The 128,239-nt window shown below is 39.7% G+C and overlaps 1 protein-coding gene across 2 annotated transcripts; it reads right to left on the bottom strand.

Annotated features, from left to right (window-relative positions):
• Positions 1–31,943: 31,943 nt before the first annotated feature.
• Positions 31,944–95,692, bottom strand: LOC124788193 (ubiquitin-conjugating enzyme E2 J1-like). 2 transcript variants are annotated; one of them, XM_047255375.1, is made up of 6 exons: positions 95,529–95,692; positions 95,326–95,388; positions 95,021–95,226; positions 68,554–68,744; positions 32,544–32,658; positions 31,944–32,227 (listed from the first exon to the last, which is right to left on the bottom strand). In XM_047255375.1, exons 2-6 carry the CDS (start codon positions 95,360–95,362, stop codon positions 32,009–32,011), a joined length of 768 nt encoding a protein of 255 aa, XP_047111331.1. In that variant the 5' UTR covers positions 95,363–95,388; positions 95,529–95,692; the 3' UTR covers positions 31,944–32,008. The 2 variants fall into 2 exon arrangements, with proteins under 2 accessions (XP_047111331.1, XP_047111322.1); XM_047255366.1 differs by having other exon boundaries at positions 95,326–95,688.
• Between the last annotated feature and the right edge of the window lie 32,547 nt (positions 95,693–128,239).

Below are 128,239 nucleotides of genomic sequence, written 5' to 3' on the forward strand. Positions count from 1 at the left end.
CAGATAGTCACCCAAAGCGGATTTATTGTGGGCACTCGTGTGCTCACGAAAACGCGTAAAAAACGATCTCCCTGTCTGCCCCACATAAAAAGCCTTTACACCCGCCACATTATAATCTGTATACCCCTGTGTTTCTAAATTTATCAATGCTTTCTTCAATCGTATGCCTAACTTTCGAGTGCAAACTATTTTTCGTGGTAAATGCCAGGACCATGCCGGACTTACGAAACTGTCGGTCTATTTTGTCAGACAGCGGCCCTTGATACGTCATTGGAACATACTTTTTATCCCCACTATTGTTAGATGGCCTTTCCTTTTTATCCTTGCTGTTTTTAATTTTTGTGTACAACTTGTCCACCATGGCCGCATCATACCTATTGCTACAGGCTACATGTTCGAAGACATCTATCTCTTGCTTAACGCTACTCTGTTGCAGCGACAATTTAAAGAGCCTCTGCATCATTGAGCAAAAATAGGACTTTTTATAGTTAGATGGATGATTGGATTGGGCATGAATAACCAGGTCTGTAGCTACTGGTTTCCTGTAAATAAACATTTCATATCACCTACAGGAAATTCAACACAAACTTTAAATATTATGAAAAGGAAAGTTGCCACTTACCATATAGCGGAGACTCTTTACATTCCATCCTATATTTTCCAACACACACGTCAGTAATGTACTGTGAGAGATCGAATCACACCCCTCAAGCACAGAGTTTTGAATCTGATGAGGCTAAAGAAAATGACATAAGAAAGATAATCCTCACATTAAGGAACAAGTACTCAGCTGGATGGGATGATATGTTGAGTGCAGTAGTTAAAAAATACATAAAATAAATAGTTAAACCACTAACACATCTCATAACTGTAGTATTAGAGAAAGCACTTATCCTAGTAGTTTAAAAATAAGCATTGTTAAACCAGTGTGTAAGGAGGACAGAAGAAAAGAGATTTCAAACTACTGCCCAATATAATTGATCCCTACCTTTAGTAAGGTTTTTGAAATGGTTATCCTTTCTCAGCCCTCTGCTTATTTCACAAAGAACAAATTGTTCACAGGAACACAGCACAGCTTCAGGAAAGTTGGGTGCTCAACTACTGCAGTTGCTGAATTTCTCCAAGAAGTGTACACCCTTCTAGACCAAGGATGAAGACAGCAAGTATACTCTTAGATCATTCCAAAGCCTTCAACTCAGTTAAACACGAGTTGCTCATTAAGAAATTGAAGGCTTACAGCATCAATGACTCATCTATGCAATTACTGACCACATACTTGACAAACTGCAAACAGTGTATTAAACTTTCATGTAAAATAGATAATAAGGTAATAGATTTCCAGTATTCTTCTCTTCTTGGTTTATGTCAATGACGTGACAGAACCCTTCAGGTCACATCTAATGACCTATGCTGATGACACGTCCCTCTTATTTTATGAAAAAGGCTTGGAGACACCACATTTGGATACAGCTAAAGGTGTGATGGAAGTAACCACATGTTTTCTACACCAGGGTCTAAATACCACCATCAGCATATCCCAGCTACTAACATTTAAAACAACTAGTTCTCATGAGGCTGAAATAAACAATATTTGTGGTATTCTATCAGTTAAATTTCTTGGTTTTCAGCTGGACAAAAGTCACTATTGGGTAAACCACATTACTCCTAAGAGTGAGAAAAATCAGCAGTAGCATGTATCTGATAAATCAGCTGGCAGAAATAGACCCAAGTCATACACTAAAAATTGTCACTACGGAACAATTTATCCATTTCTTAATTATGGTACTGAACTGTGGGTTTGTGCAGCAGAGCTGCACCTGAATAGAACATTAGTATTGCAGAAAAGAGACATTACGTTAATGCATGGACTAAAGTCCAGAGAGTCCTGTTCTGAAACCTATGTCCAATATATCTAACAGTATATTCACTATATTTGTATAAACTTGTTATATTTTCCTGAATAGTAAAAACGAAATAATTAAGTGTAGTGATACACATAATTATGATACTAGAAGTAAGGATAACTACTTCAGGCAGAGGACAAAATTAAAAGTAACTGACAACAGTCCTTATATTAATGGACAGATCTGGATCAAAAAGCTGCCACAAGCTTTGAAAATGTATGAACCGAAGCTGATCCACATGGAGTTAAAAGCCTTCTTAGCAAATAAATGTTTATATTCACTCACTGAATTCTAATCTACTTGTCCTCTGTTGTAACATGTAATATAATTAGAATATTAAATGAATATATGCACGACTACTATATGGAAGTGTTATCTGTAGTAATATACTCAACCTATTTATGACACTTGCAAAAGACGTCAGCTTGATGGCCTACACGCAAAAAATTGAAGTAAATAAATAAATAAATAGCCTTTTCACAGGTGGATCTATCATTGTATCAACACATCCTGGCTACTGACAGGTACCAAGATGTCTCTCATTTCCCACTGTTACTATCAGATAATTGGACTTGGTTGAATCTTGATTCAGCAATGAAACATTCCCTGGCATTATATTATCTGTACCACTTCCCTTGTTCAGAGAGAAGACTCAGGAGAGAATGTTCTTATGGTTCCCAGCAGAAACATTCTTGTGCTGCTTAATTTGTATTTTCTCTTGACGATGATAACTTTCCTTTTTTTGACGAACTTTAGACTTCTCTGTTATCTCCTTGTATACAGGGTGCTCATTTTAACTGAAGATATTTGAATATCTCTAAAACTCCATGTCGGATCAAAAAAAGTTATAATTCCAATCTGTTTGTCTTGGAGGGGGGAATCCAATGATACCTCACTCAACCCACCACCCAACCCCATGAGTGGTTGGCGAGGAGCAACTTTGAATCTTTCAGTGGCAATCCCCATTTTTTATCGTGCATTATGAGTCTACAGCAAAACCTACATACATTTTGTCTGAAGCATTTTACTTTCGCCCACAGATGGTGATGTAATTAGGGAACAAGTAATGAGTACTCAATCTTAATTTATGGCGTGTTTCTTAATGGCTCTTTAATATCCAATGGCACGTGTGACCCCATCCCCATGATTGATATAACAAGTATGATTTCTGAAATTGCTGTTCAAATTTAGTATCCAAATTCTACTTGAGAAATGTGACTTGAGAATACTTGATACAAAACAATTCATATCTCATTAATTAAAACAGTTATTTTAATGCTAACTTATTTTTGAGTACTTTACATTATGCGGAAACAGATTTTGAGGCTCAAATTTTACATAATCATCTCGTTTCGACCAAATTATTGAAATAATAGTTTGTTTATCACAGAAAGTTCGAGAACTCGTGATTACAGAATTAATTACAATGAATCTGATTTGAGTTTTCATCGAAACATAATCTCTTGAGAGTGAACTAACATTCAGTGCATCAGTTAGCCAGAAATCCACCAAAAACATTCATTTTCACATTTTATGAAATAATCGAATTTTGACTATTTCCCATTTAATAACTCAACTGGTTTTAACATTAAAATTTCTAGATGATTATTGTCTGGTAGTTACTGATATAAAATAATTAGTTTTTCTGTAAATTACATAAAATTTATTACAAAAAGATGCTATTCCATTAATTAAAAATTTCTGTTAATTGCATTTAAGGATACAGGGTACTTTGCTAGCTCAAAAAAAATGTTTCAAATGGCTCTGAGGACTATGGGCCTCAACTTCCGAGGTCATCAGTCCCCTAGAACTTAGAACTATTTAAACTTAACTAACCTAAGGACATCACACATATCCACGCCTGAGGCAGGATTCGAACCTGCATCTGCAGAGGTCACGCGGTTCCAGACTGTAGCGCCTAGAGCTGCTTGCCCTTTTCTGGCTCAATATTATGTAAAAATCAACACCAATTTCTTTCAGGCACTGTTTATAATGTATATGTTTTACAGGGTTTTTTGTTGATATCAGGTAATGCAGCATATTTTCTAAACCAATTAGGAGTATTTTGGATATTTTTGAAACTGCTTAGGGTTATTAAAAAAATTACCAAGAAACTGATGCATTTTTATTTCCAAAATGACTCCTCAAATTGAGGTACCATTTAATCCAATGTTATACATTTGAAGGAGACCAAATTTGTACCAGATATGCGTGACATGATGGCTGAGGTACTAGACCTATATAATTCCACCAATTACACATATATATTACAAAGATAACAAAATATCACATCTCACATTTTAATTTTTATAATTTTCTCCCTAATAAAAACGTTATTTTTCCATAATTTAGTTGATTCTGCAATAATGCTTAGGTCTACTTCATAAGTATGGACTATTGCAAGTTACAGAAAAAACATTAAAGCAATGCTTTATAAACTTTAGGAAATATTTGCATCTGAATTCTGAAAAATACAGCTTGTGGGAAATTGCGAATGGAGATATGAGTCCAATTAAACTGTGCCTCAGAACATTCCTGAAGCATAGTCTTCATCCTGCAGCATTTCTTCATCTTCAGGCTTCCTCTTGACATTCCTTTTAGCACTTCTTGCTTCTTTGGTAACTTGAAGAGCAAATCTTTCAGCTTCATGCACCCATTGTCTGTCACACACAAGCAACTGATCTTCCATATTAGAGCCACATTTTATGCCTAAATTTATCAGGACTTCCAACCTTCCTACCACTCCATCACTGAAACATATCACTACATCTGGTAACTTTTAATGTATTTAATCCTACAAAAACATTATTGGGTAACCTTCCCCATATGCAATGGTTGAAACTTTCATTTGTATTCTGAGTGCCCCCATGAAGACATTTGCTAAGCAAAACAGGGTCACTAAGGTCTCTAAAAATTGGTTTTATTTCATTCATAACAGGCTCAGGAAGAGAATGCTTATCATGGTATATTTGACCACTTGCTTTTGCTTTTTCGTAATCACACCAAGAATCTGCTCCTTCAGGGCAAAGTCCATGAACAGGGGGGTCATCTGTGAACAACTTATGAAAGTAGTTGGCCCATGCAGCTTTTCTCATTGTTGCATCACCATTCAGAAGTGCAGTTCGTCTAATGGCCAGTCCGTAAGAACTCTGAAGGAGGTCTATTTCAGTTTCTGTCAAACTGCCTCAGCCAAACAGAGATTTTCCATCAGATAGTAACTTTCCTTTCATTTCTCTTTGTAGCTTCCTCAATCTAGCATCCATCCTCTTTTGTATATGTCCACAACACTCCAGTTTTGTTACCAACGTATCACCATAAATATTGAACTCATTAGTTTTATTGAAAGCTTTAGAGTTCCCATCACCTAGGTACTTCGTATATCTAATGTTATAAACAGGCACCGACCTCTGAAATATTTTTAGAGCTCCATCACACTCCATGCCTCCACTGCAACCATCATAATTCTTAGAACACTGATGTTCAATCTGTGTAGATTTCGCCACTTCCTTTATCAGAGAAGATAAGATGCCCACATCAACAACAACAAATTCACTATGATGCGTGGCATAGTTCGTATTTATTGCACACCAAAGGATATCTACTTCCACAACCATATGTAGCACTTGGGCAACAAACATTCAGTAACATGTGAACAAACTGCTTCAGCGAAACGAAAGCAAATATTAGCAAAGATAATCATTTACAGACACTAGAAACCTGCACTGTTACCAACATATACAATGTATAATATGTATAATCGCTGAAAACAGAAAGTTCACAGTTCTTTTCGAAATAATACTGGTTTCTGTAACAGAAATAAAGGTGGCCTGGTGGCATACATGACTGTAACTTTAAAATTTAATATATATGAGTCATTTTTCGTTTGAAACCCTAGAATGTATATATCAGCCTAATCAGGAAAGACTATAGAATTTAAAAGAGTCATAGAAATATACGATTTTTCCACCTTTTATAAGTACCCTGTATCCTTAAACGAACTGTAGTTGACTAAATGGGTTTGTGGCATTTTATGTATCTCGTGTAGGATGCTACTTACAATACAGCACCATAAGTTGTATTTTTAACATCTGCAATGCTGTGAAATGCATATTGTATAATACATAAAAGTGTAGTACCAAATACTTCATATAAAGTTCCCCACAGTATTTTCTATCACAACAGAGACTGCCAAATACCTCGGCATAATCCTAAACATCAAATTGGTTTGATATGAACAGGTGCAGAGCATCAGGAAGTGTTTCCCTTTTAAGGTTGTGGATATACTGTGTCAAGCAATAAATAAAAACTCTGTGAATGTTCCAATGTTTCTTTAATTTTTCCTCTAAGCAGCATGCTGCCTTTACAACACTTAGAGGTATCCACTCCCCTTCCATTTTATTTTTTTGGCCTGTTGCAGTTAGTCATTGCCTAATGTTCTCTACGAAACAAATGGTTGCTTCAAGTTATTCTAGTCTCCTCTCCAATTTCTTACCTTTTCTCAGCTTTATTTTACAACTTACAACCACTAAATTATGGTCAGAGTCCACATCTACTCCTGGAGATATTCTGCAGATTAAAACCTGTTATCTACATTTGAAACCTTTCATTGTTTCCAGATGTCTTCCATATTTAAAGCAGTCATTCACAGTTCCTTAACAAAGCTACTGTAATGGTTAAATCACATCTGCTTAATGGAACTACAGAAGTTCCTGGAACACAATAAATAACGAGATACAATAGTTGCAACTTTACCACACAGATATGATCTAATGCATCACTCATGTGTCAACAAAGAAATTCGAAAAATTAAGATTAAAACAAAACAAATGTGGTCTTTGTTTGGAAAATTTAGCGTCCTTGATATGGGCAAATTGGAAGATGTCAGCATACCAGACACACAATGCATCTAAATTACAAAGGAAAAAACTTCGTGTGTAAAGTGATAAATGAAATCATTGCGAGCAGGGAGACAACAAACAGCAAAATTCCGTGTATCGGTATGGGACCAGTCTCAGCAGCAGAGGGAGCAGCATTGTCAAAAGCAGCAGAATCATCAGTGGCAGAGCCAACAGCTGAAAGATCAACACATGCTGCAGAAACTGTTGCCTGTCCTACACACAACAGAAAGCAAACCCAGTGTTTTCTGTATTGAGTAACATGAGAGAAAAGGATTTAATGCGTGAAACATCTCTCTTGTGTGTTCAGTATGAGTCTTCCACACTTCAAGGTTGGTAGGTTTGATCATCACGCGAGTGTTACGAAAATGCTTCAGGAGCTCGGGTGGGAGTCTCTAGAGGAAAGGAGGTGTTCTTTTTGTGAATCACTACTGAGGAAATTTAGAGAAGTATGTGCTGAAAAAGTGGGTTACGGACGGAAAAGACCCACCGTGGTTTAACAGCGCAATTCGGAGAATGCTCAGGAAGCAAAGGCAGTTGCACTCGTGGTACAAGAAAGTTCGGGAGAATGAGGACAGGCAAAAGTTAGTAGAGATTCGTGCTGCTGTAAAAAGAGCGATGCGCGAAGCATTCACCCACTACCACCGTCATACCTTAGCAAAAGATCTTGCTGAAAACCCAAGGAAATTCTGGTCTTACGTAAAATTGGTAAGCGGGTCAAAGGCTTCCATCCAGTCACTCACTGATCAGTCTGGCCTGGCAACGGAAGACAGCAAAACGAAAGCTGAAATTTTAATTTAGCATTTGAGAAATCTTTCACGCAGGAGGATCGTACAAACATACCGCCGCTTGAGTCTTATACAGATTCCTGTATGGAGGACATAGTGATAGACATCCCTGGGGTTGTGAAGCAGCTGAATGGGTTGAAAATAAACAAATCGCCAAGTTGTGATGGGATTCCAATTCGGTTTTAGAGAGAGTACTCAACTGCATTGGCTCCTTACTTAGCTTGCATTTATCGCAAATCTCTTGCCCAACGTAAAGTCCTGAGCGACTGGAAAAAAGCGCAGGTGACGCCTGTACATAAGAAGGATAGAAGGATGGATCCTCAAAATTACAGACCAATATCCTTAACATCGGTTTGTTGCAGGATTCTCGAACATATTCTCAGTTCGAATATAATGAATTTCCTTGAGACAGAGAAGTTGCTGTCCATGCATCAGCACAGCTTTAGAAAGCATCGCTCCTGCAAAACGCAACTTGCCCTTTTTTCACATGATATCTTGTGAACCATGGATGAAGGGTATCAGACGGATGCCATATTCCTTGACTTCCAGAAAGTGTTTGACTCGGTGCCCAACTGCAGACTCCTAACTAAAGTACGAGCATATGGGATTGGTTCCCAAGTATGTGAGTGGCTCAGAGACTTCTTAAGTAATAGAACCCAATCGTTGTCCTCGATGGTGAGTGTTCGTCGGAGGTGAGGGTATCATCTGGAGTGCCGCAGGGAAGTGTGGTAGGTCCGCTGTTGTTTTCTATCTACATAAATGGTCTTTTGGACAGGGTGGATAGCAATGTGCGGCTGTTTGCTGATGATGCTGTGGTGTATGGAAAGGTGTCCTCGTTGAGTGACTGTAGGAGGATACAAGATGACTTGGACAGGATTTGTGATTGGTGTAGAGGATGGCAGCTAACTTTAAATATAGATAAATGTAAATTAATGCAGATGAATAGGAAAAAGAATCCTGTAATGTTTGAATACTCCTTTAGTAGTGTAGTGCTTGACACAGTCACGTCGATTAAATATTTGGGCGTAACATTGCAGAGCAATATGAAGTGGGACAAGCATGTAATGGCAGTTGTGGAGGAGGCGGATAATCATCTTCGGTTCATTAGTAGAATTTTGGGAAGATGTGGTTCATCTGTAAAGGAGACCGCTTATAAAACCCTAATACGACCTATTCTTGAGTACTGCTCGAGCGTTTGGGATCCCTATCAGGTCGGATTGAGGGAGGACATAGAAGCGATTCAGAGGCGGGCTGCTAGATTTGTTATTGGTAGGTTTGATCATCACGCAAGTGTTACGGAAATGCTTCAGGAACTCGGGTGGGAGTCTCTAGAGGAAAGGAGGCGTTCTTTTCGTGAATCGCTACTGAGGAAATTTGGAGAACCAGCATTTGAGGCTGACTGCAGTACAATTTTACTGCCGCCAACTTACATTTCGCGGAAAGACCACAAAGATAAGATAAAAGAGATTAGGGCTCATACAGAGGCGTATAGGCAGCCATTTTTCCCTCGTTCTGTTTGGGAGTGGAACAGGGAGAGAAGATACTAGTTGTGGTACAAGGTACCCTCTGCCATGCACCGTATGGTGGATTGCAGAGTATGTATGTAGATGTAGATGTAGTGTGCTGGGAAAAGCCACTCATAACAAACATCATGCAAATGCAGTGGTGAGCTAAAATAAAACTTTGTTTTTGTTCCACCAAAATATATGTAGTATCAAGAATAAAATAGACCAGTTACTAATAAATTTAAAAGATGAGTGTGAAAGTGAGCCTGATGTACTGTGTTTCTCAGAACATTATGTTATGAGTGGAATCCACATGCTACAAATTAAGAACTTTAGTTTAGCTGCACATTACTGTTGATCTATTATGAGAAAAGGTGGAGTTGAAATATTTGTAAAAAACAATGTAGTGTATAAATCTCTAGATTTAAGCAAATACTGTGATGAACAGAATTTTGAGGTGTTGGCATGGAGTTAACAGTAGACAGTTCAACAATTATTGTACTGGCTATTTACAGGGCACCTGCTGGAAATCTGAATGTATTTCTGAGACAAATAGAATCACTTCTGTCCTGCCTATGTAGGAAAACTAAATCAACCACCATTGTTATGGGTGACTTCAATGTGGACTTCTTAACAGAAAATAGAAACAAAATGGACTTTGACCACCTGATGTACTGTTACAACATAGTACCAGTTGTGGACACTCCAATTAGAGTAACAGCCAGTTCTAGCACGTTAATAGATAATGTATTTGTCGATAAGGATATTTACAATTATTTAACTGTGAAAAATATTATAAATGGCCTCCCTGATCATGAACGGCAATTCCACACTCTAAACCAAATAAATGTACAAAGGAAAGAAAATTTAATTTGGAAAAAACTTTAGGATTATAAACGAACACACCATTGGAAGTTTTAATCGGTAATTACAGCTGGTGGACTGGTCTCCTGTGTATGCTGCGGTTGATGTTAACTCAAAATTTAATATATTTATCAATGAAGTTACAAGTCTTTTTGAAGAAACCTTTCCAAAAAAGTCAGTGAGAGAAAACCTGTTTAAATCTGGAAACAAGCCTTGGATTACTAAAGGCATCACAAGTTCTTGTAAAACTAGGAAAGAACTATATGCAGCAGCCAAGAGATAAAATGATCCCAGTAGGAGTATGCACTACAAACTCTACAATAAAGCTCTGAGTAAGACCATACAAGCAGCAAAGAACATGTGCTTCAAGATAGAAACTGATTACTCAAGAAATAAAGTAAAAACTATTTGGAATTTTGTAAAGAAGAAAACAAGGGAAAAATGCAGTTTGTAGTGCAAATATCGAAATAAAAAGAGAGGGTCATCTTGTTAGCAATCCTAAAATAGTTGCAGACACATTAAACAAACATTTTTAACAGTAACAGAAAAAATACGTTTATGAGGCTCCATAAACCAAGCCATCAATCTTCTGAAAGACAGAGTACCTAGCTTAGTACAACACATGAAGGTAACAACAGTCACTGTTCAAGAAATTAAAAGAGTTATTAAATCTCTGAAAAGTAAAAACTCTGCCAGGAATGACAATATTTCTAACAAATTATTGAAATACTGCTGCAGCCATGTAAGTAAAGTCCATTGCCACATTTTTGATGCATCACTTAAGCAAGGAATAGTTCCTGAGAAGCTTAAGTATGCAGTTGTAAAACCGCTGCATAGGAAGGGAGATAAGACGGATGCTGCTAACTATCGGCCAGTATCACTACTGACAAGTTTTTCAAAGGTTTCAGAGAAACTAATGCACGCAAGGATAGTTAAGCATCTCAGGGATCAAAATATCCTCAGCAAAAGTCAGTTTGAATTTCAGAAAGGTTTGTCAACAGAAGACGTAATATTTGCATTTGCTGGCAAAGTCTTGGGTTCTATCAACAAAAAAACCAAAGGTGGTTGGGATTTTTTGTGACCTGACAAAAACGTTTGACTGTGTCAGTCACCAGATTCTTTTACAAAAAGCTGCACATCTCAGTATATGCGGTTCATCAGGGAAATGGCTTGACTTGTACCTGTCAAACAGGAAACAGAAAGTTATAGTGTATAGTCTAAATGAAGTCCCATTATCTTTAGAATGGGATACCATCACATGTAGAGTGCCCCAAGGCTCAGTTTTGGTCCCCCTACTTTCTATTATCTTTATAAATGATCTGCCTCTCTGTACAGAGTATTGTAGATTCACCACTTTTGCTGATTACATTACACTACTTATTGATAATTCAGTAGATAAAATTGAGGAAACAGCAAATAAGGTTTTAAGTGAAACAGTGCACTGGTTTAATATTAATTGCCTTTCTTTAAATTACACTTATACATACTACATGCAATTCCACACAACATTCAAAGATGAAGAAATAGTAGTAAAAATAGGTGAGCAGGTGATAAACCAGGGTGGATACCTCAAAATATCTAGACTTACATATTGACAGGAAACTGAACTGGTCAAACCACATCCTGGATCTATGCAGAAGACTGAGTTCAGCAACTTATGCATTGCACATTTTTCTTCTTATAGAAGTATGGAAACCATTATGGCATATGGAATTATATTTTCGGGTGATCAGTCACTAGCTAAAAAAGTACTCTGTGCACAAAAAAGAGCCAAAAGGATCACGTGTGTAATCCATTCTAGAGCCACATGCAGGAATCTTTTTAAGTAACTTGGAATCCTTACATCCACTGCGCAGTAAATATTATCTTTGATGTGCTTCATAAGGAAAGAAAAATCCATTTTTAAACTGAATAGTGAGTATCATAGTCATGAGACGAGAAGAAAACATGATATCGACTATGAACAGGCAAATCTAAGTATGGTACAGAAAGAAGTCCATTTCAGTGGCTGTAACATTTTTAATGCCCTCCCTTCAAGAATTAAGTGTTTGGTAGAAGATGAGCACTTGTTTTAAAAAACTTTAAGGCAATTCCTATAACAAGGATCATTTTATGCAATAGAAGAGTTCCTGAGCTACAGTGTTTAGCATTTCTTGTATTGTTAAAAGCAAATGTGTGCCCACATCTACATTTGCAATCCTGACTATTGTTTATTGCAAACAAATATTTTGCAATATTTATTTTCTGTAACAATTACTATTTTGTAATATTTATTTATCTCTCAAAACTGATTTTCTGTAGTAGAACCTAAGTTACTGTTTACTGTAATATGAAATCATTTTGTTTTGTTTTTATGTGCTACCATAGATTTCTGACACGATCCATATCCTCTGATACTCTCACAACATGGATCACCGGAACAAGAAATAAATAAATAAAAATAAATAAATGTGTCAAAGGTTACTAGCCATCCCCTATCATCATTTCAACCCCCTCCTCCCTCCAATCGCCTACTACCATATTTTATGGACTATAACACACTACAGACTGTTAGATGCAACTAAATTTTTATGCAATTTCTTTTAAAAATAACGTTTCCATCAGATAAAAACAATTCTTAGTTTATGAAACCGAACTGACCTTTAAAATGCTTGAAAATCGTCATCTGGACTTTCTTCTTCTTCTCATATAAACTTTAAAAGGTTTATTTATTGACACATCAAGAGGTTCCGGTTGTGAAGTAAATTCTACCAGAACAACAACAAGCTCTGCATTTCCCTGTCTCAATTTCTCTTTCACAGAATTTTTCAAATGACTACTAAACTGATCTAGCACAAAAAGAGAACTCTTCCTCAACAAAGCTTCTTGTCTTGTTTCCCACATTCTGTTAATCCATAATTTCATACTAGCCTCATCCATCCAGTCCTTTTCATGTATATTAAAAACAACACCTGGAAGTATTTCAGGTTTTGGCATTGTTTTGTACTTGAAAGCGATCATTGGATTAAGTTTAGTACTGTCAGCACAACATGAAAGGACAACAGTGTAGTGCATTTTTTCATGTCCACTTGTTTTATAGTTACAGTTTAGCACCATTCATGGCAACAGTTGTATGTCAGAGGAGTTTTGTCTATATTCGCTATTTCGCATAGCTACACACTGGTTTTCTTTCAGTGTTGAACAATAAAGTGATGGAAAGACATTATTTTTCTCTTCATACTCTTGTGGCATTTTCTGAGGTGTTTTGGTTTGCATGACGCTTCATAAAACTGTAGCACCAACCAACTCCACCCTTAAAGTCCATTAAGTTCCACTGTAGTGCTACATTACACGCAAGTATTCAAATCACATTTGTATTAATTCCATGGCCATTTTGATGGTGTCCTTGAATCCATTTCAATACGTCATCACCTAGTTTTGCCAATTTTGCATTCAATCCTCTATTTATACATTTAACCTTCCCCATTTTTTTAGTTCTTCTTTTACTCGCCCACCAATCATGAATGGTTTTTGCTGCTGGTGGAAGGCCAAAATGTTGCTCAGCTGCTCTGCTCCATGTTCTTCTGCATATCCTATTACTTTCAATTTACAGCCCGCATCATATGAATACCTTTTATTTTTTTCAATTACAGGACTAGCTACTAACAAAAATATTGTACTATTGCCGAAAACACAAGTCACTTTCAATTAAAGTTCACTGGCACCATAGATTGCAATGACACATCATAGGCTAGACGGTGTTCTGTGTTTGTGATAGCGAGGCGGAAGGGAGACAGTTTTATCAAGCTTGTGAATCTCACAACTCATTTTCATTTATTGGTGCAGTGCTGCTGCCAGTTGAATCCAATGTTGCCTGATAGAAATAGGTTTCCTGCAGCATCAAATATAAGTCCATTTTTAAGACTGGCAACAATTTTAAAGCATACAATGGACATTTTTATATTAATTTTGAGTATAAGACACACCTGAAATTTGAAGACAATTTTTTGAAGAAAAAAGTTTGTCTTATAGTCTTAAAATATGGTACTATCTTTCTACCCTTTCTTTTCACACTATTGAATTACAGTCTTCCACTGCAATTAAATTTCCATCTCTCTTAATGTGCTAAATAATTTCTTTGATCTGATCTGTCCAAAAGTTTCACGACTGGATTAACAAAAATTAGGGAAAAGTTAAGATGGTAGTTTTAATGCTTCAGAGGTTCTGTAGTCTTAGCCACCTGAGTACAACAAACAGAATGTTATACAACTGTGTGAAACTGTTAGAAAAGTCCTTCTTTGGGATGTTGTTCAACTTTTGCATCACATTTCCATGAATATTGGTGTGTTATGGTTTCAAATGAATTTATGCACTCTGTATTTTTGTAGTAGGTTTGTATTGGTAACAGTTAGTCTCATAGCCATGTTGATTTTTGGTTTTATTTGCAAGTCAAGGTGGGTTAGGAAAACTTTGCACACTTAATTTTGATATGTTGCTCCATTGTGATTTGAAAGAGCAACGTTTCCACACTACAGCCACACCTCCACTCCCCACCACTGCCCGCGCAACTGACGGGTTGAATGCACATCCGTTGTTTACAGTTGTTAGTTCATGCTGCCATCATAGTTACTGTGCTGACATTGCTTGTATGCCAGGAATACAATAAGCCTTTGAACTTTTTGGATGGATGATGTAGATTGTTTACAATCTCTTTCTTATCAGTGAGACTAGGGGTCATGTATACTTGTGTTACTAAGATGGTTCTAGCTATTATGTTTGTCTTAGTTATGAGAATGTCACTCGTATTTCCATTTTCTTGTTCATTACTAGCCCTACTTTTGCATTACCCCTAGTTTAAAAGTATCAGCATAAAAGTGCAAAGACTTATCAGAAATATTAAAGCAATTAATACCAAGCAGATTATTTTGTAGGATGGCATTCACTGCAAGAAAATGTAAAAATGAATAAAGAATATCTTTGACCATGTGAATATAAGGCAACTAAATATTTTAAGTTCTCTAGAACTGCAAACCTCTACGTGGGGAGAATGGGGGTGGCATTGCCTTTCATTCACATATTTATCTTTCATATCATGTGAGAAAACAATTTCCGGTGAACAAATGCCCATGAATCAAGTTAGGAAACTCCCCTATCATTAAGGTGTTGCCATATTTCACAAGAAATGATCAGTATATCCTGTCAGCAGGAATGCTGAGAAAAGTCGCAAGTAATATTCCCCTCTAACCGATCACCTGCAGGGTTACCTACCTACCAAACATTTAACAACCACTAATGACAATAAGCTGCTTGACTTTCTTGCAACACTAACTAATAGAATATAAGAATGAAAATAATGAATTATTGTCAACATAATGTAAATGGATAGATAAAAAAATCTACTCACCAAGTGGCGTCAGGAGAAAACACACACACACACACAACACACACAACACACACACACACACACACACACACACACACACACAAAACAAGATTTCAGAGCCAGTGGCTCCTCCTCCTGGCAGATGAGTAGAAGGGGAAGGAAGAGGCGTGAAGGATAAGGGCTGGAGAGGCTTAGGGAAAGGGGTACAGTTCAGAGAAGTCACACAGAACCCCGGGTCAGGGGAGACTTACTGGACTGGATGAGAAGGAAAGACTGATTATTGGGAGCTGCACCAGACAAGATTTGAAAATCTGGGACCTTAAAGGTGGAAGACAGGGTAACATGTAAGACAGATTACTACCAAAACATACTGCATGAGTTAACAAGAGTGAAAAGCTAAGTGCATTGTATGTAACAGTGGAAAGGGGGGGGGGGGCAGCAGCTAAAAATAGACAGGTCACAAAATGAAAGATGTAGAAAATTAAAATGGAGTGAAAAAAGGAGTAGTTACTGTGAAGAAATGCTCAGACAGGAGTAGTTCATGCCAGGTCCGTGGCGAGAACCAAGCACATGTAGCACTAGTTCCCAACTGTGGAGCCGGCTGGAGTGGCCGAGCGGTTCTAGGCGCTACGGTCATAGGTTCGAATCCTGCCTCGGGCATGGATGTGTGTGATGTCCTGAAGTTAGTTAGGTTTAAGTAGTTCTAAGTTCTAGGGGACTGATGACCTCAGAAGTTAAGTCCCATAGTGCTCAGAGCCATATGAAACCAACTGCAGAGTTCTGAGAAGTTGGTGTCTCGAGGAAGAATCCAGGTGGTGCGTGTGGTGAAATGGGCTCTGAAGTCATGACTGTCATATTGTAGAGCATGCTCTGCAACAGGATATTGTGTGTTGTCGGTACACATCCACTGCCTTTGTCCATTCATCCTAACTGATAACTGAGTGGTAGTCACGCCCATATAGGAGGCCAAACAGTGTTTACATGTTGTTGTTGTTGTTGTTGTGGTCTTCAGTCCATAGACTGGTTTGATGCAGCTGTCCATGCTACTCTATCCTGTGCAAGCTTCTTCATGTCCCAGTACCTACTGCAGCCTACATCCTTCTGAATCTGCTTAGTGTATTCTCTCTTGGCCTTCCTCTACGATATTTACCCTCCACACTGCCCTCCAGTACTAAATTGGTGATCCCTCAATGTCTGAGAACATGTCCTACCAACCGATCCCTTCTTCTAGTCAAGTTGTGCCACAAGCTCCTCTTCTCCCCAATTCTACTCAATACCTCCTCATTAGTTATGTGATGTGTTTACATAACAGCTAGTATATGACGTGTCGTTTCACAGGTGCCTCTCCCATTGACAGTATGTGTTTTGCCAGTCACAGGGCTGGAATAAACAGTGGCAGGAGGAAGCATAGGGCAAGTCTTGCAGTGGGGACAGTCACAGGGTTAAGGGTCATGGGGTAGGGAGATGGGTGCAGAAGGAGCATAGGGTCTGACAAGAATATTACAGAGAGATTGGGAGGGCGACAGAAAGCTATTCTAAATGTAGTGGGCAAAATCTCAGACAGAATGGATCTCATTTCACAGCATGATTTTAGGAAGTCATGGCCTTATCAAAGTAGGTGATTAATACCTTCCAGACCAGCATAATACCGTGTGGCAGGTGGTGTGCTCTGAGAAGTTGTTTTTTGGAGAGCTCAGCAGTACCAGAATTGGATGAGATGACCCGGGAAATCTGCTTTTGAACTAGGCTGTTGGGATGATTGTATCCAGTGAAGGCTGAGGTGAAAGTAGCGATGTATTGCTGTAAAGAGTCTGCATCTGAACAAATATGTTTGCCTAAAATGCCAAAGCTGTTTGGGAGGAAACATTTGATATGGAAAGTATGCCATTTAGTGTTGTCTGCTAGGATATTTAATGTGGATGAAGTGTGTAGTTGGCCTTCAACATCAAGGAAAGTGGCATGGGATTCAGAATAGGACCATGTGTAATTTAATTGGGAAAAGGTATTTAGAGATTCAATTTTAACAGGTCAGCCTCATGATGAGTCCACGTGGCAAAGATGTCATCAATGTATCTAAACCAAACCAGGGGCTGAAGCCTTTATGGATCCCAGGAAAGTCCCTTCCAAGTGACCCATGAAAAGATTGGCATAGGAAAGAGCCATCCTGCCATACCTCCGATTTGTTTGTATGCCTGTCACTCAAAGGCGAAGTAACTGTTGGTAAGTTTAAAGTTGATTAATGTCAGCAAGTAGAATGTCATAGGTTTGGAATCAGGTGGGCGTTGACTGGGGAAATGCTCAGCAGCACATCGACCATGTACGTCGGTGATGTTGGCATTAGAGATGGGTAAACTTGTTCATCCTTGGGAACTAGTTCACTAGTGACCGCTCTTTTTTGGGAGCCATTCATTTGTGCTTGATATGTGGTTCTTATAAAAAATTAAAAATTAGTAGCATAGGTGACTGAAGATGGAAGGTGCCAAGAGGGGGCACTTGCCTCTCCCCATGGAGTACAGAGTTTTTATTCATAACAGAATTCTCATACACTTGTAATTTTTGTGATTCTGCAAAACCTCTCGTTCAGCCAACTTTTGCGTTATGTGAAATAATATAAGGTGGCGCACGAAAAACTGGCTACCCAGTACAGACCGCTCACCAATTACGCACAATTTGTTGACTGCTATGAGCAGAATAGGTAAACATGTAATAATTAGACAGTGAAGAAATAACAAATAAGCTAATGCAAACAACAACTTCAAAACAATAGATGACGACTTGTGGGCGGCAATTAGCAGTCTAGTGCTCGGGGCCAATACTTCATGCACCACCCTGTACCACTAAAATAATATTGTAGAAGTTATCATATTCTCTTTACAAAATGTGACACCAGACACTTGATTATGGAAAGCGAGCTTCATTCGGTTGTAAGTAGGTCTGCCTTCCATAGCAATGAACATGCTCTTTTACCTTGGATCAAAAAAAGACGGAAAATGGCCACTCGTGTGTGCCCTGCCGACTTCCTTTGCGTGAGTAATAACAAAAAAATCTTGTATTTTTACAAGTATTTCTTCTGCTGTTTATCGAACTAGTGAAGTAAGCTGATATGCCATTTTGTTACCTGAAAAGATATATGTATTGCATATCACGTAATTTTTATGTAATTTACATAATTATAAAATAAATTTTAATTACAGGTCGTGGACGCTGAATAGAATACGAAAAGAACCAGAAGTTCAGAGCTCAAAAAAGATTTGAAACAGATCTAGAATGGGTATGTGCAGCGAACAAATGAACAACTCGATACAGAACTGTGAGCAGTTGTCAGTGGAACTGTGACAAGTGGCCACACGAAGATGGACGAGTCCAGCCGAGTGAGACCAAGACTGAGACAGACGAGAATGGGATCGACGGTGGAATGAGACTGGCCGATGTACAGTTGCAGGAATGAGACCGACCGTTTCCCATTTCCAGGAACTATAAGTAGAAAGCCATGACCGAGACCAAGACAGACGGAGACGGGACTGAGGCTGGAACAAGACCAACCAATGTGCAGTTGCAGGAACGAGACCGACCGTTTCCCATTCCCAGGAACTATAAGTAGAAAGCCACAACCAAAGTGAACTATGAAAGACTGTTCCTTAGAATTTGTACCTCGCCGGTTCCACTCATCTTGGTGAACCACTCCTTTGGACCGATTCGTTCGTGAATGACCCATCTCTAGTTGGCATAGAGGGAAATGGCATCAATAGCGACAAGTATGGTGTGTGGTGGGAGTGGGATGGGCACAGATTTCAGACAATCTAGGAAATGAAACTTCCTGGCAGATTAAAACTGTGTGCCCGACCGAGACTCGAACTCGGGACCTTTGCCTTTCGTGGGCAAGTGCTCTACCAACTGAGCTACCGAAGTACGACTCACGGCCGGTACTCACAACTTTACTTCTGCCAGTACCTCGTCTCCTACCTGCCAAAGTACTGGCAGAAGTAAAGTTGTGAGTACCGGCCGTGAGTCGTACTTCGGTAGCTCAGTTGGTAGAGCACTTGCCCACGAAAGGCAAAGGTCCCGAGTTCGAGTCTCGGTCGGGCACACAGTTTTAATCTGCCAGGAAGTTTCATATCAGCGCACACTCCGCTGCAGAGTGAAAATCTCATTCTGATCTAGGAAATGGTTGGTATCTTTAATATAGGAAGGAAGTCTTTGTGCTATGCGTTGCAGGTGTTGATCAACTAAGGCAGATATACATTTGGTTGGTGCTTTGAAGCCAAAAACTATAGGACATCCAAGATGATTGGGTTTGTGGATCTTAGGTAGAAGGTAAAAGGTGGGTGCCTGGTTTGGGTGGGGGAAGATGTTCTATGGATCAATGTGCTAGTCCTTATGAGGGGCCTGAGGTTTTAAGGGGGGACTGCAGGTCAACTTGAATCACATGAATGAGATCTTGATGTCAGATGCTGTATGTAGGGGTGTCAGCTGGCATAGAACTTCACTAACATTCTCCTCTTGGTCAGGTCCCACAGTGGTAGATCCTCTGTCTGCTGGGAGAATAATGATGGAGTCATCAATTTTTAGGGAATGTAGAGCCTGGAGTTCTGTAGAGGACAGGTTAGCATGCAGATAATGCTGAACAGTACTTACATTTTGACAGTTGCCACATTTCCATGTCAACCGTTCTCTCCCATACAGTTTTGACATTCTTGTTAAGCGGACTCTTTACAGAAATACACCACCACACTCACCTTAGCCTTCACTGGACATAATTATCCCAACAGCATAGTTCAAAAGCAGATTTCCCAGGCCATCACATCCTCTCCTGGTATTGCTAATCCCTCCAAAAAACAACTTTGGAGCACACCACTTGTCACCTAGTATTATCCTGGTCTTGAATGTGTTAATCAGCTACTTTGACATTGCCATGACTTGCGATGAAACGAGATTCATTGTATCTGAGATTTTGCTCACCACACCTAGAATAGCCTTTCGTCGCCCTCTCAATCTCTGCAATATCATTGTCAGACCTTATGCTCCTTCTACACCCATCTCCCTACCCTGTGGCTCCTACCCCTATGACTGTACCCGCTGTAAGACTTGCCCTATGCTCCCTCCTACCACCACCTATAACTGCCCTGAAACTGGCAAAACATATACTATCAAAGAGAGGGCCACCTGTGAAATGACACATCATATACCAGCTGTTTTGTAAACTCTGTTTGGCCTTCTATATCGGTGTGACTACCACCCAGTTATTAGTCAGGATGAAAGGGCACAGGCAGGGCAACACAATATCCTGTTGCAGCGCATGCTCTACAATATGACAGTCATGACCTGGGTGCCCATTTCACCACACGCACCACTTGGATTCTTCCTCGAAACGCCAGCTTCTCAGAACTCTGCAGTTGGGAACTAGTGCTACACGTGCTTGGTTCTCGCCACCCACCTGGCATGAACTCCTGTCTGAGCGTTTCTTCACAGTAACTACTCCTTTCTTCACTCCATTTTAGCTTTTTACATCTTTCATTTCCTGACCTGTCTATTTTTCGCCGTCCTTACCCCCCCCCCCCTCCCCCCCACCTCTGTTGCATACAATGCATTTAGCTTTTCACTCTTACTAACTTGTGCATGATGTTTTAGTAGTAATCTGTCTTGCATGCTACCCTGTTTCCACCTTTACGCTCTCAGAATTTCACATCTCGTCCTGTGCAGTCACCAACAATCGTTCTTTCCTTCTCATCTCATCTGCTAAGTCTCTCCTGATCCGAGGTTGTGTGTGACTTTTCTGAACTGTACTCCTTTCCCTAAACTTCTCCAGTACTTTTCCTTCCCCTTCAACTCTTCTACCACGAGGAGGAACCACTGACTCCAAAAGCTCACAAAACTTAAGCTTATCCATTTACATTATATTGTCTACTACTAGACTAGATTGTTAATCACAGGCATTGTGACTATTCGATTTCAGCCAGGCTTCCAGAGTCAGTTCAAAGGTAGTGAGTTAGCTGGAAGTTGTTCAGTATAAGTAAGTTAACTGGATTTAAAATAAAGTGATACAAGTTCTACCATTTCCATGGATAACAGGTTGATTAGCAGATACAGCAAGAGAACCCATGGGACTGGTTCACCAAATGTCTCTTTTTTCCTTCACAAGTATGCAATTCCAATAAGGAAAATGATTCTCATTTAATTAAAGTATATTCTTCTTTCATCTCTTCCTCTGTTGCTATCACCAACATTAGTTCTAAATGCAAAATTAAAATGCGGAAGTATGACATTGAGTATCTGAGATCAGGCTTTACTAGCATTCTTTTGATTAATGAGGAATAACCATAGCGTGGTCTTTGTTTGGAGATTTTAGCCAACAATAGCTTGAAGTCTATAAAACTAAAGACACACCTGTGGACAAAACATCCAGATAATTTAAGTATAACCCATAAAAGTTGCGTCATGAGCAGCAACTAAAGGGAAATGTTAGATTCCTCAAAAAACAGGTATCAGTTCCATCTCTAGATGTATCTTACTAAATTGCAAAATCCATACCCCACACGTTAATAGTGAGAAATTGCTTATTCCTGTCAGAATGTACGAAATCAAGCATTGAGGGGGGTTTGGCAAGAGTCTGAAGCCAGCAACACTCTCCAAATGACACCGTGGCTCATGGTATTGATGTTGATGTCTTCATGATAGCCCAAAGTTCACCTTGCAACTTGATAACACTACTGATATAGGGAATCTTTCCCAGCTTCTCATTTTTGTTCGCTACTGTTATGAAAATTAAATGCCCAAGGACTTCCTATTTTGTAAAGCTGTCAAAGGGAATACTGCAGGTGAAGATATTTTCTTTCTTCCGACTTCCTCTTTTGTTGGCAAAAATTTGTCACGGATAGATTGTGTTAGCACATGTACTTGTTGGGTGGCAGTGTTTAATGGAACTAAAAAGTGGTTCATGATGCTGTTTCTCTTTCTGTTAAATCCACAATTACAGGATACACAGGAAGGCACTGGCTTCTAAAGCAGTACAACTGGAACCCAATAGTGTGTTGAACAATGCGGTCATGTAGTAAATTTTGTGAAAGCACAAGCTTAAAACAGTCGGCTATTTCCCATGCTTTGTGAGGAGATGGGTACTCATGATTCAGTTCTACTGCATAGGGAATTTGTTGGGTGTCTCATAGTAAAATTCTTTATCATGTTGTGTAGCTGAAGGATGAACTTTGTCTTTCCTATTGAATAGCAGTCCTACACTTGTGTGGTTCTGTTTCTGAATGAAAAATGCTACTTGGTCAACGTTTTTGAGGAACTGACAGATCTCAACATATCACTTAAAAACATATCACAAAAAAAATCTTTCTAAGAGAGAAAGTGCTTGTGGTGAAGAGAAACTCAGACGGAACAGGTGACTCCAAGATGTTTTCTTGTCTGAATGATTTCATGGAGAGAAAAAAAAAAGGAAAAAAAAGTTGCATGTAAGTAAAACAATTTGAGGGTAAATTTCCAGGATTCTGAACAGAGCATGACTTGATCCACAATCCAATATGATCATAACAGACCAACTGTCAACAGTAGAACTGGAGGAGATAACAGAACTCTGAAGTGGTAGAACCCTTTGAAATGAATGTAAATCAAAGTCTCTGGCAAAGTTTTGATTGTAGACTCAGAATGAATATACCAATTTAGTAAGAAGGCCAGTAGACCTGTTATTACCCTTTGGTTCAACTTACATGTGTGAGTCAACATTTTCTGCAATGGCATTAATCAAGATGAAACATTGTTCTCAACTGTAGCTTACGAGTTGGTGTTTCAAAGATCCACCAAGATTTGATCTTGCTTTCTTCAAAATGTCTAGCACACACATCGCACTAAATATGCAAATGTCGAAAAATTTCTGAATTTTGAACTGGGTGCATTTTTACTCTTGTTTATTGCCGTTTCAGATGATCAGTTTGAGTATACAGAAGAACCCCTCTAATCCGTCACCTTCGGGGCCGGGACCATGGTCGGAACAAAAAAAAGGTCGGATTATCCGAAAAATCTAATATTTATTGGAAAAAATATAAAAAGACATTAAGTACAAATAATTAAACGATTTAAGAATTAAAAGACGTCTACAGTAATATAAAAAGATGTTTTTTACACAGAGTTAAATGATATATTAACTAAAAAACTTCTACACACACTGTAATATGTATTGGTTTTAAAAGGAAAAACGACAAACAAATTATAGTACTGTACTGTACTTAATAACGTATAAACGATGTATACTGTAAACTAAAAAATGTTTATACCACTGTGTATATAAAAAAGGATTTTTATACAAAGAAATAAACTACTGTGTGTATAAACTAAGAAATGATTATACGGTATGCATTGTTTTTACAGTAAAAATGAAAACAAATTACTTGAAAAAGTCAGTGATACATTTTTGTTTTGCAGATGTTACTCTAGATTTAGCTGCAGTGTTGCTCCATTTTTTTATCCACAAAACGTCCATTGGAGTTGAAGTTGGATTCTGTTCAATGTATTGAAGGGCGATGTCAAAAGCGTTTTTTGCGTTGTCTTGTGAAATCCAGGTGAGGGGGTTCGCCTTCGTCGTCCGAGTCCTCATTTACAGTTTCCTGGCTAACAGCGGCAACAATCTGGTCGTCATTGAGCTCTTCAAAAGTGTCACAGTCTTTGTCACATTCATTGATCCACTCTTCAACTTCATTGGCAGGGATGTTCGGCTCCGGAGTTTGTAGATCTTCAACGATTTCTAGTGCGTCGTTGTTTTGCTCATCTTCGGTATGCTCATTTTCATTCATAACTAGTGGCCAAAGCTTACGCCACGAGTTCCGCAGTTTGTCAGGTTTCAGTTCGTCCCATGCTGCAGTGATTGTGTAGATAGCATCTTTGATGTTCAGGGATTTCATTGCCTCAAATAAGTTATGACCTCCTTCAGATTTTTCCAAGATTGAGCTGATATACTTTCTGCGATATCGCCTTTTTAATCATTCGATAACGCCCTGATCCATTGGTTGGATGAGTGAGGTCACATTAGCAGGCAGAAAGAGAGCCTGTACGTCTCCTTTCACCAAATCTTCCTCAGATGGATGTGATGGTGCATTATCCAAAAGCAGTAGAGCACAAACAGGCAGATTTTTTTTGCTTCAAATCTTTTTCGACCGATGGCACAAACTCTTCGAACAACCAGGATTTAGAAAGGTAGCAGCCCATCCAAGCAGAATTTTGATTGTGGTAATAAACTGGCAAGGAAGATAATTTTATATTTTTGAATGCCCTTGGCTTCTTAGATTTGCCAATGACGAACAAGGGGAGCTTGTGAGTACCATCTGCATTGCTACAAGGAATGACTGTTATTCTACCTTTTATAAGTTTTGTTCCTACCACAGTTTCATTTGAAGCTGCGAGCGTTTTTGTTGGCAACATTTTAAAGTTCAGCCCCCTCCCATCGATGTTATACACTTGGCAGGGTAACAGTTCATTTTCTTCTACAATTTCTTGAAACTTAACAGAAAACTCCTTAGCAGCTGCGACATGGACAGATAGTTTTTCACCCGAAATAGAAACAAATTGGACACCATGACGAGTTTTCCAACGATCAATCCAGCCTTCACTGGCAGCAAATTTACTTTCGGCTTCCTGTTTTTTGTGCAAAACTATCGCTTTTTCTTTGAGAATTGGCCCGGATATTGGAGTTCCTTTCCTTCTTTCTTGACAAAACCACATCCACAATGCATTATCAAGCAGTTCAAGTTTAGGCTTTTTTAATGTTTTGCGATTCTTCAGAGTGTTTTCATAACTGTATAGGATTCAATGTCTTTCCTATTTTTCCTCCAATCCTTAATTGTCGTAACACCCACATTCAGTTCCTTTGCAATTTTTTGGAGCGATTCTCCTTCGTCCAGTCTTTGTAGCACTGCTAATTTTTCATTTAGTGAAAGAGTTACGTGTTTATGTTTGAATCCAGACATGTTGAAAAATAGACAACTGTACACACAATGAATCTACAGTAATAAGTACTGTAGAGAACTCAGAATAAAGCAACGACGACGTTTTTTAATCCAACAAAGGATAAATCTGCACAATAACGTGCAGTATGACAATATGCGCAGCGATAGACACCGCAACAATGGCCCGACAGGCGTCCAGTCAGTGACAAGTCGGCACATGCTCGCGAGCCTGAGCATGGTCGGACTAACCGGAGTGACGGACCATCCAAGGTCGGATTAGAGAGGTTTTACTGTAACAGTTTTTAATGGGTATTTTAATGTCAGTCATCGTTCTGACATTTGCACGTTGTCTTTCAAATATTAAAACATTCTAAATGAGTTAAACACAATATAGACGGAAATAGTTAACCCTTAAATTATATGTAAAAACAATATGTAGTGAAACACACATATTTGCACGTGGTTATTTATGAACTAGTTATAATTTGTGAACACATAGTCTCGTGGCAGTATGAATTAATAAAATCTTTTTGGGCTGCCAGCTATGTCACGTTAATAATTGTTAACATTCACCACCTTTGACTAACACAAATGTATGATAAACTAAAAAAAAAAAAAGTTTAAATCTGATGTGCTCATAGACAACTCTCCAATTGTTATTTTTATTGTTGTAACCAACAGTTGCAATTATTAGACAGTAGTAAGTAGACATCATGGACTGTTTTTGTGCCAAATATAAGTGTTTAGGAAGGAAAGAAAGAAAGAAAGAAAAATAGGGGCGAGAGCAAAATAATTTATGTTTCAAAAGGGGGAGGCATGATTAATAAGTTTGAGAATCCCTGCGCTAGAAGATAAATTTTAATAATCATACTAAAGTGAAGACCATCAATGTGAATGATTAAACCACTATTATGAAGTTCATACTCCCCTATTTGAGTGATATGATTGATATTGATGCAGTTAATTTCATTAAGTAGTGTACAACTTGGGTTATGACAATTAGACTGGGACAACCAGTCCTCCAATACTAAAGTGCGCGTCATTTATGTTGGCGGCCGAGTTTAGGTTCGTTCTGCGCATCTGACGTCACAAAACACAGTCAGCCAATGAACAGAGAACGACGTTGCCAGATCTCGACTGCAGTGCAGAGCATGGACGAGTGTCTTCAGTTTTAGAAACGTTCAGTCATAAATAAAGTAATAGAACAAAAGCAATGTCTTGATAGCAGACTTTCTTTTATAGAAAGATTGGAAAAAGCATTCTTTATACCAATTGCTTCATATTCTATTAATTAATTAAACAAAACAAGCAATAAGACTCCTAATTCAGGCGACAGCAAGGAAAGGTGTTTGTATCAATCTCACGAACCGCTTTTTCGCAATAAAGAACAGCGGTAATTGTTTATTTCCTATTGTTCTTCGATGAAGCGTTAATATTCATAGTCATACCAATGGTGTTTGTCAGTATTTTGCATGACATGTTATAGTTTTCATGGAGTAACGAAAACAGATGAGCTACAATAGCGTAACGGTGAAGGTGTTGTGCCTCTACGTGAAAGGTTAAGAGTTCAATCCTTCTGAGGTGCATAATATTTTCTTTATTTAAAAACAATATTGAAGTGCCATACTTAACGAATTTTATTCGTTTGAATGCAATTTTTCGAAATTTCTAGTGCTTTGTCCCTTCATTAACCCTTTCGCTGCTGCAGGCACGTGCTTTCCGCATTCCGCGCTGTGCGCGATTTTGTCATCACTGCACTGCTCGCCTGTGCAGACACATGGTGTTCCCACTGCTTTGGCACACTTATCATTCGATTTCACAAAAACTATTTGGCCCAAAAATTTGATTTTTACACGTCTTCTTGACTGATACCTTTTCCCCATAAATGACTTAATTTTGTTTCGATGTTCAACGCAGTTATTATGCAGCATTAAATGTAGTAAACCATTGCACGAAATTTTGAAGAGTTTGCAGAGGTAAAAGTCCATAGCGTATACTTTCCGTATGGTCGATTTTAGCTGCCACAGTGCTTAGAATGAAATGTGGACAAGATATCTAAATTTCATATAAAATTTACTGCATAACATCTCATTTAATTTAAGTACCACATAGGTATCGTATGTAATATTGAGAAATATTCCGTCTCTCGCGACTGTAATAAAAGTTTTATTTACACCGGGCGCGTTTGGCTTTATTTTAAAGCACTTCAATCAATGAAAGGTATGGCACATACACAATGGTACTCATGTTCTCTTTCTTGTTTTTGTTCCATAGTCGCAGTTTTACCAATGGTATTGAAATATATTCCTCTTCTGCAACTGTAATAAGCGACTTATTTAGACCAGATGCGTATCTCTCTTTTGAAGCATCTTCAGTGGACAGTATTTTGTCTCCTCCATTGTCAAGTCACCTTTCGTAGTTTTGTGCTACGGTAACACAATATTCAACGTTTGTGTTGGCTGATCAGTGTTTAAGCAAATAAATGTTGTTTGTGTGTGCCACACACAAAAATTATATTTGACATAGCTCAGAGGACTTCACTGATAGACGGTATATTCAAATCCTAATGTTTTTGTAAGTCCACAGTTTTGTTTAAGGTATTTTGTGTACTGCCTTTTGATTGATTGAGGTGCTTTAAAATTAAGCCAAATGTGCCCGGTGTAAATAAAACTTTTAGTACAGTCGCGAAAGATGGAATATTTCTCAACATTACATACGACACCTATGTGGTACTTAAATTAAATGAGATATTGTTATACAGTAAGTTTTATATGAAATTTAGGTATCTTGTCCACATTTCATTCTCAACATTGTGGCAACTAAAATCGAGCATACGGAAAGTATACTCTATGAACTTTTACCTCTGCAAACTCTTCAAAATTTCGTGCAATGGTTAACTATATTTAATGCTGCATAATAGCTGCGTTGAACATCGAAACAAAATTAAGTCATTTATGGGGGGAAGGTATCAGTCAAGAAGATGTGTAAAAATCTAATTTTTGAGCCAAATAGTTTTTGTGGAATCGAATGATAAAGAGTGTCAAAGCAGTCGGAACACCATGTGTCTGCACAGGCGAGCAGTGCAGTGACAAAATCGCGCACAGCGCGGAATGCAGGGAGCACGTCTTTGTAGCAGCGAAAGGGTTAATGCGGCCGTGGTGGATTTACTTCATGTACTGCGTGCTCCCCCCTAAACGTAAGTTTGCGAACTATACTATACTATGGCGCTGCTTCTCTTGGTGCGTGCGTTGTGTGCAACTGGCAACGCAGGAGTCTCCCGCGTCTGGGCGGGCATGCGCGAGCCGCCAAGATAAAAGAATTCAAGTATAGCTGTGTGTATAGGGAGTTTTGCATTGACAGTGACAAGCAGGTTGCAATGTAATGTTCACTAGTGATTGTTTCTTGAATGTAAAAAAAGGCCAATAATGTCACTGCTGTGAACTGCAGCCCAAACAGCTTCACATAAATGGGGATTTTCAGAATCCCAAAATCTCCAGCTTTGTTTGTTCAAAACTCCATTCAGGTGGAAGTGCACTTCATCTGTGAACCAGATGCAGCCAACATAATTCTTCATTATCAATGATTGCAACAGCTCTATATCACACAGTTTGTACAGCAATGGCCTTTGGGTTTTGAATGGGAAAATGTGAGGGCTCTGTCTCACTATTTTCTGTGTGCTGAAACACTTCAAACCAATCTCTGCTGTATGTGTTCACATGGATTTCCTTGGATTTTGTTTAATAATTACAGAAACTGCAGTGACATTTTCAAGAGTAACTGGGATTTCAAGAGTAACTGGAATTTGCATGGGACAAACATCCTTACTGGATCGTGAGCCATGCTGCCCACCTGGTAGATAAAATTGTGTTTGAAAACTGCACCTTGCTAGCATAGGACAGTTTTCTATCTTGACATATTCCAGTACCAGAAACACATCGTTCAATGGAAGACACGATTTCAACCTCTTCCTTCAGTATGCCAACCTCCTTTCACATTTCAAGGGTGGAACTGAACACACTGAGCTATAGCACACTATTTATAGGTACTTCATATTGCAATTACAGTGCAAGCAGTTAGCATTAGCAGTCTCTCGTACAATTTTGAAACTTCTATATAAAATTCTTACAGCTTTCACAGTAAACATACCTTTCATCGCATTCACCTATCATTCTTTGTTTTTGAGATCTTTAATTTAGAAATCAGGAGTTCCTTCACAGACATCCTGTACGTATGAGGTCTGTTCAAAAGATTCTGTAACTCTGTCCACAAAATTTTTCTATGCTTACCTTTTTCTTATTGTGCATGGTCTCCTTCGAAATACTCTCCTTCACAATTGACCACTCCCAATGCCTTTTCCACTTCCACAAGCAGTCTTGGTATGCCTCTTGCTGGATCACATGATGTGCCATCTGCTTATTTTCTTTTATGTCAGTTATTGTTGCAAATAGTCATCCTTTCAGGGCGTTTTAAACTTTGGAAATTAAAAAAAAAAAAATCCGCAGCGGTCAGGTCTGGAGAGTATGGAGGATGAGGCAGCACAGTGATTTTGTTTTTTGTGCAATAGTCAAGCACTAACAGGGATGAATGTGTGGGCGCATTATAATGATGCATGAGCCATGAACTGTCTTGCCACATTTCAAACCATTTCCTTCTCACTTTTTCTCACAGGCACCACAACACATCCCTATTGTACCACTGATTAACAGTTTATCCCTGTGGCACAAATTCATGATGGAACTAATCCTTCAAAGTCAAAGAAAACTATCAGCATAGCTTTCACATTTGACCTGACCTGATGACATTTTTTTGGTCTCTGAGACTCTTTCCTGACCCACTATGAAGACTGAACCTTGATCTCAACATCACAACCGTAGATCCATGTTTCACCATCAGTCATGATTCTCTTAAGGAACATCTCATTCCCATTTGTGTGAGCCAAAAGCTCTTCACAGAGTGTGAGGTGAAAGTCTTTCTGCTCTTGACTCATGAGCCGTGGGGCGAACTTGACAGCAACAAGGTGCATTCCAAGATGCTGTGTTAGGATTTCATGACATAATCCAACTGAAATGTTACATTCTTCTGCAATCTCTCTGACAGTCACTCTTCGATTTGCATGCACAATGTCGTTGACATTCCTGACATGAGCATCATCGGTAGACGTTGAAGAGCCTCCTGAACAAGGGTCATCTTTAACTCCCATCCAGCCATTTTTAAACCAAGTGAAACACTCGTAGCACTGAATACAGCTTAAGCACTCATCACTGTTGGCTTCCTGCATCATTTGCTGCCTCTCTGTAAATGTTTTCTTGCAAAATTGAATGCAGACACGTTGCTCCTCTAACTCTGCCATCTAGAAATTCGCAAACTGTGAGCACAATGCTTTACTCAATACAGCAATGAACAATAACTAACAGACACAACAATGAAACTTCCAGCAGTTATACATTAAACACAGGCATGTACAGGGATGCCAAATGCATTTTGCTCCAACACGCGATTGGCACGAAATTATGAATGTTCCAGAATTTTTTGAACAGACCTCATTCACCATGTCAACATCGTATTTTAACTGTTTGTTTGAAGTGGGAGTTATCTTGCACTTGATATGATTGTGATAGAAATGAGTAAGTTTCCACTGCAAATTTGAAGTTGTATCTTTAAACCCTAAAATTTATTCCACATGCATGTACAGAATGGTATATGCCAGTTTACAAAAGCTGCTGGTAGTCCAGATCTCATTTAAAAGCAGGATGAAAATGAAATACTCAACTACAACTTTATTCATTCAGAGCACAGCTAAAGTGAGACACAGGGCAAGTCAGTTTACTACGTAATTCGTTAAATGGTTGCACTCCTAGGCCTCTAGAGCATGAGCAACATAATTAATGGGATAGCATAAAATGGAAGTTAACAATGGGACCTATATATAGACTTTTTCCCACAGTTTCAAATGCCACTTACCATCCTCCTTTCTTACAAGCTATGGTGTCATCACAGCCACTGAATGACTAAGTCAAAGTTAAAATACTGATCAGACATACACTTTCCAGGAATCAGTTGCTGATGAAATACTCTTGGGTTTTCAGGGAAGTGGCAGTGATGACATTACTGTGTCGTATCTACCTTCTGCAACAACACAAAATCAACCACATCTGGCATTGTTAATGGAAGGTATCAAGGAGTTTAGCATAATATCATTACAGAAAATGAAATTTCCAGCCATTGTTAACAGGTCTGTCCCATCTATTCATACTCATTTTTTAAATTCTATAATAACTTTATTTACAGTTTTACAGCAACACAAAGTGACTAGGAAGGATTTCTTACTTTCCTAAATCAAATATGAAAACATTTGTTACACCATACAAGAAGAGTGTATTCCAGCTATTAAATGATTATGAAAGCATGATAGACATCTCTAGAGCTCTGTACATTAGAGCAACAGAAGAAGCTCAGACTATAACATCACTGAGATAATGGGCATGGTTTTTAATAGACCTTTTGCTTCTAGACTTTCTCGAGTTGTTTCATTTCATAGACAAGTTTATCATACAAAATATAACATATTTGTCTTTAGTACAATCTGGGCTCAATATACAGAAATATATTACATTTGTAGCAAAACAGAAAATTCCCTAATCAATAATCTAAATCTCCCCACCACTAAAAACAAAATATATTCTCATCTTTAATAAATGCAATATTTTTAATAAATCTCTCTTTACAGAAAGCTGTAAACAAGCAGAAGTAAATTAAAGGAGGAACACCCTCCGCACAATAAGAAATGCAATAGCTACAAGCAGAAACCAAACAAGAACAGTCATTCCTCGAGAATCACTACTGGCAGCTGAACTCCTGTCAGAACCAGCCATTTGTTCAGCTGGAATACCTTGCTGGACTAGTTCTGCTGTCGCAACATCTGCTCGGCGCTGTCGCAAAGTACCATCTGCACTCTCGGATGGTTCCTCTCCCTGAGTAATTCAGGAAAATTTCATATTTTCTTCACATCTTACAAACATTATAGAATTCTGATTATTATGTTTAATAATGCCCTAAGAAATCATTTAGTTTCTCATCACAAAATAGACAACTTATCTTAAAATCATATGAACTCTTCCAAAAACTACAAATTTTAACTACAATCTGAACAATTAAGTGGCAAGATAGCATTGCTTCACAAAACACCTTGCAACTAACAACATTTTAATTACATACAGGAAAAAACATTTCCATTAACCAAAGTTACCTTTTACAAGCCACATTTCACATTATAGGTACAGAGCTTACCTTCAGAGCTATTTGCTTTATAAGGTTTGATTCTTCTTTTGTTGGTGGTAAGCATGTTGAATTTGACAAGTGCTCACAAATCTTTCCACAGTTCTGGCACTCCCACTGCTGTGACCTGCAACAATATAATAATGGACCCATTCCATAGCTTTTAATTCAAATTTAAGTTTAAAAACTGTACAAAAGAGTTATTTACATCCTTCAGGAATAGATTTTTGAATCCATAATGGTATCATTATTAACGAATACCTTCCACCTATCGTAAGAGAACACAACAGCATAAAACATTCCAGCAGGGGAGGGGGGAGGGGGGGGGGGGGAGGGAACAAGTCACTTTCTGTAGCAGTATTGAAATAGCTCTAAGTCAGACCTTTATTTAATAACATTTTTCGTAAGGTCTAGTTGGCTGGTCACACTAAGCAAATGACTATCATAATACACCAACTGGTCACCTTGTGTTGCTTGGTTACTAATATATACCAGTTCCATGGAACATAAAGGTGTTGGAAAATTATTTATTGCATGTTAAGTTCCCAATAAAATGTTGTAGAATGTTCAAAAATGTTCTTTCCCACTAAGCTATAACTGAGACTATCACCAAGTAGAAAAGCAATCCTGAAAACTATGAATTTGACACTAATTTCATTTTTTGTTATTATTTTTAAATGTCAATCCCTTCTCACCCTCACAGGCCACATCTAGCAGTAAATGTTACAAGGACTGTCGCCAATGAGCCATGTGACCATGAAAATTATGGATTTAACACTAATAATAGTTGTACACCTGCCCAGTGACAGCCATAAGTTTCTTTACATGAGAGTATTTTGTTTTCACTTAGTAATTTATGTATCTACAACGTTTGGTTGAAAATGTTCCTTGTGTTGCAAAGTTACATACATTGTTAAGTTTCATCCCTGCTCCACACCACTACTCTACAGAAAAGACAGGAAAGTGTATCAACATTGTAAGGGGTCCGTAGGCCCTTACCATAAGTTTGCACTCGGCACAGGTCGATAGGGCAAACAATCGATAGTGTCGGGTTGCGAGAGCGAGGGTAGAGTTGAGTCAGTTCCCAGGTTGCGGGCCGAGCCGTGCGGAGGCCGGTTGCTGTAATACAAGGCTTACCGACAAAGGGAGTGGCCATCACCGCGGTTTAACCCCTTTGTGTTAGAATAATACGGGGAAGTGAAGAAGTATAACTGCGAGCCCTCTCGCCGATATTTTTGGTTTCGCATCTACCGCGCCGGCATCATTTGGATTGCAGTGTTGGATTGTATTAGCATGTGACGATTATGAATAACGAAGAAGCCTGTGCTGAGATTAGCCGTAATTAAATATGTATGACGAAGGCAGTGGCTGTCTCCTTGCTTTCGTGTTTTTGAGACGAATATAGGTTCTTGATTAGTGAAGCTGTGTTGTTGTTCTTCTTGGTACCAGACATTTCATTATTACAGCATTGAGAAGGACAAAATGGAATGTAACAACTCCGTAGCAATCAAATCCGATTGCCAGCCCCATTAGGTACACGGTCACATTAATTAATTATTATTTGGGCTGCTATTCAGATCCCGATCGAGCGGGATACACAATTCGGAGGTGTTACACCCTTGGCTTACCGTGAAAGGAGAAGTGCAATTTTCGGACGAATCGTAAAGAACAATAGGTAATTTTACCTTGCTTAACGCAAGAAAATATTTTTCCAATTTCGGATGAAGACAGAGTATAAACTTTAAAATCGCGACAAGAAACAGTGCATTTTGAACAATACGAAGTAATAGCATCTTACGATTGTGACTAAACTTTTTCCTTGCCATATTAGATAAGAATAACAGTGTTGATAAACTGTGTTGTAATGTGCAAACGCGTAAATCCACACGAAAAACTGTGAAAAGTGAACACTAAAGAAAGACACGTGTGAACATTACTATAGCAAAACGAACTAAGAATTAGTCACGAAAGCCTTAAAGAAGTATTTAGTGGTAATATTTTGACTGAAATTGCTTTTTGAATAGTGAAAATCGGACAGCTTCATGTGGACCCATAAACTGTTATACGGACGACAATGTATTGTGGCGACGCAATTATTGAGTGACGTCACGCAGACCCGTGTAGCAGCTGCGCCAAAGAGCTTCGATCTGCCAGGTGATTTTACACGTCATCCCAACTACCTGTGCAAGGAGTAGTTCAAGCACAGACGCACTACACCGACGGTCTTCAGCGCGACTTCGAGACACCGAGCGCCGACCCAGCATCTAGCGGCCGAACTACAAACTACGCCCGTCTGCAGCGCCACGGAGCGACCGATGGAGAACTACGACGACTCGCCACAGATCTTCAGCGCGACTTCACACGGCTCTGGCGGCAGTACAGCGCCACGCCCACTTCAAACGTCAAAACATCGCGACTCGTGGTAACGTCAGTTGGTGAGTGAAGACGACTGGTTGACATAACATTAAATTGTAGTGTGCAGTCTTCGCGGTAAATAAACATTTGTAAACTGAGTTTCGCGTTAGGAAAAGTGCCCAATTACAGTAATTTCCGAAAAGTTTGCGAAACATACTCTGAAATATAGCATACTTATTTATGCATACTGCGTTGTCTAAATGGTAATTATACAGATATGCTCATTGTTTTTGGGGATTTTACATTTATAGATTGTATGAGTGGTGTGATTTATCTTATTTAGAACATTTTACATAAGCTGTGTATGTGAGAATTGATATTTGAAGTTATTAGGTTTTGAGAGTTGTTATGTTCGGTATTCATACATATTGTATAAATTTTGGGATTAACTGAAGATACTGCAGTTACTGTTTGATTAGTTTCATGGTAATGAGGAGTGTTTTGGGTTACTAGAGGTTATTTTATATTACTTGCCTGTGCATTAAAAATAAACCAAACATGTCTACTGAAGATAAGCAAGTTTGTGAGGCAGTAGTTGAAAGGAAAGGGATAGGACAGGAAGACGGAGATGATTCAGGAATCAGTGGTTATGGATTGTCATTAGAAAGCCCATTAGCACATTCAACTAGTTACCCCGAGACACCGGGACGAACGACGAGAGATAAGCCAGTTTCAGAGGATGCCGATAGGTGGTCGATGTTGGTAGACTTGATAAAGAGGAGGAGGATATTAGTGTTTAACGTCCCGTCGACAACGAGGTCATTAGAGACGGAGCGCAAGCTCGTGTTAGGGAAGGATGGGGAAGGAAATCGGCCGTGCCCTTTCAAAGGAACCATCCCGGCATTTGCCTGAAGCGATTTAGGGAAATCACGGAAAACCTAAATCAGGATGGCCGGAGACGGGATTGAACCGTCGTCCTCCCGAATGCGAGTCCAGTGTGCTAACCACTGCGCCACCTCGCTCGGTAGGCTTGATAAAGAAAACTAACGCATCATTAGAGAAAGGTCTCAGAGAATCATTAAAGGAAGGTTTACAAGAAAATAAAGCATCATTAGAGAAAGGTTTACAAGAAACAAGAGAAGAAGGAAGAATATTCCGAGAATCATTAGAGAAAGGTTTACAAGAAACAAGAGAAGAGGGAAGAATATTCCGAGAATCATTAGAGAAGGGTTTACAAGACATCAAAACGTCGCAGATGATGATGGAATGTAATCTGAAGACAGAAATGCAGGAGTTACAAGAACGATTGAAGATGGACTTCGACGAGAGAGAGAGTAAGCTACAGAAGAATATAGACCAAATCCAGGGAGACGTGGAGAAGATGGAAGGAAAGTTAACAAAAAAGATGGAAGACGATATTGAAGAAACGAAAGCCGAATTGGGAGAAAGAATCAACGAAGTGGAAACAAATTGCAATCATCGAATCGCCAAGGTGATGCAGATGCAGAAACAATGCAATGATGCGGTTAAGGGGATAGGAGATAGGCAAAACCAACTGGCTGTCAATCTGAGAAATGCTATAGCCGTGCAATGAGAAGAGGATAACAAGAGGGTTGCAATGGGGGTCAGGCAATTACAACAGGGAGTGCAGCAATTGGAGAGCAAGACAGAAGAAATTGATAAACGAATTAGCAATGCCACTTTAACCGTTACCTTGATGAGCAGTGATAATCGGTACGTCCAAAATAATACAGGGCAGAAATTTAGACCGAAAGGAGGGTTGCACCCAATGATATTTATGAAATGGTTAAAAGGAGTTTTCCCAGCACATCTTAAAGACTCAGACAAGATTCAATTTGCAATAGATAGAATGGAAGGTGAGGCCTTCACTTGGGGAGTCAGGAAGAAGGAAGGGACTACTAGTTATGATCAGTTTGAAGAGGAATTCTTGAAGAAATACTGGTCCAAAAGTCATCAGTGTGCAGCAATTGAGGACCTACTCCACCGCAAGTCACTTAGTACATGGAGAGGAACGTTGAGAGAGTTTGCCGAACATTTGTGGGAATTGAACGAGACCTTGGAACAACCCCTGAGTGATGACGTAATGATATCAGCGATAAAAAGAAGAATGAGCCGGAGAATGCAAGAAACTGTATCCGGGAGCCTAATTAAAGATAGGGAGGCCTTGATGGAAATACTGGAACAGTTGGAATCTGTCCGATCACAGGAACACAATCAAGCTAATGATCAAAACCGAGGGGGAAGTAATGACCCAAGGAATCATTTTGGTAATTCGTCTAATTATGGAGGAAGAGGTGGTGTCCATAGGTACAGGAACCATGGTGGTGAACGGCAATGGAGAAATGATTGGAGAAGGAGTGAAGAACCAAGAGATCATGAGAGAGGATGGGATAGGCGAATGAATGACACAGTGCATATAGAAGAGGTGGAGAGACCGGAAAACTGAATGACACTCCAGATGAGGTCCGGTCAGGAGTGAGAGCTACAAGGACCAGAGTAAACCTACTAAGACACGACAATGGTGGAGATCTGAGAGAAGATCTACTAGAGGAAAGAAGTAGGATTCCCAAAGAACCCATACTACCCATGATAAGGATCAAGCTATGTGGACTGAATAACGAGGCGTTAGTCGATACAGGAAGTGAAGCATGTGCAGTGTCCAAGAGGTTATATGAACAGGTACTAAAAGCAAACATTAGCTTGCCTAGTTTCCCGGTGAGTGGAGTGAGAATTGTGAACGCGTTGGGTGCAAGGAGTAAACCTATTACAGAACAAGTGTTGATTACCTTCGAGATAGAGGGAGAAGAATACAAAGCAACATTTTTGGTGGTGGCCGGATTGAACACATCAATTATTTTAGGGATAGATTGGTTGAATGAAGTTGATGCAGTAGTGAGTTTTGATGAAGGTACTATCAAGGTCAAAGGAAGAAAGGGAGAAGAGAAGAGGTTAAAGTTTGCTGAGGGGAGTGCAATCGAAGAAGAGGAGGAATTCAGAAGGATAAATTTGTGTCATGAAGAGGAACCCACCATGGGATTCGGGGAAGAGGAACTAGAAGAAGAAGTGTTGATATACCTTGAGGGATTAGCACAAGAGAATAGACATAAAGAGGATAAGATCAATAAAAAGTTGGAGGAGATGACACACCTAGATGAGGGGACTAAGAGGAAATTAGCCACAGTATTATACAGGCATTGTAAGGTATTTTCTCAACGGCCAGGTATCATGAAAGGGGTGGAGTGTAAACTAAAGATAAAGAACCATAAACCGTTCAATATAAAACAGTATTCCATTCCCCAGGTGAAACGAAGAGCAGTAGATGAAGAGATACAGAGGATGATGGACCTTGGTGTTATAGAAAGGGCCAACAGTCAATATAACAACCCCCTATTTGTCGTTGATAAGAAGGATGGAAAGGTGAGGATAGTTTTGGATGCGCGAACAGTGAACAAAATCATCGAGCCGGAGCGGGACAAACCTGAGACTATAGAAGAACTGATTCAAAAATTCCGAGGAGCAAAGGTGCTTAGTAACATCGACTTAACTGCTGGTTACTGGCAAATATCATTGGCCACAGAGTCCCGCCAGTATACAGCATTTACTTATTGAGGGAGGTGCTATCAATTTAGAGTGTTGCCATTTGGGCTTAATGTGTCAGTGTCTGAATACATAAGAGCGATGGATAAGATACTAGGCGAGGAGTTACTTAAAAAGGTCACCGTCTACGTGGATGACCTCTTGATAGCAAGCGAATCATGGGAAGAACATTTGAATAGATTGGATGCAATCTTGGCAGCTTTTGAAAGCGCAGGGGTAACTGTAAACCTGGACAAGTCGGACTTTGGCAAATCAAAGATAAAATTCCTGGGCCATATAATATCCGAGGAGGGTATCTATCCTGATCCTAGTAAAATGGAGGCTATTAGGAATTTTCCGACCCCCCATAGTAAGAAGCAGTTGCAAGCATTCTTTGGGGTTTGTGAGTTTTATAGAAAATTTGTCAAAGGATCTATACTTAATGCCCTGAGTATGAGGGGATTGACCAAGGCGAGGATGCCATGGCATTGGAGTGCAGAGTGCCAAACCGAGTTTGAGGATATCAAGGAAGCACTATATAGTGCAGACATACTGTACCACCCGGATTTTTCCAAGGATTTTTATTTAGGAGCAGACAGCTCTGACTATGGACTAGGAATACATTTGTACCAAATGGAGAGGAGCGGAAATGGTGAGAGTATAAGAACAATAGCGTTCGGTAGCAGAAGTTTAAATGCTTGGGAGAGGAAATATTCGATTACTGAAAGGGAGGCATTGGCAATTGTGTGGGGGTTTAAGCGTTTCTGGTATTATTTGGCCGGGAGGCATGTGAAAGTAGTGACTGGACCATAAGGCCCTTACATTTCTGACTACAAGCAAGCTGAGGCATAGCAGACTAACGCGATGGGCCCTGGCATTACAGGACTATGACTTCGAGATAATTTATGAACCAGGAGCAACACATATAATACCTGATGCTTTATCAAGATTACCAGCTGACTCGAGAGGAATGTTGGTGGACAAGCCAGAAGGAGAAGGAGTTAGAATTAACCTGATGAAGGGAGTACAGTATGAAGAATTCATAAGGAAGTTCCTAAAGAATGTGCGCAGGGAACAGAACGAGGACGAGAAATTAAAGACAATTAAAACCAAATACAGGTGTGCAGGAGAGGAAAGAATTCGCACATTTTATTATATTCATAGTGGGATACTTTATAAAAGAAACAAGGAGAGTGAGGAGAACTGAAAACTCTGTGTGCCTGAGCATGTGGTAGAAAAATTAATTTGGTATACGCACTATAGTAATGCGCATTATGGACCGAAGAAGTGTCTGGAAAAGTTGAAGTTAGATTGTGCATTCAACAACATGGGAAGGCGTATACGTAAGATACTGAGTACATGTGACACCTGTCAAAAATCTAAAACGACTACAGTACAGCATAAAGGATATATGCATCCAATTGTACCAACAGCAATTAAGGACATAGTTGCAGTGGATCTCTTTGGGCCACTTCCTGCCTCACGAGGGAATTACACACAAATCTTAGTAGTGGAAGAACTGGTTTCCAAGTACATAAAATTTTACCCGTTGAAGAAAGCCACTAGTAGAGAATCATTAACCATTTTGAGAAAGACTATTTTCAAAAGGTGTGTATTCCTAAGCGAATTTTGAGTCATAATGGGTCACAATTTAGGTCAAAGGAGTGGACAGAGATGCTAAATGAGCACAGAATAGAGCAAATTGCCATTTCTAGGTATAGGCCAGCTTCTAACCCAGCAGAACGAACAATGAAGGAATTGAACCATTTATGCCGAACATAATCATAGGAAGCATGGTTCATGGAAAGAATATCTGGAAGAATTTGAGCGGGTCAGGAATAACCTCCCACATGATTCTACAGGGTTTGCACCATGTGAAGTATTGCTCAATCAAGAACCCGACAGTATTTTTCGTGAGTTGTTAGTCTACGCACCAGGAATTTCATTGACTTGGGAAAGGAAATTGGAGCTAGTGGAATTAAGTATGAAGGAGAAGGCTAGGAAAAGACAGGAAAGACACGACAAGCTAGTGAAACCGATAACTTACCGAGTGGGAGACTTGGTACTAGTAAAGGTTCGTGCAAAATCAAAGAAAATAAACTCTGAAATACACAAATTCAATCACGTTTATAAGGGACCATACAGTATTATAAAAATTGGTCATCCTAACATGGTGGAGTTGGAATATGCACGGACAAACAGAGTGCATGGTAAGGAACATGTGGAAAACATAAAAAGGTACTACTCACACGAGAACAGGGATAACCCAGATGAGGAAGGGGAACTCGATTAGGGCGAATGTCTGAAATAAGAGTGTTCAAGCTCCTTGATGTAGTTGGGTAAGACATGTTTAGAACATTTAGCTGTTAAACGGACATTTGGAAAAGGAGAATGTTTATTTGCATTGTGTTTTCTGTTGTATTATAACTAGAACTTCATATTTCATATCAACGATTACCTGAGAATGGGTGTGAAAACCCGTAACAATTAATTTGCAATATAATAATTCATATGTCATGTGTTTACGTAATAATTTTTGATTGTATGTTGTGTGTTTCATTCAATATGGACTATAGAGGATTATTGCTGCTTGATAAAAAAAATTGTAATTTGGACAATGCCATGTTTATGAGATGTAATAACCTTTTGTAGAAATTATTGTGGAGGTAGCCCACTACCGGAGTCGAGGGATTATTTGGTGAATTGTAATTTCATTTATTATTTACACTCTGTTTTGTTCAGATGTAGCAGTGTTTAATTCCCTTGCCGATTCTTTTACGCCGGAGGTTCCAAAGAAGTTTTCGAGGGCGGGGATGTAAGGGGTCCGTAGGCCCTTACCATAAGTTTGCACTCGGCACAGGTTGATAGGGCAAACAATCGATAGTGTCGGGTTGCGAGAGCGAGGGTGGAGTTGAGTCAGTTCCCAGGTTGCGGGCCGAGCCGTGCGGAGGCCGGTTGCTGTAATACAAGACTTACCGACAAAGGGAGTGACCATCGCCGCGGTTTAACCCCTTTGTGTTAGAATAATACGGGGAAGTGAAGAAGTATAACTGCAGAGTGATCAGTGATATTCTGTGCCGATATTTTTGGTTTCGCGTCTACTGCGCCGGCATCATTTGGATTGCAGTGTTGGATTGTATTAGCGTGAGACGATTATGAATAACGAAGAAGCCTCTGCTGAGATTAGCCGTAATTAAATATGTATGACGAAGGCAGTGGCTGTCTCCTTGTTTGTGTGTTTTTGAGACGAATATAGGTTCTTGATTAGTGAAGCTGTGTTGTTGTTCTTCTTGGTACCAGACATTTCATTATTACAGCATTGAGAAGGACAAAATGGAATGTAACAACTCCGTAGCAGTCAAATCCGATTGCCAGCCCCATTAGGTACACGGTCACATTAATTAATTATTATTTGGGCTGCTATTCAGATCCCGATCGAGCGGGATACGTAAATCGGACTTGTTACAACATGACAGCAACTGAAATGAATCAGTTCACATCTAGCTGGAGTTATATAAATGCCAAAATACAGAATGCACCTGGTTAATTCTACTCGTTATGAACCTACTGTATGCAGAATGTCTTGGAGGCTGATTTTATAAATGGAGGAACTACTTGCACATGGATAATAATGGTAACATCATTCCAAGAGAACATGGAGATTATGTCAAGCTGTTCAAAATTAGGTCATTAATGGAAACTCTGAGAAAGTTTATGCTGATCAGGCCAGAGGAGTACAACTCCTTAGATGACAAAAGGACATGGTCGTGAGTCAGGTTGAAAATTTGATTAACATCAGAACCAGAGTCTATTTACTGATAATTAGTTTTCTTGAGATAACCTGGGAGAGCCCACTGAAAATATCACACAGTGGCCTATTAATGCTAAGCAGTATACAGACATCCTTTGGCTTACAACTGTGAAAGACTAGATATATTGCAGGTTTCTATTTTTGCAGTCAATATTATACAGTCCCAATAATGCCATTTGTAATCATACAATGGAAAATCCAGGATGAAAAGTAACAATATTATGAAAAAAATAGATGCTGAGTCGCAGATAAGCACAACACAAAGACTGTCAGAATGTGAGCCTCCGGCCAACTAGGCCTTTGTCATAAATAAAACACATTCACACACCCACAAACAACCACAGGTTCTGGCTTCAGTATCCAGAGATTGTGGTCATGTGTTGTCTATTTCTGATGAAGGCCTAATAGGCCAAAAGCTCACTTTCTGACAGTCTTTCTGTTTGGCCTATTTGCAACTCAGCATCTCTGCTACAAGGTGCATAGAAACTACCCTTTTAACAATTGTAATCATTTTAGATTTTTAAAACTGAAATGTATTTTTATGATTAATATATTCCCATATATTTTAGGTTTTTTCCTCTCTTTAATCTTCCACTATGTGTGCCAATACACCAAAGTTTTCCTATAACTAGCTAAAACCCAGTCCCACATACTGTTCCTGCATTGTGTTGCCTGAAACCCCCCCCCCCCCCCCCAAATTGCCAGACCATTACATTACCCATCAACTAAACTCATCCTTCTACAATGACCTCTATCTATTCAAATCTTTAGCAGTCTGCAGCCCACACCAACATCTGCTGCATCCATAAAATCCTCTTGCTCTGCAATCTCCATTTCCTGCATCCCACCTCCAAGACCGAAATCCTTGCAGTATGCACAATGCCATCTCGATCTATTCACCTCATAGTCTTGCCTTGGACTATCACTAACAACCACTACTACAAGAACCTCCATTATGTCAAAGCAGTAGGTGTATCAAAACAAAATGTCCAGACACTCTGCGACCAAAATGGTACTGAAACAGAGGATGACAGACTAGAGGCCGAAATACTAAATGTCTTTTTCCAAAGCTGTTTCACAGAGTAGTGAACTGTAGTTCCTTCTCTAGATTGTCACACACATTACAAAATGGTAGATACCGAAATAGATGACAGAGGGATAGAAACACAATTAAAATTGCTCAAAAGAGGAAAGGCTGCTGGACCTGATGGGATAACAGTTCGATTTTACACAGAGTATGCGAAGCAACTGGCCCCCCCTTCTTGCAGCGATGTACCGTAAGTCTCTAGAACAGCGTAGCATTCCAAAAGATTGGAAAAGGGCACAGGTCATCCCCGTTTTCAAGAAGGGACTTTGAACAGATATGCAGAACTATAGACCTATATCTCTAATTTCGATCAGTTGTAGAATTTTGGACACGTATTATGTTCAAGTATAATGACTTTTCTGGAGACTAGAAATCTACTCTGTAGGAATCAGCAAGGGTTTCGAAAAAGACGATCGTGTGAAACCCAGCTCGCGCTATTCGTCCATGAGACTCGGAGGGCCATAGACACGAGTTCCCAGGTAGATGCCGTGTTTCTTGACTTCCGCAAGGCGTTTGATACAGTTCCTCACAGTCGTTTAATTAACAAAGTAAGAGCATATGGACTATCAGACCAATTGTGTGACTGGATTGAAGAGTTCCTAGATAACAGAACACAGCATGTCATTCTCAATGGAGAGAAGTCTTCCTAAGTAAGAGTGAATTCAGGTGTGCCGCAGGGGAGTGTTGTAGGACCGTTGCTATTCACAATATATATAAATGACTGGGTGGATAACATTGGAAGTTTACTGAGGCTTTTTGCGGATGACGCTGTAGTATATCAAGAGGTTGTAACAACAGAAAATTGTACTGAAATGCAGGAGGATCTGCAACGAATTGACACATGGTGCAGGGAATGGCAATTGAATCTCAATGTAGACAAGTGTAATGTGCTGCGAATAAATAGAAAGAAGGATCCTTTATCATTTTGCTACAATATAGGTCAGCAACTGGAAGCAGTTAATTCCATAAATTATCTGGGAGTAGGCATTAGGAGTGATTTAAAATGGAATGACCATATAAAATTAATCGTTGGTAAAGCAGATGCCAGACTGAGATTCATTGGAAGAATCCTAAGGAAATGCAGTCCGAAAACAAAGGAAGTAGGTTACAGTACACTTGTTCGCCCACTGCTTGAATACTGCTCATCGGTGTCTGTTTCGGGCCAGAAATGGTTGACAGAAGAGAGAGAGAAGACCCAACAGAGAGCAGCGCGCTTCATTACAGGATCATTTAGTAATCGCGAAAGCGTTATTAAGGAGATGAGAGATAAACTCCAGTGGAAGACTCTGGAAGAGAGATGCTCAGTAGCTCGGTATGGGCTTTTGTTGAAGTTTCGAGAACATACCTCCATGTACAATACGAGACTGGAATAGGAGGGAGAACCGACAGAGGTACTCAAGGTACTCTCCGCCACACATCGTCAGGTGACTTGCAGAGTATGGATGTAGAAACAACCCAAACTTTCCCCTTATCAATCACAAAACCCTGCCTGCAGACCTACTACATCTATCACACCCACACAAGCTCGCTCTCATCACCTTACAGAACTCAGAGTCCAAACAGGCCCACAACAAAGTGTTGAATCTGTCTTCCACAAGCTTCTGTCCCACGAAAGTATCAGTCCTTTATAAAAGGCTCACCTTTTGGCCCACTCACAAATTTCTGCTGTGCTTCTTAAAGAACTTCTTTGCGTCTTCCAGTTCCTACAACGGAAACACTTCATTACAACCAACCCTACCAATCATTCTCTACCAAAAACCAATATCGAACCTGACTTAGTCAATTTACACATCCGTGTAGCCATGATCCACCTCCACTTCTCTTGAATTGTCCTTTGATAACTTTCCATACCTTCTCAAGTTCAAATCTTGCCGTATCTTCATTCACTAGATCCCCCCAACAAGTAAACCAACCTCACAGCAACAGAAAGAACCACATTCCACCACCTAAAAACTATTCCCGACCTTACAACACTATCTGCTGACAAAGGCTCCACCACTGTGTCTATTAACCACAGGGATTAGCTGGCTGAGGGGCTCCTCCAGTTATCAGGTACACCACCTACAAGCCCTGACATAATGAACCCATTCCAGAAATACAGCATGATCTCCAGCCCTCCTCAAACTCCCAAGTTCATTCCAGAAACTCTCCCCTGAATCCATCTCCCTCCTCATCGCCTTTATTCCCTGGAATCGTACCTACTACATGCTTCCTAAAATACATATACCCTATGACCCAGGATGTCCACCTGCTGCTTGACTTTCCTCCCACACTTAGAGAATCTCTGCCCTTGTGGACCAACACCTTCTGCCTATCACCAGAACCTACTTTCCTATATGAAAGACACTAACCATTACATCTACCTAAGCTCAACATTTCCTGTCCCTTTATCACCTGGCAACCTGCTTGTCACTGTCGCAAACCTCCCTATGCTCAAACCTCCCCAATGCCCATGGTCTTTCCTTTACTGAACACTACCTCTTTCAGTGCAAACTGACAACAAATATACAACCTTCTGCCAGGTCACCTGGACCAACTATATCCTTACCCACAATTAATTCTCCTTTGAAGGCGTCAGCTGCAAACAAATTCATGGCACAGCAATGGATACCTTCATGACCCCACCCTATGCCAACCTATTCATGAGCCACCCAGAGGAATCCTTTCTAGCCACCTAGAATCCCACACTCCTCACTTGAGTCACATTAACTGATGGCATCTTCATGACCTGGACTAACGGGGATAATAAGCGCCATTTTAATACAGAAATATTTCTTCACATTTCTGTCTTGGTGGCGAGTCTAAGGAGTTGGAGGACTTGACAGCTCTATGATATACTGGAGAGGGTGGGAAGTTAACTGGCTACTGAACTCATTTTATAACTTTACTACCTTACTGCTCGCTGCTATGCTCATGTGGACTATGGTCTGCACAGATGTTTTTCTTTTCCTTCAATAGAAATTTTATGTTGTTCACAAATTGTAACACCGTCTAAACTTTTCACACTAATTAAGACAATAGAAACAGTCTTTTCTGAATGTACTTATGACCAAAAAGCTATTCTGGTAATGGAGTCCTAGGTATTTTGTTGATCATGGCTTGTGTGTTCTCGTGGTGATATTTCCACAGAAATTTTTGTCCCCTAACTCATATTTCTTTGTATCTAACCAAGAAGTGAAATATCAGTTTTCATAGATTATGCTTTACATTTTTTTTAAATATAAAACTTTTCATTCTCTATTTCACTGCTTTGGGGAGTTGATTTTTCAAAAAAATTGAAAAACGTATTTTTTTTATTTCTAACCGAGAAGTCAAATACCAATTTCCATAGATGTAGCTTTAAAAATGATTTGGTATTTCTTTAATAATGATTTATTTTCAAAACGATATCCAACCACTAATGGTTGAATTACCAAAAATGCTGACACATATTTGTTATTTATAACTGAGAAAACAACTATCAATTTTCCTAGCTCAAGCTACAAAATTGCCTTAATAGCAACATTTTTCAAAAAGCCTTTCATCCCCTATTTCACCCCCCTTAGGAGTAGAATTTTGAACAATACCTTCTTAAAAGATGCCTACTGTATAAAATCCACACCTTATCCAAATTTCAAATTTATATTCTTTATTTCAGTTTCTATTCTTAGCACTTTGTTCTGGACGATGATGAATCAGGCCCTATTTCACCCCCTTGGGGGCTCAATTTTCAAAAATAGTGTAATGTGTATCTTTTTTATTTCTAACAGAGAAGCAAACTACAAATTTTCATAGGTTTTGCTTACAAATGGTTGCATAATAAAACATTTCTATAAAAAATTTCATCCTCTATTTCATCCCCATAGGAACTGAATTTCATGAAACAGATATTTCATATATTTCTAATTGAGGAGCCAAATTCAAGTTTTCATGCTTTCATAATGAAATATTCTCATGAAACATTTCATCTCCTATTTCACTTCCTTAGGGGTTGAATTTCCAAAAAACCGAAACTTTTTTTTTTTTTTAATTATAAAGAATGTAGCAACCAGTAGCGGAAACATAATTTATTTATGCATGTTTCCGCGACTGGTTGCTACATTCTTTATAATTTTATATTCCATAGTCGCTGCACAGAAAGGGAACCTTATGGAGTCCAACATTCAGCAATTTTTTTTTTTTTTATTTGTAACCGAGAAGCTAAATAGCAGTTTTCACACATGTAGCTTTAAAAATACTTTAGCAGCTTGTTAATACTGATTTACATTTTTTAAAATTTCCCCCCACTATTTCATCTCCATAGGGATTAAATTTCCAAAAATGCTGAAACATGCATTTCTTTATTTCTCACCAATTAACCAAATACCAATTTTTATAGGTCTAGTTTGAAAAATCCCTCAGTAGGAACATATTTTTAAAAAACTTTTCATCCCTCATTTCACCTCCTTGGGGTTGGAATTAAAAAAATCCCTTCTGAAACAATGCCAACAGTATATGATTAACATCCTCTGCAAATTTCAAGTTTCTATTCTTAGTGGTTTCGGATGGGTGATAAGTCAGTGAGTGAGTCAGTCATTCAGGACATTGCCTTTTATGTATAGAGATTAATACTAAACAAAAAGTATCATGGAACCCAGAGCATTTCATTCCTTATAACGGTAGAATTAATTACGCAACTAGCTGTTTGCAGCCATGCATTGCTGTGGCTCATCTGACTAAATAGGAAAGAAAGGAAAGAGAAACCCCATGTTTCTAATATGTATGGGAATTGAACATACATCCTAATCTTCTCTCTCTCTCTCTCTCTCTCTCTCTCTCTCTCTCTCTCTCTCTCTCTCTCTCTCTGCCCATCATCTCCTCTCCTTCTCTTTGTACATCACCTCCTCCTCTCTTTCTCCATCGAGTCTTGTGTAAACATTTAAAGTTAATTAGTCAAGAACTTTTCAAGATTTTTGATAATAATCTTTACCCTTATAAATTACATATTTATTTGTATACTACATATGTTAAAATTAGGTATATAAAAACAGATGCATATTCTAATGCAGTATTGTGTCAAAATTTCCAAGCGATCAGAGATTTACAATTTTGTACAAATGAACCTTTACATTTTTACTGATTTTCCCCTATAATTACTACATACATATTTATGTAGTATATGTGGTGCTACAGTAGGTATGTAAAGACACACACATATTTGAATGCAATGTTGTGTCAAAATTTCAAAGCAACCGGTGAGGAAATTATGGAGATTTAACAGGAGTATGAAAGATGATGTGGGTATAAAATGTAGAATTGTTTTTCTTTTTATATACAAAAATTGTTGTTGGAGTTTTCTCTTTAATCTGATGTATGTTTCACTGATTTTAGAAGACTATTTTTAATTTATTTGAAATAATGTATTGTACAAGTAATTTCTACAGGTTCCATGAGCACTTTTTCAGTTATGACAAGATCTCTCACGAACTATTTGCTCTAGAAGGTGGTGATTTATGTTGATTTAAAGTAAGCATTCTGCTGCATAGGTTGGCTGCATTGGTTGCTCTGATATCACTTTCTATCTGTGATATAGCACATGGGAGCACTCACATTTTGTAAGTTGTGCTATACCTTTTGTTGTGTATATTTGGACTTGTTGCTCCTTGAGCTGTGTTTCTCTCTTTAATATGATTCCATCAAAGGAAATATTTAAGAAGAGACGGAATAATAAGGGAAACAAATTCTACAGAAATATGTCCAGGTGGAAGTTTGCATTCAGAGACTGAGGTTAGGGCAAGCAACAACGAACAAAGTTCTACACCACTGAGTGCTTCCAAGAAGAAGCTTGTGAACTGTAATCAAGTGTACAGTGAAGCCAGTGCCAGTGATATCAGTTAAATATTCGATTTAAGTGTACTAAAAACAATCTTTAATCAAATTGCATGCTGTCATCGCATCATTTGTGTGTGTTCTCAATGCCCGCACGGATGGCCCTGCTCCATGTCAGTGGTTCCTACCACCACCACTAAGGACACTGATTATGATTTCGGGTAGCAATTCAAAACCAATAATCCACAAATAAAAAGTAACAACTTATATGTGACCATGTCTGTGTTTGCTAAATGAAAGGTTTAGTTCTTAGTTTGGAAGTCTCTTGTTTGAGTGTTGAGAGTAAGAAAGAATTTTGGATAGCTGAAGAAAGTAAAAACAATAACCTTTCTGAGACAAATGTTAGAACAGCCCAGTATTCGTTAAGTGGGATTTGGGGAAGAGCCTAAAAACCACATCCACACTGGCCAGCACACTGACCCTCAATCATTAACCAGCCAGGAGGATTCGATCTGGGGCCATTGCAACTCCTCATCCTGGAAGCAGCTCTTTAACACATATGGCTATCAAAGCAGATAGATTTCCTGGGGGCATGTTGTAGGTGATATATCTGAAGCAGAGTTCAGTACACAGCCCACACCTGAAGGTCCATGCTAGTTGAGTCGGTGGTATCAATGGCATAGCTGTTGGCACTCCACCTGCCTCAGAAGCCATCTTGTTCTGTTTGTTGAACACGTCATCCTTCATTTTTTATCACACAGAGAGAGGGTCCTTTTGCTTTGTTGAGAACGCAGCCACAGTCATGGTTCATCAGTTGGGCATTGGTTCATATTTTGATCTTGTATATCCCAGCATTACACAGTCCGAGTTCATCCTCGACATTCACTTGCAGTACCCTAGTTTTAGGAGGAAACATCCGTTCTTCCCTGATAAAGTGCCATTGTGAGGGACAAAGGCTGTGGCCTCATTTTTCTGCTATTCTCCTGTCAGGGCTCTTTGGATGTGCAAATCATTCTATTTTTCCAGAATTTTTTTCCATTATTATATTCATGGCAGTAATTTTCAGCAACTGTAGTATATATTTTTTCGGGATGAAATTCAGTAGTCAGTTCCAAATACAGGGTGTTTCAAAAATGACCGGTATATTTGAAACGGCAATAAAAACCAAACGAGCAGCGATAGAAATACACCGTTTGTTGCAATATGCTTGGGACAACAGTACATTTTCAGGCAGACAAACTTTCGAAATTACAGTAGTTACAATTTTCAACAACAGATGGCGCTGCGGTCTGGGAAACTCTATAGTACGATATTTTCCACATATCCACCATGCGTAGCAATAACATGGCGTAGTCTCTGAATGAAATTACCCGAAACCTTTGACAACATGTCTGGCGGAATGGCTTCACATGCAGATGAGATGTACTGCTTCAGCTGTTCAATTGTTTCTGGATTCTGCCGGTACACCTGGTCTTTCAAGTGTCCCCATAGAAAGAAGTCACAGGGGTTCACGTCTGGCGAATAGGGAGGCCATTCCACGCCGCCTCCTGTATGTTTCGGATAGCCCAAAGCAATCACACGATCATCGAAATATTCATTCAGGAAATTAAAGACGTCGGCCGTACGATGTGGCCGGGCACCATCTTGCATAAACCATGAGGCGTTCGCAGTGTCATCTAAGGCAGTTTGTACCGCCACAAATTCACGAAGAATGTCCAGATAGCGTGATGCAGTAATCGTTTCGGATCTGAAAAATGGGCCAATGATTCCTTTGGAAGAAATGGCGGCCCAGACTAGTACTTTTCGAGGATACAGGGACGATGGGACTGCAACATGGGGCTTTTCGGTTCCCCATATGCGCCAGTTCTGTTTATTGACGAAGCCGTCCAGGTAAAAATAAGCTTCGTCAGTAAACCAAATGCTGCCCACATGCATATCGCCGTCATCAATCCTGTGCACTATATCGTTAGCGAATGTCTCTCGTGCAGCAATGGTAGCGGCGCTGAGGGGTTGCCGCGTTTGAATTTTGTATGGATAGAGGTGTAAACTCTGGCGCATGAGACGGTACGTGGACGTTGGCGTCATTTGGACCGCAGCTGCAACACGGCGAACGGAAACCCGAGGCCACTGTTGGATCACCTGCTGCACTAGCTGCGCGTTGCCCTCTGTGGTTGCCGTACGCGGTCGCCCTACCTTTCCAGCACGTTCATCTGTCACGTTCCCAGTCCGTTGAAATTTTTCAAACAGATCCTTTATTGTATCGCTTTTCGGTCCTTTGGTTACATTAAACCTCCGTTGAAAACTTCGTCTTGTTGCAACAACACTGTGTTCTAGGCGGTGGAATTCCAACACCAGAAAAATCCTCTGTTCTAAGGAATAAACCATGTTGTCTACAGCACACTTGCGCGTTGTGAACAGCACACGCTTACAGCAGAAAGACGACGTACAGAAGAAAGACGACGTACAGAATGGCGCACCCACAGACTGCGTTGTCTTCTATATCTTTCACATCACTTGCAGCGCCATCTGTTGTTGAAAATTGTAACTACTGTAATTTCGAATGTTTGTCCGCCTGAAAATGTACTGTTGTCCCAAGCATATTGCAACAAACGGTGTATTTCTATCGCTGCTCGTTTAGTTTTTATTGCCGTTTCAAATATACCGGTCATTTTTGAAACACCCTGTATATTTTATTATGCTTTACCAGTTTCGACAAATTAACTTGTCATCTTCCGAGGCTTAAGTGTTGATTCAGCAGATGTCGATATCCCCTTCATAGAAGCATACCATTGCATTGCATTATGTTTCTATGAAGAAGATACTGACATCTGCTAAACCAACATTAAGCTTCTGAAGACAAAAAATTAATTTGTAAAAACTGGTAAAGCATTGTCAAAATATATCTGCAACTGATGACTGAATTTTATCCTGAAAAAATGTTTTTTCAGATATTCTATTTCTCGGTGGGAGTCTTTCCTTATCTGTGAGAGTATGAGCCCGATGTGTCGGCCTCTTGAGCACTCTGTTCCTTCGCACTGAGTGGTAGCACCTGCTGCTGGTGAATATCTTTCAGAGCTTCTTGAACTTTACCAGCTAGAAATTTGGCCTTGAAACCATCAACCTTTTCAGGAATGTATTGACATCAAATTACTTTCTCTTCTATGGACCTTAAGATGAACGTACTATTATAGTTGACATGGGCAGTATGCTCTCACTGGTGGTTGCAAACATGTGCGAGGAGTATTTCGAGGAAGAAGTCCTGTAGAAACCCAACTGCTACTTCTGTTACGTGGAGTGTATTTTTGTGATTCTGCCACACGGAAGAGAGAAACTCAATGACTCCAATCAGCCTAAAATCAGATTGACAATGGAGATAGAGGCTGGTTGGAGGAATCCCCTATCTAAATCTTCTGGTTGAAAGAAGAATAGATGGCACATTTGGTGACATATTATCGTCAGAAGACAGATACAGACTAATACTTGCATGGGGATATCTCGCCACCATACATTGCAGAGAAAAGGGGTGCTCCTAACACTGATACACAGGTCTCATATCATCTACAACAAGGAAGGTCTCCCAAGAGAAACAGAACAATGTCACAGAAATAAAGTTACGCACAATGGTAGATCCTATGCACACTTCTCTCCTCAACAATAGGACAACCTACAGAGACACAAGGAAAATGATGAAAATAAGTGGCTACTGTCTTCATCTCATACATTGGTGATTCTTCCGGGAAGATTAGACTGACAAACAGAAAAGATTGGGTTAACACTATTCTGGCCAGAGACTAAGACAAGGAGCTTCAAGGATGGTTTCAGATATTGTAAGACTGAGGTGTACAGAGTCTCCAGTCAATGCGAAAAGAAGATTAGAGGTGAGGCGGTGTGCACAGTCTGAGATCACAGCTGCAAACAATAGTAACACGCTCAATTATCACAGTTGGTAGCTGCAGAACTGTTTATCCACAAAGCATGGTATGGAATATGACTGTACAAGTATTTTGGCACAAACTTCCGAATACTTGGGCTGTGCCTTAAGAGAAACCATCCAAACAGGAACCAAGGGTGAACTGATAACATCTGACAGAGGCTACAAACTTAGCAAGGTGAGGAACCCGCCCTCAGTACGATTAAGGAGAAGACTGAAGTATTAATCAAACAACGATATGACTTCAGAGGTGGGTGGTACGCCAACAGCACTGCAGGTTCATCCAGTTGTAATTCAGCCAGTGCATAAAAATCAGCTACCACTACTGCATCAGAATATCCGAGGACTAAGGGGTAAGCTTAATGAGTTGCTTATTTGTGTTGAAGAATTAGAGTTGAGCAAACCAGTTGATATAATCTGCCTCCCTGAACATCATGTGACCACTGGTATAGATATGATAAATGTTACAGGATTCAAGTTAGGTTCTTATTTCTGTAGAGGAAATATGGAGAAAGGAGGAGTTGCCATATTTGTCAGAAACTGTTTTGATTTCAAGAATATGACATTAATAAATTTTGCTCAGAGCAGCACTTAGAAGCTTGTGCAACAGAAGCAGTATTTCATAATAAGTCCTTTATAATAATTGGTAGTCCGCTGCTCGTGGTCTCGCGGTAGCGTTCTCGCTTCCCGAGCATGGGGTCACGGGTTTGATTCCCGGCGGGGTCAGGGATTTTTCCTGCCTCGAGATGACTGGGTGTTGTTGTGTCGTCTTCATCATCAGCATTCATCCCCATTACGGTTGGAGGAAGGCAATGGCAAACTACCTCCACTAGGACCTTGCCTAGTATGGCGGTGCGGGTCTCCTGCATCGTTCCCCTATGCTCCGTCAAGGAGTATGGAACTTCATCATCATCATCATCATCATCATCATCATCATCATCATCATCATCATCTACAGATCTCCTTCAGGAAACTTTAAACTCTTCATTAAAAAATCTGGAAGCTCTACTGTCCCACCCCATAGCAAAAAACAAGGAAATAGTGGTTGCTGGAGATTTTAATGTGCATTTATTGAAAAGCTCTGTCAGTGAACAATTATTGCAGCCAGCAACACTATCATTCAATTTAGTTCCTACTGTGAACTTTGCTACTAGGATATGTAAATGCTCTGAGACTGCTATTGATAATATCTTTGTAGGCAAATCTAGGGAAAAAAGTCGTATCACAAAACCAATATTAAGTGGGCTATCTGATCATGACATGCAGCATCTTGTGTTATTGTTGAAACTTGTCAGGATAAAAAAAAATATATTAAATCTGAGTACAAGAGGGTAATAAATAAGTAAAAAAATTGAGAAATTCAGGAAACTGCTCAAAGACATGGACTGGATAGTTGTTTACAATACATCTGACTCAAATTGAAAATACAAAGCAATCATTAATAAAGTTGCCTCCACATTTGAGAATTGTTTTCCCCTAAATGTAACTCAACTCACACACAAGTCAAAAAATAAACTGTGGATTACACAAGGAATAAAGATATCATGTGGGACAAAAAGGAGACTATCAACTATCTAGGAACAGCTCTGAGGTTACAACTGTAATGCATTACAAAGAATACTGCAAAATACTGAAGCAAGTAATCCAGAAATCAAAGCAGCTTTATTATGAGAAAAAGGTAATCACATCAGGTAACAAAATAAAAACTCTATGGGATATTGTGAAGACAGAGACTGGTGGGGCCAAAAAGGAAGAGGAACAGATAGCTCTAAAAACAAATGAAACTTCGGTAACAAATACAGTTAGTGTTGCAAGCCTCTTAAACAACTATTTCATTTCTGTTACTGACAGCTTGGGGCTATCACGTTCGGTGAACAGTGCAATGGAGCATCTGAGAACAGTCTTTAAAAATAACTTCAGTAAAATGGAAATGGCACTCACATCTCCCAAAGAAGTAGCATCCATCACAAAATCCTTAAAATCTAAGTATTCCAGTGGGTATGATAGCATATCAACAAAGTTAATCAAAGAGTGTTCATGCGAGTTAAGTTCTATCTTAAGTTATTTGTGAGATCAATCTCTTATCAGCGGAACATTTCCAGACTAGCTAAAATATGCTGAAGTTAAGCCTCTTTACAAAAAGGGGGATAAAGAGATACCATCAAACTATTGACCAATTTCACTTCTGCCGGCTTTCTCAAAAATATTTGAAAAGGTTGTGTTCAAGCGTCTCCTTAAGCATCTGACTGCAAATGATATATTGTGCAAATCACAGATTGGATTTCTGAAGTGTTCTGATATAGAGAATGCACATAATTCATTAGATAATAAATTACAGGCTACTGGCATTTTCTGTGACCTGTCAAAAGCCTTTGACTGTGTGAACCACAGCATTCTCCTAAGTAAATTAGAGTATTATGGTGTCACCGGCAATGCTGCGAAATGGTTTGAGTCTTATCTATCTAACAGGAAAAAAAGGGTGTCATTGCGAAATACCTGTGCAGTAAGCAGTCAGTCTTCATCTGACTGGGAATCAATAACATGTGGTGTTCCTCAAGGTTCCATTTTGGGTCCATTGCTTTTTCTTGTGTATATTAATGACCTCTCATCTGTTACATTGCCAAATGCTAAGTTTGTTTTGTTTGCAGAAGATACAACATTGCACTAAGTACTAAGTCAAGTATAGATTTAGAAATATCTGCTAATCAAATTTTCACTGACATTAATAAGTGGTTTAAAGCTAAATCTTTGTCATTAAACTTTGAAAAGACCCACTATATGCAGTTCAGAACATGTAAGGGATTTCCTTCCAGCATGAATATAACATACGAAGACATGTAGATCGAAGAGGTTGACAGTGTTAAATTTCTGGGATTACAACTCGATAATAAATTCAGTTGGGAAGGGCATACCACAGAATTGCTTAAGTACCTAAACAAGTCTGTATTTGCTGTGAGAATGATGTCAGATGTAGGGGATACAAATATAAAAAACTTGCATACTTTCATTATGTCGTATGGGATCATATTCTGGGGCAACTCATCAAACCGAGCAAAAGTTTTTAGGGTGCAAAGGCGTGTGATAATCATTTGTGGTGTAAATTCAATAACATCTTGTAGAAACCTGTTCAAGGAGCTTTGTATTCTCACCACTGCTTCTCAGTGTGTTTATTCCTTAATGAAATTCATTGCAAGTAATACATCTCTATTTCTAATAGCTCAGTACGCAGTATCAATACTAGGAATAAGAAGAATCTACATAAAGGCCGAAAATCACTTACCTTGGTACAAAAAGGGGTCCAATATTCAGGAACACACATTTTTAATAAATTGCCAGCAACCATTAAGAACTTGCTTTCAGATAAAGCATGGTTTGAACAGAATTTGAAAGACTTTTTGATAGGCAACTCCTCCTACTCCATAGATGAATGTCTCAACAGAGACTGTTAAGTCAGCTTAAGTAAAAATATCTGTTAGATTTCAGTTTTGACAACACTTCGTCACAACAGTCAAGGTTAGGTATTTTGTGTATGATAAATTTATTAATAGTGGATAACAGTGTTTCATTCTGACTGTGTTAATTCAGTAAATAATAGCTATCCCAGTTTACTGCATTCTATTAGATTATTTTCGACTATCTCCTGATAAATGATCAGGATAGTTAGTATTGTATTCAAATGTTTTATGTTTTTATGTTATACTTTCTGACATGTTCCACACCCACGAGAATCATCTCTCTCTCTTTTTTTGGTCTATGGAATGGAAACTGAATCTAATCTACCATACAATGTCTTGCAGAGTATGTGTTTGAACATAGATGTACACACATTTTAAGCAGTATTAATCTGCTGGTAAGACACATAAATGGCATTCTCAGTTGTTTCTTACATTTTATGCCACTTTCAAAACCAGTGTGTTCATTATACAATAGCCACAATAAGAAGCTACAATGACAGTACTTGAGATGTGGAAAGTGATTAGCTGCAACTACTATTTTAGTTTCCTTAGTGGTAAACAGATTACAAATATAGCACCAAGAAATAAGACCGAAAGAGTTTTGTCCCTAAAAAATTTTCTAAATGACTTCAAAACATTTCAGAAAGAAATGCTTTGATAGAGAGAAGTTTGTGGAAGGGGTAGGGGTGCAGTAAAGGATGATCTCTCCGTGAAAGCAATAGTGACTGTGTACTGTAAAATTATGCCCTTCCCATTGAACCATACAGTGCACACAAATGCACTTGCAAGTTCTGATGGTTTAGGGTGTAAGGTTGCTGGCATGTACTGTGCAGAACGAAGCTGTCACACATCAGAAGCGAGAAGGTAGCTCACTGTTCAGCCTGAAGATGACATATTTGTCACACACTTGACGAAAGTGTTTTTTTCCGACAGATTGTGTGTCAAGGTAGAACAGTAAGAGGTGCCAGAGCTCAACCGCAAACACACTTGGTGGTGTGTGGTCCTTTGCGTCCGCTGTGAATGTATGCAGCTGGTTAACGGACAATTCAAGATTAAACAATGAAAAATCCAGGATGGAATGTAACAATATTATGAAAAGGATAGGTGCTACTCACCATATAGCGGAGATGCTGAGTCGCAGACAGACACAACAAAAAGACTGTCACAAAAGCTTTTGGCCAACAAGGTCTTTGTCTCTGTCAAAAATAGATGACACACACACACACACACACACACACACACACACACACACACACACACACCGACAGCAGTCTCTGGCAACTGAAGCCACAATGAGGGGGGCTTCAGTTGTCAGAGACTGCAGTCGTGGGTGTGTGTGTGTGTGTGTGTGTGTGTGTGTGTGTGTGTGTGTGTGTGTGTGTGTGTTTTAGCATCTCCACTATATGGTGAGTAGTAACTATACTTTTCATAAAAATTCAAGATTACATCCATAATAGGAAATATGTGAAGCAAAATAGTTTCGAAAAAGCTAAGCATACAAAATTAATGGCCTCTATGAGACAAAGGAGAAAAGGCCTATCCTGATTGTGGCAGGAATGTTTAGTTTATGAAGTACAGAGCCATTAAAGAGCCAAGAGACGCCTCAAACAAAGCACAACATAAGATAGAACGTTGGTCTGGTACTAAAAGTTATGAATTTATATATAGTTTTGAGTTATTAGTATTCTTCCATACTCTGCATACAATTCTTGTAAAAATACTTTTAATGTTAATTAGAAATGAGAAAACTGATACAGCATGATAAAGAAGATAGAAATAAAAGTTGATTGCAATGGTGGTGGTGGTGGTGGTATCACTCATGGAAAAATTCCTGTAGTAGTTGGTGTTAGAGCTGCACCTTTTTTAGACTGAAGTCAGCTGATCGGTATACCTGCTTAAAGGAAGTGCCTCTAACTAAGGGCTCACCTCGAGAGGATGTAATGTTTCCAAGCGGAGATGGAATTAGCATATTTCATCAAAATATAAGAGGTATTAGAGATAAAGTTAGTGAACTGCTAATAGATGTTAACTCTGAAATTATTGGTATATCAGAGCACCACTTAAACAATTTTGATAATTCAGAGACTTCCTTTACCAGGCTACAGATTAGCTGGCTGTTTCTCAAGGAGTTCCTTGCAGGGTGGGGGAGTGGCTCTGTACGTAAAAAACAGTATTTCATTTGAGGCCATAGACGTATCACGACACTGCACTGAAAAGATATTTGAAAGTTGTGCAGCATTAGTTGAATTTAGTGAAACTAAACTTCTAATTGCTGTTGTTTATATATCCCCTAACTCAGACTTCAGAGCATTTTTGCTTAAGCTAGAGAGGGTTCTTGATACACTTTGCAGGAAGTACCAGAAAGTAGTTATATGTGGTGACTTCAATATTAATTTTGTACATGATTGTGCAAGAAAAAGGATGTTGGTAGATCTCCTAAATTCATATGATCTGATGCAAACTGTGTTTTTCCAACTAGGGTGCAGGGGAACAGTAGCACAGTCATAGACAATATTTTTATTCATTCTTCATTACTAGATGGGTATTCTGTTATTAAAAGGGTGAATGGCCTTTCAGACCATGATGCACAAATTTTAACACTAAAAGGTTTTTGTACTCAAACCAATGTAGTATTTAATTACAAACTATGTAGGAAAGTTAATCCAACAGCAATAGAGAGTTTTTCAAAACTTGTCAAGGAACAAGAGTGGCAAGATGTTTATAGTGCCGATAATATAGATGATAAATACAATGCTTTCCATAACACATTTCTCATGGTCTTTGAGAGTTGCTTTCCATTAGAACATTCTAAATGGGGTACTAGCAGTAATGGACAGCCCGGTTGGCTGACTAGTGGGATAAGGATATCATGTAGAACAAAGCGGGAATTATATCAAAATTTTAGAAGTAGTCACAATCAAGCTGCAGTAGCCCATTACAAACAGTATTGTAAGGTGCTTAAAAATGTTATTAGCAAGGCAAAAAGTATGTGGTATGCAAATAGAATAGCTAATTCATAGGATAAAATTAAAGCCATATGGTCAGTTGTGAAGGAAGTGTCTGGTCAGCAGCACAAGGTTGATGATATAAAGTTAGTTCGCAGTAATAATATTTCTGTTACTGATAAATCAGATATATGTACAGTATTTAACAACCATTTTCTGAGAATTCCTGGTGAATTAAATAAAAATTTAGTTTCTACAGGAAATCATATAAATTTCTTAGCAAATGCCTTTCCGAGATTGACGTCTGAAATACTCCTCTGCGATACAGACAAGAGGGAGATTGAGTCAATAATTAAATCACTGAAGACTAAGGACTCTCATGGTTATGATGGAGTGTCTAGTAGAATATTAAAGTACTGTGCTGCACATGTTAGCTCTGTATTTAGCCATATTTGTAATTTTTCCTTTAGGAATGGTTAGTTTCCTGAGCGATTAAAGTATTCAGCAGTAAAGCCGCTTTCTAAAAAGGGAGAAAGGGATAATGTAGATAATTTTAGACCTATTTCTATGCCATCAGTGTTTGCAAAAGTTATCGAAAAGGCTGTGTATGTAAGGTTAATTTTATATCACACGATTTGCTATCAAATGTACAGTTCGGCTTTAGAAGTCGTTTGACAACTGAAAATGCTATATTCTCTTTTCTCTGTGAGGTACTGGATGGGCTAAACAAAAAGTTTCGAACGCTTGGTGTATTTTTTGATTTAACAAAGGCATCTGACTGTGTTGATCTCACAATATTGCTCCAGAAGTTGGACCACTACGGAATAAGAGGAGAAGCTCACAATTGGTTCACCTCTTACTTTAGCAACAGGCAGCATAAGGTCATTATTCACAATGTTGATAACGGCTGTGATGTGGGATCTGAGTGGGGTACTGTCAAGTGGAGGGTGCCCCAGGGATCAGTGTTGGGGCCTCTCCTGTTCCTTATTTATATAAATGATATGCCGTCTAGTATTATGGGTAACTCTAAAGTATTTCTGTTTGCTGATGACACTAGCTTGGTAGTAAAGGATGTTGTGTGCAACATTGACTCGGTTTCAAGTAGTGCAGTACATGACCTCAGTTCCTGGCTTGTAGAAAATAAACTAACGTTAAATCACAGTAAGACTCAGTTTTTACAGTTTCTAACACACAATTCAACAAAACCTGACATTTTAATCTCACAGAACAGGCATTTGATTAGTGAAACTGAACAGTTCAAATTCCTAGGTGTTCAGATAGATAGTAAGCTGTTGTGGAAAGCCCACGTTCAGGATCTTGTTCAAAGACTTAATACTGCCATTTTCACTATTCGAACGGTATCGAAAGGGAGTGATACTTCGACACGTAAATTAGTCTACTTTGTTAATTTTCATTCACTTATGTCGTATGGCATCATGTTTTGGGGTAACTCTTCCCATTCTAGAAGGATATTTTTGGCTCAGAAACGGGCAGTTCGGGCAATAAGTCGTGTGAGTTCACGAACCTCTTGTCAACCTCTGTTCACGAGTCTGGGAATTTTGACATTGGCCTCTCAATATGTATATTCCTTATTGTCGTTTCTTGTTACCAATATTAGTTTATTTCCAACAATAAGCAGCTTTCACTCGGTTAATACTCGGCAGAAATCAAACCTCCATTTAGATCGGACTTCCTTAACTCTTGTGCAAAAAGGTGTGCAGTATACTGCTGCATCCATTTTCAATAAGCTGCCACTCGAATTCAAAAATCTTAGCAGTAATCCACGTGCTTTCAAATTGAAACTGAAGAGTTTCCTCATGGGTCACTCCTTCTATTCTGTCGAGGAGTTCCTTGAAAAATTAAGCTGATTCTCATTGCATTGCTGATAGCATCTGCTTAAACTTATGGACTGATTTTCTTTCGGGTTCATGAACATTTATTTTTATCTGTTATTACTTTTATGTTGTAAGTTCATGTACTGACACGTTCCATGACCTTGGAGATTTGCTCCTCAATTTGGTCCTACGGAACTTGTCATGTAAATAAATAAATAAAAATACATCTTGTGGTGCCCTCAATCTATTAAAGAAAATAAAAAAAATGCAATCACAATTCCAATCTCCCAAGATAGAACCTACTCTCTGTTACAGTTACTACATAGAAGCTGGTGATTTTCTCTTTCACAACACATGATGAAATACTCGCCTCACATCAATATTAAGTGACTTGCCTTTGTGTTAACTTTCACACTGCAGAACATGAATTCAATACTGTACACACTGCACTACAGATATTAAGCACACAAAATTTATAAACATATCACAAGATGGACAATGGAAGACACTTACATTGATATGAATAACATACCTACCTTGAGGGGATTTTAATTGCTGAAGCATCATATAAATTGAATGACGCTGAGAAATTGTTACTTCGACAATAAATATGGGAGAGAAGCACACGTCCAGGCACTCCATTACCGGGCACAGTTGCACACAGTCATGCTATTGAGCATTATGGTTGGTTGGTTGGGGTTTAAGGGATCAAACAGCAAGGTCATCAGTCCCTTGTTTCAAATGTGGTCCATTCCGATAGTGTGACATCTCAGAAATATCAGAACAATAAAAGGGAAAAGGCTAAAAAATGTAAAAGGGCAGTCATGTTGTCAATGGTAAAAATAGAGCATTATGGTATGAGGAGTGAAATGGTTGCAGGTGGACATAGAAAATTTCTGTTAGTTTGCTGAGTTGATGGATTTAGAAATATTTTGGAGTTGGAGAAATTCTGAAAGTTATTACATAACAGGACATAGAAATATTCCAACTGTATTTAGAATATTTTGAGTGCTGCTGGACTTTGAAATAAAAGAAAGAGTGCTGGTGGATGTAAAGGGTGAGTGTTGGTTGGTAGAGTATTTTCATGCAACAGGCAAAGGTTCCAGGCTCAAGTCCCAGTATGGCACACATTTTTATTGTGCAAGGAAGTTTTGTGGCAGCAATAATATACAGCTTGTAAAAACTGCTGAAAAATCATGGCTGCATACAGCTGTATTACCCAATTTATTACACAACCAGTTTCAGTCATTATCAGCAATCTTCAGGTGTCTACATGCAGAAAAAACTACAATAATGCACAATGAGTAATTAAAAAACAATCATAAATATAGTACTCAACATTTATAGCCTGTTGAGAACTTAAGTTGTGAAATCATTATCAGATGTGAGGAAAATTCAGGATCAAGCACCTATTTTTATGCATCATTCAAATACTGCTAAGACATGCTTGATTCAAAAAGGATTCCACCAAAAGGAGCACAAGCACAGTGCATGTTAAAATCGATACTTTCACTGGTGCAGAGCATGCTTGCTGTGTGTTTTGGTTTCTGGATATGCTTGAAAACTTCTTATTCCGGAGATCAATGAAGCTGACTGAAATGGGATGGTTTACTACCAGCAAGACTGTGCACCACCTCACTGACTCATGGAGTTTCAAATTTCCTTTATCTCTCTTCCCAGGTCAGTGGACTGGCCATGAAAGACCTACTGCATGGCCACTTCACTCCCCAGAGTTAACACCACTGGATTTCTTTCTTTGAGGTTTCATTAAAGACCGTGTATATGTTCCTCACCTAGCAAACAGTTTAGCCAGCCAGAAAAATTGAATCTACATTGCTGTTGTGCAAGTTACACCCAATTTGCTCAATGAGTGTGGGAAAAAATTGATTACTACAGGATTTTTACCACATCACAAATGGTAGTCATATTGAACCAAAATGACACTTACCTCTTTTATGTGAAACTTGAGGCATTTTGCTACAAAATGACACATCTACCGATTCTGTAAGTTATCTCATAAATTTCCATATAATTCTAAAGTTGTAAAGTTCTTTTTAACTCGTCCTGTATTGTTTGCCTGTTAAATGGCTTATCTAAAAAGAATACTTTGTGGCATCAGAAGGGTATGTACAGATTCTTATTCCACATAGGTAGCAGGATAAAAACCAAACATAAGGAGAGGTTTCAGTCCTCGCAATCTAACTAATCTGCATTATGACAATAACAGCTTATAACAAATATTCGTGTAAGCAGCGGCTTCCATCCTGCTTTAAGATTATCACAGTTTGGGGTTAAGCATGTGACAAATACCAATAAGAAGGGTATAAAGGGATAAATTTGTAAAAATATACAAGTTTTTAATCAATCATAACTCAATGCTGACTAAGTAACTTACAATTAACAATCTGAGAAGTATAAAATTGATTAATCATGTACTGGAAGTGAATGTATAACCAATGGACTCAGTCTATTATTCTATTAGAAATTTTGTACTGTATCAGGTTTCTATAATTATGTATATCTTGCATAATTTGAATGACACTATACAGTCAGCTTTCTCACAGGACAATCTAACACTATTAAGCACATTATGAGTACATTACACTATTGTAGCCTGTATAATACGAAGCATATTCCCCATAAAACTTATTCGGTTAAACTACCTATCGTTGAGCATCACTAAAACATTGCTAAGATGCAAATGAACGAAACAGTTTATCTGAAACAAGGTGACAAAGTTCAAAAGTATAGTAAGATTCTAATGCAATACTACAACCACTACAGCTATATTGGAGGGCACACTGGTAGCTTAGCTGAAAAGAAATTTTGTGTGGTATCAGAAGGATATAAGAGATTCTTAATCCAAGCTGGCAGTACGATAAAGTACAAACCACAAAGTGAGGTTACATTCATTAGAGTCGAACAGATCTGTCATGACATCAATAACCTATGATATATTATTCAAGTAGGCAATGACTTGGACCATGTTTTAAGATTATTACAGTACAAAATCAGATATGACACAAGCACAAAAAAGGGTATAAAGGAATGAAGTTTTATAAGCACATAAGAGAGGTAGAGTAGTTTTAATATTTTCACAACATGAGATGTTCAATCATTACACTGATATAATGATGGCTTCATGTTTCCACTTACTCTTCTTGGAGTCAATGCTATTAAGGACCTTAGGTCAAGTGATACCTGTGATTTAAAATTATAGAGTGCTCTTTGGTTTAGTGTACTACCTCTTCCTAGAAGCCTAAAATTTTGGATAATGTATTCATTACTGAAGATCGAATGTTGCAAGAGCTTCGTCACATAATTACTGGATGTTATTTGTGTTCCTGATTATGTAGTTGGCTTGTGCCATGATGGTTGATAGTTGTTATGAGTAGTTACACATCTGATTCCAATTTCACAATATAAGTTCTCAATAGGCTATAAAAGTTGAATAGTATACTTATGATTGATTTTGTAATGACTAACTGTGCCTTATCTTTACAATATAAGGCAAAGACAGAGTGCTACTTACCATAAAGATGACTCACTGAGTTGCAGACAAACACAATGAAAAAACACTTACACATTAGCTTTCAGCCAAAGCCTTCCTTAGGAAAGGAAATGCACACATATTCATTCACACAAGCAAGCACACCTCACGCACACATGATCCCCATCTCCAGCAGCTCAGACCAGAATGCAACTGTCATGTAGAGAGGAAGCAGGAATCTGAAGGGGGGTGGGGGGGGGGGGGGGGGGGGTAGCAGGGTACAGGTGGAGGAAGAGAAGAACACTGTCTGGCTGAGTGTGCTGGAAGTAGGCTGCCAACGGGTGCAGCTTCGAGAGGCTGTGGGGCAAGGAGGTGGAGAGGGGGTGGGGTGGGTTGGGTTGGGGTGGAACGGAGAGTGAAAAAGGAGACGAGCAGGGAAAGGGAAGGATGAGCAGGTGCCTTGGCAGAGGACAGCACACAGAGAGGGTGAGGGGATGAGAATAGGGAGGAGCTCATAAGATAGAGGAGGTGGAAACGGTACGGCAGAGGCTGTGGGGAAAATAGATTACCATAAGTTGAGACCAGAATAATTTCAGGAGTGGAAAATGTGTTGTAAGGATAACTCCCATCTGTGCAGTTCAGAAAATCTGGTGGTGGAGGGGAAGATCTAGATGGCTCGGGTAGTGAAGCAGACATTGAAATCAATTATTTTATGTTCAGTTGTGTGTTCTGCCATAGGGTGGTCTACTTTGCTCTTGGCCAAAGTTTGGCAGTGGCTGTTCACCCCAGTGGACAGCTGGTCAGCTGTCATACCAATATAACAAGCTATGCCATGATTGCAGCAGAGGTGGTATATAACATGGCTGGCTCCACAGGTGGGTGGTCTTCTGATGGGGTAGGATAAACATTTGACAGGACTGGAATAGGAAGTGGTGGGTGGATGGACTGGGCAGGTCTTGCATCTGGGCCTTCCACAGGGCTGGTACAGGGAGTGGCACAGAGATGGACTAGGATGTTGTGGAGGTTGGGTGGGCAATGGAACACCATTTTATGAGGGCTGGGAAGGGTCTTGTGTAGGATGTCCCTCATTTTAGGGCATGATGGTACATAATCAAAGTTCTAACGAAGGACGTGGTTCAATTGTTTCAGTCTGGGTTGGTACTGTGTAGCAAAGGGGGCACTCCTTTGTAGCTCGTTCTTCTGGTTGGTGGGAGGATTGGTGGTTTGTGGTGAAATGACACTGGAGATCTGTTCGCAGATCAGGTCTGGGGGATGGTGCCTGTCTGTGAAGGCCTTGGTGAGACACTCCATAGACTGGGCAAATGAGTTCTTGTCACTGCAGATACGCTATCTCTGGGTGGCCAGGCTGTATGGGAGGGATATTTGGTATGGAAGGGATGACAGCTATCAAAATGCAGGTACCACGATAATTGGTGCATTTAATGTGGACAGAGGTGTGGCTGGAGCCATCAAAGAGAAGGAGGTCAACATCCAGAAAGGTGGCATGCTGGTTTGAGGAGGACTTGGTGAAGCGGATAGGAGAGAAGGCGTTAAGGCTCTGAAGGGATGAGGATACGGGGTCTTGGCCATGAGTCCAGATCATGAAGATATCAATGAACCTGAAATAGACTAGGAGTTTGGTGTTTTGGGAGGCTAGGAAGGTCTACTGTAGATCGCCGATGAATAGGTTGGCATACGCCGATGAATAGGTTGGAATAGGTTGACATAGAGGGTGCCATGCCAATGCCTACAGCTGTGCCAAGGATTTGTTTGTATACCTTCCCTTCAAAGGAGAAGTAGTTGTGATTTAGGATAAAGTTACAAAGGTGTATGATGAAAGAGATAGTGGATTTGGAGTCTGAAGGACATTACGAAATGTAGTGTTCAATAGCAGTAAGACCATGGGCATGAGGGATGTTGGTGTATAAGGAAATGGTGTCAACAGTCATGAGTAGGGATCCAGAAAGTAAAAGGATGGTGGAGAGTCAGTAAAGGAAGTGGTTGGTATCTTTGAGGTGGCAGTCTAGATTATGGGCAAATGGTTGGAGGTGTTGGTCAATGAGGGTTAAAATTCTTTCTGTGGGGCCACAATAACCAGTTACAATGGGGCATCCGAGACTGTTGGGTTTGTGGATTTTGGGGAGCACGTAGAAGGTGGGTGCGCAGCATATCATAAGGGTTAGGAGGGAAATGGATTCAGGGGAGAGGTCCTAGGATGGGAATAAGGCTTTAAGCAGGGACTGGAAGTTACGCTGGACTTCTAGGATGAGATCACTTTGGCAGAGTAGTTAAATAACTGATAGAGGCCTTCTGCCAGGTAGTCATTGTCATTCCTAACAACAATGGCAAAACCTTTGTCTGCGGGTAGGATCATTAGGCCAGGATTTATTTTGAGGTTGTGTATGGCTGTCCTTTCTTCTGTCTTATTTTGGTTTCTTGTTGGATGTAGACCTGATGATGGTCTGCTAATGACAAACTGGCTGTGAAATAAATTGAGTAATCCTCCCATGTGCAACCATGATTTTTCAAAAAATTAAAAAGTCTGAGAAAAAAATTAAAATAAGTAAATTTATACTGCTTACTATGCAACAGCATCCAGATGAATGCATCACAAATGTTAGAAATATGTAGGATTTATTTTTCACAAGTAAATGATATGCTTAGATGAAGTTTCCACAACTAAATATCAAGGAAAGACCAAAAGACCATGCTTCTAACATTGTTATTTATCTTATGACTTGTCACTTTTGCAATCAATGTGAAGAAACCATTCTTTCCAAGTCATGACTGAATTAAACAACATGTGTAAAAAATAACAGAAGGAGAAAAGGTAACCACTCAATGTACAGTTGAGGCATAAACTAGGTCAGTTTTTCAGACGATGTTCTCCTTTAGAGATTTCTTTTTTTAAAAAAGCGCGCACACACACACACACACACACACACACACACACACACGCACGTATGTCTGGTTACATTACTCCACTTGACTAAATTGCTACAGCTAACTACACTGAATTCACTGCTCCAGCTTTGCAGCCAGATTGAGATGAGGAACTGTCATGTAGGGTTGGTAAGAGTAGCATGGGATCAGAAATGGGGAGATTGATGTCTGGGAGGGAGAAGCAGCAAGTAAACAGGATAAGAATGTAGCAACATTAAGTCATGCTTGTGTCTGTTAGCTAACAGTCCAAAAGTTCAGGAACCTTCTCAATCCTGTCTGTCTGTCTGTCTCTCATCTGTTCAGCACTTTTAACTAGACAGTGACTATTTACCTTCACTCTTGTTTCATCTGTACTCCACCTACGACTTTCTAATACCATTTTCATAAGTATAAAAGGTGCAATAAAATACGTGCATAAATTCAACAACAGTGCCCTCCTCACAAACACAGCCCTCTTTGGAGTAAAGTAAATCAAACTAGATGTGAATGAGACTAACCTATTCAATGAATTGTAAGTAAGTAAGTAAAAGTTACATCCAGAAAAAGCCACTGATTGAATATAGCTAAAAATATTGTCTATGACTTTTTATAAGAAGACAAAAACTCTCCGACTGATAACATACACTCTTCAGAATACAGGTAGTCGCAATTATTTATTACAAATGTAGAGTTTAAGAATAAAGTACGGAGTAGATGATTATTATATTATATTGTAATATATTATAAACATGTCTGTAACCAAGATGACAAACTGCAATACCTAGGTCACAAACAATCAAAACTCACCTACGGGCTAGTTTTCTCCTTTCTTCTGGTGTGTAGTCTAAAGATCCAATTGTACCACTTCCAGGAGTTGGCATAAATGCTATCAGTGCAAGAAGAGCAGTACGTATGGACCACGAGGGTTGCCATGTTTCTGGATGATGGCCAGATATGCTTAAACAAATCTTTTTGTTTACTTCAAATCTTCCATTTGGCTGTAAGTAATATTTGATGTGATAAGAAGGCAGCTTTACATAAATTATACCAATGTTAACTAAATCATGTTCTTAACAATTGTAGTAGAAAATACTGAACCTACGAATACCATCAGACTGCAGTGCACTGCAAAATCATTACAATGGCACACATAAACAATTAGCTAATCAAATTTTTTTAATGGATAAAATATGCACCATAACAATAAAGTTATTACAAAGATATGAAATGTGTCAGCTTCACCAACTCACAACCAAATTGTCATTTTCCAACTTAGCTTAGAACTCCCATTAGGCTACAGATTTTCAGGTCAATTTAGCGTATATTGATGGAACTTCACCATCAAACAGTATATATTACACATCCAACTGAGAGCCAGCAGAGAGCTGTAAAATTTTTGGTGTATGAATGGTCAAAGTAACCACAGTGGTCAAAGTATACCCAGTTTACAGTATCCAATATCAACATCTTTGACACTAATATAACACACCAAAAGTACATTCTACAGCCCTTCTTCCCCAGATAATTCATAATTAAACATGGCTTTTGTTGTTTAACTGTCTACGAAGATAGAGTCTCATTATGTATCTTGTGAGAAGAAAAGCTTCAACCGTGCAAAACAATAATCAAATTTGCAGTCTTCTTCCAGCAAAAGTTTAGGCTCCAGAAGTGGGAGTGTGTCTCCAAATGATGTTTTATGGAAACACACTGATGTGGTCATACACCTCAACATCAACAGGTAAAAATAATCTTCATCTAGAAAAAAACTCACAAGACTACAGACTGGAATTATAAAATGTTGATCCAGATTTAGCAGGAGCTGTAATCCTGCTGCACTTTCTGTCAACACTACAAATACAGTTCGGTAGTTTTCATAATCCCCAGTAATTATCAAATGTCTTCTTCCACAATTATTGAATTACTTTTGGTAAATATCCAGGCTGCTGATGTTCATCTGTAACCTCTGACATTTTAGCCATAATTATTCAAATGCACCCAGGAAAAGTAGAAGTGGGAAACACATTCAACTCTTTCAACACCTTCAGGCTAGTTCATACAAACGAAATGTTTGCAGAACATCAGCTTTGCAGTAACATTTTGAGAGCTCCCACACAAAGTTTTGACAGGTTTTGAGAAAGTCCTGCATTTATCTTAAGGTTGACATGTTGCTCCTTCTGACACATCTGGCAAAAAGACAAACTCAATTGCAATTATGACAAAGACTGATAACCCTTCTTATCATTCAACTAAGGATGAGACAAATCAAATAATTACCAAAAATGGTGTGATTTCTGAAATATGCTTGGTGCAAATGACTGATGCTACAAAAATAAATAAATGAAAATAATGACCAATAAGAAGGAAACATCAGTGGCAGCATGCATTATAATTTCTTACAAGGTGTTCCTACACTCTTTTTGGGAAAAAACCAGTAATAATTACATCGATTCTTTTGCATTACATGAAAATGAGCACCTTAGACAATTATTTAATAGGAAAGAATGATATTTACACCAATAAAACAAGCCATATTAAGTAAGCGTTGCTCTAAAACGGATTGCTGCACGGAGTGAGGAAGTGTCAGCAGTAGATTAGTTCTTTTTATTATGTTTCAGAAGAATTTAGTCATAGAACTACAAAAAATAACAAACAAAACAGAACAATGAAATTAACAGAGTTGTAAATGTAAACTGATACACTTACTGTCACCACACTCAAGTCAAATCCAAAAACAGGGTATTCAATGAAATACAACACTTAGCAGTGTAAGCACATTTATTACGAACACCAATAGACAGCACAGAATGGATCTAAATCTACATCTACATGGATACTCTGCAAATCACATAGAAGTGCCTGGCGGAAGGTTCACAAAAACACCTTCACAAATCTCTATTATTCCAATCACATATAGTGCGCGGAAAAAACGAACACCAATATCTTTCCGTGCGAGCTCTGATTTCCCTTACTTTATTATGGTGATCATTTTTCCCTAAGCAGGTCGGCAACGGTAAAATATTTTCACATTCGCAGAAGACAGTTGGTGACTGAAATTTCGAGAGAAAATTCTACTACAATGAAAAACACCTTTGTTTTTAATTATGTCCACCCCAAATCCTGTATCATTTCAGTGACACTCTGCCCCCTATTTTGCAATAATATAAAACATGCTGCCATTCTTTGAACTTTTTTAATGTACTTTGCCAATCCTATCTGGTAAGAATCCCACACCGCACAGCAGTATTCTAAAAAATGACGGCCAATCATAGTGTAGGCAGTCTCTTTAGTAGATCTGTTACATTTTCTAAGTGTCCTGCAAATAAAATGTAGTCTCTGGTTAGCCTTCCCCACAGCATTTTCTGAGTGTTCTTTCCAATTTAAGTTGTTCATAATTGTAATACCTAGGTATTTAGTGGAATTTACAGCCTTTAGATTTGACTGATTTATTGTATACTGAAGTTTAACGGATTTCTTTTAGCATTATGTGGATGACCTCACACTTTTCATTATTTAGGGTCAATTTCCAATTTTCGCACCATACAGATATCTTTTCTAAATTGTTTTGCAATTTATTTTGATCTTCTGATGACTTTACTAGTCAATAAACGACAGCATCATCTGCAAACAACCTAAGACATCTACTCAGATTGTCTCCCAAATTGTTTATATAGACCAGGAACAACAAAGGGCCTATAACATTACCTTGGGCACTGACAGAAACCACTTGTTTTACTCAATGACTTTCTATCAATTACTACGAACTGTGACCTCTCTGGCAGGAAATCACAAATCCAGTCACATAACTGAGACGATATTCCATAAGCACGCAATTTCACTACAAACTGCTTGTGTGGTACAGAGTCAAAAGCCTTTTCCAGAAATACAGAATCAATATGAAATCCCTTGTCAATTGCAATCAACACTTTGTACATGCAAAGAACTAGTTGTGTTTCACAAGAACTATGCTTTCTAAATCCGTGTTGTCTGTGTGTCAACAGATAGTTTTCTTCGAGGTAATTCAAAATGTTTGAACACAATATAAGTTCCAAAATCCTGCTGCATATCAACGCTAATGATATGGGCCTGTAATTTAGCAGGTTACTCCTACTACCTTTCTCGAATATTGGTGTGACTTGTGCGACTTTCCTGTCTTTGGGTATGGATCTTTTGTCGATCAGACGGTTGTATATGATTCTTAAGTATGGAGCTATTGTATCAGCATACTCTGAAAGTAATCTAACTGGTATACAATCTGGACCAGAAGACTTGTTTTTGTTAAAAGATTTAAGTTGCTTCACTACTCTGAGGATGTCTACCTCTACGTTATTCATGTTAGCAGCTCCTGGACATATAGTGCAGTTATTTATACAAACAGTGAATATTCCAGATCATGCAAACTTACACACATAAGATATTCTAAGAGCCTTCCAGAAATGATAATTAAACAAGAAATAACTTCTGGTGGTTGTGTTTGAATGGCGACACACACATGCCAGACATCAATCCTAACAACTGCCTCGCACTGTATGCACCACAACTTGCGGCACTGCTCCCTCTCCTGGAGTAACAGTAACCCACTGTTTCAGAAGCTGTCATTGCAGCCAACTATGGTACCCTGGATTTAGATCTTGTCCATGTTCCTCTGGTAGATCCTCACATCATAGTCATGTTGTTACATCCTCTTCAACCACACTGAGCATTGAAGACAGTCCCTCTTGTCGAAGAATCGTGACTGACAAATATGTCTTCAGCTTCCTCGATCCTCCCATCGCCAATCTGGACTTTAGTACAGAGTCATACAGAGGACATGGACAACATCTATGTGCTTTTGTCTTCTTGATGAAGGATCATAATCTTGACTTCATATGTGACGTCCAACAAGTGACAAATGATATAATATGGCCCACAAAAGTTTTTAGTAACTTTTCCAATAGTCCTCCTTTCCCCTCTTTTCAATACAGTGTGAACATTCATACCAAGTCTCCCAGACCATATCTCACTGGCCACTGCTTGGCCTAATAGCACTCTCAATCTTTCTCCTTTGTGTCCAAAGTCCATACATGAGCCAGCTGCCTTGCTTCTTCAGACCTGGTGATCACGTGTTTCATGCAGGTATCCTCCATATCACAGCTGAAATGGGAAGAATGTATCCACTGACATGACCATGGAGTAGAAAGAACAATGTGAAGCCTGTAGTCTCTTGCTTCAGTTTGTTGCATGCGAATGTAACAATGGGCATTATTGTCTCCCAGTCTCTCTGCTTGCCATCAACATACACCAAGAGTATATCTGTCAATGTCTCATTATAGCATTCTGTGTAGCCTTTAATCTGTGGATCGTAAGCCACTGCCATCCTGTGGGTGACATCGTAATGTGAAATTACCTCTGATACTAGTCTTGAATGGAAAACTTTTTTACTACCAGAAATCATCTTGCATCAAAATGATGTCTTCTACAAGACACTTTGCATTTCTGGAGCTTCAGCAGACACCACAGCTTTATTGACAGCATAGCAATGGAGGTAATCGGTGCAGATTCCTAGTGGTTGACGTTGGGGACCTCCCCAAGAGAGAGATTTAAATTTCGAGGAACAGCGCTACTGCAAGAGGGATGGCCACCAGATACTCTGGAGCTAATTGCAACACATGCTTATTCTGCCAAAGAGCAGTACCTCCAGTTCGCTGTGTGTGTGTTAGAGAGAATTCTGTATTCTACATTTTAGCAAACTATATCATAAACTCTAAGAAGAAGGTATAGTAAGTTGATCTGATGTGATATAAATTTCAAAACTCACTGAAATGTCTGTCATGCTTCTTAAAATACCTAGGAATAGTTTTTAATATGTTATCGGGTGGCTGACTCATCCAATTTTTTGGTAAGTGATCCAAAAACCACACTTTCCCAATTTATTATTTTAGCCCATGGTTACTATGTTATTGATTTTAAATGAAAATCATGAAATTGTGGATGTTGTACAGAGTTAATTTGTTTCGTTAACCAATTATTAGCTTACAGGGTATAAGACATGTAGCTTAACCTCCATAAACTTAATGAAGCACAGGAAAGCATATTCATTTGTATCAACAACTAGGAAATAAATCTGTGTCAACAATGCAGGAATACTGTGAGGCAGCTAGTCTGCGTGCCAATGGCACTTCTACTTCAGCTCTGTTGTCTTGTCTGGCACACATTTGGTTTAATATTTTGTTGCACCTCAGTTCAGCCTGGCATAACAAATGGCTGTTGTGACAGATTCAGTAAAACAAAATCATAAGGAAAGCACCAAAGATGCCCCAGTAACTAAGAATCCTGGCAAAATGAAATCATAAGGAAAGCATCACAGGTGTCCCAGTAACTAAGAATCCTGGCACAAGAGCAATTAGTCAGTGAGCTGACACTGCAAAAGAAGTTTGCCAGCACCTCTGAAAGTAGGTGTTTTACACAATGCAGAACTGATATGTCTTGTGGAGGCACTGACATAACAGGAAAGCAAAGGCAAATGGTGTCGTGGTTGCCCAATGATCACGCCCAACATATGTGGCCTGTTATGACTCAGTGCCCATGACCACAGCCTTTTCAGAAACACTGGCTGACCAGTCTTGCATACACACTGCCAAATTCAGTTACACAGTCATCATCACCAACCGCTAGTCACAAGGAGAGGTCTAAGCCCATCTGCTGACTGAGATGAATCAGCAAGCCATCACCATTGGACTTTGCAGTCAATAGTTGCGGGCCACTGTCAGTGCTGAGTCTGAATGCTGCTAACTTCATTTATTCATACTGTCAGGCCATCAATGGGTGACTACAATCTCCTGATGGCCACCTTCATGACAGGCTGTGAGTTCAAGTCTGGGCCACCTAGCTGCCGAGCAAGAGTAGGGTGCACATTGCTACTGATCTTTGTCCAGTGTGGGCACACACTGTTGCTGCTTATCATACTTGCTGGCACTTACCACCATCACCCATCCTGTATGTCATGATTTGATATAGTCCAGCCCGATACATGCCATGCTGAGCAATGGGACTAGGCGAGCTGCTTCTGGTCATGTACTGTCCATTCACTGCATGCCAACTGGTGACACTCCATAATTTGCACCACTGCCAGCGAGCTGATAGCAGCTCACTACTGGCTGCCAGCATCACCTGAGGGAACATGCAGTTCAGCATCCTTTTGGCAGGCCACTGATGACATCGACACATTTCACCAGCCATGGCCACCTATGTCATGGGGGCCACTGACATCAATCCAACTCTGTAGCCACTGCTGTAATTCAAATGGAATGAAGAACTAATACAACCAGTATTGTTTCCATGAGAGTCCATTGCCTGACAGCTGCCACCACTCCACTGCAACCACACTCTAAGAGGTGGACTGCCACACAGCCTGACCTATCACAGCCAGCTTCACCTGCCACCACAGAGGTCGTATATCATTACTTCAACAAGTAGTGTCAAAATTCTCAGCTGATAAAAATGGCTGGATTGTGGACGTTTATGCCAGCTTCAGCTTGCAGCTTTGATGATGCAGCATGGTGAGTGGACTTATTCCCCCCCCCCCCCCCCTCCCCTCCCTCCTTTTGCTGTTTGTGTGCAAGGGGAGGGTTGGGAGAACATATCAGAAAATACTGGGGACAATCATGCGGCCAATGAGATGCAAGCTGTGCATTCTGTTGGGCCATTGCACAGGCAGTGTTTTATGTGTCACGTGTCCCAGTGCTATGGTCATTTTGCCAAGCTGCGTACAGAGTCAATGACGATTGCATAAAATGATTAAAAGCAGTGTGTTGTTATTGAAAGAGTCTGTATTTCTGCCATCTTTGTTTTTTCTCTGTTATTGTGTTATATTTAATTTTGGTGCATAAAAGTTCCGCTATGTCACAGGCAAATACGCAGGTTGTATCCCCGCAGGAGGCATTTCAAGCTCTATTAGATGCAATAGAGGTTCTAAAGGCAGACAACATTCAGATGCACTATCCCTTTTTCGGGCCAGACAGTGGAGGACGTGTTGGCATTCATAGGTGGCCTAGAGTCAGCCAAAAGACTACGGCCGGACAGTTGAACAACTATTGCAGATGGCCAAACTGAACTTAACAGGTGAAGCTAAGTCGTATGTTACATATCATGAGGACTTGACAAATCATATACAGTCAGGTAGCTTAAGGAAGAGATTTTGCAGTACTAAAGGAAACAAAACAGGTTCTTTCATGAGCAGCTGAGTGGAGTATGTCAGAGGCAAAATCAATTGGTGGATAGTTTATATAAGAGAAATAAATGCTCAGACCTATCAGTTGACAGAGAACAGTGAGGCAAACAGTGTTATTCTTCAGGAAGTAGAGCATAGAATACTGGATGCTTTTCTAAGGGGGCTTCCATGTGGTATTGTAGAGGAGGGTCTATACAGGAAACCCCAGAGGTCTGGCCAATTGCATCAGGATAATCACAGAGTTAGAAGAGTTGGATGTGCAGACAGGGATGCAAGACCAAAGGAGCATCTTCTTTGCAAATGTGAGGTGCTACAAGTGTGGGCAAAGGTCACATTTAGAAGCAATGTAAGCAACCACAGCCTGAACTACTCCAGGGGTTAACAGAGGCAACCAACCACTTGATATGATTGAGACAGACAGCTTATATCTGTTTAGCCAGATGTCAGTGGACAACTGCTATGTTTTGATAATTGTAAATCATTTTTTGTGATATGTCACAGTGACTGTCATTCAAAATCAGAAAGCAAATACATAGCGCAGTTGATAGTAGACAACTAGTTTTGAATAATGTGACACCACCAACTGTACTTTTCTTTTTATTTTAGAATCCATGACTGGTTTTGGCCTCCAAGGCCATTACCCAGATATATGTGAGGTGCAACCTGCACCTACATGCTTCATATTCTGAGCAAGAAATTAAATGACTGGTTGTTGAAGTCTGGCATCCCTGAGACTATAATCACGGATCAGGGCAACAACTTATGTCAGAGCTAATGAAATAATTGTGTCACCTGGTATGTATCTGGAAACTAATAATTACACTGTTGCACCCATAAGTTAATGGGAGAACTGAACACATTCACCAAACAACCAGGAAGATGCTGAGCTATTATGTCAGTAGTCACCGTAAAGACAAGGATGTTTATCTACCATATGTTATGGCTGTGTATAATTCAAAGGTGCATGACAGTATCAGACTCTTGCCAAACCAGATAGTGTGTGGAAGGAAGATGCCATCACCATTTGAGGTTATGAAACCAATGGCAGAGAGTAAACACAGGGAACCTGTATGCAACTTTGCTAAAACATTACAGGATGTGTGGAAGTGAGTGCAGTAGGTGAACATGAAGGCACTCCAAGCATCACAAGAAAATGGGACAGCATAGGAATCCCCAGAGTATACGGTTGGCCCATGAGTGATATTAGCTTGCTGGTGTATACTGAAGGGTAAGACGAAGAAATTTATTATGCAATATCAGGTACTGTACCAAGATGTGGAAATTATGTCACTGGTAAATGTTAAGCTGCAACTGGCAACATGGACGGCCATTGTCCATGAAGGGTGCACTTGTCCTTTTAATGACGCTCAAGACAGGTTACCACAGGTACCAGTGACGCGCCTAGGAAGATGGAGCACATAAAAAGTGAAGCAAGAAGACTGAAACACACATGCAAGCCACATGTGAGGTACACTGAACACACTCAGATCACACAAGTAAATAGGTAGATTACCATGTGTATTTTGACAGTATTTATTCTTTGTGATTAATTGTGTAGAAAATATGGGGTTCTTGTAAAAGTTGTGGAAGTTTATGTTTTTTTCCATGTAATTTTCTTGTTTTTGTCAATATAGGCAGATTTACTTTACCTGTTTTGAGGTTTTTGTAGCGGTAGGCATGGTAGGGAGTTTACTGTGTAAGGAATTGGGAAAGACGAGGATGTATTGACATAACAGAAAGGTTTATTCATTCATGATGCGTATGTGGAAAGAGTTGCAAGCATCCAGCCTTTTAAAGAGGAGGGCTGGAGGAGGAGGATGTAATGTCACAATCATGGATGACCGTAAGTGCCTTCAAGCGATTTCTGTGAGGTAAGTTGTGAGGAATTTATGTGGTTTACGGCACACTGAGGATTGCCAGTGGTTATGTGGATTAATGAGAATCAGTGCTGGCAGTCGAATGTTGTTTTAAGAATTTTTTGGGAGAATATTGTTTATTTTGCTTTATCAATGCATTTGAAATTATGTTTTTTTTAGTTAAAAGTAATTGTGAATCTGTGCATATCATGACAAGGGAGTAGCCAAGGAACGGGTTTTGTGTATGCTTGACCCAAGTCGTAAAGACAAATGAAAAGGCTTTCAAGTTACAGTTGTTTTTAGGGTAAGCAGGAGTAAGAGGAGGCCTACTTTATTTACTGCCACTGTACCCTTACTTTCAAATAACCCGAACTTATTGGATCTATTACATGTTCAAACACAAAGTGGTCATCATAAACTGCTATGAGCAGGGTCAACTTAAACGGATGATGAGACTGGAACTGTGGGGTAGTGGATTACCGATTAATGACACAATTAGCGACACATAAGGAGCAGCTTTTCATCTCTCAGCTACTTAGTAAATAAACACAGTGCTCCCATTGCATCAATCAGCATCATACTGAACTAATATTAGAAAATAGCTATTAATTTAATAAGTATCCAACAAACAATGTGATTCACAATGAATTAGAGCAAGAAGAACTGGAGAATGTTGTATACTGTAGTGGTTGGTATAATCTCTGGCATAACTCTGTTGCAGATCATGTGGGGGAATGGGCTGTGTGGCAACCTGGTGGGGCCCAGTGAAAGACTGGTGGCTGCAAAAAACACTTTTTTACTTTTTAATCACACATTTCTTGGTTGTCAATGTGAGGCAAACAAGCCTCACTTCAGCATGGCTGGCTGGTGATTGTCAACAGATAGCTGGCCTCTGCCCAGCAGAACGGTACATGTGTCAGCACCCTGTGATACTGACATCGTGCTAGGCAGCAAGCCAGCCATCTGTCAGTAGGCCCAGACCCTGACATTAGCAAAACAGTTGTTCTTCTCACTGTGTCTGCCATCTGGTGTTGAATGCCCACACCCCAGTGCCTCAGGCACAGCTTGTATCTTCCGAGGTGATGAGGGAAGAATGATGCGTTTGCAATACGACTTGCTGCCTCCTGCCAGGGGTCTGGCACCAGCATGCAAATGGTAGGTCTGCTGTGCTGTGCTGTGCTATCAAGTCCTACAAAGTAGACTTAGTGTGGGAAGCAGCTGCCCAGACCATGCCTCAGGCAGCTGTAATTCTTTGCTTGTCCCTGATGCTGGAAAATCTCATACCACCTGTATCAATCTCTGATCGGTCCTCACACCATCCTTACTAATTACTTGTCCCAAGTAATTTACCTGTTCCAAAATAAAATGATACTTCTTGGTACTCAGCATTAAACGTGCAGTCTGTCATCTCCTGAATACTTCCCCTGGTCACTGTCTGTGTTCTTGTATAAAGATATGTCATCCAAATACACTAAACACTTATGGGGCTTTAATCCCTTCAACACTCCATTTTTTAAAAAAAAATGGTGACATGGTGCTGGTGCACTTTTCAAAGCAAATGACATTTTTCTACAGTCTTAACATCCCCAAGGTACTAAAAATGCAGTCTTTGGTCTGTCCTCTCAAATCATCTCCAACTGATGGTACTCACTCCTCAAATCCATCATTGAGAAATACCAGTATTGCCCAAGATACTCAATTGTTTCAGTGATATTTAGAATGGGCTAAGAATCTGTGGTCATCTTACTGTATTTCCTTGAATCATCCATAGACTGTTTTGTTGCAATTCCAATTCCTGCTCCCCGTGGGCTACAGCCCTCTTCTATTGTGGGGTTATAAAGTGCAGCTACTCAAAGAGCTCCACATGGGCTGTAATACTGTACGTCAGTGAAACTTGGTACACATTATAGTACATAAATGCAGACTGGATTTACGATGGAAAAAAAAAATTAGTTCCAATTTTGGTCACTAGATGCAAACCTAGCACTGTGAATAGGAAACATTTTTGGAAAGCTGCATTACGCAGATTTATCACTGAGTGAGCTGCATGATCTGTTGCTCCATCTTGCTTGGAAACAGTGGTTTCCACACAATTGTGCTCTTCCAAAACAAGAATCACATCCTGTACAAGGAGGTCTCAATAACATGCACATGTCACGGTATGCCTGATAGCCCCTCTGAGTGTATTCTCTTCAAAGAATAATGGACTGAGAATAGACGCTGTCAATCCACGCCGCACAGGCATATAGGGCAAATGCAATTGCTCTTCGTGCACAACACACAGTTTAACACTACCCCAAAATCAGCAGTTCTGTGTATTCACTGCACCCTGTGCCTCATCACTCCATAGCATATTGTCTGCCCACATGTCATCAACTTCGATCCATGGCAGAAAACAACAAGATTCAGAACATTGCTGCAGATCATGAGGTTGCTGCGCTGTCAGAATATTACACGAGTATCAGTGTGAAATACACCACAAAACTTTCTGTGATGTGGATCATGGGATGGACAATTTTCAGACACTGCACGAGCTCCCACCTCGTCAATAACTTCCACTGATATAGGATGCCTTCCATTCCAGATGCCACACCCAGCTCACTCGTATTTTTGAATGTCATTATCATCATCTTTAAACCATTTAATGACCAGAAGCATCTTCTCAGAGCTTTACGTCAGAGATACTCCCTCAATGCAGCGCTATAATTGTTCACATAAAACACTTTCACTAACAGCATACAGTCTCTCTTCTCGGCAGCCACATAGATAACTCAAATTATGGCTTGTCAAATGAGAGTGTGGCTGTCATATTATCATACAAACAGTGTAAAGCACCAGACATGCATCTGGTGGCCACAACTGGAACGGGTTTGTTTTCCAGTGCAAATCGATTCCATATTAATGCATTACCATATCTACCAAGTTTTGCTGTCATACGATAATTACAGCCCACAATGGACCTCAGTGAGTAGCTGATTGCAGTCAGCCAACAGTTGGCTGATAAATTCTTTTAAAATTGACTGCAGTGACCATGACATTCTGTATGGCTTCCAAGATACTGGCACTTCATTCCCTGTTGGAATCCTGTGTTGAGTCACAGACATTGCTGGCAACAGCCACTGTTGAAGGAACAAATCTGTAAACTCTAACGACATTTTTTCCATATGTGCTTTCTCTAATCCCCTCAAATGCTTCACTTTCTCACATAATGCACTCTTGCAGGCATTCTGCACCTTTTCATAGTATGCACCTCTTGTGCAGAAATCTTCCTCTTCTGGAATCTCTAACATTGCCACTAATGTTCCCTTTGGTCCTCAGCACCAAAATTACCCACACTGATAGGTGTTACCTCACCTCTGTCCTTTTCCTGTATGTGTACAACACTTTATCCTACTGGGCAACACAGTATATTCAATACATCACTAACCTTCAGCATTTCCAGAGTACACATCATATCAACTGCTAAGTCAAGCTCCACACTCGCCCAAAGCAGCTTCCCAGTGCTGTTCAACACGCAATCATGTGAATTAAGCCTCAATGTCATTGCTCACAGTGTAACTGGATTGCTTATTATGACAAATTAAAACTGACAACAGTCAGTTTTCACTAGCCATAATGTCTTCCCACTAACAAGGAGAGTTCTCTAGTAGTGGAATCAGCTTTTGAAATAATCTACACAGTGACATAGCATAAGGTGCAGGTAGCACACCCTGCAACTATTCACCCTGATGGGCCCTCATTTGTGGAAAAAAAACTAGAATTTCATGTGATGCTCTACAGCTTTATTAAAAGGAGTATTGCACAGACTGGTTGCATGGTGTAGTAGTTAAGGTACAGCTGTCATATGCAAAAGATTGAGAGTTCAAATTTTGTCAGATGCTTTGAAATTCTTTATTTTTAAATCTTTATTGACATAACTTTGATAATTACTTCTATTCAATTAATCGTTTAAATGTAATCCGTTTTATTTATATTCCTTAGTTACATCATTTTAATCACCATATTAACTTTCTTGATTGATCTCAGTTTTTCTTCCTCTCACTCTCTTTTCCAATTGGTATCTCTGTGCATTTCAATTTAATTAGTTTTATTTATCTATCATAATATTTAAACATTTCAAAATGCCAATCTACTGATTAACAAACAAAAAACAAAATAATCTATTTATAATGATTGTGCAGTTGTGCCTAAAATGTATTTTTCATTACAGGATGTATGTGTTTTTGGATGGTAATCGTTATACAAACTTGAAAACATGAATTCTTATCGCAATATGGACAAAATAACGCAGATGAAGATTTAAACAAAGGAAGGGATTATAACGAAATTCAAGCAAGAGGTGGAATAGAAGTAATGAATGCAATAACAAGGGTGAAAATACTGGACGATAACATGGAAGTAATTAAATAGCAATTAATAGACAAAAATAATTAAAATCACAAGAACAACGATTCCAAGTGGAAAAGAAAGACAGGAAGAAAAATGAGAGTAAATGAGAAAGTTAGTATGATCATTAAATTGAAATGACAAAGAAACAGAAATTAAAAAATTATATTTAAACCAATTACCAGAATAAAATAATGATCAAAGTCACTTCCATACAGATTTTAAAATTTAAAAAAATTCTTAGCACCTAATAATAATAATAATAATAATAATAATAATAATAATAATAATAAATGTCGTGTGACTAGGGCCTCCAGTCGGGTAGACCATTCGCCTGGTGCAAGTCTTGCGATTTGACACCACTTCGGCGACTTGCGTGTCGGTGGGGATGAAATGATGATGATTAGGACAATACAACACCCAGTCCCTCAGCAGAGAAAATCTCCGACCCAGCTGGGAATCGAACCCGGGCCCTTAGGATTGACATTCTGTCACGCTGACCACTCTGCTACCGAGGGCGGACTTAGCACCTAATGAAATTCAAACTCATAGCATTTGGCATGGGAGGACTGCGTCTTAACCATTATGCTACGCAACTAGTCTGCATAATATTCCTTTATTAAAGCTGTAGAAGACCATGCAAAATTTCAGAAACTTTTTGTTGATTACCCACCAACATGGGCCCACCAGATTGAATGCTGGGAAACCTACATCACCGTACAGATGGTTTCAGAAAGTCAATCCCATCACTGCACACCTCTTCTTGTTTCACAACATGTCATTGAAGGTCAATGGTATGTTGCTGATGGAGAAAGCCTTAAAGATCATGCTGTAACCCTTGCTTACATGAGATACCACTTCTACACACTGCCTAAACTTGGTTGCCTCAAATTGAAAATTCATCATTACTGACCCCGGTGGCCTCATATAATTTGTTATTCCTCACCTAACACAAATTATAACACAGTAGGCCTCATTGTCTGTGACTGACTTAATCCCTCGAGGCCACAGAGACACGCGCCTCTGTATTGAACAGAAATTATACCTTTCTCCACTTATTATACCTGCTGTGGCACATTCTGCTTCTGGATTCATATTTCCTGCATTTGTTTTTACTGGGTACACCTTTTGGCAATTTTGGGGTTCCCTTTTGAGTTTAGTGGGTGCCCAGACCACCTATATTGTTATTCCCTCTGCATGTGTCCATTACACTCACAACTGAAACATTTTATATTCGTTGCAAACACACTTCGTCTATCTCTTACTCCTGTCACACTATTAGTTTCTTCAAATTCCACTGCTAGCCTCACTGCTGCATGGAGATCCCTTGCAACACCAGTGCACACCCTCCTAGACATCTCAGGTGCTATACCCTTCAAGAAAGCATTGAGTGCCCTTTGCTCAGGTTCCTGTAGCACTACCTTGTCCACCCCATCATTCTGTGGTAAATCACATGTATGCACATTGATTTTTCTAATTCTGTCTGAAAAATCTTCTATGACTTGATTAGTCCTCTTGGTAAACCCATTTCTGACACCACTTTGTTAGAGGGTGGCACAACCTATGGCACCACTGTTGCAGCCTGTGCAAGGAGTGGTCCCAGTGATAAGACTGGTGGTTGAGAAAAACACTTTATTACTTTTAAATTAAACATTTCTCCAATGCCAATGTGAGGCAGACACACCCCCTCTTCACTGTGGCTTGCAACAGATGATCAGCAAACAGCTGGCCTCCGCCCCGCAAGACGGTACACACATTAGTGTCCTGCGTTGCTGATGACAGGCCAGGCAGCAAGCTGGCATTAATCCAGCAGGCCAAGGCCCTGATATCAATGGCACACTACTTCTTCTTCTTCTTGGTGCATCTGCCTTCTGCTGTTTCATGACTGTAGCCAGGAAACTTTGGCACCACTCACATCTTCTGCAGTGACGAGGGAAGACCGCCAAAGCATAGGACATGACCCACTGCCTCCTGCTAGGAGTCTCGCATCGGCAAATGCACACAGAAATCTACTGCATTGTGGCGCCAAGTCTCACAGCCTGGATATGGTACAGGAGGCAGCTGCCCTGACCCAGTTTCAAACATCCATCATCTCACTGCCTGGCAAGCCCTGGTGTTGGGGAAGTACTGCTGGGTTTCAAATGAATCTGTCTCAAAATTCACAATTATTTATACTGCTACAGGATGCTTTTGTTGCACTACTACCCAGGACCCAGTCATGTAGCTCATAACATGGTTCGAGCCCTAGTGTGTTAACACCATCCTGCTCACTCAAGCTATTACTACTGCGCAGTGCAGGTTTCACAGAGCATAGCTTGTGCCTCTCGCAATCCTTTTGCATACATGTCAATGTAACTGGCTTGTTTCCACACTGTGCATACCAACCAACAGTAGCTAATGTAATTCTCCATGGGTGTTTCTTAAAAAATTTTACAAGTTTTATTTAAGACAAGGTAGCAACAATGTAATATGTGTGTCACACTATGAAATGTATTGTGAGATTTTTCCAGAAATGTGAACATGCTGTCCCTCTTTCCTGAATCATCATCAGTGCCACTGTGCTGAAAACAGCATCTTGCCAGCTGCAGCCATCACCCAAGGGAACACACAGCATGCTATCAACTTGCGGGCTCCTGGTGACACTGGCAAGCTTCACCAGCCATGACCACCTGCATCACAGAAGCCACTGATTGCCTTCTGCCTCCATATCCACTGCCGTGACTGTACTGACTGTCGCCAGCACAGATCGGCAAAGATGTAGCACGAAGATCAACAGTAGGCACTGTACTAAGTGCGCCTACCACGAGAGAGGCCAGAAACACACCGACAAGCAACACGCCGCCAGCGCCCTCCCATCAGCATGTATGTAAGAGTGGTGCCGCTGACCAGAAGGCCTCACTAACTCACTCAGGCTACGACAGTGCATGGTGACCAGACTGGGACTAGCAGTGAGACTAAAGTTTGTAATAGCAAGATTACTGATACCGACTGTAAGAGAACTTTACTGATGAGCTTGTACCACAACACAAGCACTCTATTAAAGTTAAGTATCCAGGTCATGGAAATAAAGAACCGTATTAATCCATGTGTGCATTTGTGTTGTATAAAGAGGGTACCAGCCACCCATAACACCACCCTCTCCCTTGCTTCCTTGGTACAAGACTCTATAGTGACTGTTATGGAAATATGTTTCCATCATGTCAGCCATCCAACACCTGCCACTACTCCACTGCAGCCATGCCCTGGGACGTGACTGCTACATGCCCTGAACTATCAAAGGCAGCTTCATATGTCACTCCAGAGATTGTACACCCTGACCTCTACAGTTCTAATCACTCTCCGTAGTGTACGCAGTATAAACATCTGTAGGAAAGTTGCTCTGCTATTAAACAGTTGTTCAGTGGCACATGAATGATATGAAAATGCGTGATGAAAAAGTATTTAAAAAATTGCAAGTATAATATCATCACAGTGCTTCTGTTCTTAATCAACTGATGAATACTCAAATTCAAGCGATATACAGGGTATCACAAGCCTTTTGGGTCAAATTGACATAGGTGGTAGTGGATCAACAACCAGTTATATTGAGATAGGTAACCAACAGTCGCAAACGCATATTTATTGTTTCATGGACATACACAGCATACATTGCAACAATGTAGCTCACAGTAATCGTTCATAGCGATGACCCCCAGTCTCAATGCTTGAATTGCAACAGTGCACACAGTTCTGCCACACTCTGACAAAGATGCACTGTGTCTGATGTACACTGGAACAGGCAGTGGGTGGTAAACAGCATACACACCTCACCATCAGACAGACATGATGTACACAACTTAGCTCATAGCACGTGCAACATGTGCCACATGCACACCACTATCCCTGGTGTCAGGTAGGAATGCATTTAAAGTATGGCGCAGCAGGAAGTAATGCCTGTAAAGCAGCACAAATGTACAGAGATAACTTTCCCAACAGGTGTCATCTTAACTGGAAGACATTTATCTCTCTGGATACCAACTTACGAGAGTCAGGGTCATTCACGCCACAGATAGCCGGCTAAGGTTCCCGCCACAGACATGTCTGAATAGCAGACTGAGGGGACAGTGTTGGATCATTTGGCGAATTACCCAGCATATGAGGCCATCAACTTGCCTGAGAAACGCACACTTCAAAGGATAAGTGCGGAGAGTACTGACTGATTAGGTACTACACTCCTGTCATAAAGAATGTTTGCTAGTACTGGGACCAATGGATTTTGAGCCCCACATTCACTTCTGTCAATGGATTATCCGCCGTAGTGCCGAATTTTGCACAGTTTAGGCCTCATTCACCTGTGGTGATGTTTTCAACAGCTGCAACAGCCATGCTTGAAGTGAGGACAATCCCCAGGCCACCCACTTCTGTGGCCACCAGCAGCAATTCTCTGATCAACGTATGGGCGAGCGTTGTTCAAAATACCTAATAGGACCTTATTTTCTGCTTCTCATTTGACTGGTCCATGTTACCTGGTGTTTCTGCAAAGATGTACAGCCACAGTTCTTTGAGACTCTACCCCCTATTTTCCACAAAAGGATTTGTTTCAACACAGTGCACCAGCCCATTTCAATGTTAATTTCTGTTAGCACCTGAACAACATGTACCCTCATCGTTGCGGGAGGTCCTGTCCTATGGCCAGTGCGATCACCAGATCTCACACCTGTGAGCCTTTTCCTTGGGTTATGTCGAGAGGTTGGTGTATGAAACCCTCATTGAAATGGACAAAGATCTGCTTGCTAGTGTCCAAGCTGTCTGTCTCCTGGTACAACAGACACCAGGAATCTTTGAGTGTGTCAGAACTTCATGTGCTGTTTCCCTTCATGCACTGAGACTGATGGTCATTACTTAACAATTACTACGAAATACACTGTTGTCATGTGGTGTGTGCTGTGTATGTCCATAACACAATAAACAAGCATTTCTGACCACTGGTTCCCTATCTCAATATAATCACTTGTGGATTCCCTACCACCTGATTCCATTTGACGCAAAAGATTTGACACCTTGTATATTACAAATACCTTGCTGTGACACCCTCTGAACATGGTCTACATATCTGGAAGAAAACAGGTGTGTTACAACTTGGCAATACTTGCGTACACCCTGACATCATGAAACCTTTTGAGACGGAAATCTGAGGAATCTAAGAATGATAAGCATGTCAGTATTTGCATAGCTGCATGGCAGGAAAAGAGTAAAGCAACACAGTTTGGGGGTGAACTAGGCAAAGTGATTAGAACAGTGATTTTTTTTTCAATTAACAAGTGTCTGAATAATAGAGATAGCCAATGTAACAGCACTGTGCAGTCAACAGTGACTTGAAGATGCAATGGTTAGCAGAAATATAAGTAACTGAAAAAAATTTTAACAAATTCTAATTTTTCTAGACACAAAACTGGACAGAAATGGGCAACAACAATGTAATTAGAAAGCAGTTGACAATACAAACCTCGACAACCCGACATCTTAAAACATATTTTAATTGAGAAGAAATCTGTCACAAAACATTTAAATACTCAATACTATGTGGTCACATTGTTGCACTGAATTTGTACAGAAGTCAGCTTATATGTAACACTCATATTATTTGACAGTATCAATCACACATGCAGCACACAGTTAACCGCTTTTGAAATTAGTCGCTGAGGGACGAGGAGTTGGCTACCAATAAATCCTTTAGTTTTTCTTAAACTGGACTTTACTACTAGTAAAACTTTTTATGACCGCTGACAAGTTATTGAAAATGTGTGTTCATGAATAACAGATGATGATTCTGAATATGTGGTTATTAGCCTCTTTATCCACGCCTGGCATCCAAAAATATAGGTACAAGCCTTTTTTGTTCCTCTCTTTGTTCAATGGTAATAAAACTATCACACTTTTGTATTAGGTACATAAATGGGTAATTAGCCTACTAAAATTCAGCTCTCAGAATAGAAAACTAAGATCACTGCTTGGGAGTTAAACTGGCAACCTAATACATGTAGTATCTTAGGTTAATACAGAAATGGATATATTTTGCTGTCTAAGCCAGGCTCAGGTGTGGAGAACAGACTGGGTGGTGCTGTTTCATCATCTGCTAGAATCTCTGACAAGTGTTGCCTTAGGCCCATTTGATGTCGCCGATCTTTGATAGTCTTACAGTCTTCAGGATGTAGCAAAACAATGTTCTTCCACAGACACACCTGGGGGTTTGTTCTTTTCATAGTAGAAAGTCTCGAGTTATTTAGATATGTTCAATTCTGAGACAGCATAAGCCAATACCTCCTCTTCTTGAGCTTCTAGCAAAATCTGACAGACCTTGGTGAAGTGTTTGATGGTCCATAGTTTATTCGGTTGCGGACTACCTTGCCATTTGTTTTCCCATTTCCTAAGGACATGTCATGGACATGTGTCCTTGAGTCAGCACCTGGAATAACTAGTTTGAGTATTTCCTTCCTCGTGGCTTCTTTGGCTAGCCTGTCAGCCAGCTTATTATCCGGAATGCCAACATGGTTTGGTGTCCAGAGAAAAAGCTATGGATATATCTGTACAGTAGAGACCACCCAGTTGTTCATGGCTACATATACAATGGATGTTTTGGACAGCACTTGTCTTGACAGCACTTGTCGTTTGTTTGCAAAGCACCCAAAGAGATGCTGCATACATAAAAAATCCCATCCAGGGAAAGCCATTATGTTTTGTAGTGCTGTATGGACGGCCGTTAACACTGTAGTAAAAATACTAAATTTTAGTAGAGAATATTGGTCTTGTGATTCTTGAAGTTTTCCCGGCGTACTGAATGTTCGATGAGGTTTCAGGATTGCTGTTGGATCATGTTGACTTCCTGCCATGATATTTTGGCTGGCAAGCGTCCAGCCATCTTCAGGTGAGTGTCTGTCACGTCGGCAACATTTCATCTAAAATAGGTAGGATTCTAAGGAAATATCAAGTAAAAGTAATCTTCCGGCCACCGGCGAAGATTAGTGCCCTTCTCAGTTCGGTAAAAGATGATCTGGGTCTGCAGAAGACCAGGATCTACAAAATTCTTTGCCAGTGTGGCAAAGCTTACATCAGTCAGACGACACACACAATACATGAAAGATGCATTGAACTCTAGCGCCACACTCACCTTTCGCAGCCCAGTAAGCCGGCCATGGCTGAGCACTGTATTACCACAGGACCCGCTATGGATTTTTCTGCCACAAAAATCTTGGCCCCAGCGAAAATTTTTTGGGATTCAGTAATTAAAGAATCTGTGAGAATACGCCTAGCACAAAATCTGATAAATCGTGATGGCAGTTTTGACAGGAAGGCAGTTAATTCATAATGACACATCTTGTGACATCTGATGTCTGGTTTTTAGTGACGCGAGTGCGCATTCTGACAAAGGGCAAACATGTAGTTTTCACCTTTATGCATGCACATGTGTGCCACACACAGAACAGTATTTCCACAGAGTGCGGATTTCGACAGAGGACGCTCCTGTGACGGCCGCCAATGCGCACGGGTTTCTGCACAAATGAAAGTTCACCATCTTGCCAAATCTTGTTAAAAATTTTAAAATAAGATGTTGTCGGGTTCTGGGGATGTATCCCTACATTGTTTTAAAGTATTATTTAGTTTCCAAAACTCTGCTAAAGGTGATGCTGAGGAAAGTAGGATGGTAATTCCTAGTTATTGATATTTATGCATACTATACTGTTAGAAGTTCAGCAATGTCAGAGGAACTGGTTTAATTTTTCCTTTGTTAAGTAGTCCCTGGATTCCATTTATTGTTTCAAATCCACTAATCGATCATAATTTCGACAACACCTGTGAAGCTGAGAAATGTACTGTCACTGAAGAGATATACCATTCCCAACATTTTTTCTTCTTTTGTTTCACTAAATAATGCACTTTCACCCTTGATCTTGTGAATAAAATTAAATTTTCCACAGAGGGGTGTCATCTATGTTGATGTAGAGCCTTTTGTCATTCTCTTGATGGCTTCTGCAATCTCTCTGTAACCACCATGGAACAGATTTCCATCTAGCGGGACCTGAAGGGAATGCTGTTGTAGTTTTTAAGGGTGGATGATAATTTCTGCTGCACCTTGTACTACCTTGTCGATCCTCTTTTCTGTTTCATTGTGATCTGTGCTTTAGCAGTGAAAGCATTCCAATAGGTTCTTCATAGTGACCACTGTGACAAAAAACCAGTGTGGCATAAATTAGGAACCAATACATAGTTAGAGAAGGAGTATGAGATTAGTGTTGAATGTCCCACTGAAAACGAGGTTGGTAGAGATGGAGCACATGGTCAGACTATGAAAGGACAGGGAAGGAAATCAACCACAGTTTGTAAAAGGAACCACACCGTCATTTGCCTGCAGCGATTTAGGGAAATCATGGAAAACCTAAATCAGGATGTGTGTCCAGTGTGCTAACCGCTCCATCATCTCGCTTGGTGATACAATAGCCATATTTAGTCACTAGTGCAAATGCTATTGTGAACATTCCATTGCATAATAGATGCATGGTTGAGACAGAATATCGTCAAATCCATTGCAGAATAGGAACCACAAGTGGTGATCAATGAGCTGAAGCCCCAGAATGTAGGAGGCAGAGATCAACATATGAGAATAAACTCTCTTTTAGTTGCCCTCTATGAGTCACTATCTCACTGTCCCATAAGTGATTATGGGCATTAAAATCTCTAGTAAAAAGTAAAGCAGGGGTATCTATTTAATTAGGCCTTCCGTTTCTCTGTAGGTAATATCTTGCCATCATTATGCTCAACTGTACTCAAATGGGATTGCTTTGAGTGTAGTGTTCATAGGTATTTGTCCACAGAAGGTGTTTGATTTGACTAGTGTATGAACATCTCCAGATGCTAGTCCTGTGTTTTCTATATTGGTTATCTCGTGTGAGAGTAGGAAGGTAGTCTTCTAAAAATTTAAGTTCTTGTATTGCCTGCTATACATATTGTGGGATAGTTTGTGATTAATTATCAAATTTCATCTATATACCTATAAAAACCACTCCAATTCCATAATCAAATCACTGTAAATGCATCGGCATTCTCAGTAAGGATGAAGGTGATATATGTTATTCTTCAGAGAGTTTCAAACCCTCCTGTGTGGTTGGCATATTGTTCAAAGATTGTTCTGCTGTCAAGGAGAGTTCCAGTTCATCAGAACCAAGAAATCACAGCTTTGCTTTGTTTATTTCCTCTTTTTCTAATTTCCCTTCCTTTCCTCTTTTTGTTGTTTTCCTTTGTGTAATTTCTCAGATTGTAGGCCTCAACTTGACATATTAATCCTTTAACCACTGAATAGTGTCTAACAGTTCATCAGTCATATTTTGGAAGGAAGAAGCTGTGAAGTGGGTCTTCCTCTCTTGTGTGGGACATGAAGCACCACCTGTTTTATCTGCTGGTAGGCCACTGACAACTCTGTACAAAAAGGATTAAAGAGGGATGGAGATTCCTCTTGCAGGTAATCTTTCGGTTTTGGTTGTATGTTCTTGGCTTATAGCAGGTGGTAGATTTGGTTTTGAAAAAACTGTGGTAGGTGTGGTGCCACAACTTTGGCATAACAGACGACTGTACTGACTGGATGCAAGTATTCTTTCTTCAGGATACAACAGGCAGTCCATTATTTTATACTCTTGTATTTTCTTTTTGTTTTTAAATGTAGGACAAGCCAGTGAAACTGGGGGATTGTGTTCTACCAGTTTACACAGAAATTACCTGATACAGTTTTTATATATTGGATTTGCCATACATTGGGAAGGCATGTCCAAAATATAAGTACTGAAAACATCTTGTGTGCAGTGTGATGTAAGGTTCACATAGCACCGGCATATTATAACTTTTTAACTTTTTCAGGGAGGACATATCCTTCAAAAGCTAGGATGAAAGTGCTTGTATCTATTTAGTTACCTGTTTTATCTTTTTATATTTGCTGGACAAAATGCACACATCAACTTGTATTAGTTCATAGCTTCTGACATGCCTGCAGTGAGAGTTCTCCATGCAAAATAAATTCTGTACCTTATTCAAAGTTTTATGTGGAATAACAGTCACTGGTATCTCACAAAGCCTTTCATATGTTTGAAGTCCTTCGAATTGTGCAGCATAGACAGTTTAATCAATAGTGACCCATTTTGCATTTTTATCAGTGTGTTTACTTCTCCAAATTTATCTTCTATATATTCAATGAAAATTAATGGCTTCATTGCCATAAAAGTATCCTGACCCACTATTAGAAAACAAAAGGTACTGAATAAATTGTTTGGTTCCCGGTCTTCTGACATGTCCCTGTTCCTATGGGATAGGGAGGGCAGGGAAAACTGTTTGATCAGTAATGTTTACATTGAAATAGCGAGTTACCTTTTGTAACAGCCGGATGATTACAGCCATTGTATCGATTTAATTTGATGCATTCCACATTCAAAACATCCACAGTCATGCCACCTACTCTCATCACTACCGCCATCCAGCCACATTGAGTTCATATGGCATGACAGACATTGTTAGGAGTCTTCATGCCCCCAGAAGATGAGCATCTTCTCCTTGGTATCTGTGGGGAGCTAGCAGCTCAAGTATCACGATTGTTATCCCAGTTGTTATCTAGGACTCTACCAGAATGCTACCTAACAACCGCACCATGTTGGATCCACTACTGCAGTAGCTTTTAAGTGCATAAATGAGTCTCCACAGTTACTGTGCACAGAGGTCTTTTATGGCTGGAGGCAGCTTGAGCTATCTAAGGTGTTCTTCCCAAGTCAGTGGGAAAAAAAAAAAAAAAAAAAAAAAAAAAAAAAAAAAAAAAAAAAAAAAAAAAAAATTTAAAATGGATGTCTAACCAGAAGCTGACCAAAATTACATCAGTCAAAAAGTTAATATTTATATAGATAGATGAAGAGATATATAGATAAAGAGATATAGTGGAAAACAAAGCAGAACCTAAACACAGACATGACTGGGTGAACATCAAAGACTTCCACCATGGGAAGGAAAAGTGAGACAAGTAAGGATGGTTAAAGGTGGGGGGGTTGCAGCACAAGAACGGAAGTAGACGCGCCAAGAGTCATCATACACATATTCACAAAATGGTCGTCAGCCTGCTAATATGCTTGGAAAAATTTGTGGACAAAAGCAAGTGGCATTAAATCTCTATGAAAATTATTCTTATTTCTAGTACTGATTCAAGTGAGCTGTTGGTCTAAACAAAAAAAGATATACTTTCAATGAAAAGTTTCATTAAGGCATAAATATACAGTACTGGGAAGAAATGGTTAATGTCCTCAGTTCCTTAAAGAGGCCTCTGCCGTATGCTTTTAGTTCACTCCACAAATAATTCAAGTTATATATTTTTGGACTCAGAAAAATTTAACTTCCACTGCAAACAGAGATTTTTCTCTAAGCTTAAGGAGAAAGATGTGTCAACGAACCATTTATTAATGTCCATGAAAACTCCATGAAGCAACATTTCTACGACTATACTTGATTTGCTATTCACTGCAATGTTTGAATCAGGTGCAAGCAAAACAAACTCGCTATCTGGTAATATCACTGATGGAAAGTCACTGATATAGGCTACACAACAAAAGGTAAAGGCCCAAAGATGGAACCTTGGGATACCACATGTAATGACCTTCCAGTTGGATAATGTCTGATAACTTAACATACATCTTTTTCCTATTGGCCTCATTTGCTTCCTGTCAGAGAGATAAAATTCTAACCATTTTGCAGACTTTCCTGTTTCACCACAAAATTCTAATTTACTTAAAAGGATATTGCAATCTACACAGTTAAATGCTTTTGACAAACCACGTAATACACCACCAGCCTTTAATTTACTGTCTGATGAATTAAATACATTCTCACTGTGCATGTAGAGAACCTTACTCACTATTTGAATCCTTAAGAAGTCCAAACTGTGATTTTTTCAATAAATTATTCGTTGTCAGATCATTAATAAGCTGACTGTATGTTACCTTTTCTAAAATTTTCAAGAATGCTGGCAGCAATGAAACTGGATGGAAATTTGATGCCGCTTTTTTAACTTATTTCTCAAACAAAGGCATATTTCAGCCATTCACGAAATGATCCATTGATAAATAACTGATCAAACAGGTAGCTTAATATGTTGTTCAATTCTGAAGCAAACTCTGTAATTAACTTTGTTAATATTTCATCATAACCACTAGAAGTTTTTTGATTTTAAAGATTTTACTGTGGACATTTGCATTCATGTCATGAGCAATGCAAACATAACTCCAGCTCATGTCTTTATTATCAATGGCTGTTTGTGAGCGATTAGACACCCTAGTTGGGAAGCTTATGGTAGGAAAGAAGTTCAGTAATAGTGTTACTGACTGTAGGCCTAGTAAATTCTTACATTAAGAGTTTTTACAAAAACCCACACTAAAATCACCAGTAACACCTATTTCGTTGTTTTTGCGTGTTAAATAGGTAAGTACAGCTTCACGGTGATACATGAACAGATTAAAGTTAACTGCAGGTGCCCCTGATGTTTTCCAAACCTACGTCTGTTGCGCGTGCTTCCACATATTGCTATCCACAAAATTTATAATTTCTAATGAATGTGGCAACTCCTAAATACTCTATTTCTGCTCTACAAAAGTGAGATGCTCATCTAACACGGTCTCAAAATATGATATCGAGAGATGAAACCGGTTTCAACGTACACATTCATTTAAAGTTGTAACAAAACGCTGTCTTCAAAAAGCAGCGGAAGCATTGCTTGTCATTCCTTTTTACTGAATGTACAAATTTATAGTCAGCATATAGGCCTACTCACTGTTAACAGTATTATATTTGGAGGTTTCATGGGATACTCCGTTGGTAGTATTATCCTTCCATGATACACTCCACCTTCAAAGTCGGTAGCCGGCGGTCCACGCACAGTAAAATGCCATTCGAACAAGTTGTCATCTAGTGGGCGTGCCCAGTATTCTTCCGTGGAATCCTTCAATTCACACGCTTCTCGCATTAACCTTTTAACTGCTATGGTGAGGAAGAAATAAAACACACGTTTTGTAAGCTCGACACTGTGACAATTTCCGCGATCACACATAATATGACACCATAAGTTAAATTACTTACCAGGACTCCGAACATTGTATCTTCCTTGGATATCCATTTTCGGATGTGACAATCAAAAAATAACTACGAAAAAGTACAATGTATTATGTAGATATGCTTTTGACGTGGACGAATCAGATAGCAACACAATTCCATGTACAGTAAATATTACAAAAAGACTTCATTTTCATAGTTACTAGATGTACAGTAAAACAAGCCCTTACAAACTGGTCATTTACAACAGTGCTTTAGATTTCATATTCAGTACATTTAATTTCGAGTTCAAATACATCCTAAAACGTTTATTTACAAAAAACAAAAAAAATAACAAAATACTTCCCCTTCAAGTATCTATGACGCAATCAAAGACACATTGATTGCATACAGTTTAGATACAGGCACGGCCGCGTCTATTGACGACGGCCGTGATAGAGCTCTACAGACGTACCCGTAGAGACTCCACAATGGAGAGAAACGAAAAGCGTCTAATTAAAAAATCGAGTGTACAAAGGCGGATCCCTCTATTTTTGCGTAGTTTTATTTGTAATTTAAGAAGAAAAAATTTACCATTTGATGTCGGAGATGGAAAAAAAATCTTTGCTTCTCTCGCACTAGGAGCTATTACTTATTCGCTTCCTTTATTTTTTTGACACATATTCTCTGTTTTGTCAAATGTGTATTTCCTATGACTAATTTAGTAGCTGAAGGAGAGCATAACCAAAAATCAGTATTATTCTCCTTTATTCCTTTCTTTGTGCAGCCTGGTGTCAAGAGATTAAGTAGAAGAATCTCTTGGCGAGGCCTTTCATTTAAATGCAGACCATACGCTTCTGAAGAAAGAGATTTTTTATATAAGAAAATTGCAGAATCGTATCCCCATAAATTTACAAGCACTCCTCCTGTAATCATAATCTGACTCAATATTCTGGTCGTATGTAAAGGCTGTTAGTAGCACCAAAGTTTAGTATCCATTGTCTAGTGAATGAGACAGGAACTGAAATTGCGGGTATCAAAGCAAAAGCTAAAATGCTTAACTTCGTTTTCAAATGTTCCTTTACAAAGGAAAACCCAGGAGAATTGCCCCAGTCTAATCCTCGTACCACTGAAAAGATGAATGAAATAAGTATTAGTGTCAATGGTGTTGAGAAATCGTTAAAACTAAACGAAGCTCCGGACCCCGTCAGATTCTATACTGAATTTGCGTCTGAGTTAGCCCCTCTTCTAACTATAGTCTACCGTAGATCCCTCGAACATGCCCAGTTCTTGGAAAAAGGCACAGGTCACACCCATCTACAGGAAGGGTAGTAGAAGTGATACACAAAACTACCGCCCAATATCCTTGACATCAATTTATTGTAGAATCTTAGAACATATTCTGAGGTCTAACACTATGAGATATCTTGAGCAGAATAATCTCTTCAGTGCCAACCAGCATGGATTCGGAAACATCGATCATGTGAAGGCCAGCCCAAGCTCCCTCACTCAGTGCTGAACGCCATCACTGCATCCGCTCCTCACACCTGTGAAACATCCGAGGTCAGTTGACTACAGCCAATCTGGTCCAGAGCCTCTCCTGCCCCTACGCCGTGCGACCACAGTGCCGACGGATAATAATCGCTGAATGGTACAGCGAATATATTCACCTCCCTGGCCCACCTTCCCCCCTCCCCCCTCCTTCAGCGCTGTCTATAAACAGACGCCACTTCAGAGAACAGTGCCGCCTGTCTCCACCCCTTCAACAGCCTAGCGATACTGTGGGTTCCATAGCAGATTCGGACAGGAATCTAACCCCTTGTGCTTACCCAAACGAACACTGCACCAGACAGGTGCACCAGGCCACTCTAAAACTAAAAGATGCCTTAATCAAGAGCACCTACACTGTTCTGCCACCTCATGTTGCCCTTCCAATGGCTCACATTTATTTGTTCATGAACATCTGATGCAAACCTACTTCCTCATCGGCACGGGCACTGATGTCAGAAGTCGCCCGCCAACTCGAGTGCCGAATACTCTCTCACCGTAATCTCTCCAACTATTTGCCGCAAATGACACTGTCATCGGAGTCCCGGCACAGCCTCAATCACTTTGTACTTAGGGGCACTGGACCTTCCTCGTCATCATGACAGTCTGTAGAGGACAAGGGGTTATTTTTAGGAAATATGGTGTGAAATTGTGATTTAGTGTGTTTCAGGGCGCGATGCACCAGCCTCACGGCAGACAGCAGTCGAAGGCTGGCTGGCGTGTTATGAAGTTGACACAGTTTTGCAACGAGCTTCGGCATCAGTTCGACCGATTGGGCGTTCAGTCGCTGTTACATCGTCGTCATCAGTGACGCTGTCCCCAAGGACCAGCCGACGGAGGGCGTTGCCCGCTGCTGCACCTGCAACTCCCGGCGTCGTCACGAGCCACAGCATCTGCAGGAGGTGAGCTAGGCTGGGCCTCGTACTGCTACAGCCACTGACCGAGCACGGCGTCGCGTTCCCTGGGCTGCGTGCATCAGCCCGTCTCCACCATGATACGAGCGGTGGGGCTGAGCTACCAGAAAATGTATTGGAAGAACCAACAATAAAGAGGAAGATTGTTAAAAACAGCCATCTTCTTCTACCCAGCCACGCCCTACAACCCCGACCATGTCACCCGCTCCGGTCATCCTATTATAAGTGGTGTCAGTCAGGCAACCTGCACATCACACACTCCTGTTACAGTTGGTGACAGTAGTCGTATTCTCCCTGGATTTGGAGGAAATTGTGGTTGGTAATCGACGAGGATATGTGGCACCTGAGAAGGGCAACAATGGTTCAACAACTCCTGCAACATGACAAGTATGTGCCAATTTTTCGTTTGGTGGTTTGTCTGAACCTGTAGCATAGTCCGTCTTCCCTACCTGTTCTTCTTTATGGGCTTACTGTGGTCTTGATTCGATAGCTGGTAGTGATGGAGCAGTCTGTGTCAGCTGAGGTGGCTATTCAGCAGCTACTTGAGCAAGTGTCGGAATTAGAGATAGAGCTTGCTCGGTCTAAAGAAGCAAGCAAGGAACTGTTTCCTGTTAATGCAGTAATTCTTGACACTAGCGCTTCACTGATGACGACGACGTAACTGTCACCGAACGCCCAATCAGTCGAACCGATGCCGGCGCTCGTTGCAATACTATGTCACTTGCATAAAGCACCAGCCAGACTTCGTCCGCCGTCTGCCGAAAGGCTGGCGCATCACACACTGAAACACACTAAATCAAAATTTCGCACCATGTTTCCTGAAAATAACCCCTTGTCCTCTACAAGTCGAACTGATCCTGGGGGCAGACTTTTTGCATCACTATCACCTGTTTCCTGTCCTCGACCACAGTTTTTTATTATGCCATGACGGTCAGTGGCCAAACATTGGAATTATCGGTAAAGTTCTCCATGAACATATCTGTTCACCTCCCACCTCTTCATCACATGGACGTACACCACTGGACTCCTCCTATAGTGCTCAGCGCTCTTCAGCAAACTTCACTCTCTCATGTCCAACTATTCTTCGCTAAACACCGCAATTGACACCATGAGATGCGAAAACATGGGTCTTTGGCAGCACGTTACTGACATAGCAGCATCATTTCACGCTGCCAAGCACAACCTTGCTGTCCTACAACATGTGCAACAGCCAAGACACACGTCTGCCTCTTCAGAGGACACCAACGTACTTCCAGAGCCTATCTGCAAGGAATTTGAACAGGTTAGTGAAGTGCTGTATCCAACTTCAGTATGCAATTCTGACAGTGTACCCACTACTCCACCCAACAACGCTGCTCTGCAATGCAGTGTGTTGCCAGCCACTCATGTGCACCCCATTGTCAGTCCACTTGTAGTTTGTGCTGTTTGCAATGATACTGTTCATCATATAAACATTGTACCCAGCCCACCTGTCCAACATAGACCTCGATGCCTCCGTCCCCCCAAACTTAGAGCAGAGAAGGCCGCCATGGACAAACTCTTGGAGGCAGACATTGTCCACCCATCAGACAGTCTCTGGGCATCCCCTATAAAGCATGTTTTAACGAAAGACAAATCATGGCGCCTGTGTGGCGACTACCAGTGACTCAATGATTGAACTATGATAGACAGTTATCCAGGCCCTATCTACAGGACTGGCGCCAAAATATTCAGCGTTATTGACCGTAAAATAGCATACCTCCAGATTCTCATGGCGAAAGAGGATATACCAAAGACAGCAATCACTTCACCTTTCAGACTCTTTGAGTTTTTGTATATGCCTTATGGATTGAAAAACGCTGTGCAAACATGGAATCATTTAATTGCACAGTTTTGTTCTGTCTATCATTTTGTTATGCCTACATATACAACGTCCTTATGTTCTTCTCATCACCAGACGGGCACAAGGCTCACTTACAATAAGTCCTAGATAGACTCGCTGCCTGTGGGGTCATCATTAATGAAGACAAATGTCAGCTACAGCAATTCCATGTGACATTTATCAGCCACTCCATGAAGCCTCAGGAATCTGCCTGACATCAGAGAACACTGACCAGATGCGACTCTTGCCACCTCCCTCCAGCTGCCAAGAGTTATGCAGATTTTTAGGCGTCATAAATTTCTAAAGAAGACACATTCCAAACACAGCTGAGATGGATACTGCAGGAAAACACCTCCTTGAATGATTACATCCTAAGCAATTCGCCTTTGATAAAATCAACGACTTGAGTGACCCTCTTTATCAGGGCCTTGTAACAACAGGAGACAGCCAGCATTTCCCAGCCTCTGTGGTTTTTCTCTCGTAAACTTTCAGACGCGCAGCATAAGTGGTCAATCTTCCACCATTAGCTACTCGCTACTTTCGAGAAGGGATAGAGGGCAGACCTCTTACTGCTTACATGGATCACTGTCCCCTGGCTGACATGCTACACAGCCCATCTGAGGACCCCTGCAGCTGTCCTGCCTACAGCTGACAATAGAACTACACTGTCGGCCACTCCACCCTCGAAGCTCACCACCAAGGCTGCTACCGATGACAGCGAGCTGCTTCCCACTATGGATGTGACCTCCAGTCTCCCGCCCACCTCAAAGACTAAGAGAACTCCGGTATCACTGTGGCTGTTGCCCCACCGCCGATCAACCCTGGCACTTCAACACTTAGCAATGCTTCCCCTTCTACCGTGCTCTGCACTACAGAGTGGGGAGGGGGGCGGGTCTCTGTGGTGACATAGTAACTGATTGACAAAATAAACAGCGTTGCCCAGTGCAGTACACTGCACAATAATATCTGCGATGAGTTAGTATGTGTTGAATCTCTGACTAGTGTAGATCACGATGTAATTACGTCCAGCAAAATCAAGTAAGGATTTGTCTACCACACCCCCTGTTCCGTTTATTATGCATGCACTCTCACTGGTACTGCATTTCCTACGAGGCTATCACTGAAGAATCTGACTTTGTACGGGGTGTTCAAAAAGTCTCTTCGCAGTGCTGTATGATTGTTAGCCGCATGTGCCATATGCCACAGTAAATATACAGAAATGAAACTCAGTGAAATACAAGTTATTAATTTATTGAATATTCATATATTCATTTTTACTTGCTTATTTTCACATTAAATGTTGAAAGTGTCCCCCCCCCCCCTGTTGTTGAATACACAATTCAATTCGTCTAATCATGTTTCCAAACACAAGCTGTGACATTTCTTCTGTAACAGAAGCAGTGAAAGTGGGTATTGCAGTTTTCAATTCATCGATCGATTTTGGACGATTTTTATAGACAGTTGCTTTCGCTGCGCCCCAGAAGAAAAAGTCAGGTGGTGTTAGGTCAGGCGACGTGGAGACCAATGTCCCTGTGAAATTATGCGATCACCAAAAACATCAGCAAGCAGTGACATTGAAACGCGAGCTGTATGCGCGGTTGCACCACCTTGTTGGAAGAAACCGTTCAGTATTTCACTTAACACAAGTTCTCCTACGAATGGGTACAGAGTATCACTGCAGTATCGTTGTGCGTTTATTGTTTCGTTGAAAAATATGGGACCCACAATCCGACGTCTAGAAATTGCAATCCGAACTCCTATTTTCACAGAATGAAGTAGTTCCTCATGAATACAGAATGGATTTGCAGTACTCCACATACGAGAATTTTGCGAGTTTATGTACCGTGATAAATGAATCTACGCCTCATCGGTGAAAAACATTTCATTAAGAATGTTGTTGTTGTTGTGGTCTTCACTCCTGAGACTGGTTTGATGCAGCTCTCCATGCTACTCTATCCTGTGCAAGCTTCTTCATCTCCCAGTACCTACCGCAACATACATGCTTCTGAATCTGCTTAGTGTATTCATCTCTTGGTCTCCCTCTATGATTTTTACCCTCCACGCTGCCCTCCAATACTAAATTGGTGATCCCTTGATGCCTCAGAACATGTCCTATCAACCGATCCCTTCTTCTAGTCAAGTTGTGCCACAAACTTCTCTTCTCCCCAATCCTATTCAATACTTCCTCATTAGTTATGTGATCTACCCATCTAATCTTCAGCATTCTTCTGTAGCACCAAATTTCGAAAGCTTCTATTCTCTTCTTGTCCAAACTACTTATCGTCCATGTTTCACTTCCATACATGGCTACACTCCATACAAATACTTTCAAAAATGACTTCCTGACACTTAAATCTATACTCGATGTTAACAAATTTCTCTTCTTCAGAAACGCTTTCCTTGCCATTGCCCGTCTACATTTTATATCCTCTCTACTTCAACCATCATCAGTTATTTTGCTCCTCAAATAGCAAAAGTCCTTTACTACTTTAAGTGTCTCATTTCCTAATCTAATTCCCTCAGCATCACCCGACTTAATTCGACTACATTCCATTATCCTCGTTTTGCTTTTGTTGATGTTCATCTTATATCCTCCTTTCAAGACACTATCCATTCCGTTCAACTGCTCTTCCAAGTCCTTTGCTGTACCTGACAGAATTACAATGTCATCGGCGAACCTCAAAGTTTTTATTTCTTCTCCATGGATTTTAATACCTACTCCGAATATTTCTATTGTTTCCTTCACTGCTTGCTCTATATACAGATTGAATAACATCAGGGAGAGACTACAACCCTGTCTCACTCCCTTCCCAACCACTGCTTCCCTTTCATATCCCTCATTGAGAATATCCCTTCCATTTCGTCGAACGAAATTTTTGAACCATTGACAATAATGCAGTCTCTTGCCATGATCAGTATTTTTCAGTTCTTGGACGACTGTCACTTTGTATGGGAAAAGTTTTACTCTTTTCCTTACAGTGTTGGCTGTCACGACACTAATATCGATTTCCTGGACGAGTTTTCTTACTGACTTGTTCGGACTCATTGACATTTTATCGGAAATATCGAGTAGTTTATCCTCAGATGACCACTTCTCGGCGCATCTGTCTCTAAACCTGTACTTCGAAATTTGTTAATCAAATCTCGCACAGTATCGCGATGTGGGAGTGTTGTCTCTGGGAAAATTGAATTAAATGTTTGACGAACTGAAACTGTGTATTTACCGCCAGCTTAGAACACTTGTGCTACTAAAAACACACGTTCTTCAATGGTTAGCATTTTAACAGTGACAAAAACGAAACAAACGAACAAAGAAACTAAACTTAAACGTTCAAATCAACACGTAACTACAAACACCAACGATACTACTGACGCTGGCTGAGATAAGCGAAACAGTGGAATGATGGGAGAGTCCACTTGAAGGGAAGTAACCCAGGCAGGCGGACAATCATACGGCACGCGCGGCTAACAATCATACAGCACTGCAGAGCGACTTTTTGAACACCCCATAGTTACAGTGGATTAACTTAAGCAAATGTATGCACTGTACAATTTATATTTGTATTTACATATTATTGCAGCTGGATCTTTCATGTTGCTTGTAAGCAACGGACAAGCCAAAAGGACTGTTTTTAAAATAGTTGCAGTTTCAGATCACCTTCTGTGTAACATCAAGGTATGTTAGTAGCTGCAACGATTTTCTATTAAAATATTACTTGCGAGCAAAGTTATTCAAAAATTCATATCATTGTATTCCTTTTCACGTGGCACAGTTGTCTTCTCCCCAAAGTGGAGAAGAAATATTCTGGTACTTCAGTACTCCACTTCCTCCTTTGGAAAGTATAATCCACACACAATCCTCGCACAGATGTGGTAGTCTCCACCACTACAATATAAGACAACAGTGGCATGTTACCTGGTTGTGGAAGTTCAAGGTACATTAAGTGACAATGTTTATTTACATCGGTACATATCACTTACTGCCAAATTTTTAAAAATAAATTTCAGTTTCTTTTCTATATTTACATGCAGACCATATCAGTTAAAGGAAAAATATAATCGACACAAATGAGAGAGGGCTAATTACACCTTAAGGCAAATGTGTTAGTATTTCCCAGGTTTTCTATTCAGTCATGAAATGGTCACTAGGATACAAAAAGGTCTCTTTTTCCGAATTATATTTTAGGGACAAGTTAAATAAACACTTCACTATATATAATTTGATACCTTCGTATTGTGTTACAAGTTAGTGATTTTCCTAAAGCAAGAACTGATGTTGCTTCAGATATGACGTTGGCATTGAAAAGAGAAAGGCCGCTTTCTGTTCCTGAATTTTTGTTGATGATACTACTAGCAGAACATCACCACCAGGGTATGAAAACACAATTTGTGCATACATTATCCAAGTCTACTTAGTGTTCTGTGTAATACTTTTCTGTTTCTAATCCTGTATGTCAGATTTATAACTTTTCTAGTCAACCTCTTTGTATCTTGACGAAATAAATCTCGGGTGAACAGCCTGGTATGAGTGTGCATACGACTCAATATTTCAGCAATCGACCACATTGCCATCATCAGGTGCGCTGATGTACTGACCGGCGTTGGGCCGGCGCCATCAATATATATATATAGAACAATCCCCCTCCCGCTTCTCCCTCAGGTACTTCCTATGAGTCGGTGCGGTCCGCGCCCCGCGCGTGGTCCAGGTACAGCGTCCGTTCTCCCGCCGTCTGGGCGCTGCGTCCTAGGTGTTCTCGTTCAGGAAGGTCTGCCGGCACCGCTTTCGTTATTCTTCCCTCCTCCCCCGATGTCGGTACACTCTGGAAAATATCCTTTCTCTTCTTAATCCGGGTGATCGCGGGTTCCCACGCCTTGCTAAGGATGTAACCGCTGTCACGATTTAGTTGTGGCTCCTTATTCTGATCTCAATGGCTTCTTTGATGACATAATCCCAGTATTTGGAAGTTTGTGTCAGGACAGGCAATGCTCAGTGATTGCCGACTTACTGGGCTGTTGCAGTCTAGTGTGCCACTGATGTTCTCGGCATCGCTCCTCAATGGTACGAATAGTCTGTCCTATGTATACACTATCGCATTGGCAACGTATCTGATAAACCCCAGATTTATGTAGACCAAGGTTGTCTTTGACACTAGCAAGAAGGCTCGTGGTTTTGCTTGGAGGACAAAAGATGGTTTTCACTTGGTGTTTACGTACAATGCGTCCAATTTTTCCGGATAAGGCCCCACAAAACGGAATAATAGCCAAGGCCACTTCCTCCTGAGGTTCATCCTCAGTTTCCGCCGGTGCTGCAGGTGTGGGATGCAGAGCCTTCCGAATTTTCCCTTCCTTGTAACCGTTCCTCTGAAACACGGTCTTCAGCTGGTCCTATTCTTGTTGCAGACTGTCCCTGCCGGAGATGGTGTGAGCTCTGTGTACAAGAGTTTTGAGCACGACATTCTTCTGTGCCGGGTGGTGGCAGCTATCCGCATGTAGGTACAAATCGATGTGCGTCTTCTTCCTGTACACGCTGTGGCCCGAAGTGCCGTCAGCTCCTCGTCTAATCCAAACATCTAGGAAAGGGAGCATTCCATCCGTTTCGATCTCCATGGTTAACTTAATATTCTCGTGTCTGGAGTTGAGATGTGTGAGGAAGCCTGCCAGTTTCTCTCTTCCATGTGGCCAGACAACGAAGGTATCACCCACATATCTAAAGAAACAAGTGGGTTTTAGATGTGCTGGTTCAAGAGCTTCCTCCTCGAAATGTTTCATGTACAGTCATGCTCAAAAGTATCCGAACGACCTGAATTGCATTTCGCCTCATACGCATGCAACCCACAAAACGCAGCTGTCTAGCAGATCCTCTAATCGCTCCTCGGTACAGTCGTTGGACTATTGAAAATGGTTCCAACAAGTCACGACTAGAAAACACTGCTCTGTATCGCAATAACTCAAGATGTAAAGTAATACTACGATACTACAAATGTCAGAGAACACCTTATCACGGATAGGACTGTCTTTAAGGCTTGTAAGCTCACATTGATAACAATAAAGGACATACCTGAAATGATACCACTCTCATTATTACGTCAGACAGGTAATGCACGTAGTAAGTTGGTCGTAATCATGATTTCCTCTTCAAGTAACATACGTACTTATTATTTAACACAAAATGACAATAATAATTTAAATTATTCACAAGCAACAAGTTGAGAATATGCATGAACTTCAAATGACACGACGAACCGTGTCGTTCTGCATTTGGATTTAAACCCGGGTCATGTAGACTAAGCAAAGATTTCGTGACTGACGGAAACTAACAGTCATTCCTGACTAGGCATACAGAGAGTGATATACCTCGATTTTAGACAGTATGAGTTAGTTAATATCAACTTTAAATTACGTAACGTAAACATTTTTAATGGACGGGAATTCCTACCCAGCATCAGCATCTGTTAACGAACTACGAGAGAAGTTACGTATTGCTTCTTCACAAGTAACTTACTTGAAATGCCGTGAGGTAAAGCTTTGTGTTGGACAAGGATTCGAACTCAGAACCTAATCGGATTGATATCGAAGCACAATCAACTGTGACATATCGTATTTTCTTGGCAGTAGCTAGATGTAACGGAAATGACGAGAAGAAACATTAATTTTTTACTTCCCAGGACTCCAACCCGGCACCTATCGCTGTACATTCTAGAGAAAACGAACGTTAAATATGGGTTTGTTACACCAACAGTGACATGTGAGCATGTTTGAACCAGAAATAATATGACGAAGAGTTCAGTGCGGACTGGTAATCGAATGCCACACACATCGTTGTTGACTACACACGATGAGACGTCAGCTACCGAATTTTTCTCCACCAGCAACTCGGAATAACATCATTGAACTTTCAGTGATCTCGCAAATAGTTCTGTCTCTCATTAGAAGGCAAAACCGTCAGATATCGTTAGTGTTGACAACGAATGAAAATACATTAAAAATTAAAATTAAGATACACCAGCAGATAGGTATTCTCATGTTAGAGCTTGATAATACATAATGAAAACTTTAGTTCCAGGCTAGGATTCGAACCCATTCACGCGCAATATGAGAATATGTTCAGGAATCTGCAGTTTTGAACAAATAACAAATTGTAGTCGAGCTGTACTGTCACGAAGGCATCAAATTCCCGCGTTAAGGGCGGTCTGAGTTGCATTCCCAGTTCAGAATCAATTTTATCGACATTCAGAAGCTGAAATATAAGATGGAATAAGTGTCCTGTGACCATACATAGCGTTTGTTTCGTCACTAGAAATAAAGAACTAGTGTAAGAAAGGTTTCTGGTGATAGAGTTTCTACATGTCGCCACTCGTGACTTTATTGTGGTTCAACCTAACGTCTACTTGGTAGACAAGGAATATCATGTTTAATTCGAATTTCAGACAACAATTCCATTGTACCTTCTTCACTAAACGAAACCTTATTAAAATTGTGCTCTGTATTACAAGAAAAGAAATAAAACTAACCATGATAACCTTATGACGAAAGTCTGTTCTAATAAAACTGAGTATCTGTACACAAGCGTGCCTCTATCAACACGAATTAGTAAAATACTACTCACTTAGATTTCGATTGAGTCTGTGTTTAATTGGTATGCTGTGTCATACTGAAGAGGTGTGCAGAGGTAGTATTTCATAAATAAAGTTATGTATTCCTAGAAACGAAAAATTTGCTTCTCAGCAGCGGAAAGAGGCGTTACCTGTTCTGCAGCATTATAATTTTTCCACCATTGCACTATGAGTCGGAAGTATTTTCTTGCGATCTCCTTATTGATGTTTGATCTGACTGCTTGTAGCTCTTTCACAGAAGGGATAAAAACGTTACAGTCAGTGACACTGGAACTGCTAACCATAAAAGACGCTTTTTCCTAGATCAGCACGTTACCACAAAGCTAGCAAGGAGGTATGCGCTTTTGTTTCCTCTTACAAGGCCAGTAGTGGCTACAACTCGTAAACTGCTATTTAAAGGACGAGATTAGTTGCGATTTCCACGTGCAACGACTTTCCTGCGCTGAAAACCGTAAATTTACAATCTTTTGTTACACCTCAAGCGATAATAACTCATTTTATTCAATGGGAATGACAGGAAAAATCGAGTGAACTTTGAGGCTTAATTCCGTACACACCAGGAAGTAACTCGTCGATCACAGAGTTACCAAACATACCTTGCCTTGTTACCAAATCTCAGTTACAGTACCAGCAGGAAGAAGACAAACCGATGTGATCCTACAGCGGGCTGGGAAGTGACCATATCTGGCACCTCAAAGACGCGCCTGCTATGGCCTGGAATACGGAATGCGTCTGATTCGCATTTCTGTAACTAGTTTCGGGACTGGAGCGTAGTTACTAATAATACTCAGGACAGACTGCAAACTAAGCATCATAAATCAGTATCTCTCATAGTTGTTTTTATATTTTTTTTTTGTAAGTGTACTCAAAACAAAGAAACTCATTCATGGACCTTTTCGTGCCTCGCCGATAGTCAAGAACTACAAACTAATAAAAATAAAAAAAGAATATGTGTGAGAGAGTGAGGAGAGAGAGAGGAGAGAAATAGTTGAAAATAAAAAAGGAGAGAGAGTAAAAAATTTTTGTAAAGAAATTGAATCAAGGTATGTAAAGAAATCTTTCATTAAAATGACACGTTTCACATCATTACGAAATGTCTTATTCAGGATCTATGGAACAAGTATTAATCTAATCTAATCTAATCTAATCTAATCATATTGCTGAGTAGCCATGAAGAGTCATGAATTACCGGAATTTTCGCCAATATCAGTAACCAAAACTAACCTTGAAAATAAAAGACGACGGTTTTTGTAATAAACCGGGACTCCTCTCAAGACCCTTTCGTCCCTGTTAACTAACCACAGAAGATGTCTGATATACCTCCATTCATTAGTAACAAAGTGTGCATGCATTTAAAGATGAAGTGCATGATGTGAAGTTCTGTGATGGAGATACGAACCCAACACGTAATCAGATTGTTAATTAAGTAAAATCAAATGTTACATATCGGTTTTTTTACCAGCTGCTAGGTGTTTGAATCTAAAATAAGGATAAAAAATTTTGTGCCTGAGCGACAAGCGAACCGCACACCTACCGTCCTTTACCATCCACAAATATAGCTTAAGTATCAATTGCTTATTCACCAAAAGTAAGATGTGTGCGTGTTTGACCAGAAATAACGACACCTATTCCGATTGTTGGCAACACATGAACAGACATTAAAAATGCACGTTAATTTTCTGTGGGAGGCCAGTGTGCACGTGATAGGGCTTGAAATGAGACGAGGTACTGGCAGAATTGAAGCGGTGAGGACGGGTCGTGAGTCTTGTTTGGGTAGCTCATTTGGTAGAGCACTTGCCCGCGAATTGCAAAGGTACTGAGTTCGAGTCTCGGTCCGGCACACAGATTTAATCTGCCAGGAAGTTTCATATTAGCGTACACTCCACTGCAGAGTGAAAATCTCATTCTGGACAGTATTTGTGTTTACCATGACATCCGCCTATGTCATTTCCCAACGTAAACCGGCTCTGCCCAGTTGGTATTGAAGGAACACGATGTTCATGCGGATTCTGGATTATAACGTCTTTCTCTTGAGTTTACCACAGGCATTGTTGTCTGAAATTCACATTAAACATGATATTCCTTGTCTACCAAGTAGATGTTAGGTTGAACCACAATAAAGTCACGGGTGACGACATGTAGAAACTCTATCACTAGTAACTTTTCTTACACTAGTTCTTTATTTCTAGTGACGAAACAAACGCTATGTATGGTCACAGGACACTTATCCCATCTTATATTTCAGCTTCTGAATGTCGATAAAATTGATTCTGAACTGGTAATGCAACTCAGACCGCCCTTAACGCGGGAATTTGATGCCTTCGTGACAGTACAGCTCGACTACAATTTGTTATTTGTTCAAAACTGCAGATTCCTGAACATATTCTCATATTGCGCGTGAATGGGTTCGAATCCTAGCCTGGAACTAAAGTTTTCATTATGTATTATCAAGCTCTAACATGAGAATACCTATCTGCTGGTGTATCTTAATTTTAATTTTTAATGTATTTTCATTCGTTGTCAACACTAACGATATCTGACGGTTTTGCCTTCTAATGAGAGACAGAACTATTTGCGAGATCACTGAAAGTTCAATGATGTTATTCCGAGTTGCTGGTGGAGAAAAATTCGGTAGCTGACGTCTCATCGTGTGTAGTCAACAACGATGTGTGTGGCATTCGATTACCAGTCCGTACTGAACTCTTCGTCATATTATTTCTGGTTCAAACATGCTCACATGTCACTGTTGGTGTAACAAACCCATATTTAACGTTCGTTTTCTCTAGAATGTACAGCGATAGGTGCCGGGTTGGAGTCCTGGGAAGTAAAAAATTAATGTTTCTTCTCGTCATTTCCGTTACATCTAGCTACTGCCAAGAAAATACGATATGTCACAGTTGATTGTGCTTCGATATCAATCCGATTAGGTTCTGAGTTCGAATCCCTGTCCAACACAAAGCTTTACCTCACGGCATTTCAAGTAAGTTACTTGTGAAGAAGCAATACGTAACTTCTCTCGTAGTTCGTTAACAGATGCTGATGCTGGGTAGGAATTCCCGTCCATTAAAAATGTTTACGTTACGTAATTTAAAGTTGATATTAACTAACTCATACTGTCTAAAATCGAGGTATATCACTCTCTGTATGCCTAGTCAGGAATGACTGTTAGTTTCCGTCAGTCACGAAATCCTTGCTTAGTCTACATGACCTGGGTTTAAATCCAAATGCAGAACGACACGGTTCGTCGTGTCATTTGTAGTTCATACATATTCTCAACTTGTTGCTTGTGAATAATTTAAATTATTATTGTCATTTTGTGTTAAATAATAAGTACGTATGTTACTTGAAGAGGAAATCATGATTACGACCAACTTACTACGTGAATTACCTGTCTGACGTAATAATGAGAGTGGTATCATTTCAGGTATGTCCTTTATTGTTATCAATGTGAGCTTACAAGCCTAAAGGACAGTCCTATCTGCGATAAGGTGTTCCCTGACATTTGTAGTATCGTGGTATTACTTTACATCTTGAGTTATTGCGATACAGAGCAGTGTTTTCTAGTGGTGACTTGTTGGAACCGCATTCAATAGTAAAACGATTGTACCGAAGAGTGATTAGAGGATCCGCTAGACAGCTGCGTTTTGTGGGTTGCATGCGAATGAGGCGAAATGCAATTCAGGTCGTTCGGATACTCTTGAGAACGACTGTACATATTTGCGACAACGGGTGAGAGTGGACTCCCCATGCTACTCCTTCTGTCTGGTCGTAGTATTCACCGTCAAATAGGAAGTAAATGATGTCAAAACATCTCTGAAAAGGTTGGTGGTCTCTTCTTTAAATTTCTGTCTGAAGAGTTCCAAGGATTCTTGTAACGGACCTTTAGTGAATAGAGATACCACGTCGAAGCTCACCAGTATGTCAGATTCCTTAAGAGCAAAGTTATTGATGCATCCCAGGAAATCCACGGAGTTATGGATATGGTGTGTATATTTCCCAATGTAAGGGCTAAACTGCTGTTTGAGGTGCTTGGCGAGAAGTTACGTTGGGGCACAAATATTGCTGACAATGGGACATAACGGAATCGATTCCATGTGCACCTTCGGCAATCCGTAAAGTCTAGGAGGATCAGCATCCCTATGGCATAGCTTCTTGGTAATCTCGTTAGGGAAGCCGGAATCCTTGAGAAGCGCCAGAGTCTTCCTCTCGACCCTCTTGGTAGGCTCCACATCTTCCCAGCGTAATCCTGTCGGGATAGGATCACTGTTGCGTTGCCCTTGTCTGCAGGTAATATTACTATGTCTGGATCTTCTCTTAGCTCCCATATGGCGACCCTCTCCCTGTAAGAGATGTTCGGTTTCATCAACTTTGTTTTGGTTAGAGCTCCGCAGTTTTCGCGACGAACTTCTTCAGTAGCTTCAGGTGGAAGTCGAGTAGCTGTCTGTTCCCCTGTGCTAATGATGTCAACAATGGGTACCTCTTTAGGAGTCGGAGCGAAATTCTTTCTTTGAACCGAAATAGCGTCATCATCGAGTTCCTTGTTAATGGGATTGATGATGGTCTTTTCATCGCCATGAGAAGGTTGTTTCTCTGATATACGTTCAAACTTGGATGCCTGTCATTCGGCTGACTTCCTCTGGGTTGAGTCGGCTGTGGCCCATGTGACACCATCAACCCAGTCCCACGTCCAGGGGCTGAGCCGGTTGGCCAGTTGTAGATGTAACTGTAGGAGTTCTTTGTCGGTAGTGTCCAAGCGCCACTGCATGAAGCGAACTCTCTCTTGTACCAAAGCTAGGCTGGCATGTTTCTTGATTCTTCTGGCTGCCGCTGAGTAGATGTGATGCTTGACCTTAGTAAAATTCGGTACCACACGTTCTTCACGGCACTTCATAAGAAAAACAAAAGAACTCAGTAGACGACTTCTCTAATGACGCAGATTGTCAGTCCAGTCCTTTTCATGCTGTGATACATCTCCTCCCCGTAGAGGTATGTGATGTGATTCTTCAATTTCTCCAGACGTATTTTATGACCAAATAAATCTCAGGTGAACAGCCTGGTATGAGTGTGCATGCGACACAATATTTCGGCAATCGACCACATTGCCATCATCAGGTGCGCTGATTTACTGACCGGCGGTGGGCCGGCGCCATCTATATATATATAGGACAATCCCCCTCCCGCTCCTCCCTCAGACGCTTCCTATGAGTCGGTGTGGTCTGCGCTCCGTGTGTGGTCCAGGCACAGCGCCCGTTCTCCAGCCATATGGGCACTGCGTCGTAGGTCTTCTCGTTCAGGAAGGTCCGCCGGCACCGCTCTCGTTATTCTTTCCTCTTCCCCCGAAGTCGGTACACTCTGGGATATATCCTTTCTCTTCTTAATCCAGGTGATTGGGGGTTCCCAGGCCTTGCTAAGGATGTAACCGCTGTATCGATTTAGTTGTGGGTCTCTTACTCTGATCTCTATGGCTTCTTTGATGACATAGTCCCAGTATTTGGAAGTCTGTGTCAGGACTTTGGTTTGGTCATAATCCATGCTGTGGAGGTTCGACAGGCAATGCTCAGCGATTGCCGACTTACTGGGCTGTTGCAGTCTAGTGTGCCACTGATGTTCTCGGCATCGCTCCTCAATGGTACGAATAGTCTGCCCTATGTATACACTACCACATGGGCAAGGTATCTGATAAAACCCTGATTTACATAGAGCAAGGTTGTCTTTGACACTACCAAGAAGGCTCTTGATTTTGCTTGGGGGACGGAAGATGGTTTTCACTTGGTGTTTACGTAAAATGTATCCACAAAACGGAATAACAGCCAAGGCCACCTTCTCCTGAGGTTCATCCTCAGTTTCCGCCGGTGCTGCAGGTGTGGGATGTAGAGCCTTCCGAATTTTCCCTTCCTTGTAACCGTTCCTCTGAAACACGGTCTTCAGATGGTCCAATTCTTGTTGGAGACTGTCCCTGTCGGAGATGGTGTGAGCTCTGTGTACAAGAGTTTTGAGCACGCCATTCTTTTGTGCCGGGTGGTGGCAGCTCAGCTCGTCTTCTAATCAAAACATCTAGGAAAGGAAGCATCCCATCCGTTTCGATCTCCGTGGTGAACTTAACATTCTCGTGTCTGGAGTTGAGATGTGTGAGGAAGTCTGCCAGTTTATCTCTTCTCTGCTAGTGAAAATTAACGTGCATTTTTATTGTCTGTTCATGTGTTGCCAACAATCGGAATAGGTGTCGTTATTACTGGTCAAACACGCACACATCTTCTGATGATTCCTCTCTTACCAGCACCACTGAGTGTCACAACATTCTCCGCTGACGTCTCGCCATTAAGTCTTGAAGATCTTTCGATCCAGATCCATGAAGATACCTTTTCTCTTCTCCATACCCCTCCCTGCTCCTTCAACAACCCCAAGACTGCCCACATTACCCTTTTTTTCCTTCCACAAATGAGGCCAACATTACTGTACCATTGACTTCTCTGGGTGGTTTATCATTGCAATATCTCTTCCCTCCACATCCTCAACCCTTCCCCCTCCTCTCACATTCCTTTATCCCATGAAGGCCATCCCCTCACCCGCCTGTATGGTACAGAGATTACATGCTTTCCTCACTTCCTTCTTCCTTGCAGAGCAACAGTGCAGTCTCACCTTCCCCCCACGGAAGCCATGACATGGCCGGTTATACAGCCTCCCATACATCAGGATCTCCTCCATCCTACAACATCCTCCATGGTCCACATTATCGGTGTGTGTTGGTGTGTGTGTTTCGTGTACTCAAATGCAATGGGATATGCTGCCATTCAACCCAAGTTTTACTTTGAGTTGTCACTTATCTCCCTGTACTGACAAGGTAATTACTGCAAAAAATTCAGAAACTGAAGATATATTACATTTTTCAAATAACGTACACACATTTGCAACTGTCTCTAAATTGAAATTTTCTTATGGTTTTAACCCATTGACTGGCACACATTTAGTGATAACTGTTTCACCACAATGCCAGGCACATGGCATCAGCTGTGAGGCTCAGCTGTGGCCTCCACTAGCCACACAATGTTGAGCATGCAGTTTTGATGGGACTGCTGATGGCCAGACGGCAATCACTGTGTTAAAGGTATGGGAAACAGTTACTGGACTGGTAACTTCAGTGCAATATTCCACACTTAAGTTATTATAATGGAAAACCTCATTTAAAAATATGATCAGTATTAAAATAGGGTTAGACCATCCTCTTGGTGAAGAGCACAAAACAAATCTATTTATTGGGTGCTTCAGCAACTTGACAGAGTGTATACAGTGGTCATTTGCTGCACTTCTCATGATATACCACAAAATTCTACATGGACGCACATTCGAGTAGCCCACTGTTGTAGATCTGCTGCAATTTTAGGCCTGTGCAGGGGTGATGAAAGTTAATGGTATGCTAGTAAGGGCTGGCAGTTCATGAGTCACACTTATATCAGTTCAGTAGTTTTATGGCAACATACCTGCTACATCTGATACTAAACAAAGGACAAATAATCTTGAGGGGAGCTTTAATGTAAATTTTTCAACTGAAAGAGCTAAGAAAGGATTCAACTATTCAGTGTTTCTGCAATTCAGAACCAGTTAATAATTTGCGGTACACAAAAAATCTGCAGCCACAAATTCCATAAATTCCGTCTTATGACAGTCTCTTATATATTGTACTGGCCATTTTAATACTAAATTAAATGCATGCATAAATGAAATTTCAGCAAACTTTCAAGAGGGAGTTTCAAAATAATTACTTAATAATTGTCAGTTTCCATAAATAAGGACAGATTAGAAAAGGTAATTATTAATGCAAAAAGGAGCTTCATATTACTGTAACAGTATATCAGAAGACAGAATTATTCACTACAAATTATAATGTAAGGTTTACAAGTTGCTTGTAGAAAATGGTAGTAATCAGTACTTAAAAAGGAAACTGATCTCTGAAAAATAATGAAAAAACATTTGAGAACAGAGCAAACTGGGCATATAACATAGTCAGTTCTCAGGTTTTGAACAAATTTGCTGTTCCACAGTGGAGAAGGGAACAGCAGAACAGTATCGACAGAGCTGGTCTTAAATGGTAACCAAATGCATTCAAAAGTTAAGGATAAAGTGTAAAACATACACAATTTTAAACACAATAAATAAAATAAAAGGAATGATTAAGCTGACGCCAGATTGAACTGGATCTTCCATATTCTACCACATTAGTACAAGAGACTGAACTCTGAAACTTTTGCTTTGCATCTCACTTTCATGACAGTGATGATGACTGTGGCTGTACGCTACCTAAGAGTGAGATCCTCAGTGCCCTCACATCAAATACTCTGAGGCACATGTGGCTAAAACTATTACAAATAACAACCTTTCTATGGCTGAGGAATGGCAATAAACAAAACAGTCTAAATATTGAGGGGTATTACAGAAGAAACAGTTCTAAAATAATGTTGTCACTCTGTTAAAACCGTCTTCAATACCAGTATCTAGATGCAGACAAATGAAACAACTTCGGACTGTTGTTGCTGAGTAATGGACACACTTGCAATGCCGTTCAGTACTGGTATGTGGGAATACATTCAAAATACAGATGAGCAATTTGTAAACGATACACAAAGAAATAAATGCAATGGTACACTTTTTTCAAACAGAAAACAAATCGTCAACAGAATACACCCCACTCCTTGGGGCAAAAAGGTTCAGAAGCTGCAGATATTATGCCGAATCAACTGTCAGTCAAATCACACAGTCACCTCACTATTTATTTTGCACATTACGTTTAATCACCTACTATCGTGCAGTAGGCAGCATATATTATTGTCACTTTTTAATAACACATTATGGAACATTATTTCTACAGTTCTGTGTGTGGAGACATGATTATCTTTGTGTGGCTGGAGATCATACACTGCTCATAACGAAAATCGTATAACACAGTAAAAACCCTATCACAAGAATAATATTCACGTAAGAGTTCTGGTAACTGATTCATAATATAGTAACGTTTCTTGTTAAATAGTTGTGTGAATCACATCCACATTAAATTCGGAAATAGCAGAGATAATGTGAAAATGAATGTTAAAAATGTGCTGATAGGAGTAATTTCATATATCCTACAGCAAATATAAATAAAGAACTCGGTGTCTGTGACAAAATTCGTTTTTTAATCATACTTATTTTACAACAAATCACCTTATTTCTTTTTTTGCCAATGCAATTACATGATTTTTTGGATTCTACATGCATTGTTTCTGGAGTATGTTTGCTAATACTGCATTTCATTATTGAAGTCTAGAAAGCGCGTAAAATTTTATAAATATAATTAGAAGACATATATCTTATGGATATTTTACCATGGATGAATCAACAAGCACAGTATAATTAATTAGAATACAACAGATAGCTTTATGATTTATCCATGTGTTAACGACAAGGTTTTATCGTGTAGTCAACGAACAGTCCATCTACACGGAGAATCCGTGAGAGACTGTACCCGAATGGCCCTGGCTGGCCATACGCTACTTTCACGTCAACTCGATTTGTATTTGCTGATCGAGGTATCGACATATGCCATGAACGTTCGGCAACGTCCATTCCAACGTCATTTCCTTAGCTCGCTTGGGAGAAACAATGACCTGTTACCTCCATAAACAATAAGGCGCCGCCATTTTTGAAGCCAATTGGAAACTTAGCTGCCATATTTTGCGTCAGGTTGGGAACCAGTTGTATGCTAACATGGGATCATATTAGTTTCTTTTTGTTATGCAACGGCATTTGCGTTTCGAGAAATGATCCCAATAACGAGGTGTTTTTGTTGTGTACTATGTTACCATCATAGAGTAAATATATCTGGAGTGAGCATTCACATGCGCAGAACAGATTTTGTGTTGTCAGCATACATTGCCGGCCTGGTCACGTGTTCTCGGGACGTCGTGTGTTTGTCCGTATAGCGCGTTTAGCGCCCTGTTTATTTCGAATGTCACTACATCCCTAGTACAGACGGATTTTTTTCGTACGTGTCGTGCATTATTTATATATGTTGCGCTGACATTTTAACAGTATCCATTTGATACCGGGAATAAACCAGCTACGTAACTTTTAAGGGCAAGTTATATTACATTCTGCTTCTTTGCAATAGGTGTTACAGTTCAGATGCACTCGATTTTTGGTAGTTTTCGGTATGATACAGCACTTTATAGTATTACAGAGCCTGACGTACATTTGTGCAGTGATATTCCTGCAAAACGACTTGACCGTACGCTAGTACTTTTGCAAGTGTCCCAAAAACACCCAATTTGCTACACATTAGCGATTATATCCCTGCTAATTTGGCCTTTTTTGTGCTATTTCTGTGTATTTATTTTCTCGTTTCTGCGACCTAAAGCACAATTTTTCTTACTGGTGACACTTTGAAGTGTTTATTTAACGCATTTTAAGTACTTGCTCCCAGTTTATTAAATGGTTCAAATGGCACTGAGCACTATGAGACTTAACATCTGAGGTCATCAGTTCCCTAGAACTTAGAACTTCTTAAACCTAACTAACCTAAGGACATCACACACATCCATGCCCGAGCCAGGATTCGAACCTGCGACTGTAGCGGTCACACGGTTCCAAACTGAAGCACATAGAACCGCTCGGCCACTCCGGCCGGCCAGTTTATTAAATCAATAGTAGACTGAGTAAGAAGGGGGAAAAAAGGCGATCGGTGAATAAATGTACTGTAAAGCAAATATAGTTGGCCATGTAACAGTCAACCCATATAACACCATTAAGGGAAGTGGAAAGCGACACAAATGAAAGAGTTTGGGGACATGTTTCCTAATATTTTACGCTTCTTAATCAAATGGCGAAGAAAATAAATTGAAGGCAAAATATACCAAAGAAGATGAATATGTACTTCGATTAACTACACTATTGTGTTTTTTATTTGATTTGTGCAAAAAATGTATTTAAGCTGAATGCAGAAATTGGTAGCAGGTGCTATGGAAAATTAAAAATAGTGGGTATAGCATCTACCTTCAGCCACACACATCCAAATTTTTCTCTGTCTAAACATTCCTCTTCAAAGTATTTTGAACATACTTTGGAATATTCTGTGGAGACAAAATTACTCCTTATTTTCTGGAGCCACATCTTTACTCGTTTTTCATCCTTCAGGAATCTAAAATATAAATCACACATAGTCATTCTACATGTCCTAGACACACTTAACAAAGTCTCCTACTGTAACTTTATAGTAAACAAAAGGGTTTGGACACACATATAATACGAAAACAGTTACAGACTCCCACTCTATTGAATTTATCTGTCTCCCATCTTTCAAATCTATGTACATAATGGGCAAGTCACTGATAAATGCATGGAGGATAGTATTTGCTGAAACATCTAACCATCCCATTTCCTGTTCCACTAGCAAATTTACAAGAGGAAGCGATTGTTTGTAAGCTTTTGTACGAGGCGTAATATCTGTTATATAGTCATAAAATCGTAGGAAAATAGGTCTACAGAATCAAGCCTGAATTATAATGCGTCTCGAAATTTTTAAACATAGTACCCATGAAAAGTTACTATCCCTCCTTTCACGTATGTTTCTTTGCCTCCGTAGCAACAACAGTAATTCACCATCGCTATCACACCATCAACAAACGGTGAAAACACAACAAAAACTCTTGATATTATAAACTTCAAACTCTGTGGAAAGCACACATGACAATCCTGGTTTAATGTTTACAACATGCGCAGAAAGCAATGCTCACTCCAGAGATATTTACTCTATGGTTACCATAAGTGCGATATTTGCGATCTGCGAGCTTCTGCATTATTTTGGTGACTTTACTGTAATGTCAACAAGCGTATTTTTGTAATTACAGACTATCTTTCTGCATAGATACAGGCGATTTCGCATATAGTTTTTACATTCGGTTATCCTACTTCTAACTCTAATGACATTTCGCGCTTTGAAGTACTGTCTTGCATATTTATCAAAGGTACCTTGGTAGATCATTGATATTTATAGTAAAAGCAAATAATGAGCAAACATAAATTTAAAAACATGCTTCGAATGCTTAGTTACCGTTTTTGAGGAGCATTACATATATGTAGGTAGGATTTTTGTAGTTGTGTCGTTATGCCGTTTTTATGTGCCTTTGAGCAGTTGTAATGGGAGCCAGGACAGTCATGGTTTATGTCATATCGCGTTAAGATAATTGTTTCTCGATAAAGAATATTTACGAAATCCCTTATGATCAGTACATTTAGGGTGAATATTAATACCATTGTCTAACCTCTTGCATGAGTCAACATCCTACAGGGTACCATTTGATATCAACCTGCTACTGTTATTGTATAAAAGCAAGTATTGCTGTTTAACAAGCCAAACAATTGTTTTTACAGTGACAGGTGTTAAACGACCATTTGATAATGGATAAACTGAAGCATACTGTTGTAAGTTGAGCACTGAACCGTAAAATAAATCTCTACTGACTGTCTGACAAGCTAACAGGAAAAAAGAGAAATCAAATACAACACATTTACGATTTACAGTAATTGACAAGTTTAATAACAAATATGGCTGTCTTACATAGCCCTACAGGCATTCGACAGTAAAATGTAGCTCAGATTATATTTCTACATTAAGTAGGCCAATTTACAAGAAAGGCCCATTATTGTCCTTTAAACAGTAGTAACTTTGTGTATGTTCGTCTTCTCGGTTTTCCTCTGTCGTCCATTGCTTTAGTTTTGCAAAAATATCGTCGACAAGGTAAGTACCGGTTATGTTTTAATAACAGCTTTATCAGAATAGACTATTAACATTCCTAATACACTAATAACATTACTCTCTAAATTCATAGGAAACCATTGGGTGATGAGACCCTGCAAATAAAATCTGTCTATGTTCCAACATTCTGAATACAACGAGATATAATATTAGAGAAAATTATTTTCTGCTACCAATGTTCGACATTTCCTTAATATAATTTCTGCCACTAGGAACATACATTAGCCATGATTTATGGTTAAGAGAAAATACTTCTATGTCAAATTTCAATCGCAAAACAAAGCTAGTGTTGTGTCAAATAAGGTTTATAACGTTTATATAGGTCGTTGAGTTGTATCCGTCTGGTCAATATGGTGACTGTGTTGACGTTATAAAATATGGAGACCAGTGTTGCTTGTTGCCGCCACCCAGAACACTTTTGATACATAGATAACCTCGCTATATTAATTATATATCTCTTTGGGTGCAAACAAACTCTCCCTAGAGAACGTCTGCTTATATTCCAAGCAAGAAAATCATTCCGGGCAAAGATACTCCCTGTTGATATAAGGCAGAGAGCTAAAACCGACTGAAACTCAATTGTGTCTAGCGATATTCTTTCCCAGCAAAAGTTACTCATTAGGAAGATTCATTCCGAAAATTTTATGTTCTACAGTAGCGATACTGGCAGACATCTCTGTTCAGGGCACATACATTTGTAATAGTAATTTAATCAGTCTTCTTATGTTCCTGGCTAACTTGTGACTTATTGCGACTTATTCGAAAATACACAGCCAAATATTTGTGACAAGCCATGAATATCTGTCTAAACTCGACCTCGGAAATTGCGATGTATTCGGAAATAAACAACCAGATATTTGTGACAAGCAAGGAATATAGATGCCATTGGTGCTCGATTCACTGACATTAATTTAGACTGTTTTCTTAGGTTCCTGTCTAACCATACCCTCAGAAATTATGATATGTTAGGGAAAAGCGGCTTACAGCATTTTCATCGTTCGTTTCGAATCAGTCTGAATTCACAAAATCGAAGAAATTCGTTCCTGAGAGTGCGCCCTCTTTTGTGTTTGTAACGTCGAATATTGTAGAACATATTTCTGTTACTTGAATAAGAAAGTTCCAGAAAGTGTTATAATACTAAGATTACTCTATAAGCAACACTCTGCATCACTACTGGTAGGCTACCCTGAGAACTTGTAAACTGAAACTTCAATATTCCTCATGTTACAATCTCTTGAAGCCTATTACTGGTGATGTGTCATTATTGAATTTGATTATAAGAAACTGGGCCGTTTTTGTGATAGATCTTCAGTGTGCCATAGCATTGAAACAGCATACTGCAACCAAAACTGTGAAATATGAGAAATCAGTATGACGTCTGTCACATAGATGTATTGAGTGAAAGCCGAGGGAGATGTCAGATGCACTGTGGTGATACGTCTCTGTGACCTCACTATGATGTGCCCATGCCTAGTTTCGACTGTTTGGGAATCACTCGACTTTTATACTCATATCAAGTCCAAGTACGACGAGTCTCACGTGGCACAAAGCTCACATCTGGTATATTGGTGTTGCAACTTAATGATTGTTAGAAATAATTTGGTTTGTTCCGTTTTCAATATCAAATTGCTTCCAAGCATGAAAGTAATGTGTGGTTAACCTGGTTACGTTCCTTTCAGAAATGCTCTCCGAAAATGCATTATCAATGTGTGTACCTCATTAGTATGAATAAATTGAAATGTATTTTTAGGTAGCAGACCAGTGAATAAGTCACATCCTGCTTCACCCTATTCGATCTGAGCTGCTTAATGACCTTGTTTTAACTTACCTGTTTATTTATTTTGGGACCATATACATAACATAATGTCGTCTAGTTACATATACAAAGGTATATGCACCCTAGAACAACAAAAATCGTATATCATAATTCTCTCCTGCAATCACAAAAATGTTGTTAATTTGGGTTTTTGTTTTGATTGTGGTAGCCATTCTTGCACACGAATGAAAGCAGCAACTTATATCTTCAGTTGGTAGACTTGCTGCAATTTTTGAAACTATTACTGCATTTTCTTTCTCTGAATGTGAAAATCTTCTAACTTTGTACTCGTTATTTTCGTATGTATCACGAAAAGTACATAAAAGTAAGCTCCCCCAGTGCTAAAAGTGTTTTGGTTGTGTGATGAGTATTCTAATTTGTGCGAAAAATTGCAATTCACTTTGCACCTGAAAGTAACCAAAATAACTAGAAAAACAGCTGCAGGAACTTTCCTGAACAAGCACCAGAATATATTTCGTCTGGTGTATTCTTTAATTGAAGATGTTCTTGTTTGAAAAAAGAAGTCTCCTAAAATAACTAGCTTCTAAATTTTGTTTTATAACTTATCAAAGACTGAGAAAAAGATACCTTTTAATCATTTCAAATGTATCAGTCTTTTCTATACATCTTATTCTGAGTGGTACTTAGATGATTTGAATATTTACTGGCATCTGCATGTGTCATGCTCAGTTTGTAAATTGCTGACAAGACATTTCTTTCCTTGGGGATCGCTCTTGTAGTATCAAGAATTACAGAACACGCTTCTATTAAATTAATAATGTCCTAGAAACTTTCAGAAAAGCGAAAGTAAAAAAGAAACATTAGAGGTAGTAAGACAGGAACCAGCACACAAGCTATATTTCTCTTTGTAATCCAATATTTACACCACCTACGGCATCGTGGTGGGTTCTCTGTTTTATATTTGAAGTCATGAAGACTTAAATCACTGGCATGCCTTTACCTTACCTTTAATTATAACAGATAGCATCAGTATTTGAAGCAGCTTATATGCATACGGATTATAACTGAAAAACTATAAAATTTGTGCTCCAACTAAAACAAGGAAATTCCAGATTCTCAAAATTTGATATCACCACAAAAGTCTATGTCAGTCAGTAGTGTGCATCTATACTTCATAGTGACATCATGGAGAGGTATCACCAAGGTGAGCCTAACATCTCTCATAAACTGAGCGTAGTGATAATAGCTTCTCCCACTACAGAAGCTCTTGCCACAGAAGCTCTCTGACTGGCAAGCCAATTATTGGCTAATAGCCTTGCGAATCTTACTGGTGGGAAAGATTTTTATACCCAGGGTATAAAAACTCCTCGCATTGATTCAAAGATAGTACCAGTGCACTGTAATAGTCTTTGGACTTAGCTGAAAGTGGTATTTCTCCCCTTAACGTATACTCCCTTAAGGCCCATACTCACACACTGATCTGTCTTCAGAGATATCTGTGCAAATGTCTGTGCTTGCAATTAATCACTGCAGATGTGGCACGGTCACATGATACAGGCTACAATCTACTTCTTGCCTGCTGCTTGACCGCAACCTGTAGGTCTAGAAAAGAAATATCAGCAGCAAGTGAGTAGGCTGACACAACCTCAATGTTTATTTCTTCTATTTAGAAATTCGTTATTGAGTAATTATTGTTATTATCTGTGCCTACAACTTGTGTCGCAAAAAAAGCTAGGAACAGAAACACTGATCAAAATTGTCTAGACAGTGGCAACTTAAGGAAAGGCAGTTTTCGTATATAAATTTACTTCATGACTTGCAGGGCAAAATCAATGAGTGGTGTAATTGTTATTGGTTGCATTTGGAAACATATATTTATCTTTTGACATTCATAACACCTCACATAATGCGGAAAAATACTTGACTGACACGAGTAATTACTCCATATGAGCACCAGACACTAACTTTAAGATTCCTGGCAACAGGGTGAATCTACAAGGAGCTAAAATCCTCTACTGCAATTTCTAAACAAGCACCGAGCAAAATCATACCCAACATATGTGAAGTTATTTGCACTGTCCTGAAAGAAAATTTCATGAAGGGAAATAAAGTACCTAAATTCTGTCATATATCAGTTCTGAAAAGCTACAGGTAACATTCTTTGAGTTTTAGATGTATTTGAAACTTAGTACATTCTTAGAAGTTGTAGATGAGGCCAATGCAGTGGCATAGATGGGTGGGGGACGGGAGGTGTGGTATGGTACTGACTGGCCCAGATGGCGAAGGAGGAGGGGGTGGCAGGTAGCAGCCACCTGACTAATCTTGTCTGTGTGGTCATAAGATCAGATAGCTATATTTTGATCAGGATTACACAGCTGTTCATGCGAAATTTCAAGATGATTTTGCAAGTGAAAGTGGTTCAGAATGTAATTGTAAGATTTGACCTAACAAATATGATAAAAATTTGGATTACTTGACCCCTTAGGGTTCTCTTCAGCCCAAAAAGGAAATAACTTTTGGTCTGTTGTCAGAGGCAACATTTATTGATGGGAGTGTTAGAATTATGATTTTCTGATGTTAGCAGCAATCTCAGTATTACGGATAGAACTGTTAGTTCATATACTGATCACCAGAGGCTTTGTTGTGGCTCATTCATCCCAGAAAAAAGTTCCTGTTTCAAATATTTCTCAACTTTCGTGTATTCTGGCATTATTATGGATACAGATTGTTGATAAGTGATATTTTTCATATTACATACATTTTGTAACTTTATACATAATCAGTTTAATGTTTTTATAAAGTAAACCATATAAACACACTGATTTCCAACACAACATGCAAAAGTGGTCCACTTGGGCCCCCTTTTCTTTTTGTCAGCTGGTTTGGGTTGAAGTGACCCCACCTCACATTTAAGACAGTTAAATATGATACTATTGTGAGCTCAGATTGCCCATAACATACATCCATAAAAAAACAAAAATAAATGTTTTTAAAATGTAGTTTATTTGAGGGTTTTCGAGTGATCACCAAATAGAAGACGAGGATGCTCTAAGAGAATCATGAAGCCTACCAACAAGAACTGAAAATGGCCAACATTGAAGGTTCTTTTTCTTTATAAATGAGAAAACAGTTTTTGAAAAATAAAATCTCCAAAATTTATAAAAAAAGGTCTTTTTACTATCACTTGGAAGCACAACTTATGAGGCTCAGTGGTTCATGTTTTGTGTGAGTGGATGGGTATCCAAAACATAATCCTCCCTTGTAAATATAATTCAAAATGATTCATAACATATTATTTATTTTATTAAATACTGTTTAGCGCAAGATGACAAGAACTGTGCTGCACTTTGCGTTTCATGAATAAATGTAGCTAATAAATCATATAAATCTAGTTTATTGGCAATATTGCAGTAAATAATGTGGATAACAGTATGACTGAGTCAGTCTTGCAACAGTATTGACCTTAAATAAGATCTAAATGGACCTAAAAAAGAAAAATCTCATTCATTAGAACACAATGAGCCAAGAATTATATAATAAGAAAGCAAACAACACACACAAACTTTGGAATTAGTCCTCTTGCCCATTTGCACTTTTTTAAGAATTTCACAATTTCCCTAAAGTTCTTTACCAGCTCATCTTGTCTCTTCAAAAGTTTAAAAGACATGTCTCTACTGCTTATCAGTCTCTCTCCATCAAAATAATTGTTGTAAAACTTTACAATTTTTTAGATTCCCATAGGATGTGTGGGAGTAAATTTTCCAGCAATGTAAAAATCATTGTTGGAGCTACTCTTGAGCAATGCAATCAACTGGTTGAAAATTTCAGTATATGATTCAAAAAAATTCTTGAAGCGTTTTCAATTGATGTATTCTTTATTTCCTTGATGGAGATGTTTTGGAGTTTTGTGTTGATGCAGAAGTTTGATTTCCTCAAGATCAAGATCAGCAACAGCTTGATCACTTTTACGCCAAATTTCCTCAAATTTAAAATCTCAAGAAGTACTTAAAACATCAGTAGCTGCTTCTGCTTGTTCTGAAATGTGTCAGGCTGTAGCCAGTCCAATGTTTCAGTTTTAACTACATTTAAGATTTTTGCTTTCCTTGCTTAAGTGGTGTGAGTCTTGATGTGCAAATGAGATACCGATTATGACTGTAGAGGATGTAGCATCCCTCTGAGAAAATATTTCCTCTTAAACTGTTCATTAGGTTTGCATGTGGCTTGAGGCTGGTGCATCTATAACTTTGGAGATGACTTTGCTGTTATCCCAAGGGGCAGTGGTACACTTAGCTGGACGTCAAGAGAGTGGAACCACAAGCTTAAGGGCTGGACCCCCACCTCCAGCAGTCCACTCTCACCAACCGCTCGAGCCGTTTTTGTGAGTCTGCCGTCACTCTGGTGAGTGAGGCGTCATTTTTCGGAATCGGGGCAGGCGTCAGGAGGACGTAGCAGACCGTTATTATAACTGTTGTGCAGCATAAAAGGAATGGCAAGAGCTGTAGGAAGCTTCTGCATTTCGAAAGCCGTCTTCCTATTAATCCAAACAGCGCCCTATGTATTTAGTGGCCTGATGCCAGACACATGTCAAACAAGAACCATGTCCTGGTGGCATGGTTTACGGATAAGATCTACTGAGGTCCATGGCACTGTAAACATGCGAAAAGTTAGGCATGCTTTGTAATTTGACAGCTTGACTATAAGGAACCAAGACTCAGAATTTATTGACATGAGCACACATGTGGCAAGGCTGTCATTCATTGGATAGTAACATAAAAAATAGACGGAGTGGGGGAGAGAGGGCGATTTCCCAGTGGGGTGGTAGATTGACTTCTCTCGCATTGGTTATGGCCACATCTTCCAAAATCGTTGCAAAATTGTTTAAAGTGAAAATCTAAGACATTGGCTTAGGTATAAATAAACTTTTCGGAAGAGAATGGGCAATGTTTGCTATTTGGCTTCTCATCGACAGTACATATTACAATCCTTCTGATTCGCCCATAAACAATGTTTGGCGGTGTCTCCACAGAGGACTCAGAAGAGCATCGTATGTAAAAAAAAACTTCTTCCCTAGGATCCGAGCGAGAGAATTCGGATGTGGACTCGAGAGCGAGACACTTCTTTCCTGGAATCCGAGAGAGAGACACGACTCCTGATACACTGAGTCCTGAGACATTATCTCTGTACTAGTTCCATAGGCAGCAGATGTAGCACATTCTACTTCTGTGGCTGCTGAGTTCACAGCCTGATGCATACGCTCACTCAAGATTACTATGTGTGATAATTTGGCTTTAAACAGAAATTGAAATTCATCACTGGCCAGAAAACTGTTAAAATTAACTGCAGCAGAAGGCCATTGTTGATAGTGGATGCACATTTGTTAGTTGCCAAACTAACTTCTAGGAAAATGCTATAAAATTTAGAAATACCATAATCAGTTTTGCAGGGCTGAAATCTGGTAATTATGGGCGAAACAGAATCAGAGCTTAGAGACTGTGGTCACATTATTTAAGGTTCTGCACTTGCATTCAAGTTTGCAAAACGCTTTGTGATGATCGGCAGTTAATGTCATTGACGCAGTAGCAAGCTGCAAATAAATAAATGGCAGAACACTAATTGCATTTTGCCATTGTGTCTCCACACCACGATCCATTAAGATCGTATTGGTCATTGGCTGTAATAATTATGCATTAATACATTTCATGTATCATATACCCAGTAGGAGCACTGTTAAAAAGAGAACTTATGAGACTTAACTAATTTATATTAATTTAATTGCAAATGGTTATAAAGCTAATACAGGACATTTACATCATATTTGTGTATGCAAAAGAAATATTAATTACTGATACACAAGCAATACAGCTACGTTGCGTTCTATCAGCATAAAAGCTAACAGACAAGAGAAGAGATCTGAGCAGGAACGCTCTTCACTTATTTTCTAAAACAAAAAAAGTTATTACAGTGGATTGCAATCAGCCACAGGATGACTGCCACTACATCTTTGAATTATTATTTATGAAATAATAATTACATTTCAAAAATTAATCTACATAAGTTACTAATAGACAAGTGCACATTTTTGCACTTTCTGTTGTTTTTGGGACGTTAAATTTATATGAAATTATGTGGGTCTGTCCATGTAAGACTTCAGGTCCATCTTTTCACCACACAATTGCACAATGTTCACGCAGTGAGACGAGCTGAGTTGCTAGTTACGAATAGCCACAATTTCGCTCCAAAGTTGAATGATGATCTTGTATGTAATTATGCTATTCCATGGTTGAAATAGTTGGAATCCTGCATGTATTTTCCCACATCCCATATGATGTCCACAATCAACATGTTCGATTCTAAAACCATGTGCTATATTCACTGCTAAATATTTGTGAAACGTAATAATTGTACTGATTTTATATACCACTTTCCACTCATCTCCAATGTATGCATCATGTGTTGTTTCCATTT

This window comes from Schistocerca piceifrons, chromosome 1, assembly GCF_021461385.2.
Source record: "Schistocerca piceifrons isolate TAMUIC-IGC-003096 chromosome 1, iqSchPice1.1, whole genome shotgun sequence".
Taxonomy (NCBI): domain Eukaryota; kingdom Metazoa; phylum Arthropoda; class Insecta; order Orthoptera; family Acrididae; genus Schistocerca; species Schistocerca piceifrons.

Bases quoted from the DNA above. Each gene is read 5' to 3' on its own strand.
- LOC124788193 (XM_047255375.1), bottom strand. From the start codon at position 95,362: ATGGATATCCAAGGAAGATACAATGTTCGGAGTCCTG. The intron at 68,745-95,020 runs GTGAGTAGGCCT...TATTACTTACAG, and splicing joins CAAATATAATACTGTTAACA to CCAAATGGAAGATTTGAAGT. The intron at 32,228-32,543 runs GTAAGCTCTGTA...TGAATTACTCAG, and splicing joins TAAAGCAAATAGCTCTGAAG to GGAGAGGAACCATCCGAGAG.